Raw genomic sequence first — 121896 nt, forward strand, 5'->3', positions numbered from 1 at the left:
CTTGCGGGTGAGCGGGCTCTTGCGGGTGTTCAGGTGTTTCTTCAGCTTGTGCTTCACCTTCAGGTTGGGCTCCGATGCTAACAAAGCAACGAGGGAAATATTACTCGATGTGATCGTGTACATTTAGATCATTCCATTTTCAAGTTCATCATATTCTAGTTCTCACTGTGCTGCCGTGGTAACACAAAAGTGAGTGGACGTGCATACAAATGATACAAATTCAATGGAAATATGATGAAATTAAAATAAGAGTAGATCAATATTTCCTGATGTTCTGATGGTTCATAAGTGTCACATTTCCACCTCAGTTGATCTTTACCTGCCCTGCGCAGCGGCGACCCCTCTGAACCCTCAGAGGAAGGCGGCGACAGAGAGGAGATCACCGTCTGCATGGAAACACTCGGGTCCGGGCCCAGGTTTCTGGGAGAACACAAAGCATGCACACACACACACACACACACACACAAGCAAGAAACACACCAGTTAAATATTTTACACCTGACTATAAAACAAAGGGGATTAAATCAGCCTTCTACTCCATAAACATACAGTGTACAGCAGACTTGGATACATAGTTGAATTGTATGAGCGTTTTAGTATTAAGTTTCCCACATTTTGTATTTTGATGTTCTGGTTTGTGTGTGTGTATATGTGTCACCTGTATGCTACAGGCGGCGCTGACAGGCTGTTGGTTCTCTCCAGTGCTGCCTGCTTCTGTTTCTTCAGGATCACTTCCTGGAGTTTCTGTTTCACCAGGGAACTGGCGACGGCACCTGTCAATCCATCAATCAGTCGCACAGACAAACAATTAAAAACCACAGAAGAACCTCAGAGAATCCTCACATCATGTCAGAAAAATAGAAAGTGTGTGTTGAGTATCACAAGCTGGGACAGGATCAGTGACTTATACTTGATCACATGGAATCTGGTGCAATCTAAGGGGCTTTCAGTTCGTACATGCACGCACTGTGTACACAAAACTGTGCCTTCCACTGTGTGTGTGCGTGTCTGTGAGAGCACACAAGTGACACGAGGTGTTAAGACTGACTAAGTCAATATTGACCGAGGGACTTTACATGCTCAGACCTGTGTTATATTTAACTCCACTGTTGTTGCTCTACTTGTCAGGTTATATTTAGCTGCCATTTCAAAAGAAGAAGCAGAGAGCAGAGTGACACTGCATCATGATACTTCTGACTATTCATGCTTTGAATAGTAATTTAATTATGAGCAAGAACTGCCATGTATCAACCTTGGTGGGAAAATGTACAGTTTCAGCATTAAACTGAAACTTGGAGTAACGGCTTCAAGTTGTGTGTGTGTGTGTGTGTGTGTGTGTGTGAAGATGGACTCACTCTGTTGACTCTTGTCCTTGTGTTTTAGCTGCTGCAACTCCTGCTGTTTCTCTTGCTGCTCCTGCTCTCTCCTCCTCTGCTCCATATTAAACTGCACACACCAACAAGGCTGTTCAATGTGTGTAATGTTTTGAAAAATCGGTTTTGCATGAGACACTTGCGCATTGTCTCCTACCCGGATGTGCTGCTGGAGCTGCTGTTGGGAGAAGGACGTGCGGGGTTGAGGGGAGAACGGGGTGAGGAGCAGCGGCGGGTGCAGCGGGGTGAGGAGCGCCGTGTCAGAACCCGGGCGCATTCCCCGCTCTCCCACCCTCAGGTCCATGGGAACGAAGGTAGCCAGCGACACTGGCACTGCCACTGAGGAATCTGGGAAAGAGAGATGAGCAAGGAGTTAACGTAATGCTTGTTAATAAGTAATGACAGAACCTTGAATCTCCAGCTTTGTAGATTATCCTGCGCACAGATCAGTCGATACAATGAGCAAACTTGTCAGGCTTCTTTCCAAAAATGGGGGCACTAGTTTTCGTACTGTCACATCATTTTAAGTGTAACACGCTTTGCTAGAGATTGCCTGAAATCTTTTATCTTTAAAGCGCATTGTGCTATTGCGTCTTGAAATGTGGAGAAAACAAATTAAAAAATTCCTGGATCCACATCTGAGATCCTGATCTGCACCCAAAGGTCAACGGGTCATCCCCTGCCTCGCCCTTCCACTAACATTTTGCCAAAATCAGCTCAGACAGATTTTTAACAGAAATCCTTCTAACAACGCACCAATAAATCAAGAAGTCTTGGGTCAAAACAGAGCGTAGGGCTGCCTGAACACTTAACAGAGACATAAAAGAGAGCTGGGAAGACTGCAGGCTGTGTTAAATCAGGTGATGACTGAGGTTACTATGACACAGTAAGGTTTACTTAGCACAGCGCCCGGAGTTAAAGGTTCTGATCGCTGTTGGAAAACTGCTGGAGAGTCACTTCAGGTGAACACTTTTTAAGCTAAGCAACCACTAATGTATCCTGCATCCTCCTCCCCCCCTTCCCATCAACCACCCAAACTGTGCACAGCAACAGCAGCTTCCTCATCACCACTCTGGTTCCTCTCCCAGCGGCTTGGATAAGTGGAACTCTTTGACCTAGCAGACTTCACTTGTGCGAGTGTGACAAACTAAAAAAAGAACAAGCGCTCAGCGGTTAAAGGGGGAGAGAACGTGTTGTAAATACGCTGCTTTTACCTCATCTGCCCACTAGGGTGCACTAACAGCCCTATTTCCTACTGTAACTTCCTACAGTGTTGTATAAAGGCAGGACCTCAACTCAACAAACAAAAACACTTCTCTCAAACAACAAATCTCTCTCCACCAGTCAGCTCAGAGGGGTCTCTCTCTCTCTCTCTCTCTCTCTCTCTCTCTCTCTCTCTCTCTCTCTCTCTCTCTCTCTCTCTCTCTCTCTCTCTCTCTCTCTCTCTCTCTCTCTCTCTCTCTCTCTCTCTCTCTCTCTCTCTCTCTCTCTCTCTCTCTCTCTCTCTCTCTCTCTCTCTCTCTCTCTCTCTCTCTCTCTCTCTCTCTCTCTCTCTCACACATTCCATACTGTTTTGCATGCTGTTGGGACTATTTGCAAGTAACACCTTGAGAACAAAAACTCAATTACACTGATGATACAGAAAAGATAAGTGATGTCAGAAAATACAGAGAGGCGGAAGGAAGCCTTATCAACTTGACCACATGTACAAGACCTGATGTGACTTTGGTTATAAGTAGGTTGTCTTGTTGGACTACTGTGAAACATATACGGAGATATCTGAAAGGCACAATTGAAAAAGAGTGACGATCAATTGCATGCGGGCTGACATAACCTGGGCTGCTGACATAACCCACACACGTGGTACAACCGGTTATTCTGCAAGCCTGAATGAGAATGGCCTTTTGATTTAATGGAAAACCAAAAAGCAACCCACTGTTTCAATGTGTACTTGTGAGGCGGTATACATGGCTTAAGCAGCAGCTAATAGCGGCCAGGTTATATATCTACAGCTTCCACGGAGGGGTTTGAGTCTCGTGTCAACCGAGTGGCAGAACATGTCCCTTTAGCTCAGAGGCTTGGTCTAATATGCTTTAAGCTCTGCACACACACACACACACACACACTCACACTCGCCTTGAAATAACTTAGTGTGACTTCATCTCCGTGGCGATCAGATGTCAGGCTGCAGTGTGTGAAGTAAATGTCATTCAAAGAGGCCTGGCCAGGTGCCAAGCAACACTGGAAATGGGTAAAAGGGAAGAGAACAGAATAGAATAGAATAGAATAGAATAGACAGATAATTGACCCATTTTAACATCTGGGCGGGCTTCAGTCATACACACACACACACACATACTGTTGTTAGTGTTAGTGTATTACCCTGGTCTAATTGGCATCATTGTTTGGGTGACAGTAGCACAGTGTGTGTAGGTGTGTGTGTGTGTGTGTGTGTGTGTGTGTGTGTGTGTGTGTGTGTGTGTGTGTGTGTGTGTGTGTCTGTGTACACTGGTATATTGTATATTCCAGTGAAAGCAGGCCTCCTCCATATTAGGAGTTTGTAATGCAGAGAGACTATCTGAATGCCGACCATGGCTGAAATGACTGAGATCCCTTTGCGAACGTACACTCACACACAGTAAAACTATGCACATAAACTAATGACAGAAAGCGCACTGCAAGGAATAACTACGCTATTATTCTAGTATAAAGAGGAGAACATGCTTATACAAGGAAACAAAGATTGCTACAGGGGGCACACACACACACACACAGCTGGGAACACCAGTGTTTCTCCCGTTCCCTGTCTCCCATGGGTTATAAATAGCAAAACACACAGGTCCAACATTTACCTACACTGGGCCTTTTGTTTCCACAGGGACCCCCAACCCCCAACAGACACACACACACACACACACACACACACACACACACACACACACACACACAGATTTGCTTGTGTGGCCCAGTGATGTCACCTCCAGGTTCCAAATAGACAAGAGGTTGTTTTAGTTTCAGTGTGATTGTGCACCTGGACACAAAAAAGAGACAGAGACTAAAACACACATCACTTCCTTTACATTACATTACATTACGAGCATTTGGCAGACGCTTTTATCCAAAGCGACTTACATTACATTACATTACCACCCTTCGCAGAGGGGGGAGCAATTGAGGGTTTGGTGCCTTGCTCAGGGGCACCTCGGCAGGGGCTCGAACCGGCGACCCTCCCACTTTACCTGTCCAGTTTCTACTTTGTGCTTATCTCAGTGTCCGTTGAGAAAGATATTGCAAATTCTAGATTAAAATTATTTTACCATCACTGGTTAGGAAACTACATAAAATAAAGGAAATGCATTTTGGTTTTATCACATTACTGACATGGAATGATGGGGAACTGGTTATCAGTCGGAAGTAGCTTTTATTGACATTTTACTGTCTGTCTGGATCTACAGTAGCCACTTTAATAGGTACAATTTCCTGTTTACTCAAACAGCTCAGAGCTTAACAGTGTGTTTCATGGCTGTGAGTCAGTGTGTAACAGGACTGAGACGGGCCTGAGGTGTATAAAGCCAAAGTTTAAAGTGTCGGGCTCGTCGTAACAATATTAATTGGTCATATTAATGTTGATCAAGGCAGGTCGACTAGAACAAGAGCTTTAGACGTGCCACCTTTAGACGGCTGGGCAGGAGAATGGAGCGCACACTGAGCGCGTAACTGATATATTACAACCATTTCACAGCATCCACTTGATTTGCTGTTGGTAATCAGAGATGAAGCTTACTTAACATTAAGCACACACCTACTTCCTCTCTGGTTCGGAACTAGTTTGGATCATGTTCATGAGACTAAATAAACAGCTGCAGAGGTTATTTGGGTTTTGATTTGAACTCGCGTGTGTCTCGTGCCGCATTCAGACTTATGAAAATGAGTTGCGCCAAAGATAAAAATGTCCTCTGGTGTGAAAGAAAGGACTTAAGCATGCATCAGTGGAGTGACACTTCAGCGTCACATCAAACTGGCCTGTTCAGCTAAAGAATAATAACGAGCCCGTGATTTCATTCTCATCAAAACAGCTACTACAGAGATTTTCAATCCACAAACGATGTAGTGGAATCACGTTTAATCTCGAAACAAACATATCTGGGTTCCTCTTAACACTGCTGTTGTGGAAATAAAGTAGAAACATCATAAAACCGCCCGCTCCGTAAAAGAATGATATCATTATGGGTGTTCATTATGCCCGCGTGTCCAACTCACAGAAGAGAAAACAAATCTTGACCCTGTGGTTGTTGGTTTGATTTAAATAGCACCCTTTTCCTTGGCAAAGACAGCTGGAAAGGCATACACTAGAATAACACACACACACGCACACACACACGCAAAGCACGCACACCCTTGTACACATGCATATAAGCAATCGGTCCACGTGACAGCTGTGAGAGACAGCATGACGGGGCTGGCACTGTAAATTAAGTTGCATATGAATTCAAAAGTTACAATGATTTAAAATTTAACCTGAGGACGATCTTCCTGCCATCGGTCCGAGGCAAGGCAGTGATCACAGTAGTAATTACCACGCCAATCAAGTTTAATGTGTAGCATTTTGACGCTGCAGTAAACATGATCCGTGGGTACAAATACACGTAACGTGTGTTTTTGAAAGACACCTCAACTTTCGACACATTTGCATATTTGCAGAATGGCAAACACATGCTGTCGGTGTGACATGGAGTCATATCTGAAGGAAGGCAAATTTCTTCAAGGTATAAAACTGGAGAAAGGTGTCTCTTTCAGCGCAGACGGGTAAGTCTCCCACTAGCTGGTGATGCACACTTCTCAAACCATGTGGCACCGAGGGCAGAGGGGCCGCAGGAATTCACGCCATCAACACACCGGCACACTGATCGCCGGCACTGAGTCAGAGAGGAGGAGCTGATGAAGCCTCTCAAGCCTCCGTGGAATGAAAAGTAAGATGAGGTCGATGACGTTGGCAGAGTGAATGTACCGACAGAGTGAAATACAGTGTGTTGCTAAAACAAAAGGTGGCCGTGTGTGTGTGTGTGTATATATGTACGTATGTGCGTGAATCCTTCATTCCGACGTTTCCTCACCTCAAAAGTTTCTTTCATACTGAACTTGTGATCTGCTCTGTCATGACTGGTTCTACAGGTAAAACCAGGATGCACAATCTCTCTCACTCATCTCTCTGTCCCTCACTGTCTCTCTCTCTCCCTCCCCTCTCTGTCTGTCATCTGCCTTGTTCTCTTGTCACTGAAAATGGGGGGTGGGCAATGGAACCGGAGGCAACAGGGAATCAAAAAAGTTAACGTAAAAAAATGAATAGAAAAGACACGTGCTGAAGGAAGAAGAGAAAACAAAAGACACGAGAGAGGTGAGTGGGTCAACAAACAGCCTGCAGATAAGTTTAGCACCTCTCCACACACTGAGGGCGAGCTGTCAGCCAGCATAGTGCGGCTACTGACAGACAAACACACACACACACACACACACACACAAAGTACAAAGTCAACAACCGACTCGGCAAACGCCACCACTTTGTGTCTGGTTGCATATCCAAATATAGCTTCATCGCCTTCTTCTGTTTTGACTGTGGTGTGTGTATTTAAATCACACTACTCATTTAACAAACAGCGCCCACTCTGTCAGTAAGCGGCGACGTCATTACCTCATCATATCTGCACAGAAAAAGGTTTGGATTCCTTTAAATTCAAGGCCGCACACCATAAAAGCAGTTATGGCAAGATCGAGAGGGAAAATTGAGAACTTAAAGGGGAAGAAGAGATTAAAGAGAGCAAGGCTGGAATGTGAGGAGAGGACCAAAGATGAAAGGAGGAGAAGGAGGGATTAAAGGAACAGGAGGTCAGGGCGGCGTGAAGCAGCTACCTCTCCATCACTCAAGCCCCCTCCTCCTCAGGCCTGGTGAGACATGTGTCTGTGTTATTATGATCCCTATGTGTGTGTGTGTTCTTTGCATGGGACAGGCTGCAACAGCAACCTGACACTTCTCTTTCTTCCCTCTGCCTTTGTGTTCCCGCAATAAAAGGAGTATGTGTGTATTTATCTCCGGTTTTCTCATATCCACAGAAATACACACAGACACACACACTTCACACTTTGCCATGTGTGCGTGTGCGTGAGTGAGTCTTTGTTCCCAAAAATGTACTGATACAATTTTACAACATGTCTTTCCAGTTCTCTCCCAAGAAAAGCTTTTCTTCTTTTTCATCTAAATCAAACCCATGCAGGGTCAAAGCTGCAGGTTGAGGTCCGGCTGTTCTTCAGACGCCTGACGCACAATCACACATCTGAACAGAAATGATGGGATTGGATGTGAATCGGACAGCAGGCGGTTAGCGCTTCAGTTTGATTTTTGATTAATTTCTGCAGATATATTGAACTTGACGAGTTTGATTGTGACTCAGTATACAGTTGTGTTTGTTTGCAAATGGACTTCAATAGATTTTCAGCCTTGAGTGTGAATGTGTGTCCATGATGTATAGTTTTGATCATTGTTTGTTTTTTTGACTCATGCCAGGATAAGTGGAAGGGCAATGGCTCTGTTGAAATGCCAGTTGGACACACGCATGTGGTCAAGCTTTTCATTTATCACTTCCTGATTTGGCAAAGCAAAACATGAGCTTTATGCTGAAAATGCATTTTGACCCTTCCTCTACACATCGGAGTCTTGATTCAATGTACATTGCAATACACAAGGCAAACTCCCAGACAACAAATTACTGCCCAGACCTTAACAACAGGTGGATCAGTGTAGCCTAAACGTCTATCTGTGTACTCACTATAATACTACAACGCTGTAATACTACAACACTACAGTACAACCTATATTTGATCTTATAAGCACGGCTCCGGTGTCGCCTCCCACAACATTTGTTTGATCATGTTGGATCAATGATTCCTGAATGTAAGTCAATAAAGTAAAGTAAATATTTTAATTATTGCAAATAGTATACATAGGAATTAATGGGTTTATAAGAAATTGAAATAGAATCTTAACACTTTGAAATGCAGTAGCTTTCCTATTACAGATATGGGACAAACACACACACAGGATGCACACACTAAAAATAAGAAGCCAAGGGCAATGTCAATGGCCCCCTGCAGCCTGACCCCAGTTTGTGTGTGTGTGTGTGTGTGAGAGGGAGAAAGAGAGAAAGAGAGAAAGAGAGAAAGAGAGAGAGAGAGAGAGAGAGTGTGTGTGTGAGTAACGGAGGAGGTTGATGTATAATGCAGTATGGGTCCAGTTTCCTAAGTCCTCGCTGAGTTTCCATAAACATCTAGGGCCGCTCTCTTAGGTCACACACACACATACACACACACACACACACACACACCTTTTATTCACTAACCGGCTGCTGCTGTTGGTAACACAGCTGAGCGACAACATCACTTTAAACTTGATTGGCCTCCCACAGTCTGTATCTCAGATCAATTGTACGAGTGGATCACACACACACACGCACACATGCACACACACACACACACACACACACACACACGCACGCACCCACGCACACATACACACCGCAGCAGAGTTTAGACACAACAGGTTTTGCCTCAGGCACAAGAGCCAACGACACGAGACAGAAGAAACAGCAACACACACACACATACACACACACATACACACGCAGTAAGTAAGTAATGAAGTAGGGAGCACATACCCGTGTTTGTCTGGTAAATATCTGGCTATGTGAGAACCCCAGCAGCACTTCTGCCTCAGCCAGCTCACAGCAGGATCTATAATTAGACGGAGAGCTCCCCTCCCCTCCAGTCATCTTTTACTGTTGGCCACATCCTCTTTTCTTTAACTCCTTCTCCCTTCTTCCCCTCCCTCTCTCTCTTTCTCGCTCTGTTTGTTGACACTGTCGGACACCAAAACCTGTTGATTTTGGGATATCGATCACACACGCCAGACACACAGGCACCGCTCAGCACCTCGCCTGGGAGCCAGCGAGCATTTTATTCTGCAGGGCCCAAACAGATGTGACTTTAGATTCCTTCAGAGGAATAATTTAAGCGCAAAAGGAAGAGGAAACAACAACCGGCCTGTAATTAAAAGCAGGCCAATTCGGGACAGTCGGGATATAAATGCCAGGTGATGAAAAGTAAATTTATTTAAAATAGTTTCAGAGTTTTCAGTTCATAAATTTGGGCCTGGGCTCCTACTCAGGAAGAACGACAACTGTAACGATTCAAAGATGCTTCATACCGCCAATAAACACTAAATCCTCATGATTGTCTGCAGAAGCTGCGCAGACCATCCCATAAACAACATGGGTTGTTGCCATGGTGACGGGGGGCTCAAGCCCGGCAGGAAGTCAAGTCTATAAAAACACAACAATGAGAGAACCAGAGCGGCTTCCTGTTTCAGAGCTGAGTTTAGAGTCCCATTTCCTCCCCGCTCCTCCCCGTGCTGTTGTTGTGATGCTGCTGCCGTAGTGCCCTTGGGCCAGGGTGCAGGCTGTTATTGTAAATGTAGGTGATTTCCCCCATAGCAATGACCAGTAAACAACCCCAAACAACCTGCGTCCAGTGGCCTTTTTTTTCCCCCCCTTGCTCTCAGGCTCTCTCATGCATAAGCGCGTACGCACGCACACGCACACGCACACAAAATCACTGTTGTGATTTCAGTTTGTGGCTTTACTGAAAAGCTGAATGGTCTGACGCTCATTAACAACAGATATTAATGACTAACAGTGGTCCTGAAGGTATCATTTGAATGAACTGAAAACACACGCGCACGCGCGCGCGCGCGCACACACACACACACACACACACACACACACACACACACACACACACACACACACACACACACACACACACACACACACACACACACACACACACACACACACACACACACACACACACACACACACACACACACACACACACACACACACACACACACACACACACACACACGACGCATCACAGAGAAACAGCAAACCAAGTAAAGTATTGACAGTGCAGTTAACTTGTGATTCATCTGTCAGATTTGTTTGGGTAGACTTAATTCAAGCTTACAATGAACAGGAAGTGACTTCTTCACACAGTATCAATGAAATCACCAAAATAGTAAAAATGATGTAAACACTGTGGGATCTTCTCCAGAATGTGTGTACTATAACTCATCAACATCCTCTGAACCTTAACACACGACTTTGACAAGAGCAAATATGATACAGCCAATGTGACAGTTATAAAATACATTACTTAAGGTGAGTATGTTAGAGAATGAAGGCGTATTCACACAAAAGCACTAAAGTGTGGCCAAATCAGCCTTGTGCAACACAGGATCTCTATGTATAGACTGTGGCACTGACAGTTAAGATCACATGCGCGACACACACACACAAACACATTGTTTGGTGACTGCCTTTTCAGGGCCGAGAATCAAGCCTCAATACTTCATTACTGGATAACAGATACCCAAAAAAAAGCCCCCAAGCATGAAAGTAATAAGATGAAGTATAGGTGAGTCATTTAAGAGCTCGATCGTTTTTTTTTACAGATTTCAATACTGCAACATCTATGCTCAAAAGTGAAAACCAGAAACGTTCTTTTGGAGAAAAAAGTACTGTGTGTATAGGAATTAAACTCAGATCTCATAACATGGGAAAGAATGAAGAGTGGCGCTGCTGAGGTTTGTATCGTACATCTGATTCAGGAGAGAGGAAAGCTGTGCGCTGTGTCTCTTACTCTGGCTCTTTTCGTCATTTCTCCCCACTCTCTACATTTAGCTCTCAGTTGAAACACACTCCATTTCTCCCTCTCTATCCCATAATTAATCTCTCTCTCCGTCTTGCTCTCTCTCTCTCTCTCCCTCCTTCATTCTGAGGAATCCACAGCTGTCACTCCCATTCAAAAGGCCACTTCCAAAGCAGCTGGCCGGACTGTGGTCCCTGCATGCGTGTGTGTGTTTGTGTGCGCTCCTGTCTACAACTGTCTTCAAACTTCAAACTATTTCTATATTTATGATGTTGCTCTGTTTGTGCATACTTGAGTGTTCAAGAGTAAATGGTATCGCATGTGGCTGTCATCACATTAAAAGACTGTGTGCCTGTGTGTGTGTGTGTGTTTTCTTGTACTTCACATGGGCAGGGATGAGGATGACCCAGGAAGTGAGGGTGTTTCACTGGTGCTCACATCTACAGTAAGTTCTAACACTAGAGGCACCTACGCATGTATAGATTGATTATCTTTGCTTTAAATCAGGTTGGAAATTGGCGTTAAAACCTCCTTAATTGCATTCATTTGTATGCTTTCATGCATTTATTTATGCTAAAAGGGGCCTCTGACATCTCTAAGACAGTGGGTGTAAAGTCAGCTTCCAAATGATTACAAACTGCAACAAACAGTGTGTTTTATTGAAATGCTACCTTCATATAACATGCTGAAAGATGATCGCTGGATATTTGAGAAAATCTATAATGTATCAAATATCCAACATGCAAGGTTACATTACTTTAAACTTCTATTTATTTCATTTTCAGAGAGTAATACCAATAAGCAAACGATTGTACTGTAACTTGGGAAACTACCAGACCCCTTCAGGCAGACAAACACTCTGAACCCTGACTCAGGGGTCTATTGGCTCTATACCTTTACAGTCAGGAGCTGAGGTGTCGCTCAGTGTGACCGGTCATGCTGTGGCTGTAACAGGCATTCAAAAGGTACAATGTGGATTAACGCACAAGATTACTTCAAATGCTACAGTGTCTGCTGGGCATTATGTAATATGGATTATGCTGTATGAAGGCTACAAAGGCTAAATGGGGTAAAATGATAATCTCAACTCACTTAAACTGATTAAAACAAAGGCTGTGGTTTAGGATAAATTATCCGGGTCCTGTAAGGAGTGAAATAAAGCTGCAAAGGTTGCCACAAGTCCAACAGCGCTAAAAACAGCTGTGTGAGTGTTCGAGTAAAGGATACTAAATGAGGCAGTGGTTCTTCTTCTGTAACATTCATGAATGATGCACATGGTGGTAAAAGAGGAATAGCAATGAGCTTTTGCTTCACCTAAACAGGTACTTGAGGAGCACATTCCACTCGCTCTGCATGCCAACAATACACCCATTAACACCACAAGTACGTACACACACACACACACACACACACACATTACCTAAGCATTCCATTTGTCCCTTGTCATCCTTCACCCGACTCACTCGTTGCAAATCGCCTGGAGCTTGAAACATCGTGTTCATTACTCAAATGTTAAAAAAATTGGCACACACACACACTCACACACACCCACAAAGATAAAGGGGACACCAGGTGCGCTGATCTGATGCGCAAACAATGTTGGCACAGGTAAGAGTGCAGCTCAGGGCCTTTTCCACGATCTCACCTGGGTTTCTTGTCTTTCCTTGGTTGTTTGTCATTAGTGGTCTCTCTGTCGCTTATGGAACGAAAACCCAAACAAAGTTTATTGAGCAATTAACAGAAGGCGAAGATGACAGAGAAAAAGAGGCACATTCTCTTAATCAGAGCTGAGCCTGAAGAGCATAGACTTGTGCACCGACAAGAAGAGGAAGCAGTGAATGAACCAAATTAAAGATCAAGCTCCGCCCACATCAGTGATGCAGCCAGCCATGTGATATGTGGAACCAGTCCACTTTTCGGCATGAAGGTTCTACTGTGTAGTGTGTGCACGTGTGTGTGCTTCCATTACTTTACAACAGTAAGATCTTACTTTTCAGCTCACTAAATTCCTGTTTTCATATTCAAAAATGTGTAAAAATAAAAATATGTGACGTTGCTGCTCCTCCTGCCTTCTGTTGGAGTGATTCTCACACGCTGTGTTATCACCCACAATACTACTTTCTCAGAAAAATCCCGAGGTGAAGATCAGCAGATTAGCAGGTAAAGGAAAGAGTTCACTTCTAGTATCTGCTGCATTTTCATACCTCAGGAATGCAGAGAGTTGTGATATTTCTCTGCAGTGGAAATACCCTCCAGCCAAACACTTCATCGTCCAGCTGCTCAGCAGCCTGCAGGACCAGACTGTGGATGTAGCGGCCAGTTTCCACTGAAATGTGTGTGTGTCTGAATATTAGTAAACTCTTCCTTACACATGCGGCACAGACGCATGCAAGCACTGCACTGCACGATTCACTTCTTGAGGTATTACTCCTGGGTTTCATCTTATCATCTTTGCTGCCGTTTGTTACATCAAACTGAGTGTGAAGTGTGACTGGGCAAATCTGTGACGATTCACACACACACTCACACACACTCAACTGCCGAGTGCTCTCCTTGACATCAAACACATTCTCTGCATTTTGCCAAAGCAGATAAGGTCACTCAGCACAGCCGCACACTTAAAGGGTCTCCCTCCCCTTATGGCAAACATCACACACACGCACATTCACACAGGTACTCTATTTCTGTGTGCGTATGCAGCACATGTATGAATGGATCAACTCCCAATACCAGTTTTACATAATCCTCGCACGGCAGAGTTGTGCGGATGTCCCTGATCATTTCGATCGATCCTCTGCACTGCCATAGCAGATGTGACTTCAGATGATTGTGGTCTATTGTAGTGTGGCTGTCGGAGCATAGCGGTGACGCAGTGACTGACAGGTGCTGATGGCCTTTGGTTATGGAGGAGAGATCTACAATCTTCACCAAAGGCTTTTACGCTGATAGAAGCAGCTGGACAGTATCTGCTTTTCCTGCTGAATAAGCAGATACTCCCCCCTGCAGTCTGGACACACACTCAAGCACTTTAACAATAAAGTAGATATTTACTCCAGTAACATACAATATAAATGTTTTAATTTTCTGTTCACTTAGTACGTTAAATAACTTCACAAATCATGCTCAGAGAAAAGTCTTTAAATCTACATATGCTTTTAATAAACAGCTCGTCATGGAGTGAGAATTTAACACGACTGGAGAAGCTTTGCCTCTACGTCAGCACAGAAATATGAGCAGAAAAATCTATTTAAAGGTTGCATAAAATGTGGCAAAATAAGTCCACAATAATAAAGTTTATAAGCGTAGGGCCTGTGAAGAGACTAGTTACAGGTTTACAGGTTATCACTAGAATGAGCTTTATGGAGAAAACACAACAAATGTATGCAGCAATGTAAAACATTTGTGGATTAAAATGTGAACTGATCCATGATAATTTGAACATTTGCCTTCGTCCTCTTTTTCATCCTTATGTGGATCATTTTTCCACAAATGTGTTCTTTAACTATTTTGCTACATTTCAATTACTTCACCTTTTTTCCTTTTTTTTTCTCGACTTTCCTTTCTTTGTAAACGTTAACAACATACCAGAAAAGCAGCTTCATGAATATGCACAGGCACACTCCGCTGTCTGCACGGACAACAAAGGCAGAAGACATTAACATTCCTGCAAACACTCTGCACTCTGGTACACACACACACACACACACACACACACACACACACACACACACACACACACACACACAGTCAGACGTCGAGTCAGGAGACCATCCACCGTGAGAGCAGATCCTGTTACATTTATCGGCCATCCGATCCGAGGGCAGCGACATTGACCTCTGCGATTTGGAGTGAATGTTAGCCATCCATTACTCTGTGCTGTCTTGGGGTCAGACCGTATCAAAATACACACAGTCTGGCCTGGTAATGCTTGTGATTAACTTGACTGATATTTGTGCCTGGTTATTAAATATCACATATCAGTCTGTGATATTCTCCTGCATCAAAGGATGAGGGTGCCTGACATCTGTAAACTGACACCAACGTTTTAGTTTGATTACACATTCTAACCATTTAACTTAAACATAACATAGTCATATTCTCTTCTTTCTTTTTTTTAGGGCACTGTGCAGAGAACAAATTAATGATTCAAGATCAAATGAAAGTTTACCAAACACTTAAACCACCACAAATTCTGATGAGGCTTGCTCTGCCTTTGGGGAGGTATGTGTCCTGATAAGCAGCCTTCTCGTTCTATTTGTACATGCCTTGCATAAAAAAAAATAATGTTTGAGTTTGTTCAAAAGGTGGGGGTTGCTCATTCTACCAGACACTCCAAACTATATTTTAGTAAACACGCTTCTGGGTAAAACCAAAAAGTTAAAACAAGTAACCAGAGCTATGAGCCTCTCCGGCAAATGGCTCTTGTTTTTATTATAGATCTAAGGATTCTGGTCTGGATCAGTGGGGGAACACCTGAGAAAGGTGAAAATGTATGGTTTCTGGCCTAAATGCCACAAGAATAAATCGCAAGACAAACCGTTCCATTAGCCCCTATAAATTATAACTGGTGTCTATGTGTGTATAAGAGAAGGATACAGACAGTGACAGTGACAGACAGAGAGAGACAGACAGAGAGAGAGACAGACAGAGAGACAGAGACAGAGAGACAGCGAGAGAGAGAGACATCCCAAAGGAGGAAGCAGACCACAGCAGGGAACCTTTGGCTCAAAGGTTAATACAACAGTAATTGATTTGACACAGTAATATAGTCCTTAAACAGTGTTACCTCAAGCCACAATAAGGCACACACACTATTTCTATCTCTCATAACACCAAAATGCAGTGCACACAATGAACAGTGCGCACACGCGCGCGCGCGCACACGCACACACACACACACACACACACACACACACACACACACACACACACACACACACACACACACACACACACACACACACACACACACACACACACACACACACACACACACCAGCCTGAGGAGGCCCCTTAGAGAGTATTATATAACATTACCCCTGACATATCAAGTGATTTCATGCACCTACAGGCAGGACAATTGAGCTATTTGTTCACCAGGTCAGAAATAGCCTTCTCCTTCACTCAGTCTACCTTTACTACCATTACTACCATAAGCATTACAAAGCTTTTGTCTGCAGATTGGCTTTACGGAGGCAGTAAGTTATGCATTTATTGCCCTTGAGAACAAAATGACTAATATATCTAGAGGGCTTGAAAGGGTTAAGTACTAATAACTCACTGGATTTTCAGCTGGATGCTGGGTTTAACGACTTTCATGGTGGCATAGTGTGCCTTTTGTTATTCTCCTCCCTATTTATAGTGTAATACAGTAGGCAGGGTGTGTTGAACATCATCGAGCTGCTACATTTAATGAGATGCATCCAGTAAAACAACCCCATAGATCCTGAACAGCATACATTTTTGATTCCTTTCTTACTTAGTTTCTTCAATTACAAATTTACATCAACATGTAACACACCCATGAAATACAGGTTAGTGACCCAGGGCTGGGAATGAAACATTTCCGCTCTGTGTATATAGCTGTGGTGTCGCAGTCGAGTGTAGCGGTGGATCAGTGTGCTTTTTGCATATTAAACCATTGCAAAGGTTGGAGCACAGGGTTTTTCCAACCATGACAGGGCTTAGGCGCAGCACCCAGGCGTTTTTTCCAGCAGCACCCAAGCTGAAACGAAAACAAAACGCAAACAAACAACGCATAGAGAAGCTGCGCGGGAGTAGAATCGACACTCCAGCTACAAGCATCCAGCAAGAGAGAAGTCTTCCCCCACCAAAGACACGCCCCATATAATATCAATATTATATAATTATTATATTATCCCAATAGTAATATTTATTCATACTACTTCCCTCGCCCTGTGCCACGCCCCCCTCTTTCCTACAGGTGTCCTAAGACCTGAAAAAAGCTTGGGAAAACCCTGCAGAAGACCCCACATTAAGAATTAGAACATTAAAATCTGTACAATATATCCCCTATAATCCACCTCTTTGGGAAGGTGCTCACTGAAAATTGAAGACACTGTATTGTTTTAGTTTATCATAGACAAGGAGCATTATCATTCCATTACTCTGCTAAATGACACAATCGCTGCATACAAAAGACTCAATCCATTCATATTATATAACAGAGTCAGACTCCTCAGACTTATGAGGTGAGGAAGACCAGTGGCAGCGCTGAATGAGTACAAGTGAACATTAAACCCAAGTTAAGGCATAACCGTACCTCCACATGTAACATTGTTACCTCCATCACTCATTCACTCCCTCTACTTACTCTATAATACATGCCAGGGCTGGATCATTCATCAGCCAATTAGTTTCTCTTAGAGCTGACGTCAAGGATGTCACTCTGTATGACGTATGTCTGTGTCAATTACACTGCCATTAAGGTTGGCATCTAAACATTTGTAAACAAAAGCATAACGGACACAGATTAGTCTAACACAAAACATCTCCTGTTACGTATGAAATATTTAGATGGAATCATTACACGTTAGTACGTTTTAAAGTGTTTGTTGATGTAATTGCTTTTACCTCTGGGGATTTAACGTGCACATTCACAAATATGTGTTAGAAGCATATTCTGAAGTACACAGGAAACTCTTATCTCCGTGCATCCCTGCCTCAGTTATTAATTCCCTCTGTATCTCGCTCTTCCTCATCCTCTTCTTCCTGCTTCTCCTACACCGACCCTTCATTATTAAGAATTATCCAATGAGGAAGAGGAGCAAAGCCACCGCTGCCTGGATCAGCTGACCTGAAGCGTTTGGAAACCAGGAAGGGGAAGGGGATGTGCAACTGTGACCGGCCGCTATTACAATCACGCCTATTGTTGTCTGAACCCAACGTTTCCCACCCCGGCCTGCTGGGAGAACCGGGCAGAACAGAAGAAAGGATGCAAATATTTAGAGAGGAAAGAAAGGGTAAGAAAATAGACTGTGTGTGTGTGTGTGTGTGTGTTTTTCTTTTATCCTATGATTATTTATTATACTTTATATTTTCTTATGTTTCTCCTTTAAATATGTGTATGTACTTTTACATTAGATGAGAAATTAAATACATTTTAAATAAGCCATGAGCCGATTGTGTGTTTGCACGTGCCCAGGGGATTTCCACAGCAAGACGAGAAAACACAAGTGGAAACGCAGAGGCCCAGAGATGAATTTGGTATTTTCGCGTTATATAAATGAAGTTTCCATGAATGGTTCTCAAACCTGGCCCACACGACCATTGAATGGACGCATCGAAGATAAGAAATGCCTCGCTGGGACCACAGACAAAGTGGGCAAATTACGAGGTTGCTAAACTAGGAGGAGATGATGCCTGGAATCAACACTCAAGACAGCTCATGCAAGAAATGAAGATACACAAGAGGACACTATCATTTTGCAAAAAGGCAAATGCTGAAAGATGTACTCAAAATAGAGGTTCACCTCAGAAAACATCTCTAACCTGCTGGTACTTAACACGTGTAGGTGATTGGTTGCGACCTCGGCCTGTGATTGGTCACTTAAAGCTGGCATGAAGGATGAGCTCAGTCAGATGTGGGCAGAGCAGGGAGGGAAGCAGTATGTGCAATGTTGTGGACACATGGTTTCCGGAGTGCTGTGGAAAATTCCCCCCAAACAGAACACCAGTGGGAAGTGTTCCTGGGGGCCTGCAGACCAATTAAAGCACTCCTGCGTCGTTTAAAGGGCTGCGTCTGAGCTCCAGAGCTTTTTAAAACGCTGCTTTCACACGTTCAACACATCTGGCCAGCACGAGTGTCACCTCAGAACGCTAACCGAGCTGTAACCTCATCGCCAGCTGGCATGAGGGCGACATGCTGGGCTCTGAAAATAGGTTGGATGTGTGGGTGTACCTGTGTGTGTGTGTGTGTGTGTGTGTGTGTGATGAGAAAGACAAAGATTAAAAAGGAAGACAAAGGCGGCAGCACAGTGTAGGTTGCTCTGGGTGGACAACGCACGCGTAACCGGACCCTACAGCCATGGCCATGACCTCACTGGGTTTTTCCACAGACACACACACACACATATGCGCGCACGGGGCACATAGTGGATGCCTGGTTAGCATGGAGCAAGTGGAGCCTGGCACTGAGAGGCTTCCATTCACACAGTCATGCTTTGTAATCCTACACACTGTGATCACACAGGCATGCCTCACGTGGAACAATGCAGATCGAAACTAAAAGGGAGGACAAAAAGAAATGTCATGGTGACTTGATTGTGATGGGTGGAACAATAGATCAAGTGTGTTTTTAATCCCTGGCTGAGGCTGACATGTCATTTGGCTGACACGTCTCTAATTTACCTGCTGTTTTCCCTCCGTGTGTGAACACAACACACTGTGTCAAAACAACAGAGGGATTAGATCAAATTCGAGAAAATAGACAATTCAACAATGTTTCCTTTGATTTATGTCCATGTACGACTATTCTCTTTAGTGTCAGTGCATGAAGTTGTGTGACGTTCAAACGAAGGCTGCAGGTGTGTTTTTCCTTTAACGCTGGTGTCCTGGGTCGACATTTGATTATTGTACTGTGACCATAACCTTCACCAAACATGACTACAACTGTTACTGTAGACATGGACTGCATTTGCCATAGAAATGTATTTTGGTAAGGTAGAACATGTGCAAATGAATGTATTTACCACTACAAAGAGGGTAAAAATATCTCACAAACTAACAGATGGACTCTGATAAACTTGTCTAGGTGGGGCGAGTAGATTATAGATATTGAGGCTAAAGAATTTTCTCACCCTTTCTTTTACACCTTATTGCCTCTGGGATTACATTCATGCCGTTGCTGCACATTACAAATATGTCAACACACATGTAAACACCCCTAATGTGTAGCTAAGGTGATACTGATTCGGCAGCATGGAGAGGTTTTGACTTATTTATACACTTATAAGTATACATGCAGTATATAGAGCCAGATGATGGTAAAAGTGAGGCTGACGTCAATATCTCAGTGACATAATGGGGAAAATTCATTCATATTAACTTTCAAATATAACTCTAGCCTCAGCATGTACCATTAACTTTACATGTCACACGTGTTTTGTAGCCCTGTCTTACACACACTTTAACTGCGCGGCCTAAAGCAAAACAGATTTCCACACCCACACATCAGACCTGGAAGAACACGAGAAACACGGTGAGCCAGGCACGTCTTTCCAACTAGGCCGACACCTGCTCTCTAGTTACTGCAACCATGCTTAGATCACTGTGCACACTGGAAAATCTGCTGCCACCTAACTAAAGGCAGCCTGTGTGTAGTGTGTGTGTGTGTGTGTGTGGTGTGTAGTGTGTGTGTGTACACTGTAAGAAGAATGCTGTAAAAGAGGATAAGAAGTAGTCCTGAGGGGCTTCACTGTATGACCGGCAGCATTTTTCCACGCAAATGTTTCAACGCTGACAGCTGTTGTCTGAACTCAACAGGTTTTAGTGAGACAGTAACAACTATGCAGTGTTGAGTTCAGGGTGCTCTTTAACTTTTATTTGTGAGGTTTAAAGTCCTACCTGTCTTTCTGTGAACTATGCTGTCCCGCGTGTCTGTCTTTAGGATGATCCCAGAGGTGCTGATTCCATCTGTGGAGACAAATATAGAGCTTAACTCCAGTGCATATTGAAAGAATAACTAACTTAAACACACTCGACACACGTGACTTCACTGTACTCATTTCTTTAGTGAAGATGTGGAAAATAGTTTTATTTAGTTGCAATCCCTCTCAGCTGCCAACAGAGGCAGATAGAATCACACATGACTTATTGCTGCTTTGGGGCTTTGTATTAGCCGACTTGGCCACCTAATAGGTGCAGCACAATCTGAACTGCTTTTGTGATGTAAACCCTCACCTGATCTAATATTAGACCCGGGTAGCAGAAAGTTCACAAAATGGTTATAAGAGAGCTAGAGAGTAGGTTAGGCACACACACAGGCTATTAACAAAATCTACCTGTGTGTGTGTGTGTGTGTGTGTGTGTGTGTGTGTGTGTGTGTCTCTTTCTGTCCGTCTGTCTGTCTGTCTGTCTGTCTGTCCCTGGTAGACCTTTGGATGATGTCCCACTTCTGTTCACCAGTATTAAATAACAAACACACGATTTTACAAATGAATGAAATGCTGAAATCCTTTTTAAAGTACAATTGACATTATATCTATTTTTACAAAATTCCTACTATTCTACTCTTTTTCCACTAATTTAATTTGCATCATGAATTACTAATGCAGCATTTCTAACTTCTATAAAAGCCTGTGGTGTGCAGAAAGACGCCGTAGTGACTTAGCGTCCATGAAAGCACCACGGGAGCTTCTAACGATGCACTTCTACGTAAAAGTGAACTAGCAAACAGCTACAAAACCCGAAAGTCCGATAACAAACAAGACGAAGTAAAGCGCAGTGAACCAACCTCCCGCTGTGCCCGCGTCGGACCTGCTTACCTTCAGAGCCAGAGCTCGAGTCCACACACACCTGAAGGTAATCCAGAACCTAGTCGGTGCGCTCGCGACGCGCTCTGACACACAGCAGCGTGCGTGTGTATGTGTTCAGGAGTGTGCGTGAGTGTCGACGCCGGGGTGATGGCAAGAGTGTTGTCAGCGGAGAGAAGAGAGGCGGAGGAGGGAGGAGAAGAAACGAGACTTATCGCAGACAAGTTACAGAAAGAAGAAAGTCCGGCCCCTTTGAAGTTCGCCCCCCTCCATGCCACCCCACCTCCACCCCTCCCCTCTCCTCCCCATGCGCGCTCCTGCTGACAGAAATAGCAAGCGAGGCGCGCCGCCGACCCAAAAATAGCCTCCACTTCACACGGACCTTCAGGACTATTGTTACCCCCGCGAGCACCGGCGCGCGCTCTCATTGGGCGTCGCGCCGCAGCCAATCAGGCGTCTGGCTCTCCCCGGAACAGTGTGAACTTTGTTTCCTTAATGTGCAGTAGAGTCGTCCAATAAAATAATGGCCCTCTGCGCTGTGGCTCCATCTGCTGACATAACCTCAACACCAGCCGGGTTACAGAGAGATACACCCGCTGCAAGGTGAGGCCCTGACATCCTCCAGGGGGATTATAGAGCAGTTTAGGTCATCCAGTCCCCATAGATGAGTTAGTTTTAAGGTGATATTCCTTCAATCTAACCATTTTCATTGCTTGTCTAATTTCCAAATATTTCTCCATATCTGCATATAACTGAGAAGCTGAGTGTGAGAATCAGCAATGCATCAAAGTTTAGAATCCACACAAACACGTTGCTTCTTGTTACATTTATCTGCTTGTTATGACTTTACAATTTCACCAATAAAGCCATTTTATACCAAGCAGCTACAAATTTCACCACACCGTGTTCACACAGGTGATATTTCATTCCGTCTGGACTGATAACTTCATCTATAATTTACACACTTTTGATAGTGGGTATCGTTTTTGCCAGCGCCACTTCCTGTGGGCCTATAGGCTGGTGTATATTTGGTGTCTTCAGCTTGTGATCACGCTTAGATTTCACAGCCGTGTGTGAGCGTTGTTGTCTCATCATTCACAGCACTCACAGAAAGCATGAGGAAGGAGGCGGATGATTGGAATAGCTTCTGTAGGCCCCCGAATAACAATGTCAGATATTGTTGAGCACATTGTGCAAATAGCTTTACTTGCTGTTCTACATAAAATTCCAACGTACACAATAACCCACATGCCATGACATCACAAGTAACAGATCTAAAGTATTACTCATATTTGTTATTAATTGCAGGAAAGGTATTAAATCAGTAATATATACAGTACACTTTCAACAAATGACTCCATTCTTTTAGGAAACATGTAACGCTGTTGCAAATTTATGATTATTATTCCCTGACTTTACTTGGTTTCCTACATTTTAACAACTGAATTTCTTTTCCTCTTTTTCCCCCATCTAGGTTTTGAAATGACTTCCCAGGTTACAGGAAAAAACCAACAGAACAAACGAGCACACATTTGTCTGGTTTTGCCGACACATGAGGATGATCACAGGCCAGAATGTGTTTTCCTGTCTAGTAACACATATTTCATAGCAACAAAACAAAGTCAACAATAACTCTTCAATAACTTTTCAATAACACGGCCTCATGGGGGGAAAAGGCCTTTGAACCCTTCAGTGGCTCAAGGGAATAAAAAGGAACTGTTGTAATGATATAAGCACAATAAGTGTGTGTGTGTGTGTGTGTGTGTGTGTGTGTGTGTCTGTGTGTGTGTGTGTGTGTGTGTGTGTGTGTGTGTGTGTGTGTGTGTGTGTGTGTGTTGCAGACCACTCACTACAGGCCGCTTTTGTGTGGAGGAGGAACTACAAACTGTAGTATCCACATACACACACACACACTTAACACATACGTAAAGGGGGAAGGTTTGATGACGCAGGACCATGGTCTTGTCAGGTTTTCTGGTCTGAGGCTTTCCCAGAATCAGAGGCTGTTGTGCATTGCAGCTGCTAACCTATGTCACAACAGTTACACATAAATGGTCTGGGCCTGCTAAAAGTTAACCATTCCAGCTTTAATTTATCATAATTGGATATTTTAAGTTAAAATGAGTGAAATAATATAAATATACATAATATCCAAGCATCATAACACTAAACGCGTCTTTGAAATCTTTAAGTTTCACCCCGAAATGAAGCGTTCTTTATCTGCAAACATCTTACTCTCTCTCATCTCTCGTAGTCAAAATAACTGATAAAGATCTGTTACAGTAAATTTACATTCTTAGCTCTTGTATATTTGTCTTTCAATGTTTTTGCAACTTTTCTGCATTGTTCCATTTTTGGTTAAGTTAGAGTTAATGTAGTTATTTCTACTGAATTGCGTTTTTAATTTGTGAAGGCAAAGCATTCTCTATTCTTAGTTTCTTGTGAAGATCTCAGCCTTTTTCCCCACTTTCAACCGTCTTTTAGTTTCCACAAAGTACAAGCGTGTGTTTGGGTTATCCATTTTTCCGATCACATCGTCAGCCAGTTCGCCAGGCGATGTTTCAGACCAATATTGAAACTCAAGGCGTGCGTCTGTCTGCTGCTGGTGATGCTCGATCATCCGCTCACTCACCACTGGGTGCCTCTGTGACCAGGGGGAACCCAGCATCGTTCCCAGAAACCCTCTGTGTGGGTGTATACAACCGTGTGTGTGTGTGTGTGTGTGGAGAGATAATTTACATGCGACGATATGTGTGAGTCATTGCATGTGTTTATGCGCAGGTCCATACGTATAGAAATGTGTGTGTGTGTTTGTGTGTGTGTGTGTGTGTGTGTGTGTGGTTTGTCCATTAAATAACACAATCTACCATGCAGTCTGAATCATATCCGGTTTCGAGCTGAAAATAACAAAACCACAGGGTGACAGAAAAGTAGCACAGCAGTCAAACCGCCCACAGGGCGACACACACACTCACACCGGTCAGCTGGTCTTTCCAACAACATCTATTTTGTCTAAAAGGAACTGACATGGAAGCAGATATCGGCTCGTAACACACTTAAGTGAATAACAAACAAGGCAATAACTGTTGTCAAAATCACAGGAAATCCTCATGCTTGCGTGCGTGCGTGCAGCAAATAATTACTTTGAATTTGACAGACAATTCAAAGTAAACTTAATTCTTCATTATTTTTGCGAAGAATATGGTAGAATAACATCATTTCCATAGATTTTTAATGGTTTGATTCTCTGAGGCGCTTGACTTGCAGCTTGTATGTCATTGAACTGTGGAGAAAATTCAGATTTGTGTGTTAAGATACCCGATGCTGTGTCAGATATTTGATACATGTCAGATTTAGTTCCACATATGAATCCAAACAAAGATCTGAGTATACTGACTTCCATGTGCTTATTAACTGTTTAAAAGTTCAATTTTGAGCCTAAATTCAATCCTTGTAATATAATTGTGCAATCACCTCTCATTACTATCACAGCTGGAGGTTTAACTAGCAATTGGCAGCGTAAGCATAAAAATTTTGCATCAAAATGTAAAACTGTTGTTACGTGACTGACGTACAGCCTGCAGGGAGTGTTGCTGGGTGTACGATTTGGGGCAGGATGTGGTGAACCGTTGGCTACATAGTGAGCTACCACCTGCAGAGATGTGCTCTTTTTTAAGCTTCTCTTACCGTACAATGTGTTCTAAACTACAGCACAATCTGTTCATATTCAGCCCCACCCCGATAGTCCACAGTGAGACAGCCAGAAAGGACTGGACTCCATGTTCCCCACTCTCGTGACATCAATTTGGGATTGATTACTAATAAATAGATCAATTTACTCAAAACACAATCACACAATAGCTCTGAGTACACGAGGTGAAAGACTGAAGTGAGTAGGTAAGTAAATCAGCACTTTCCAGGTCTAAAGTTCAAAACCCCCTGACGGAAATTTGACAAGCTTCACACACGCGCACACACACATACATTGAAATATATTTGAGCTGCATCACAGAGCAACTGGGAAAAACTCTGAGTATAAAATCCTAATGTTTACATGTTGCACTGACATGTGTTCTGTGATCCAGATTAAAGATCCAGATGAGGAAAAAACATACATTAAAGGAAGGTGTGAAAACACACTGTGCCTGTAATCCGATTTTGTCGACCACATTCGCTTTGTGATGGGATCTAAGTCACAGCTGAACACAAAGCCTCATCTTCGGATCTCTACAGTGAATAAACTTTTCAATAAGGAGTTACAGCTTGCTGCAAAAAATGGACGAAGCTCGTCTATGTACTCATAACAATTTGAACACAAGTTGCAAACAGTCCTGACATCAGATATCATGATTGAGAGACAGGAGTTGTGTGTTTTATTTAGAGTGAAAGTTCTGAAAGGGTCAAATCTAATGTGTTCTGTGCACACTGAGTGAGAATGAGTTACCTGTGAATTATTATTTATTATCTCACATGTGTGCGCAGTGTATCAGTGTATCAGAGCAGCTCCAGCACTTGTACAAACACGAATGAGCTTCGTATTTTACATAACAGGGTTCGGGTATTTTCACAAATTATAATGCACAGCGGCCTCGCTAAGCTGCTTAAATACAGTTAAAAGAACAACAGAGCCACGATCACAGGGAAGGAGAATCTAGGCGGAAGAAACGAGTGCATGGACGGGATTTGAGAGACAAATAGAGGGAGTGGGTGGGAGAGAGAGAGAAGCAAGGGGGGAATAGATAGGTGGTTGAGAGGGGGGTTGAGGGGGGCGATAGAATGACTGCCGGAGAGAGAGAAGCTGAGAGTGCTGTAATAATGTTTGGCCTTGGTCTGCCAGCGGGGTCCTTCCCCTTAAGAAGCCAACAGGAATGCAAGGAATGCTGCGCCAGAAGAAAAAAAGGAAGGAGCAAGGGTGTGTGTGTGTGGGGGGTGGGGGGGATGGAGGAGGATGATGGGAAAGAAAGAAAAGAGGAGAAGGACGAGGAGTGGGGAATACGGGGTGAGACGAAGATGAAGGCTGGGAAAGCTGGGAGGGAGGGGAGGAGAGGGGAGGGGGGGGTGGACACAGAGGAAAAGAGTTATTATCTTTAGCGGGCTGAATAAACACCAGAACAAAGCCGACGAAGATAATAAGGCTGGAAATATTTGGGGGAAGAGTTGAGGTCTATGTGTCTGTTTTTATTTATGTGCGCGTGTAACCATGTGTCGGTATATGTTTACATGTGTGTGTGTGTGCGTGTGTGAAAAAGAGAGAGAGAGAGTGAAAGAATCAGGGTGTGGTCAGTAATGATACATGCTTTAGTTTTACGCTGCAAAGCAACAAAAAGCAAAAACTTAAGGCAATTCCAACACGCACATATGCAGCTGATTTTGCAGCTATTATATTGTATTATCATCATGAGACACGGATTGACGGAGACGTTTTACGTCAGCAAGTGTGCGCTGGAATTGTCTGTGACCCTGCTGCTCCACGGAGGTTGCCATGGTAACACACAGCCACTGTACTTAAGAATCCTGCATTCTGAAACATATTGGGAATATACCTAGAAAATTGCTAAATAAAAGTACTTACTGAATTAGTCATATGTTTTGAGGGGCAAGTGGTTGGACCTGACATAGAAGGGCCACCCCTGACCTCCACACACACACACACACACACACACACACACACACACACACACACACACACACACACACACACACACACACACACACACACAGGCCTCTTTCCCACACTGATCCTTAACCTCACGCTGCGGCAGGTCACACTCACCGCCGGGCAGGAGGATCCAATTAAACTGATTTAACTACAGGGACGCACTTTGTCACCATGGATACAGCTATGAGTACATAGAACAAAGTTGTTAACTGGAATTATTGGAATGGTATTGGTCAAATGCAGGAATTTCAAAAATCATTTCTTGACTCTGTGTGATACGACATTTTTCAAATTTCTTCTTATTTATACAATGAGCTTATAGGAATATGTACAATTTGGGCAGTGCTAGTTTTTTTAATGAAGGATATAAAATGCAACAAATATCTTACTTCCACACAGCTGCTCTACATACAGTACATTACATTACATTACGATCATTTAGCAGACGCTTTTATCCAAAGCGACTTACAATAAGTGTGTTCAACAAAGGTAGATAAAAGAACTTCAGGTCACAAGAAATCGTAAGCGCATTTCCTTCCTAAGTATAAGCAGCTCAGACAAACGGAAATCCAAACAAGACACAGTCACACTTTCCTTTACATACATTATTTAACTATTTACAGAGATACAAGCATATTAGACGTGTTTCCATGGTATCGGTGGAATCTACTCATTGAGGTGAGTGAGTGAAGACATTTATATGCATGCGTGTGTGTGTGTGTGTCAGAGAGAGAGAGAGCGAGAGAGGCAGAGCGAGAGACGCAGAGCGAGAGCAGCCGCATCGGTCCCCGCTGACATGTGAAAGTCTACAAAACACGGATCGCTGACAGATGCTTTCCACAACACCAGCAGAGTAACAAGCTGCACTCACATCACAGCAACCAATTAAAAATATACAGCTACGTTATCGCCTCTTCCCAATACCGAAATAAAATTGAATTACTCAACCAAACTCAAACTTAGAAAACAGAAACAATATGTAAACAAAGGAAAACACTCACACAGTCTGAGAAGTGCATTCCACCTCAGCTACATATACTGTAATTTCTCAATTTTGATGTGTTGGGATGGGAGTGACTATTGTGGGATAACTAAATGACATTGATCAATAACAGCCATTTGAGCCACATACCAGACCATATTGAGGCCAGACTAAAGTCTCCAAAACTGCATGTTGCGTCGCATTTTGTGCTTGCCCTCTAAAGTGACTGGGTGATTATCCAAAGACTCGCTGATGTCGATCTGTTCTGGCCTTATTGCAGCATGCCTTTGAGTTGCTCTGGATCCTGTTCACCACCTCCACACCACAAATGAGGTCTCAGTTGTTTTGGTGCGTACCTCAGTATGATTGATGCACTCAGACGTGGCCCAGTGACTCATACTGGTAGGGAAAAGTCACAGTGGCCCAAAAGAAGCAGACTAAACCACATAGGTGTGAAAATGCATGAAATTAGTAAGAAACCCCATCATGGGGGGATTGCTTGTAACAGATGTTACAAAAGCAGTCACAGGCTATTTTAGTCTGATCTGAATTGGAAGTGAATAGAAGTCAAACTGGACTTATGTCAAGTTGTTTAAAACACAGAAACCATAGCAACCACAAGAAAATACAGGACATCAACACTTGCACACATAGCAAATCAACTAAGGTATATATACACTCACACACACACACACACACACACACACACACACGTTAAATGTCAAAGCACGGAGACAAATCAAATCAAAACTCACCGTTTCAACACCCACCATTCTCAACAACAACAAGCCTGAGAAGTGCGTGTGTGTAGAAAACACCCAGACAGGCCAAAAATAGCTCTACGCTCTCGTTCTCCATCTCTCGCTTTGAATCCTTCGCTCTCACTGTCTCTCAGTCTCTCTTTCTCTCTCTCTTTCTCTCTCTATCTCTCGCCCGCTCTTGTCACCATAAAGTATTGCTAGGGAGAAAAAAAGACGTTAATGTTCCCATATGGAAAATATCACCCACTTAAGAGCGTACTTGTATGTGAGAATATGAGAGCGAGTATATGATTGAGTGTATGGAGAGATTAATGACTGTTTTGGCATAACTGTTGCACAAGGGGAAACATAAAACTCCTTGCGAAAGGGAAACATTTGTAGGTCGAGCAAATGAGGGAGGTCAGAAGCCACTTACGGATAATAATACGATAAAGCCATGATGAGAAAAAGTGCAAATGCAAACTGCTATACCAACATGACGCCTGTCTCAGTGTGTAAATTTGTATCTAAGTGTGCATTTCAACCGTGTAGATCTTCATCAATCTGTGTTTCTCCACCTTTTCCACATTGTCAGGTTCCACTCACGCCTGCAGCTCTTTTGCTTTGCTCCAAAACTTCCTGGAAAGTCAGCTTTGTTGCTTTTATTTCATTCGCTTTGTTTAGCTTTTGAACGGCCAATTACAAGTGAAGCAGATCTTGTAAACAGAAGTCACATGGACTCACAAGTTGCGTGTTTACTGGACAGATTTAGTAACCTGTCATCTGGCAAGTTTAGAGATTTTCAAACAAATCTAATTGCAGGCCGTGTAAAATAAGCAAAGCATAACTGAGCGCGACTTGTTTGCCGTGATTGACCTTATCTGTTTCAGCCAGCCTGAGACACAGAGAGCAAACCAATCTGATGGCCGCAATCCACATCATGAGCAAATGAAAAAGTTTAACAAACTTTTTCGGAATTTACTCTCAACCAAATACACCAGGCAAAAAAAAGAAACAGATTTTGATGAAATGATGAATGAATGATGAGAGGTCATTTGAGGCTTTTGTCAATTTTTAAGTTCATGAACAAGAAACAAAAAGCACACTACCAAAATGTACAAAGGTGTCTTAGGTGTACATAAATACAACAATACTGTATCATATTGGCTAGAATAAAGAATAAAGGAGCATTTTGTGTTGTCCATAGTGATGTTTTATTTGCCAGGTTTGCCACTTTGATCTATTTCTGATTTTCCTACAGCTTGGGTAGATTGCGTGTAACAAATGTTACAAAAGCAGTCAGAGGCTATTTTAGTCTGATCTGAATTGAAAGTGAATTGAGGTCAAACTCGACTTATTTCAAGTTGTTCAAAACACAGCAAGAAACCATGCAACCACAAGAAAAGACAGGACATCAACACTTGCACACATAGCAAATCAAGTAAAGGTATATATACACTCTCACACAGACACACACAGACAGACAGACAGACAGACAGACAGACAGACAGACAGACAGACAGACAGACAGACAGACAGACAGACAGACAGACAGACAGACAGACACACCATAACATCTCCACTGCACACAATAATGTGGGAAATTCTCTTCCCAGCTGCCCTCTTCCACACAGGGGTCAAAGTTCAGGATCTGCTGCAGTGCCACGGCGCTGGAGCTGGCAGGGATTCTGTGACTTGCCCAAGGACACTACAGCAGGTGGTTGCTTGTTTTTCCTCATTGACTCCTCTGTCTATGTTTCTTAGTCAATGCTGGCACTGGAATCTGAACAGTGTGTGATTGAACTGACAGGATCATGCTGATGAAGGCCCTTAATGCCTCCCACAAGGGTCCATATTTTAATAAGTAAGCATAATCCGAACAGTAGGGGAACGTTTAATAATAATATGAAGAGTCTGTCAGTCTGGATAGGATTAGATACAGTATGATAAACTTTATTCTCCCTGCACGGAACCACAACAATGACAACAGCAACAAGCGGTAACCCTCAATTGCTCCCCCCTCTGCGAAGGGTGGTAATGTAATGTAAGTCGCTTTGGATAAAAGCGTCTGCCAAAATGATTGCAATGTAATGTAATGAGCGACATAATGCAACCAGTGTGTCAGATAAGACACATCAGGCAGGCTCAAATCTGTCTGTCTGTCTGTCACTGATGATTAATGAAAGCGGAGTTTCAGAGTGGAGCAGTGGTGTTTTCGCGTGTGTTTCAGTGAAAGGTTAAACCTCGCCTCTCCGTTCTGCCCTCCATGGGAATTTAGAAAGAGAGAGACAGATGGGTTTTCCTCGCAGGATATCCTGTTCTAAGTAGAGTTGCTGGGCCCAATGTGACCTCCTCACCCCTCTTGACCCTTGACCCCCTCATAGTTTAGGGCTCACATCTCTGCTGTTCGTTAATCGCTCTCCATGTCTTCATTTTCTCTTCCGCCTCTTAATTTCTTCCTCTGTACTCCTTGTCTCATATATAGATAATCTCTTTCTCTTTCTTTCACCTTTGCCGCAATAGAGCAATAGTGGTTAATGTCACAGTAGTTATTGTTTATTGGCGTTTTTAACAAATTTCATCACAGATATAAATGGAATAGAACCTAATTCAAATGTTGTCTGTTTACTTTATGGAGTTTAGTAGTGACCTGATTGATTCTTGTTGTTCCAAGACAAAGAAGATATTGCAAATGATATTGCAGTTGCTCCTTTCTGTGTCTCAGCCCCCTCACTTTCTATTTTGCGTCAGTGTCTCTCGCTCAGTCTCTCACAAACACATGCATCTCCAGCCCTCCCACCACCGCTCTGTATAACTGGAACCTATTAGCTGATGAATGGGTGTTTGTGTTTTTTTAAGCTCAACAGCGCCTCCCCAGCCTCACATGGCCAAATAGGGTGATAACAAAACATTTGCTATGATTAGAGGAATAATTAGCCAATCATCCTTTGACCTGTGAGCCAACCCCAAGGTCAGAGAAACACAGAGTGGGCTGGCTCCCAGGTGGTTTCCCATGACAATCACCCGTTCACCAAGCAGCTTTGAATGGACTCAGTGGCAAAGTGAAGCCATAGTGGAGTCATTGTATGCTGAGTTAAAGGGTATGAGACATGCACACATAGAACACATGCATTTTTGTATCACACAGCATGTCTGCGTGTGTGTATGCTGCTTTTATTCTAACACTGTGTGTGCGTGTGTGTTGTACTGTTGAGGATCTCAGGGGACCTAGTGCCAAGTTTGCCCAGCTTGGCTGCAGTGGAAATCGACACTTCCTGCTTCCTGTGGCGAGAGGAAGTGCTACCGTCGCTGTCCCTTATCGCTAGATACACAGGCAGCACAGAGAGAGGAAGGCAGGGAGAGGAAGAGGAGAAGGAGAGAGCAAGCCAGGCGAGGATACAGTGACAAAGAGGAAAGACGAAGGAGGCAGATGGTGCCTTGTGTTCACTGGGCTGCATTTCTGGCAGAAAAATGCTGGGAAACCAGAAAACGATGAATGAAGCACTTCAATGAGGAGGAAGAGGAGACAAAGAGGAGATTGTCTCAGTTACTACAGTGTATTTGTAGTGCTGTAAATTCAGTTAGAATGATTGGTTTATTTAAATCAGATCTCAGCTCTTTGGATCTTTTGTGAATTCAGGCTCTGACATATTTCTAACTGCTTATAACAATCAACACTTGACAGATGTCTTGCACACTATACTTCCAATTTGACAGTATATATTTCCACAATCTAATTAATAGTTCATTCACTGAATACACCAGTGATGTTTATGGGAGGAAGGTGAGGAAATGCATGTACACAATGGAGCCTTTACATGCTCGAGTGCATATACATGTCATCTATAACCTGCAATGTCAATTTATGACAATTTCAGTCTGATTGTGATCTGTTTATTGCTTTAATTAGAATAGAATCTAAGTGTAAAGTGTGTGATGCGTGTAAATATTCTGAGCGTCTCAAACTAACAAAGCACATGTCAGCAGAATTGTGTGGGAAATAATTCATGAAGGCACACAGGGGAAGAGACGAGAGGAAGAAGAGTGGCTGACAGAATAGGGAAGGAACCTTGAATAACAGCAGATGCAACAAGTTCGATGCAGTTTGTAGTTGCACTGGAGAGAGACAATGCGAGAGGCCGAGGAGAAGAGGGGGTTGGGGGGGGGAGATGTTTGGGATGAGGGTGGGGAAGCTTTCAGGGCTCGGGATTGTCCCAGATGGACACAGGCCGCTCCCTCCCTTTATAAACAGCCCCTGGCTCTGCTCTCCTCTCTTCAACTCTCCTCTGCAGCTTCCAGCTACACGAAAACACACTTAGACATCTTGGGACACACACACACAAACACACCAGCAAAATAAGAACAAATTGACACTTGTTTTTTGCTCTTTTTTCTTCTGACAATCCCCCCCCTCCCCATTCCCTGCCATTTCCAAAGTCAACACACAACTAAATGTCGGGCTGACTCACTTCCACTGTGGGTGGCTCTGTTTCCAATTTTCTCACCCCCTCCGCCATCCCACCACCTCCCAAGAAAAGAGAAACTTGTGTCCCCAAAACATAACAAAAAAAATAACAAACAAACCCACATGCTAGAGACAGAAAGACAGAGAGGGAGAAATTGAGAGACTTGAAGAGACAAATTCCTGGTTGGTTGGAGTGTTAAAGGGACAAAAGCTTGCGTATGGATGTAGAGCGGAGACACGGGGAGGAACCAAGCATGCTTCTCTCACTTCTTTTGTGGCTCTGAAGCAGTTATCGCAGTTTTCCTTCCTTTCTTTCTCTTTGGGAGAGCGTGGGAGCGCCCTCGGAGCGCTGCAGAAAAACCACGGGGCTCACAACAACAGGAGGAAGCCGGTAACTTGAGTAACTTGGGCCGGGCGGCGAGAAAGAGAGAGAGAGAGAGAGAGAGAGAGAGAAAGAGAGAGAGAGAGAGAGAGAGAGAGACGCAGAGAGAGAGGTAGAATGAAAGAGAGAGAGGGGGATTCTGGAGAGTGCAAGAAACGAGGGAGGAAAGAAATGCCGGGACGAAGGACAGAAGGAAAGACAGCAAGAGAAAAGTGGATTTTTCTGGAAGAATTTGATGGTGTTAGACGTCTCAACACCTTTGAGAAACTCAACTAAAGAGCAGAAACAAAGCCCACTTCTACAAATGACCTGTTGCATTCCAGAGAGCATTTCCCACTTGCACACTTACTGTCTCTCTCACACACACATACACATAAGTGGCATTTATAAATACACACACACAGACACTTGAGCTCTGCAGCCATACACACAGCATTACAATGGACAACTTTCCCAAGCTGGGAGTGACAGTGATGTCTTACCGGTCTGTGGCGTGAACATTCAGCAGTAGAAGTGTGTTAGAAAGTTCCGTCAGTCATGTTCAAGTACAGTTCAGTCCAGGGAGAGATCGGCGAGGACCTCCAGCTACACACAGGCAAAGTATCACTTCCCTCTAACCAAGTGTTGAGAAAGTGAGGGGCCGCAACAAAAGGCAACAGAGGGAGGGAGGGAGGGAGAGAGAGAGAGAGAGAGAGAGAGAGAGAGAGAGAGAGCGAGAGAGAGAGAGAGAGAGAGAGAGAGAGTGAGAGAGAGAGAGAGAGAGAGAGAGAGAGATTAACCCCTCTGAGCTGACTGGTGGACTCTATCCCTCTCGCACATACACACACATTGTTCAGTAATGCACACACTCTCTCACTCTCTCACACCCTCACACACACACACACACATACACACAGTTGGTTCGCCGTATCACTGACTTCTTGTGTTTTCTCTCAAGTGCCAAGAGGAGGATGGGAGAGCAGAGGGTCGCACAGGGAGACCCAGAGTGTATGTGTGTGTGTGTGTGTGTGTGTGGGTGGGTGGGTGTGTTTGTGCGCTTATGAATGTGTGTGCCGGTCAATGTGTGTGTGTATTTTAAGGTAGGAGGGAGCAGTTGGCGTGAGTCCAGAGGCAGCCAGCCTGGTAAAAGAGACAATAGCAGGAAACACTATATCAGGAGGAGGCAAAATACCCCAGCAAAAATAATTAACAGACAGTGAAAAACAATGACATCCACTATGGAAAACAAAGCTGAGCCGGAACCAGAACAATGACAGTGGAAACAACTGGGGTACACTATCAGAGCAGACGTTTTTATGTTGCTACGGAGTATAAAATTCCCCAAATCCATACAAATCTGAGTTTGATCTTGAATTAATGTCAGAAATCCTGCCATTGTGGAACATCAGTTGTGTCTTTGTTGCCGAGCATGAACACTCATACGCTTACACATATGTTCACAAGCATGTAGAAACACATACCCACACAATCAGTCAGCCATGACTCCCACACAAATCTCACCACCACCCACCAGCACACATCCCCAGACTGCACACGAGCACACACACACACACACACACACACACACACACACACACACACACACACACACACACACACACACACACACACACACACGCACGCACACACGCACACACACATACGCACATTCCCGGGCTGTAATCATATCTAGTGATAAGGGCAGCTTCCCCCAGCGGTCGCTGGCTCTCTGTGCTCTGACCACAGTGACTTACAATGGCCCTGTATTCTTAGCTTGCTCTGATTACACACACAAGGAGCTGCATTACACCCTGCTAATTCAATTTCCTCCCCTCTGGGTCAAGCCCAGTGTGTGTGTATGTGTGTGCATGTGTGTATCTGAGGGCACAGACAAACTGATTAACAGTTGTAGAAGGGAAAACTCCGGCCCAAAAAGCTGACCACAATAATTTGTCAGGCTGTTGATCAATGCCAACGTTGCAATCATGATCTGTCTACTTGTTGAGATTTGGGGCTTTATTAGTTCCTCTCGTGCTTATAAAGCCCGAAAGTCGTGCTGCCCATTGTTGCAGTGTCAAAACTCTGCCAACCAACCGCTCGGTGATGTTCAGCAGTGCTGTGAGTGTAAGCAACCAGTGCTGCAACATATTTCCGCCATGACAGCAGAAGTACATCTTGTACCTGTTATTGTTTATGCATTTACAACTTGTTCCACCGAAAGAAAACCGTGGAGACAGTGTTATTCCAGTATCTTCATGCACATGTGCTCTAATTACCGTGTGAGCTCATCGCTGATGGGAAATTGTGACTACCTACAGTCTGTGTTTGTTATGCTGTTGAGACCTTGCATTGAAATGAGTCTGCGTCTAGATATGTTAGTAGATTGTGAGAAATTAATTCAAGGTGTAAATGCGAATGGCAGCAGTGCAATTCACCTTATCAAAATGCTGAGATGGAATTTTAATGGCATTTTATCTTGTATGTTTTGTATGTTTCTCAGTTTTTGTATGTAGAGCAATTAAGGCAAGAATCAATTCTTGAATTCATCTAATTGAATCTTGAATTGAATATCATTTCAATCATCGTGTTTTTAAAAACCTATATAAAGAGATTTTATTGCCTTTAATAAATACGTAAGGTTACAGATATTTAATGCAGTTCCTACTTTTTTCCAATAGGGGCTGAAAGAGTTTGATAATACTTTTGGTTGAGTGATTGAGATTATGATGGATCAGTTTGTTTTCATTTTGTATAACTTTTGTGTGGCATCCGATGAGATGCACAAATACCAAACAGTTTGTCAGACATATCAACACATACCATTCATTCATAGCTTTGGGGTCTGCTTGTAAAAGTTCTAAATGCTAATTAAAACTCACCTCCCCCAGTCTGTTTTCTTTCTTTTTTTGTGACGTCTCCAGGTCGCTCTGCGGAGGTTTCTCTCGTGGCCGCCAAAGAAAATGATGTGTCGAGTCAAACTCACTAAAATCAGGGTGGAGATGGTTTGCAGAGCCACATCAGGTTTACATGATGAAAATCTTACTGTTACTCTGACGTTGTCGTGAAGGATTTGCATGCTCTTTGGCCCCCTTATGTCCCCCACCCAGCTTTTTTAAACTATAACTAAGGACCCAAAATAGGTTGCAGGCCTGTTTTTGGCAGGTCCAACATGAACACAAGCGAGCAATATGTAATTCTGGGTCCCACGCTAAGACAATAAATTCTTATTTTGATCCTTTTTAATAAAAAAAGCTTTTCTTTAATTTGAACCAAGAGGTCAGATCTGCAGGCTTTTCCAGTGACTCTCTGTAACGCAGCCTGATGAACTGGCTGGCTTGCTGCAGGTTGTTTATCAAAGTCTTTCAACACATCTGAGACTGATTTTGGCCAAATAAAACAATGCTGCGCGTCACTGTCAACTTCAAGGAAACATAAGGATTTTCAGTCTGTGTGTGTGTGTGAGCCTGTGTGTGTCTGAAAAGCAGAGACCAAGTGTGTGTGTCCAAATGCAGAGAATGTGTTTGTCATTAAAATGACTGAATATAAGGGCGAGGTCCCTCCAGAGGGGTGGGTAGCACACACACACACACACACACACACACACACACATGCTCGAGTGAATGTTTCATTGCTTCTTCTATGATCAGCTCAGGTGCTCCTATCCTCCTTTACCAAAGTTAGAATCAAACCAGCAACCCTTTTTTTCTTTGTGACATCCACACAGTCAATAAAAGCATAAATCTCTCTCCTAACCACACTCATAAAAACCTCTCACACATTTTTTGTCTTTCTTTGGGGCTAAACTCCCCTTCACACTTACACATGTACAGTGCTTAGTAAGATGTCTCCAGATGTGGGTGTGACGCATGTACGCAGTGATTAGTGCGTGAGTGTACTGTGTTCTGTGTTTCCACCTCCCCCTTCTTTGTTTTGGTTACCAGTCTTGTCTGCTAAGTTTCACCAATCAGTCCTGCTGTCAGGAGATGAAACACAAGGCCAGAAGCCTGAACATTCACAACTCTTCACTTAGTATGCACAAGCTTGTCAATCACATAAACACCCAAACTCACATTCAAATACTTGTGTTTTTATTGCCTGATTGGTCATTACATTTTTAAAGTCACTAACTCCAGATCAGCATTCCAGTGCCTTAGTCGAGGGCACTGCCAGGAGGATTTAAGAGACATTATTTTCTCTTACAAAACCCATTTGTGTCTCATTGCTGCTTTTTGACATCATTTGTGGAATTATGTACAGCCTGGAAAGTGAAAGCAAGACTCTAAAATGGCCCAACTCACAAACTCTTAGACTTTCAAGCCTGTGTGTCCTCTGTGCCCTGTAGACAAGCTTCATCAACCCATTCAGCTTTCATTTGCATTGGCTCTCACTGTCCACATTATAGGAGTGGGTACCCATTTCCCAATTCAAAACAATTTCATGTGAGCAGAGCCAGAAAGGCAGGGGTGATGTTGTCGACTTGCGACTGGAATGTGTTCTCACAAATGTGTCCCAGCTGCATGGGTTGGCTAGTGGTGACTGAAATCTGTCAGACAGAAATGTGGTTGGACGGATAGGATTGAACTCTGATAACAATGTGTTCTAATAGACGGAGTGTAACTTAATATAGCTCAGACTTTTTGCAGGCCAGTTAAACAGGAAATGCACAGATGTGACTAATAACACAATGATGGCTCTGTTCCATAGAGGTGTGGTAGTGAGCCACCATGTATTAATAACATGCATGGATTACAGGGTTATTAGTTTCACCTTTGTTTGTCCTAATGGGAAAAAGGGCTGCTGTGAGACCTAGTGGTCATTATGGGTACTGCAGTTTAAAGAACCGATCCCGGATTCATTGCTGTCAGCAGACAGGCAGCTTAACATGTCATCTGACCTGACTGACGACCTTCTCAAACACATTCTAGTTCTGAACATATAACTAACCTATAGCGACAAACAGTGGCACATTTGAGATTCAATATATTTTGGATTTAAATTCTAAGTTCTTTCATAAAACACAATAAAGAGGAGAAGGAAAAGTTTTTCCCATTGTCATTGGGAGTCATTTGAGTTAAATGTCATATAGGGTAAGTTACCAATTAAAATAAAAAACTCTCCACCGTCATAAGGAAGCAATTAAATGCTCCATTGATTTAATGCTCCATGACATCATGCTTTTCATGAACTTCAAAGTGTTTGATAGTCTGCTAGTGAGCATATCAGATCAGATAAGTCAAACATTTCAAGACAGGGGTGAAGCGATGGGACTGAATAAAATCAGATGAGAAATGTAAGCAGGTGATGACATTCCTAAAATAGTTTACTCCTGATGAGGCTTAATTTTGTATTTTGTAACTGGAGGCATAAGATAATAATTTAGGTCTGAATTTAATTAATTTAGTTTTTCACATCAAACACATTTGAGCTCAACCTTCTAAATTCCAGAGGAACCCAGTTCCCAGTTGTACTGATAAATGTGGGTCATGGCGACACAACAGCTGTCCACCATCCATAACCATGGTTTTGACCTGAATCAGCACCCGCACCACTCACCTGATTTGACCCACTCAGATATTCACCGCCACCCGAAAAGAAATGCTACAGACTGAAGCTGGAACCGGTTTGGCCTCAGTTGATGTCGTCATATTGGCTCCCAAGGACTTTTGGGACAGCTAACTTCTGGGAAACTGGGATAAAATCCCTCCAGCATTGTTGGCAGACGTGTGCAGTGCTGGAACTCAAAATCAAATCATCCGATTTAGACTTTTCTATGCTAGGCGCAGAGCTTGTCAATCAAATTTTGCAGTCTATCGACTTCGCCACTTGAGGACAAATATGGACCTGTCTGGGGGGGGGGGGGGGGGGGGGGGGGGGGGGAAATCAGATTTGGACATTGATGACAACTGGAACAAAGGGAAAAAGTCACTTAAGGTTTTGAGTCACTTGAGGTTGAGTTTCTTGCTGTGTAGTGTCTCAGAATTCCCCCTTTGACTTTGTGCATATTATGAGGAACGTTGTTAAGATTGGCCTTAACACTACGATCAACCACCCAAACACCATAACATAGGTACACACCTGGGAAAAGTTATCCTGAGACAAACATTTTAGGGCAACAATGCTCCCTTACTGTGAGGCTATCATTACCTCCACCAAGGAGGCTCTGTTTTCCGTCTGTCCGTCTTATTGTATATCATTTCAGTGAGCCATGAAGTAAAGAAGTGAAGGGAAAGATTAAGGGAAATGTTCAACCCACACTGGTTGATGTGTACACTTACACACACATATAGAGAATAAAGGGTTATAATAGATATGTAATGTATAGTTAATGGGTTGGGGAGTTTATTGTTTCTATTGTACAGTTTCATTTTGTACATTTATGTTATGAAACAAACCGAGAAAGAAACACTTGTTCACAAAAAAAGCTAATGGGTTGTGTTTATAGGTGTAATTTCGTTATAATTCCTTCTTGTTTTCTGTGTTCTTCAAATGGCTTTACATAGTCTTTAAATCATCCAAAAATGCAGTAAATATCATTCAAACCTTTATGCCATCAGTCATACGCAAACACTATATCCACATAATACTCTGATTCATGTCTGTACTTGATTTGAGGCAAAAATGTGGAATAAGTCACTTGAGGCAATACACATGCATCACCACAATTATAAACCTATGGAGTGTTTACATGCAAAGTAAATGGACTTCCTACCACATAACCTTACTTTGGTCGTCAGTGTACACAAGGAGGATCTATGCTAATTTAAATCAAATTAGAGTGTTTGCATGACCTTTGAATAAATCAATGTATTGTCTTAATTGCAGTTGACTGTGTCTTTGCAATAGAAACTATGTAGTCTTACATTTTAAATACAAAAAAACCCAATTCTACCATAGTGGTGTTTAGTCCGTGAAGTCAGTGAGGTCTGACAACATAAACAGTGGTGGTTGTGGTTAGAGTTAAGCTTAAACAACTGAAATCATTTGCTTGAGGTCAGGATTTAGGTAAAATGATGTCTTCAACAATCCAGGGGTTGGAACGAAGCAACAAATGAGTTCATATGGGGAAAGGAAAGGAAAGGAAAGGAAAGGAAAGGAAAGGAAAGGAAAGGAGCATGAGGACAGAGAGGAGGAGGGACAGAAGGAGGAAGGAGGGGATAAGCCGGGGTCTGGACCTGCGATCCCAGCAGCTGCTGCTGTTTTGTAGGTCAGCATTACATCAGTAGGTTTGTGGAAAAGGCTGGGAATCACGTCTCTACTTGACCTACTTAAGGAATGTTAGTATTAGCCGACATGCAATACTCCCTGACTTCCCAACACTCATTCACCCACTTCCTACCCAGTGCACAGCAACACACATTGTTTTGCCATCTTGTTTTATTAGCAGTTGTTGAAAGGCTGCACAGTGTAGGAAGCAGTGCATTCACAATGTTTGAGAGTAAATGGCCTGGTGGATTATTGCACCCTTCCAAACTAAAAATAAAGTCACTGTAGCCTTTTACAATCGTCAACACCAAATATTGAATAATAGTGAGATGATTGGTGCCAGCTTTTCACTATGGCAAACCTTTTGGAAGCTATATTGTCCTGGGTCACATGGTACCTTAATATCACAGCCTATTTAACATGCCAGCTGTCATCTTAGGAAGAGTTATGGTTTTAACTTCTTATAAAAACCAATGTTGAACCCAAAGGAGCCAGAATGATCCTGGTGAAAATACTCAAATGTGTTAAGCAAGAATTTATAGGTCTGTTTGAATTTATAGTATCCATATGTTGTTTTTTTTACTATGATTAGTTGTGGTGAGTAAAGTCTGTGTGTGTGTGCGTGCGTGCATGTGTGCGTTGCAGAGGTTAAGTGGTGTAGTTCTGGCCTCTCAGGCAGCAGCCTTCCAACACGGGTCATGTATTCTTCCCCATTAGAGTACAACATATGGTGTGCATACACACACACACCCACTCACTAGGTTGTGTCGGAATCACTTCTGTGATTATTACATTTGTCACTGGGGCAACAGTGACCGGAGTGACCAAGGCTTATGTGTGGTGCAGATTGCTGGACTGATCATCTGCTCATCATCTCTGGATTCACTATCCAGACCAAATCCCAATGACAGGCCACAAGGCAAAAAGCTCCCCAAGAGTCTCAACATTTCCAAGTTAAAACTGGAGGGAAACCCCAGAAACTTGCAGGGGTACTCGACCGTCATCTGGAGCCCCTATGCCTTGGCACTCCATCCATCGAAGCAGACTGGACAATACTCAAAAACACAACCCACTCCACAGCACCCGAGATCCTAGGCTCCACAAAACAGGTTTTTGGTTCAATGAACATAACATTGAAATACAGGCTCTCTTGGATGTGAAACACAGTCTAAGCAAATGCTCCCTGTCCAAAAACACAGCTTTGCGCAACATCCACAGAGCTGTTCAGTACTATGGTGCCATGAAGGATACATTGTTCAGGCTGCAGTTGTACATGGAAAATAACAATACAGAGCTATTTTATGGTGCTCTCAAATCAGTCTATCGCCCCCAAGCTTCAGTCACACCACCCCCTCTCAGTGCAGATGGGAAAACATACTAATTGACAAAGACAAAAACAGATGGTCTTAGCATTTCAGTAGTGTTCTGAACAACGCCTCATCAATCAGTGAGGAAGGTATCTCGAGATTGACTCAGGTACTGATGAACACCTCCCTTGCTGATCCACCTACCACGGCTCAATCTAGAGAAGCCATCGGCTGCTTTGCAAATGGAAAAGCTCCTGGATCCATTGCCGAGGTCAAAGCAGTAGGATCATGTCTCGCTGAAAAGCTCATACTTCTGTTCCTGGCAATGTGGAGTCAATGGGGTCCGGAAACTGGCAGTCCTTTGACAACTACAGAGAGATATCCTTGCTCTCCGTTGCTGTCAAGATACTTACAAAGAGCCCCTGAAGTGCCTCTCAGAACACCTTGAGCAAGACTACTGCTGGAGACTCAGTGTGGCTTCAGGAATGATTGTGGGACTGCTGATATGATCAGTGCTGCCCCGTCAAATGCCAGGAACAACACTGCGCTCTCTACCTTGTCTTTATTGATGTAACCAAGGCATTCACCTGCTCCTGGCAAGACCTACGTTGAACCAACCATCTCCATGAAAAGACAGACACTCACCCTACTTACCTTGACAGCACCCAATCCAGAACTATCCAATTGCCAACAGAATTGCCACGGCCAGCTCAGCCTTTGGCCATCTCTGTGAAACTGTGAGGGAACAGAGGGGTATCACACTTACCAAGCTGAAGGTCTACCATTCACTGATTCAGCCAACCTTTGGCTGTGGAACCTGGAATGTCTATCAGCGCCTAAACCATTTTCACCTAAGCTGTCTGAAGATCTTGGGCATAAAATAGCAAGACAAGGTTCCAAACACAGAGGTCCTCACCACAGCAGATATGCTGAGCGTCCACACCCGGCCCATGAACTGAGTGGGTTGGACATTGGGTTGGTGGGTTGCAAGGATGCCTGACACATAACTAACGAAGCAAATATTCATTGGTGAGCTGAAGGCAAGGAAGCACTCCAAAGGTGGCTAGAAAAAGCATGACAAAGATACACAGAAGACCACTCTGAAATGCTTGGGAGTCATTCTGAAGTCCTGGGAAAGGTTCGCTCAAGATGTCGAATCATCAAAGTCAGTTGTGTCTTGTTTTGAATGAATGAATGAAGCAAATCCAGGTTTTATGTCTTAATGAAGAAAGATGTGTCTTTTTTTTGCTGTCGATAATAATAAATGTAGTATGAATAACTTTTTAATGATTTAATGCAAAGTGACGTAAAAATTCTGATAATCATTTGCCAGGAAATGGATATGATGCATTTTACAAAGACTGACTACTAACAATAGCACATAACAAAGTAACGTGCAGCCAGCATAAACAGGAATATGTCAGTTTAGCACTGTGTTTAACAGACTGTTGCTCTGGCGGCTTGCTGGCCTGACCATGCATAAATAAATCATAACTTTATCTAAACATTAGTGTGTACACCGTGCTGCCAGTAACTTGTGAAAAAGTTTTTATGGAGGCTTTGTAGGCAGCGCATTCAGCTCAACACAATCAACTGTTTATAACGGTGTCAGAAATTACTGAATGAACATAATCATCTCAAAATCCGTCCCTCAGAAAGGGATTGAGGAAGAATGAAACCATTCATTGTTTTAAAAGCTGGACGCACATGCAGGTACTTTTGTTAAATGCAACATCGGTACAAATAACAAATACATCAAGAATTACACAATTACATACCCAGAAAATTTATCACTTAGTTGATCAGTTCATCATTCAACACTGATGAAGACAGAAGATGAGAAATGATAGACTTATAGGCAGACATACATGTTGTTTCAGCCTTCTAAGTGCTTTTTAATGTATTTTACCATCTGAGTTTGTAAGTTTGTTTGTAAGAACAGAATGTGTCAGTCAGTGGTTACTCAATACTTCAGTGAGCTAAATGGTTGGGGCTTTGGAAAGGGGCTGTTGTTTGATGTAGAGATGGAGAAGAAGAGAATTTGCCCTAACAACCCATGATTGAGCAATTGGATCATTGAATACATTTCTGACATTTGTCGTATCAAGTCTTGCAACCCAATATATTGGAGTCATCACTGGATTTCTAAAACTGTAACAAAAACTTTGCAGAGGTTTGTTTCAGTCGTGACATGTCAATCAAGCCGTGCAGAATGAATATACAGATCGCTGACTTTGGCTCAAACGTACTGTTTCTGTCTGGTTTAAGGGAGTGTGAGGTCAACAGCCCACAGCATGTTTGTTACTGTCATGTACTCAAAGCCATATTGGAGGTCTTTGACTCCAGGGTAATAGTGTCTGTGAAAAGTAACTGTCATAGACTTAAACCATACAACAGAGCTGAAAAGATATCAGCTATGTTTACGTGCACAACAATGGTCCAATATTAGTCTAATTGAGAAAATCAACCAGACCAAGATGTGAACACGTGCAATAGTCTGGCGAAGCTCAGCTAAGTCCAGCTGAAAGAGACGGTCCAGGTTAAAGACAGCTGTTCAGGCTCTAAATGGACACATAAACTCATGAATCAGGAGGAGCCCTTTCTTCTTTAGCCTAAAGAGTTGATATTCACTGTATCCTGGCAGCCTCAGTTTAAAACAAAATCGACTTTAATCACATATGACATATATTTGAAATTAACTTTTTTCAAACCACAACACTTTTTGCTCCAGAAATCTGTACTTCCAGCCACTATATTTAGCCAACTCTCCAGCGGGCGTTCATGGAGATGTGGTTGATAGATTTGTGATGCAAATGCAGAGCCTGACTTTGCTGAGGATGTGGAGATGGACGGATAAAGGAAGGAGGTAAAGAGGGAATACAATGGCTATGGGAGAAAGGGAAGACGGAGATTCTCTCAAGGGGAAACTGGAGGGGGATTTTTCTTACCCCTGTCTCTCCTCTCCCATCCTCTCATTCAATTCTCACCCTTGCTCTTAAGATCCCGCCTCACTCGTGTGAAATCTCTCCTTTCCTATCACTTACTCCACTCTCGCTCTCTCACACAGATGAGGTTTTGTCTGCAGTATGAGTAAGAGCAACAGCTGCACGGATTAGAGACAAGGGAGGGAGGAAAGGGAAGAGGCAGTGTGTGTGTGTGTGTGTGTGTGTGTGTGTGTGTGTGTGTGTGTGTGTGTGTGTGTGTGTGTGTGTGTATGTGTGTGTGTGTGTAGGGGGGTGGGGTGTGGGGGGGGGGGGGGGGGGGGTGTGTGGGTGTGTGAGAAGAGTGAGAAGACAATGAGTGGGTGAGAGAGATGTTTGTGTCTGTGTATGTGTGTGTCACTGAGGGAACGAAAAAGTGTGTCAGTGCATATATGTGTCTGCATGTGTATGCTTCAATGCTTTCACAAAGTAGAACATACAGGTATTTTGCATTGTACCCACACAGCAATACCACACACACTCTGTACATCCCACAGCTGTGCAGTAGGTGTCGATATGTTGGTTTGTCTCTGTGGTGGTATGCTTGTGGTTGAAAAGGAGTAGGTAGGGTGTGTGTGTGTGTGTGTGTGTGTGTGTGTGTGTGTGTGTGTGTGTGTGTGTGTGTGTGTGTGTGTGTGTGTGTGTGTGTGTGTGTGTGTGTGTGTTTGTGTGTGTGTGTGTGTGGTCATACACTGCGTTTGTGGAAACATCTGTAATTGCAAAATGAATGTCAAAGCATTGAGATCTAATCAGTTCTCAGCTGCAGCACAGATCTGTTCACAGTGCTTCATTGGTTTAGAAGAAGAAAACTCTTAAAAATGGGATTTTGTCAAAGTACAGTCAGCCTTTGGCCAGGGAGGAAACAATTAGTGGAGTTTTCACATTAAAATGGGTGATCAACTGGATACTAATGGAGATAGAGACAAAGGAGATTTACAAGGTCGACAAAGCTGCGGGAGGAACATTTTGGTTAAAGAATTATTGTGGTTTAATTTCTTGACCGGTGAAAGTGAACATGAAGTACTTGGTTATCATAACGGGTAAAAAGTGAAGATTACATTCGTATTTGTTCTGGAAGACACATTGTGCATCCTCTGTAGCAGCGCCGTGCTTGCTTTCCACACAGCTGGATTCATTCACAGCTGGGAGCTGCCCAGCACAGCTGAACGCTACGCAGCTCCACTGGAGCAGTTAGAGGTTCAGTGCCCTGACACTGGGCACCCTGACAGTGATTGTTGAAGGAGGGGAGAGTGTTACTCACTCCCACCTCAAACTCATGTTTCCTAGCCAATGCACTGATTTGAACTGGTGGCTGGTGGCTACTTGTGTTTTTTTCTCTTACCTCATGTCATCACCTCCCTCTGCCTGTTACTCTTTATGAATAGCTTTGGCTCTTTCGTTAAAAACCCTATTGTGTTCATTACCAAATCCAACTCCAGTTTCTGCTCTCCGTCCCACATACAAAAGGGATATTGTTAGTCCCGATAGTGTGCGTGAGTGACATGAATTATCTGACTGATTGGTCTTCTCAAACCACTATTGTTAGTGAGGCAGAAAAGAATCAGCATGCAAGGATCCTCCTGGAGCTACTGGCTTTTCCTACAGTTACACCACCAGATGTCCCAGTTACGATTGTATAACAATAAAAGATACAACAGCACGTGGAATCCGGGTGGATGTGTGTGTCAGGTGATTAAGGAGGGAATCTCAGTGATGACAGCTGGTTGACAGGAGGATCATTTCAGGCTCATGACAATGTGACTGTCAACACCGACCCTGCCCCTTTGACTTTGCATGTCATGAAAGTTGGCACTATACTACTCGGTTTGCATGCTTTGTTGCGCTGTCCACCATTGCAGACACGCACGGTTGTGGTGCCTCCAGCTTGATTGTGCATCCCTACAATTTGACAAGTTGACAGGTTGGAAGTCAGTTTCTTGTGTGCTCATCACCTTGGTGTTGTTTCATTTGGAGACTCACATTCATTAAAACACAATTGTACTTTTGGTGCTTGCCAGTGGAAATGAGACCAAAATCAACCACAATGTGGGTCCTGATCTGTACTTTAAAAACCTGGAAAAATTGAACATATTATTTGAATTTGCTCTAGATGAAAGGCTCTGCTAAATGGCCAAAATGTAAATGTACTGGAAATAAAAGTGCCAGTGTTTCTGAGAAACATTAACAGACCTCAGTTCTGAGGTGCATTTTAAATGAAGCGTGTTTTTCCACCTGTGGCAACATACGTATGCACACACTCACACAATCACAAACCCACAACGTGTGGACAGACATACAACCAGGCCGTGCACATACTGGAAGAAGTCACAGCACTCTGCACACAAGCAGACAAGCAATACAACACTTACAGTAACATATAGAATCTACAGGGCATCACTTTATGTACGTACACAAACAGAAACCCATTTTTCTTGTGTGTCAGACTTTCACTACATGGAGCTCGGGGACTTTTTTAACAGAGGGGACGGCTCAGCAAGGGAGTCGTCAAAACAGGAAGTGTTTTATGTAGCTGAAACATTCCATTTTTAACTCACACACAGGCAAATTTAAACAAATACAGCACTCAGCACCCAACAGAGGAGCCGACAGGCTGGAGTGTGTGCAAAGTAAACTACCTGTGTTTGTGTGTGTGTGTGTGTGTGTGTGTGTGCGTGCGTGCGCGTGTGTGTGTACGTGCGTACCAGCCCTTCCCTTGGGCATTGCGGAGGCCTCTGAATCTCATGAGGTCATTTTCTCTTTGATGGAGGACCTTGTCCATGTGGCTGTGCACACACAGCATTACAGTCCCATTGCAGGAGTTCAGTGTGACAACTACTATTGATCTTATAATATTACACAATTTGTAGATTTTCAAAATGATGAACGTAGTTGGTACTTGCTGATTGAGCAAGAGCCCCTGCACTGTGTGAGGTGGTGCTTGGCTGTATGTAGGGTGGTTGATAGGTGGTTGCTATGGTGTTTGGAGTAGTTGCAAGGTTTTTGTGGGTGATCACTACTGTGCTGTGGGTGGTTGCTGCCATGTTCTTGGTGGTTGCCAGGGCAGTTGTTTGTGTGTTGGTAAGTGATTGTTACAGTGTTTTGGGTGGTTGCCAGGGCAGTTGTTTGTGTGTTGGTAAGTGATTGTTACAGTGTTTGGGGTGGTTGGCATGGTGTTGTGAGTGGTTGTTAGGTTGGCTGTCGCGGTGTTGCTATGGTGGTTTGTGTTGCTGTGCAAGGCTGTTGGCAGGTGGTAGTTATGGGTGTGCTTTGTTGCAACAGTATGTGTCTGCATCTGTGTAAGTGTAGGTGTGGATGTTTAGTACTTGCTGACAGTGTAATGGTGTGTAATCCTGTGGAGCACCACCTAAACTAAACCTTCACCTAATCTTGACATTACAGTCCTGAAAATTATATAAACTGTTCATTTTAAGAGTTTTGCTTCTATGCTCTCTTCTGTTTCCAATCATTGCTGCAGCCTTCACATAACCATTTGTATATCAAACAGATTCCAAACTCAGTTATAACAATGGATTTCTCTCGCTAAGAGTCATCATGCCGTTTTCAATATAGAGCCATCTAGTTGCATTTTAGGGATTTTGTGTCATGCCAGAATGAGTGTGCTTGTGCATTTTAAAATAGTCTGCACATCTGCTTACATTAGTGTACGTGCGTATGCAGGTGATATTTATTAGTCACGGTGACAGTAGCCATATGCTGCAGAACAACTGTCACAGCCAGTGACCAGCTGAGTGATGAAAGCTTATGTCAGTGTTGACGTGGACACAAAGCGGTTGACGGGGTACTAAGTTCTCTAATCATGTAACAGTCGCTACAAAACTTTGATCGTTTAGTACCTCAGGAAACGCAGCACAAACTCTGCATCAACACGTGCTGTCATAATATCTGCTGATTCCAAAGGAATCTCAACTGCAGAGCACATCCTCTATTTGGTTCCAAGTAAATCTTTGCTCTTTGCTTACATCATTATGATCTGCAATCACAAGACAAGGTTTAGTCAAGACAAGACAAGGGGATTGATACGGACCAATATCAGATAAAAAGGGCTTTAAAGGCCTTAAAAACAACTTTCCCTAAGCCAGCCCCAAAACACAACCTTGGTATGTAGGGAACATGTGACACAGGACATTACAAAGAGGCAAAAACAAAGATGTCACAATAGAAGAAGATAATGAATTTAGCAACTGAACCCTGAACCAGCAAGAGGACCTGAAGTCCACACAAGTGCAATCAATCTATGACCATAAAAGTCAGTGGCATGTGAGGTCAGTAAGGAGAGAACCATGATGAAGACAGAAGTATCAGGAAAAAGAGTTCACTGAAGGCACAAAACCTTTTGAATAACACAACAGAACTACAAAGCAACGTTGTTTTAAAAAAAATATTTAGACATTTTAAATAAAATTCATCTTAGCTTTCATTACAGTACTTTTACCTTTAATGATTAAGTACATGTTGCTGTTAAAACATATTGACCTTTACTTAAGCAGATTTCTAAATATGAAATCTCCAGTGAATTTCAGATTAGTAAAACTCATTGGGTGTTGACAGCCGAGTGTCACAGTGACCCACAACACTGATCCACTGGTGGGGAAATCTGGGATACATCAGCTCCTCTAAGTTAAGAATTAATTATCAAAGGTCAAAGGCTTTTCAAAGAGGAACCTCCATGATTTTGGTGGTGGATGACACTTGCTGGACCAAGGCCAACATCAGCAAACTGATATATGACTCAAAGCATTTCCCAGGGTAGCTGCAGTAAAATCCGGAAGAGCAAAAGTATTTATTTGCCCACTGAGTAAACCTCCATGCAATTGGAGGAGGTCGCCCACCCTCCAGAGGAACAATGTGGATGAATGTAGCAGACCTGACATCTTCGGCACTGCAGGAGGAGTAGTAGTAGTAGTAGTAGATTGCCGTAGCAGACTGCATGTTAAACACAGGTCAAACCAAAAAATCAGAGCAGAGGAGGTTTTTCCTATCCCAGAATTCCGCTCAAACCCACACACACATCCTACAGCGACATGGAGTTCAGCTGGAAGAGGCATAAGCATGAGATGACAAAGAAAAATTGAAGTACCGAAGCAGAGACGGGTTCATTTTGGACATTTTGGTGCTAATTGTTGTGGGAGATTACATGAAATTACATTACAACAGGGAGTTACTGTTGTGGTTCTTTCCTATTGTGTCTAAAACAAGACTCAAATTGTTGTTTTGACATGTTGCACGGAGTGGAAAGGAAGAAAGGATTAAATAAAACACAAAGGAATGAGTGAGTGATGATCTGTCCCATCAGACCGCGCCGTCTCAGCTTTGAACGGGACCCTCAGGAGGCTCTGGCTGATCTTAATTCCACTTCCCAAAAAAGACTTTCCTATTTTTACCAGCGCCATGATGATCCCCAGAGGGAAAGCACCCGCTCCGGGCCGTTTGGTTTTCCCGCAGATATGTCGTCCCTCAAGAAAACCCAAAATAAACATGCGGAAAACCACATGGATAAATTTGGCTGCTCGTGCGGAAAAACTTGGAGTCTCCGTGATTGCGCTCTCACATACTTCCTAAAAAAGAAAAGAGAGATAGCCGGGAGGCAGCGAGCCGGAGATGAGGGGAACAAACAGAGGAATGGAGAAAGTCGGGACCAGATGGAGTTGGGTGACATAAAGAGGAAAACAGTGGCTGTCAGAAGAATGCACGGATTCCAACTGAAAGGCTGCACTTTGGAAAAAGACTCAAACAATCAGGACTGTAATATCAGCACAAACAACGACCTGCATGTAGGGAATATCATTTGAACTAACAAGGAAGTCACTTCATGTTGGCAAATTGATGGAGCTTCATTGATATAAAAGGTGAAGTGTAAAAGAAATCATTCACCAGACAGGACGACACATTTTGTCTTGTAAAGCTCTTAACATTTCTGCAAATCCTATGTTTGGATAATTCTTGATTTAAGAAACAATATAGGGAAATTCAAGTGAAACATTTTCCGAGGTTTGCAGAAAAACAACATGGAATGAAGGATTTGACTGAGGATCATCCCGAAAAAAAATTAAATTGCTAAAATATTTACAATCTTTGACAACGTTTGCTCATTAAATTTCACAAACATCACTTGTGTTTGATAGAAATGTCATAACTTTTTACAAGCCTAAAAAAATGTTTCAACCTGTCTAGCAGATGAAATATAAAGATGAAAGTTAACAAGTATATGTATTCAATAAATGTTTGGTGGTTTTGCAGACTCCCGGGAGCTTAATGTTGATATATATTTCCAAATATTTGACATAGTCTTTCTCAGACATAGCAGACAGACTAAATGTCGTTTTCAGGCTCACACTGGAAAACGAGCTTGAAATAAGTTTAACTGCAGCAGGAGCAGTAAAGCCACTTAGAAGAATTCCATCAGCTGTTTCTAGAAAAAAAAAGGAGGATGAATGCGAGTCCTAATGTTAAACAAAAACTCTTGATTAAAAATAGACGCTCCTGCAGTGTATTTCTGAATTCCTGTTTATATGACCTTTGATCTGCTGTATATCCGCCTTGGCAGGAAATCATGGTTTATACTACTATGATACAAATACAGCCCAGTGTAGATGACAAAGTAAAGGTCAGAGTCACAGTTGGTGATCTGTCCTATATGAAGTAGCTTAGAACTGAATTCAGGGTTAAAGGATGTAAGCACTCAGCTGAAAAGACAGAAAATAATAAGTTCTGTATTCCCTTAGTGAAAAAAACTTTAGCATATGGTATGAAGCAGTCCATCTGTCAGCTCCACCCAAAACTTGACCTTCTCTTCCCTAACGAGAGAGCATAACATAGTTTAAAGCCAGAGCGCTCGTGGAGAGAGGAATGAAGTGCTAAATTGAGGCTGGACCACTGCGATCATAACTATGGACTAGGCATTACACAGATTCATAAACATTTTTATACAATGACTCAAATAGAAGAACCGAAGCCAGAGTCGCATTTGAACAGCGTTCTGTCAAAAGTACCCTCCTCAAAACATGTTTGTTTTGAGAGTAGATGGGCTCTCTAGGTAACAAGGCGGGAGTCTCACAGAGAGCCTCACTCTTTGGTGAACCTCTGTGAACGCTACGGGGCGGCTCTACTTCACTGAGTTTATGTTTGGGTTGGACAGATGAGTTCAGCGGTGAGGAGATGATGATCCTCTCAGCTGAAGTCACTCAGTGATCTGAATTATGCAGTGTTGCTGTTGGCTAGACATGTAAACAATGTTGGGGAAAAGGGAGGATCTGATAAACGCTCAAAATGATTATTCTACTTATCACTGTAAAAACTGATCTGACTGTATACAGGCCTCCCTTCAAAAGCATCAGCAGACTGTTTGCTTACTCAGATGAGTTTAACTCCCCGTTTGGTTCACATGATTGAACTCCAACTCTATCCAACAAATTGAGGAATAAATAACACATTACTCTGTCTACACCTACTTCTCCTGTGCAGGCAGTGAAACTCATCCACACCTACATAATCATGCATGTTTGTGTTGACTTTGAAATCTTGCAGGGGTTTCTGCAGCATTTATGATTTTGTTTTATGTGGTTTTGGCGCCAACTTGTTGTACAACTCGTCTCTTTCTTCCTGAACTGGAGGCGAACAGTAGAAATGGAACGGAAGGAAGGAGTTGGACTCACCTGGAGGGAATAGTAAAACTCACATTCTGAAAGCACAAAGCCTCTGTTTTTACAGCTCCACTTGTTTTTTATGATTTCCAATGACTCTTTGTTCGATTCTAAACAGGATGTTCATGGTAGCACACATGAAGCTGTGATGTTAATTTCACGACTCTACTAAATTGCTTCATATGACTGCAAGAGGGCAGAAAACACATCCAATGTCTCAGTCTTAGATGGTTTGGCTCCTGACCCTGCAGATCAAACCACAGTTGAAACACGGCTTGAGAATTAGACAGACAAACCAAGTTAAAGATGTATTTACCTGTATGTCCTCACAGTGTCTCAGCAATGCCTTACAGCCTCAAGCAGCAGAGGTTGAGCCCCCTGCTTGGTCAGCGCATTCTGCTGCAGCACCATCGAGTGTCCTGACATGTTGCATCACCCCCTGGTGTGTGAACTGCATAGACCTGGACAGTAAAGCACAACGTCTCAGTGTGGACGTCCCAGCACATTGACGGAGGTGAGCTTCCCTCCTGACTTACCAAGGCAGAGTTGATTTTAAAGGACTCCAGCCACCCCAGTCACATGCTGTTCCAGATGCCAACATCAGGCAGATTTTACCACAGCTACACAACTACAGACTCTATCCAGTCAAAGGTCTTTGGATGGTAACAGTCCCACGCAGGTTCAGATGGCGTTGAGCTGCATCATAAATACAGAGTTCACTTGAATGTTGAATGTTTGATGCTGTACCCCACACTGACACACACACTTATAATTTCCAACTCACAAAGTGGTCAGGCAACATCGCCAAAGCTTCCAACAGGCCTGATGCTGCATGTTACATGGCTACAGTCTCTATACTTTCCTACCCAGTGGTGCACCATCATGTCAACGCATTAGATTCAAAACCGTGCAAAGACGGAATCAAAAATCTGTTCACTGGTCATTTTTTCAGCAGTGTTGCCATTAAGTTGCTCACATTTTGACTGAAGGCTCCATTCATTGGTTATTTGAGCTTTTTACACACTAATAGTACACAAACTCCTTTTAGTAGTCAACCATTACTTTTCATTTCAATTCATCTTTAAATGCCACAGTCTTTAACCCGGCTTCATTGTTGCCATGGTTTCCTCCATCATTCCAGTGACTGACCACTTATCACACCCAAGTTTCCCATCACTGTCACCTGACGTACTCACCTGCCCTCTGTTTCATCCACATCCCACTAAAACACAACTAGTGAGACTGAAGTGAGCCATTCTGCCTTGATTGTTCACAGGAGACCATTGAAAGTTGCAAAGCCCTAAGAAAACTCATTTTCTCTCACAGTTTTGCAACAAGATTACATAGTTGTACAATGATCATAGTTCTGGAACTGCACTCCAAAGCTGCTCCAAAAACAGATACAACAAAATTAAAGTTAGGATAGAAGCAGACAAGGAAGGCAGAGTTCAGGGGGAAAGTGGAGGAGAAGACCGAAAAAAAAGGATGAGGAAAGAGAGGAAAGGAAGATGAAGAGGAAAACAAAGGAGAACAAGCGGGAGGGAAGGAGGAGAAGAAGATGAGGATGATGGACAAGAAGAGAATAGCAGAGGAGGAGGCGAGAAAGGAGGAGGAGTGTCTGGGGTTTGGTCACGGTCCCTTGCGGTAATATTTAATAACAAACATTAAAAATACCACAGAAATCCTTCACCACATTCCCACGCTCTAAATGGCCAGGACACACACACATACACACACACACACACACACACACACACACACTAGCAGAAGCATGCAACCACACACACACATGCGTCACCCACATACTGCACATACATATACTGTATACATACCATCAACCTTTCTGTCCTTTTCTGTCTCCCTGCACGGACTCAAAAACACACACCAGTACACACAAAGTCACGCAACAATTCATACATAGACACAGACAGACACACCCACACACACACTTGCATTTTTCACTATCAACGCGGGAACACACCCACACTTGGTAGGAGCAGAAAGCGTACACAACATTTACAATGTGTGTGTGTGTGTGTGTGTGTGTGAGACATTTATAGCAGAAAGCTGCACATTGCACAACACCGGGCACAGCTGTCAAACACAGATACACAAACAGCTTCAACATGATCCATTCAATGTGCTGCTGATTGTCAAAGCACATGCATACGTAAACACACACGCACACACACACTCATATATAAGGTGTTTGGATTTTTCTGTTGTTGTGGGGAAATCCTCACAAAGATAGATATGCATAAATAGGTTCTCTTTCACTCTCTCTCTCTCTCTCTCTGACACACACACACAGTGGAAAGGAACAGGGGAGCGGGGACAGAGAGGTGGTGACAGAAAGCTCTGCACCAGAGTAGGAAACCCAAGTTCCACTTTTTTCCGTCTCTCATGAGGAAAGGTGTGCAATGTGTATGTATGAGAGAGTGTGTAAACGAGAGAGAGAGCGAGCGAGCGAGCGAGCGAGCGAGAGAGAGAGAGAGAGAGAGAGAGAGAGAGAGAGAAAGAGAGAAAGAGAGAGAGAGAGACCCATGTGGTTTTCAGAATCATAACCCATCAACGATTATCACCTATTAAACTACTATTATTACTTCTACTACTTTATTATTACTACCCTGACATTTTAGTGTGTGTGTGTGTGTGTGTGTGTGTGTGTGTGTGTGTGTGTTCATCATGTCGCCAGTGGCTTTCTGACCTCGTCTCGAGGTTTGGTAATCCCAGCCAGAGATTCCTTTCCATCCCTCCCACCCCATCCATGTTTCACAAGTGCGTCAGCAATGTTACCACAACCATTTTCTCCCCCAGTCTCTCTCTCTCTCTCTCTCTCTCTCTCTCCCCCCTCTCTCTCCCTTTTAACCACCCCACCCTCTTGTTTTCTGCCAAGACCGCCCTCCTCCCCCCCCCCCTTCTCTCCCCTCTATCCCTCCCTCTGGAGTGCCCCTCTTCCTCACTGTCTTCTTCCTTGACTCTTCCTCTCTAACCCTTCTTGACTATTCTTTTCACTCTTCCTCCCATGTCTCCTCCTCTTCCTCTCCCCATCTTTTCACTTGGGCCTCCTCTACCGTTTTCAGCGGCAAACATTCTTGCACAGAAATCCCAAAATCTGGGTCAAAACAGAACCTGTAGTCCATCATCACATTTTCAGGCCATTTCATATTTCATGCGAGTTTTACAACATCAGGCTGAATTTGAAAAACCTCTGTAATAAAATGTTTATGGCTTGATTTGTAATCCGGTAAGGAATCCTGATCCCCAACCTGCTGAACATCGTGAGACTCACGGATGAGTCTATTGTTGGCAACACGTGTCGCATTGAGAAATCATTTAAACACACATAACTGTATTTGTCTTGAGTCAGATAATATATGACACACTGGGAATGTTTCCATTTCTGTCAGAATCCATCCATCCATTTTTAACTGCTTATCTGGGTCTCAGAGCCAGCAGGATAAGAAAAGTGTCCAGATTTTCCTCTGCCGAGCTACATTCTCCTCCTCTGGGGGATCCCAAGGCCAGGTGGGAAATATAATCCCTCCAACATATTCTGGGTCTACCCCGTGGTCTGGTCCCAGTTGGATGAGCCTGGAAAACCTCCAACTGTGTGCAGGAAGCATCGAGATATCAGAATCACCACAGCTGGCTCCTCCTGACAAAGCAGCAGCAGCAGCAGCTCTACGTCAACTTCACATTTGAGATTATAAAGTAAAACATTTGTCTACATGTAAACCCTTACACATTTTGTCTTTTTATTGAAATTAAAGCATTCGATGGCACAGCTACATTTGGAAGATTTGGGATCACAGGGCTGAATATAACGAGTGTGTGGTTTGAGATGAAATACTCCATTTCCGCCTTCTGCAGCTACCTGACAGATTAAATTTATACTACCAAAAACCAAAACCAAAAGCATGTGCAGCAAAAAATTACTGACATCTGCACAGCTGTTGATCTGGATATCATTTGTCTGACACAAAGAAACTGAGATTGTTTTTCTATTTGCAAAACATTCAGAGAGGTAAGTGGCGATCACGTTTAATCCAGTATATCCTGTAAAGAAACAAACTGAAAGGAGAGGTGAGCGAGCCTGTGAACAGCAGGGCGATCACTCAATCCTCTCTGGGAAAACACGCGACGTTCCATTGAGAGTGTATAGATGGCAGGACATCTGAGGAGGGGGCCGATTCACTGGGAGATATAGGAGGCATAAATATAAATGCAATATTGAAGACTCGACTCCCTCACCATTTGTCTGCTGCAGCAGCTGTGGCTGTCGGACACTTGGCTGACAAAACAAGAATCTTATTCACTTAACACTCCTCCTCCTCAGGGAAAACGCTCCACAGCACTGGGAAATGGTAATGAGAGAGAAAATGAGACATGGAAGAAATACTGGAGGAGACTCCCTACTTTGGTTTGAATGATGCATGTTTGGTTATAAAGTCAGATATTAGTCTGTGTTCTCTGATGCGGCCCATGTGACTCTGGGTCTACAGTTCCAGTTAAGGCATCTCAAGTTATTCATCCGAAAAATATCCGATTTAGAAGGGATTTGTAGAAAGGGTGGGGCATGAATACATTCCAGGAGACTGGATCGGCACAGGGATTTTCATAAGTGTTGCAGCTTTTGATATTGTATTGATATTTGCAGTGATGTCAGTGTAGATTTATCAATGAATATAATTAAATGTATTTTTGTCATGATAGACTATCAAGACAGATTCATTTAAGGATTCCAAATATACAGGAAGCCAAATATTCACTTTAACTTTGGTTGCATATCAATGGAATTGCTGGACAGTAACAAAAAGAACTTTGTTCTTCAGTCAAATTATAAATGAATTCCTTATGATTGCATTTGTTTTGACCCTGACCCTTTTATGGGGTTTCTATGTCCTCTCGTGTGCTAATACTCCTGCCATCGCCCTTGACTACAACAATAGACTGTTGACCTGGAGTTGTTCCCCCGTCCTTGTCTTGGCCTTATACAGCGCCAAAAGTCGTTTGCCGTCATCACCAGACGCACGTGTTGAGGAAGCACAGGCAGATCCAAAGATGGATCTTTTTCCAGTTACAAAGTTGCCAATGATGTTTCCTTTCATGTAAACATCTGAGGTTCTGGTACTTTCTAATTCAAAGGTTCACGGTTTGTTCTTGCATCGCTGCAAAAATGCGATGAAGTTTCCTCTCTGTATCTCATGACATAAATCGTTCTTTTGCCACAGTATTTTCCTTAAATATGCGAAACAGAAATTTAAGTGCATATGTGACCTGGTTACTGCAGTAGAAATCTAAACGTTATCTCATAGTCCATCAACATGGTAACTGAAACTTTGTGACATTTGTGAAAGTAAGTAACTGCAGAAAGTGGGCGAGAACTTGGTTCCTGAAACCATTGTCACCTGCGTCACAATGTCACATAACCCTGATACTGCAGATTAATGCTTTGTCGGCTGCAACTTATATATGATAACAGACAAATCATTATTCTTACCAATGTGTCCCCGAAAGACGATGCCATATCCTCTCTGTGATGTCAGGAAGAGAGGTTTGCATTCAAGAATCGACATTTACCATAATGTGATCCTGCCTGTTTCTAAAAACTCAACTTCTTGCCATGTTACACAACACGTCATATAAATCACATGTTTAAGAAATTACTTCATAGGCATAAAGTGGACTTCCAGCACAACAGTGTTCATTTCTGTTTGTGCAGAACTGGGATGGTTGCGACACACTTCAGCATTCCAGTAAAGAACATCTGAACACATCACTATGAGCAGGATATGACTAAGGAAGGGTAGTGGGGGTATCAATTTTATACATGTCTGTGCGCGTGTGTGTGTGTGTGTGTGTACATGCACGCCTGTGCACATCTCTGTGTGTCAGAGCTATTTCCCAACACTGCTGCATGCGATAGTTATGCAGGAATGTGACTATCAAAACTTGAGACAATTTAACTGGAACTAAATGCACCATGAAGCTCATCAACACAGTGCTGAGTGAGACATCAGCATCTGGTTGGAGGTCTGAGGTGAACTTAATACGAAGGAAGAATTCATTATGATGAACCACAATTGCTGCATGTGTTGATGGTGGTTTTGCTGCCGTTTATGTCGAGCCTGCATGCACAGTTGTCCATCCACAATGAGCTGCGTCAGGATCAACATGAGGGAAATCCACAAAATAAGCGTTTCTGAAACATTTTGAACCACTGCAACCAACCAGTCCCGCCTCACCAACAACTCTGAGTCCAGAGCTCACTGCAAACCAAGGTCACGCCATCCAGACGGTCAAATTCAGGGTGAAAACGTATGAATAAGGACAAGACAAGTCCTGATGGCCCAGCTGTGGCTTATTTGTTTAACAAAAACATAAATAATTCCACAGTATTATAATTTGGAATGGGTTTCTCACTGACTACATGCTTCCACTGAGAAAATATTCTATAGCTCAGTGACTATTATTAAGACAATGATTGATCATGCTCTGACCAATCAGAAATGTGCATTAAAGAGAGCTGTAAATTTATTATCATAATGGATAATATACAGTAGCCTTCATCACTCAGCCTTCCTCTCTATCCATCTCTCTGCCTTCTCTTTCTAACAGGCTCTGTCTGCAGGGTCACATGGAGCAGATTGCTGTAATGATGTCTGGATGATTCTCATCACAGACAGGCTAAGTGGTTTGTCATCCTCCTCCTCTTCCTCATTTACAGACCTGGGACAAATACATTTGCAATGAACATGTCAGGTGGGTGCGGTTTGTCACATAGCAGCAGTTTAGGGAAGTGTCTGAATGGTTTTCCATTGCTTATTGCGTCCACCCATCTTAACTTCAAACAAGCTCATACTAATAAAAATGATGTTTTACTAAAATTATTTTAGTAAAGTCTCCTCCTCCCTCCTTCCCGCTCATCCTGCAGCCTCTGCCTCAACACTTAGGGGAAATCTCTTACAAAGGCCAGAACTAAAATTTTCTGGGGAAAATGATGACAGCATGTCCTTACACAGAATTCAAGCCCTTGCTTTTCCCATTCAGCAACAGTTTTACTGTGAACAGCTTTCATGACTATATATTTATTGCAACACTTACATATGCAGGATAGCAGGCTGTAATGACTAGTAGTTTAACTGTTTATACACACACACACATACACACACACAAACACACACACACGTTGCTGAACTGACAAAAAAAAACATTAAACGCTGTACAACCCAGATGACCACAAGAGTATTATCGCCCTCCAGAGGAAAAAAGGTGCATGTACATGTTGCTCACTCACTTTAATACACACAATACTAAATTGTGTTTCTACAGTCAAACCTGATAAAAAGAATGCTAAGGGGATTGAGATTTTTTTTTGCCATGACTTCACACCTTCTGTGGTCTGCATTCAAACTAACAGTCGGTAGTTTTGGTTCATCACTGTGTAACACTACATTTTAGACACGAGAGAAATATTCTGCCCCTAATTAATTTTGCTCTTAACCTTCGCTCGTGCAATACAGAGAACACACACCTTTAAATGACAGAGAAACAGACACATGAGATGCTTTGCATCAATATGTACAGCGGATTTATTTGTGATTTCCCCAGAACATTATCAGTATTTTACTACATACAACGCATGTAATCAATGTACAATGGATCAACTGCAGAGTGAAGAGCAAAAAGAAAGAGCAGCACAAAAAACAGGCGGTGATATAACCACAACAAAAGAAATTGGCTAAGGTATGTAAATAATAACACTATTTTATAGAGGGCTACTGATGATGCCATTAACAGTGATGCCATGGCAACTGTAGATGTTGAAAAGAGTTTCTTTGAGAATCATTGAGGTCTGGTGAATGTTACTGCATGATGGTGTGCATGTGTGAAGGTAAAGGTACTTATCTTGGGACTCAGCTGAAATCAGAACATGCTTTTTCCCTACAGATGAGACGGTTTGTGCTGAGGGAGGTCAAAGTCTGCTGGAGTAAAACCTTTCAGACATTCCACTAATTAAAGTCAGGGAAAATAGAAAAGAAAATCTTTAGCTTCTTCGAGAATGTTAATTCTATTTACGTCATTACAAACATTTGTTTCACTTAACAACAGTAACATGGGAGGACATTTACTATGATTGCACAGGGTTGAGCGGCAGACTTTTTATTATAAATGGAGTTTGTCTTGATTGACTATGATGTAATTTGGAAATTCGATAAAGTTTATGACCTGTAAACTGAACAGGGTGTTTCAAATAACTTTGGAATTTGACTTTTTATTGAATTGGTCACCTTAAGAGCTGCACTGTGAAAATTCTTCATTAGACAGGACGACCAGGTTTGGCTTTTAATGAATTGTGACATTAAGCCTACAAATTCTCTACTTGTTTCCTATACATTTTTGAATATCCGGAATAAAAAATAGAAAAAGATTGGGAAAGAATTGAAGGTGTCAATTGATTGTGTACTCCAATAAATATTGCACACTGCAAAAATAAAACAATAAACCTGAATATATGATAGATAGAAATATTTATAGATTAAAGAAGACCCAATTATTTCACATCCAACTACTATTATTTTGATAGCATTCTATACACTCAGCCTGTAAACAAAATCAAGGCCTCAAAAACACCATTTTTGTTTACATTAAAAGTCTTGAAGTAGACTTTCTTTTGCCAACCTGTCTAATGAAGGACTCTTTTTACAGTGCTTTTCTTTTCTTTTTTAGAAATCAAAAACGCAGAAATGCCTTTCAACTCAATGGAACCAATATTCATGCGGGCCTAAGTGTTTCTTAAAAAAAAGAACCAGCAGAGAGTAGAAGAAGGGAGAAAAAACACTGACATAGCACATCCTGTTTGGCCTCCCAGCTACTTGACTAAAAACCAGTACAACCAACTAACAACCAAACCAGGGTGAAAATGAACAACAGAAGAAACACAGACAAAAAACTCAATGAAACTGTCTTAACATGAATAATACAAAGAGAGATCGTCTTGTATTCTTGTTTTAAAACCCCTGATATTGTCCCAAAATAAGGCTGTGGGTTCTAGGCACACCAAGGTTCAACTGATCAGAGCAATACTGTATGTACATTTATGAAGCGTGAGTATTGTGTTATTTAAAAGTCAAATCCTACAACACACCCGGCTATCCCAGGACACTAGACATATTAGAGTTTCTTTAAAAGAGACGGTGACAAATAATTCTTAGATGTCAAACATTTTGCAGAGCTTTTAGAGACAAGAAAAAACACAAGTGCATCATTGGCAAAAATTGCTGGTGAGGGAGAGAGAGAGAGAGCTGCACACGCAACAAGTTTACGTTTGTGTGTGTGTGTGTGTCCATATAAGAGTTTGTTGTGTACATGTGTATGTACAGTCAGTCAGTATGTGTTTCTCTTTGAGTGCTGTTGTTTAAGTGCATGTGTGTGTGTGTGTGTGTGAGCGAGCGAGCATGTATTTAGAGAGGTAGCAGAGAGAAGCGATCAGAGCAACAGGTGACTATCTGCCCTGAATGATGTCGTCAGTCTGTTACAACAGTAGGAAAATTGATTTTCTATTGACCTGCAATCCTCCATTTCTATCCCGGGCCTGTAGACTGAAACACCCACTGACTTCTACAGAGGTCACGGAAAGGTATAGCAAACTTTGTATATGTGATTACGACTCAGACAAAATCTAAAGTTCTGTATTTAGGTTAGTCTCTTTCATTGACTTTGAAGGATACAACGGACTCATCAACAAATCTGTCGCCTGACATTACATTTCTGTGCCATCAGTCCGTAGTTTAACATTGCAAGCCACCTTTCCCTTCTAAAACATGTTCATCTAAATTTTCTGCTTGCAATCAAATGTAAATTTGAATGGCAGAGAATTTTCTGATTACCTTACACGTTTCATTAATTAAGATGACTTCCAGAGGAGGTGCCGAGACATCCCAAGACTCATGGGTGACTTGACTCGGTCCCACATCTTATCTTATTCTATATTCTCAGATTGTTGGGTAAATATAAAATCAATTTAACAACTGAATAATCAACAGACCTAAACCAACCAATCCAAAGCTATATTTCAGCGAGTTTACGTGTCTCGCATTGTAGACAAGGATAATAAATGAACGTTAGAGAGGCGTGACGAGCTGAAATGCGATTCATTTGTGGATATAATACCAGAGTGATCAGTATAGGCTCCGTGTTGTGATTCACAGCATATTCTGAAGGCTGGTGTGAGAGCAGCAAATAACCAGAGTTATGGAGATTTCTGTAAGAAGGCAGTGATATGGTTGAACTGAGGTGGGTGGGTGTGACTTGGCTGACAGAGAAATACACACTCTTTAGTTTCTAGAACATCTAAAACAAGATCCCAATGTTGCAACCCTCATCAGACAGTTGACAAAAAAGCAACAGAGACGAAACGCGTGAAAAGTGTGATACCGAGAAAAAAAAGCAAACTAACAGCCAGACTCAGTGGGCTGAACCCGGAAACAAGCATTAGCAGTGCGTGGAGGGTAGGACGGACCAGTTATCGGAATCTACCCACCGGTCCAGACTCCTTTTATTTGGGTCTGAATGAATCGATGCCGACAACACCTCCAGCCTTTGTGTAAAGCTAAAAGCATTCACACATGCATGATCAAGCAGTTTCTGATGGCGTAAGCGCAGTCAAGCACTTTTAGCTCTGCAAAAGGGGCCAGAGAAGCAGAAATAGAAACTACATACAAGCCTTTCAGCCAAATCATGTGCAGCTCTACCACAACTATAGTCACTTTAGTAGCATGAAAAGGGTTCCTGGACTCACGGAGGGTCGATTCCAACGAGGACATGCTGCCCGCTGTCTATGGAATTTTGGAGAATTCTCTTCTCTGTCCACTATGTTCACATTGCACGCCTTCATGCTCATTCCCAAAATGCAAATCATATCGGAAACTGTCGAATTGTGTCTATTCCAGGATGAGATTAATTAATACTCTGAATCTGGCCTGAGCTCCTCTGGCAGCGTTTAATTAATCCGTAGATCCTTGGTCTCTCATCATCCCCTACTGGGGGCCGAGAGGCTGCATAATGTGGCACTGTTGCCTTACTGAGTGACGGGTCCTGGGGTGGAGACCCTGTGTTGTCCTGGGGTCCTTTCTGAGTGGAGTTTCCTCTGTTTTTTTTTTTAGTTTCCTTTGGCTACAATATTCGCCACAAAACAAAATATGTGTTTGATCAATGTTCCTGCCATTGCCCATGACCAAGGCACTAGGCTGTAAGAGCTGGAGTTCGTCAGTAGGTGCTGCTCTGCTGCTCCTGATAGAGCGGATGGGTCAAATGCTGAGCGGTTTGGTTAAACTGCACATTTAGCCTCTTATCGTAATTGCCTGGCCCAGACCCAATCTGAGAACTCTTAGCCCATGAGAGGAATTTGTTCTGAATCACCCTGCCTGAATCCTTCTATTCTGCACTTTGATCCATTCGTCACACTTCCATTAAGCAGTTCACTGTTCAATCAATCTGTTAGACGTGAGGAGGACAACTGAAGCAGATGAGAGCGCTTTGAGCTGCAATGTGAATATAGTTTAACTTCAGTGGTGAAGCGATGCTGAGGCCTCTGATTTAGTGACTGAAGCTCTTCTTGATTTGTAGACTTTTCTCGAAATTAGCTGAGGTACAAAAAAATAAATCCAGCATTGGAAAGAGATTAAAGGAATATCCTGTACATATACACAAAGATCTAAATTAGTGTCACAATAATAAAAGTGATGCTTTGTACTGAACACAATCAAGCCGAGACAAAAATATATATACTGTATGTGCGGAGGGAGAGGTAGTATGTTTGGTTAAACGCAGCGCCAAAGCTTAACCGCGCATCCTGTTTATCTGCGGGAAACAAGAGAGAAAAGAGAGGAACAAAGGGGAACAATAAATAAAGTTACAAAAAAGAGAGAGAGAGAGAGAGAGAGAGAGAGAGGCTGAGATATCAGAGTGACACCTAACATTTAGAAACATTGGGATCCACTCATATACTGACTGGTCTACTGGCGATAAGATGCTATAACAATCATCTTCTTTACACAAAAAGAACAACTGGCAACTATTTTACTGTACGGTAAACAAAAACAAAACAAAAAAAACTGCAAAAGTTGTGAAGGAGAGAGGAGTTGTTGTTGTTGGTGGTGGTGGTATGTGTGCGTGTATGTGTGTGTGTGTGTGTGTGTGTGTGTGTGTATGTTTGGTTCCTTAAAGGCTGTAGTGAATTGTTGTCCTGTAAACTGCTGTGAGGTATTTGCTGAATGTTTCCAGCTGAGTGAGGTTTCTGTAAATAAGGCTACTGAGGTGGAGCTGCTGATGGGAGGACATTTGGAAGGGGGCGGGACGGCTGTCATCTTTGGGTTCATGTGGGCCAACAGGGGGAAGCTGGCGCCATCGTCTGACTTCATCCTTTAATTTAAAGCCTGATGTGAAAGTGCCACCTGGAGGCCGATGTAAGCGCTGGTGCTTTTTTTTTTTTTTTTTTTTGCGTTTTTTTTCGTTTTTTTAGATCTTTAAAGGCATTAAAATTGAATTGTTCGTTGGGGAAATTAAAAGCTTAATGCCCAAACAACAGCGCAAAGCTAACATGGCAGATGCTTTACTCTTAGAACCCATTAAGCGCAGAATCTCACCCCGCCCTGGATTCCTCTTCAAAGATTTGATGTGACAGAAATTAAATGTACGACTTTTAACATGTCTTTTTCTTTTTTTTATGAAGAGGTTTTTTTTTATTTATGAAGAGCTATTTTAAGCGCTAACGAGGCAAGACACATTGTAGTGAGACAGATAATGTCACACTTTGGGTTTTCGGGGGACACTTCTTGTCCGTCACTGCCTCTGCAGCACTCGCTCTGCCTGTGGCTGCTCTTATACTTCCATAAATGCGATGGTTATCTGGTCAAGAAACCATTTCTGAATCACCCTTTCACAATAAAGTGACATGTCCTGTTCCACAGCAGCCATTCCACGATATCCCGTCAGCCCTTGGTGGGCCACAGTTTTCCAAAAGCAGAGCCTGATTGGCTGTTGAGTTAAAGCTATGAGAAGTAATCCTGCTGTAAATGGCTATTGCAGACAAAGAGGCTGTTAGATGGTTGGTGAGTAAGTATAGAGGCACGGCCATGCTGCTGCTGTTTGCCATTGGCTAATTTCTGAGTCAGTCGATTGAGGCGGTGTTAGTTCAATCGAGTGAACGGTGTCACTGGATTGTGTTTGACGTCCTGCAGGTGTAGCTTTTATACAGAGGGACTGCCTTTCCATGGAGGGTGAAAATACTCTGATGTGTTCCCTTCTCGTCAGGTTATAGCTCCAAGTATACAATGGCTGCACAGAAGTCTTCTATATTCCATTGGAAAGAGGAATGAAGGGAGGATGATCGTCCCATATCTGTCCAAAGATCAAAAACTGAAACCACATCAGTAAAATCAAAGGCTTTTCCACAAGCCTTCAGTTAACATCAAGGGAACATGGTACAAAGAAGGAGCTTGTCCATTTGTATTGGAAAAGGCTCCAAGAGTCCATTTTGCTCAACTCCGCTTCATTAAAAGGATGTCCCAGCACAGCAAGCCAAGCCAAGCCAAAGCTAGCCAGCAAAGTCTGACACACATGAAAAACAACAATCTTGAGAAAAATAAAAGAAAACAAAAAACAGCTTTTCATCAAAATGAAAAATATGGATATATAATTGTCAAGAGCTAATCGATTGACTTCAGAAAGACAGAAGAGATGTACATCCATAAAGTTGCAATGGAAAGAGAGGGCACTTTCTGGTATATTACAACAACATCAGCCAAATGTTTCGTTAGGTACCTTAAACTGGCTGCCATAGCTTTGAGGCTGTTCCCACCGATATGAGCACTGTTTTGTGTGTCCATTGTGCATGAGTTTCAGCCGGTAGGAATGCTCAACCACTACTGGGAATGTTAAAATAGTAAATAAATGTGTGAAATTTCTGAATCCTATAATTTGCACGAATGCCAATTTCAGTGTAAACATCATCCAAAACAGGTCAGGATGAATACTGAATCTTTTTGGTGATACTGGCTTAATCTGGCATGTTTACACCAGTTTGGATTGTAGTGAATTTTTTTGGGGGGGGGTTATTAGTCAGGTTTAGACCAAATCATAATTTAGCTGGAGCAGTCAAACCTTGATCAAAACTATGACAGTCTTCTTCAATGTACCAAACAACAAGTTAGCACTCTTGGTTTGACCAGGATTGCCAATTCTGTCCATTTTTAGTTAAATACAACATTAGAGTCAATCTCCTAATTGCATAAAGATACTATTTATCCAGAACATCTCACCATCGACATTTTAATCCTCTTAGTATTTTGCCTACTTTTATCCTTTACTATGTCCAGACTTAGTAAGTGGTATTTACAATGTTTCTCCACAAGGGGGTGATCCAGGTCTGAAAGAGGGGACCGGGACTGAGTATGCACTGTGTTGACAGAAAGTGATGTGATATGTAATGATGCTCAAAGTAACACCCTAAACCTCGCTTATGTGGCTGGTGTGAAAATGACAGAATGTGACAGAAAGATATGAAGCTTGAGTTTATGTTTCCTATAAAAAAAAGAAGCCCCTTTGTCCTTGTTAGAATTCTGTTCTGCTGTTTAAAGCATGTGAAGGATCTCATTTTAAATGCTATGTGTTATGCATTGATTATATTGCTACCATCCATAGAATATCCACTTTGCACTGAAGGAATAAAAGAACTTTAAGGCTATATCAATCATTTCAAAATACAGATGCAGCCCTTTCATGGGTACATCAAGATCAGTACTGTCCTGTAATAGATTAGACCATCATGCCAACAATCTGGAAAATGAGCTTAGGAATTAGTATACTGTTGTAATTCTTTATAAAATGTTTAGCTTACTTATGCTGTTATTTAGCAATGAATTGTAATAGATTGTATGATCATGCAAACAATCGTTTTGCAAAAGGAGTTTTTTAGATTAATAGATAAGCTTAGGAATTCATATATTGTAGTAATGTTTTACAAAAAAGTATAGCTTACTTATACTGTTATTTAGCATGACTAGAATCACAGTGATGCCTAGAGCTTCAAAAACAATCTCCGTCTTATGATTGTAAGCTTACGCCACACACACGGTAAACACCAAGTACACAATATCAGACAAACGTTTCCCTGAGGCAGAAGCAGGCAGTTGGTTTCTGTCCAACTAACCAGCCCAACTAACTGTCTTAGCAGCAATCTAACCAGCCAAATAATTTGGATATTCCTTATCCATGAAAGATGACTTTGTATATGTCAGTCTACAAACTTCACAGGTCCAAAAATGACTAAATCCAACACACGATGCTTCCCTGCACTGAAACCTCAGTCAGAACCTGTACATACACCCCCTTGTGGTCCATGAATATTCTCATATACTATACACACACATCAAAAAATAGGACTCCTCACACACTTCTCAGTGCATCTGTGTGTATGTTAGTCACCTGAAAAGTGACACTAACATACACACATTGCAGAGGAGCAGCCTTCAAATTCTCTACATTAAACAGTGGATGATTGATTTCATGGAAGAAATCATGATTCACTCTCTTAAATATATACAGTATATCAGCTTATACTTATCATTTATATTTATATAGAAATATACATACATTCTTGATTTGTGAAATTCCCTTTTGTCTTGATCAGGGAATTCCAACCACAGCAACTCCATCCACCGTTCCAACCTCCTTTTCTCGTTCCCAAAAGGCTCACCTTTCTTCCCCCTATTCCCAAACTCAAACATTCCTCCTTATACTTCTTTCTTCAATTGAACTGTCTGGGACCTCCGCTTGAACACACTGCCTTTCCTGTGCTCTGCAGCTAGCCACACATTCGAGGCTAAACAGAAAAACACACTACATGATTTCAATCCTAACCAAGTGTTTCAATGCCAATGTTTCATTTATATTTTTGCAAGTTTGCCTTGGCTGTTAGCCATGTTAATGTTTAATATATTTAAATGTCTTCAGTGCAAGTAAACTGAAGACTGAAATAATATATACCTAACTCTGCTATACATTTAGCTGTACCTCTTAAGTGCCAGCTTGCTTAATATAAATGTTTCTGTTCCTCTCATCGTGATGATGCGAACATGGAGCAATGAAATGAGGTTAAGGAGGAAAAAGGATCCAAACGACAGTGTCCATCGTAAGAAAATGGTTGAAATTGAGATTTAGAGGCCACTGCCCAAGGGGAAGTGCCGATGTAGAAAGGTGAATTTGGAGTTTGCAGATGCGGAAAAATCGGGACATCCGTCTGTTCCACATGTGTGCAAGTCAGGATATCTGGGTCGTATAATGAAATATAATGCTGTTATGTTGCAAATCCAGATGTTCAAATATAATCTGGATATCCAGGTACTGCAGAAATCTACCGCATATTCAGGTGTCTTATCCGAAAAGGCAGGAGTCAAGACATCCAAGATGTGCGGCTTGAAGCACAGGAGGTGGAAATAGAGGAGGAGAAGAATGGGCTAAGTATGGACAAGAGGCAAAGTTTACCTTCTAGCTGTTGAATCAATCTCACCCTATGTGTCCATGATTTGGATTTTCTGGGTAAAGGAGGCAGGGGCTGGTTAATCTTTGTGTGGTTGTGTGTGTGTGTTTGTGTAAACTTGTATGGCTCTGCCGCTGCTATGAGACCTCGCTGCCAAACACCTCCAGCACCAAGGGGGTGAGCTGCATGCTGTGCTCGGGCTGGAAGGACAGCGAGCGGTACTGCTTGGAGTGCTCCTCGTTCAGGCTGCGCAGGTCAGCCAGCTTCTGGATCATCTTGGCATAGAGGAGCTGCCCGCCTGGGTGGTTGACCCGGATATAGGCCTGCAGCGCCTCTGACAGACGGTCCTGAAGCTGCTCGATCCGGGCGTGGTCCTGAACTCCAGGACGATCTGCCATGGGGTAACAGAGAGGGTGGAGTGACAACAGGGTTTTGCTTCACCAAACTGACTGGGTTAACATCTGCCCTTCAGCTACTCCCTTTTTTTTTCTTTACTTAGAAAGCACTGGAAGGTAAACAGCAGTGGAACAGTTTCAATGTTTGTAAAGCTTTCAGGTGTCCACAGACTACAGAAACTTGGATGTGGAATTTGCCAAAGTCTAACTATTAGCCTGTAAACATAATTTTTGAATTCACAATACAAACACACACTGTTTGAATGAAACAAATTCAGTTTTGATTTGATGATGATCAACAGAAAATGGCACTTCAGGCGATTGGCAAGCAGCAGCACACCCACACAAACACATACCTGGGGAAAGCAGGCAGATGGCCATGAGCAGCACGTGTTCTTCCTCATGCAGGCTGAGTTTCTTCAGGCCGACCTGGAACTTCACTAGCGGTTCCAGCAGATCCAATGTGTGACCAGCTACGGAGGACACGCACATACGCATTATTAGAAGTGGAGGCTGAGGCGTAATGGGATGTCAGTGAAGGAACAATGTTTAAGAATTATGTATTGTCTCTTTAAACACTGTATTCATGCACTAAGGACAGAGAGCAGTTTGTTGACATCTGTTATGCACTGCTTGTGTGAATGAGTGAGTAAACAGTGATTGTGTGTGTGTGTGTGTGTGTGTGTGTGTGTGTGTGTGTGTGTGTGTGTGTGTGTGTGTGTGTGTGTGTGTGTGTGTGTGTGTTGTGTGTGTGTGTGTGTGTGTTTGTGGCTGCTTTATTGCTTCCATGTAAATACCTGAGGTGAGCTCTACCATAGTATTGTGCAGGTGTGAGCAGTTATACTTTGTTAAATTAGGTGCCAAACAACATCACGTGTGTTACTGGCATCAATAATGAAATTTTGGTTTCTTGTGAGTGTGTGTTGTAGGACTTTATGTTGAATTCTCCATGGAAAACCGCAAAAGCATCACTTCTACACTGGGGAGACTGTGTGTGCCTTTTGTGTGTGAGCATGCACTCATGTCTTTCAGTTTCCAAATAAGCTGTGTGTTTTTTCTTGTGTAGATGTCTTTAGTGCAACTAACCCTTGGTAACGTCACTGACGCAGTATTTGAAGTCTGGTCCTCCGCAGCTCCAGGACATATCCTCCAGATTGAATGACTGGTTTGATCTCAGCATGATGATCTCAATGGCACTGGACTTTAACAGGGCGATCTGGTCCTCTGCCGTCAGCTCTCTGGAACACACAGACACACACACACTACATTTTACAAGTGTATCACACAAGCTTGGTCAGACAAATCCAAGTACACACTGGTTGCACAAATCATCTGCTTTTGCAGTCCTTGTCACAGAGGGAAATAGCACATAGCAGGTTTGTGCCATTACTCTTGCTGTTTTGTTTGGAGGGAGGTGAGGATTTTCCCCTGCATCATCACCATTTTGCAAGGACTTGAAATGTTTTCAGTAAAAAAACATATAGCACTTTGTTCCATCACAACACAATCCATTTAACAGATGACAGGTAATTTGGCAAAATAACAAATTCCCCACCTACGCAGATAAAGACATCATGCACTCTTTATTACACGGTTACTGTAGCAACAGAGTTTCAAACTATCAGCTTTGTGTGTCTAGTAAAGCATGCCCTAATACTCTGACTTACAAAGAATGTGTCTTTAGCGACTCTCTATCCCACTTAAGTATGTGCAGCTGCCCGATATAACAGAAATAGATTTAACTTTAGATTGCCACAGTCTTATTGCTTCACAGATTCCCATAAATATTTGTTTACTTTCAAGCACGACTTTCATCTTCATTCATAAGAGCTACTTGCTAACTGTAGTTTCCTGTTCTCTCTTTTGTTCTCTGATTTGTACCAAACAAACCACAAATGTTTTCCCCTCAGGAAAGAACTAACAGCCAATGGCTGTTGAGGACAGCAAATGGAAAACTTATATGAACTGGGTACAATTTAAATCAGTGTCACGTCATGAGGCACACACAGAACGTAGTATTGTTTGAAAAAGAGGCATGTAAAGGAAATACAAAAAGCGGTGACTGCATTTCTCATACTCCCAAAGAACGGAATAAGAAAATAAATACAGTCACTTTGGTGAATATTCTGTTAGTATCTTTCGGAAAAGGTGTCTCCTCCTTCCATGCTACTTTGGAGCATTCAAGATTTATCTGGAGGACTGGAGGATCTGGAGACTGCTTCATCAAATCCATGCAAAGAGCTTCAGGCGGTTGTCATATTTTGTTATTTTTTCAAACTTTATGCCTACCATGTCTGTCTCCTGTGTTGACAAAGGAATTTCATCTTTGGAGCTACACAACCAAGGCTCAGCTACTCAACTACTGTACATCAATACAAAAGAGTTGAGAATAGATATAAAGCTATTATACATCATTGGAGCTCTTTCTTCATTTGCCTCACTCACACACATGCACTGTATCACACAGAGAGCCTTCATTACTCGGTCTTGTGTGTGCGCACATACATTTATAAATTTATTATCAGTTCTTCATGTATTTACCACGCTGCAGTCTGTACCAGCATATTCTTGGAAACGCTTGTTTGTTTGGGAGTCATAATAGCATTCTGCCCTGTCCAATAACATCATGCATGCAGTACATGTAGCAGGATATCAATGAGCTTTGTGTGAGAGGGTGTGTGTTTACAAGAAGCTGGCTTTGCTGTCTTTGTATGTTGTACTGGTTGGATGAAAACAGAATTGCATTTGTCAATAAATCAGTGCAAGAACTCCCTAAAACCAGATTCATAAATTAGATAACTGTATAAGTTTAATGTTCAGCTCGTTCGAAATATAATTTATGGTGTCAAAAGGAGTGTGACATGCAATGGACAAATTATCCAATCAGATTATTTGTTTCATCTTTACATCAAAGCCCATTTGAGCCAATCAAAGGCTTGAATACTGAAGTTAACCAATGTGAGTAAAATGCAATTACTTGAATAAATCCCGCTGAATTGTGTTTTGATGCAAGGACAATTTGCAGTCATTCATGCTGCAAAATGAAAATGTAAAACACCTTCAATAAATAAACAGAGAATATTCATAAGCTGCTGTTTATAAATATATAATGTATTGTACAGTTTCTATACAGTATACATAAGCTTATATACTGCTTGTTGCTGCTTGGCTGAAGGATACAGAAGACTGCAGCATACAGAATAACAATACAGCTCAATACAATAAGAGAGTTTTCATCAGCAGCTATTTTAAACGATTGGGGACTGATTTTTTATATAAACTAAACTATATAATCTGATTCATTGCACTGAATTCTGTTTGAATCCAATACATACCTGAAGCCTGGGATCATCTTGGCAAAGCCAATGACCTTCTGGATGCTGTAGGAAACCAGGTCAGCCAGGTGGGGCAGCATGGAAAGCTTGGTGTCGTCTTCATTGGATTCAGGACTACTGGCACCATCCTGGTACATCATCAACAGGTTGCTGAAGTTCATCTTTGTGTCCACGGACTCTGTTTGAGGGGGACAGAAGAAAGCAAAGGAGAACAAAGAAGGGAGAGCAAAAATGATTTAAGTGTCACTATGTCATTAGTAAAGGTCTTGAGTATTCTCTGCAGTTTGTACAGAGCACTTAAAGATTTTAGAAAAACTTTATTGAAATTAAATACCTGGACATTATCTTATTCTCCCAACAATAATACAAATGAGCACAATTTTGAAAATGAGCAATGAAAGAAAAACATATGTCAATGGAACATATGAGAATTACGATATACCGCATGGCAAAACATACACAGGTTTATTAAGCAAAAGCCAAAAGCCTGTGTTTTGGCATCTTAATACTTTTTCAGGCTTATAAAGACTAGAAAACCAGCCGTTATATCGACGTCTAACTATAATAGTATTGCCCTTTCTTCTCTGGAATTAAAACTATTGTCCCCATCAACACATTGTCCACAATCACCCAAAACCTCCTCTTCAGGATACTTTCGATAAAACCCAACAATCTTAGCAGTACACACAATTTAATCAGCAATGAATCTCATTTCCTAGGTTCAGCACATGTGCGTATGTGCACATATGCCTGGGAACAGATAATAGAAGAACCAATGGAAAAGAAGAAACAGATTTGCAGCCAGATCTGTTCACTTTCATTCATGGATGTCTTCATTGAAGGTTATGTCTTTGCTTAGAACGGCCTTGAAGCCTAAAAAGGAACAGGGACAAGAGCATAGAGACTTGTCTGACTCACCAGGTGAGTGGTTGAATGAGTCAGAGGAGGCATCGGAGAGAGAGTGCAAGGAAGCAGCTCTGCTGGCACTGCGTGTAACAGGGCCTTCACGTACCGGAGGCTGCAAACACAGAATATAGACATGACTAATAGCCTCACTGCGCTGTTGTTCTCCTTGCGGGGCATCAATTGGGGTAGGAATCAGGCTAGTGGACCCCTGAATTAAAGAACTTTGAGATTTTGTAGGGCAGTCATGTTCAATAATCTCACCTGACATTCTTAATTTTACATGTGGACAATAAAATATGAGACACACTGTACATAAAACAGTTTTTCTTGTATCCAATTTCCCTCAAGTGGGGTTCTACTAAATCAGAGAGAAGTGGACTGGATTGAGGTGGATTTTCCATCCAATCTGTATCCTCCTTCTCCTTTACTTGGGGTGACCTAAATGTGGTCGACAGATTGCAGGATGGTCAAAGTATCAAGTTCATGAAGTGGAAGAAGACAATACGACACCACTGGTGTGTGGATAAACACCATTGATTACTCGGGTTACTAGTGTCAAGTAGAGAGAAAACACAGGCGATAGCAGCTGACATGTTGGTTGGAAGTATGACAACAATTATAGACAGTATTTACCGCTATTGCGAGATCAGAGGAGTGGTAATGACTTGGATTACTTGTAAACAGTATAGACCATAAATGGATATGAATAACATGAATAAACCAAATACAAGAGCAAAACACAATTTACTTTTCTGCTATGGTTTGAAGACAACAAAACGAATGCTGAGTTAAGAGGCAGGACTCACCCTGAAACGGGAGAAGTCAGAATAGGAGGCATCATAGGTTTTTTGGTGCGCTTCCACCAGGGAGGAGATCATCCGGGCCTGTTCCTCATTCAGCCGTGGCCTCATCGCCTCCCTGGCTGCCTCCTCCTCCTTCCGCTTTAAGATCATGTCCTTCTTCCTCTGTACCTCCTCGTCTGTCAGGATGACTGGAAAAGAGAATGAAGAGTGAAAAGGACAGGGAATAGGAATGAAATTAAGTGCAACTTCTTCGTATGGAACTGAGAAACTGAATTGAAAAGAACCACTCACTCACTCACACCTACACACATATTTTCTAATTGCATCCTCACAAAGAAAGAAATGATTATTGCAGCTTATTGCAGTTACCCAATAAGGTTTTGTTTCTTCATTATTTCATGAATCATTCTGCTTTTAACTGAATTACGGTCCACACCAACGTTATGGCAACTTATGACAACAGGTCAGGTTACATAAAAAGCAAGTAGCAAAAAGTTTAAATCTAGTTTGGAATGCCGCTTTTTCTTAAAATCCTCAGATGAGAAGTGGATGCAATCAAGAGTTAACTCTATTATCACCCCAAGTATCTCTGAATGGTAATTGATCTGGACTCTTCTCCCCGTCTCTGATCTTGTGGAAGTGAAGAAGCACACAGCCATGCACACAGTTTCTGTTGCCAGATGACACCCTTTACTCTGTCTCCATCAGTGTCCCGGGTACAGATAGGGGAAAACAATAAGAGATGCAAAACAGGTAATTTCACTGATTTAATTATGGCATATAAGCAACAAATGGTGACAATACTGCCAAAGCATTGAGAAGATACTTTAATGTTTTTTGTGTCATGTTGTCTGTCTTGTTATTAAGTGTTACAGTTCAGTTTATGCTGGCTCTCTGTCGGTTCTATGTTTCTCTAGTGACAGTTAAGACACTAAGATTAATGAAATGGAAAAAAAACACCCACACAGAAAAGTGTGTTGTCGATTGGTACCTGATGATAATGTTTTGATAATAGCAATAACCTTTGGGGTGTTTGCTCATTCATAGCATGTTTGCAGAGATGTGCTGATGTGCCAGGCTACTGGCTGAACTGTCAATCTCGGGACTAATGAAGTAGGAGCAAGCACACAAGGGGACAACATAAAGGATAATTAGCTAACAACTCACAAAGGAATAAAGTATCAAATGACAAAGAGAAATGCCTGTCTTTGCCCATGTTATATTTCTGAATTTCTGCCACAGTGACTAATTACTAACAGGCAGTCAACTGTGCAGAGGGGCAGACAGAGTAGCTGCCAAAGAAAGGCAGATCCACACCCACGAGGTCCCAACATATGCAGATATAACAGTGAGACTGCAAGCCACACACTTGGTGAGACAAATGACACAAGCTATTTTACTGGCATGAGTTTCATGGTATCCTGTTATTAGAGAGGTTTAGGTTTAGAGGCATAGAGGCACTTAACCTTTGGAACAGTATGGCTGAATGTTATCCGCTCTTACATCCTCTCAGAACATTTTTTTAACTGCCTTCAGCGCAGTGCAATCAAAGTTTTAATGCGCATATAAACGTAGTGGGAAACACCACCCAGAACAAGCTGATTTTATAGTATCTGTTCACCTATTCTTGACTTTGTCTGTCAATAACTTATATAGACAAGTCAAATGGCTCTATATTCTTTAGGCTATGCAATGGTTAGTATACATTTTGACCAGATGAACAAATAAAAACAGCTTGTTCTAGTAATGATCACTTTGAGAGACAAAAACTAATATAAAATAGTACTAATATGAAATTAAATAGTGCTCTGTGCATTTTATACTGTTTATCTCTTTGTGTCCTTGGAAAATGTATAAACAACTATATTTAAAGTTGACTTTCAACGATTTAATTCTGTATTGCAACCACAGATGCAACATTACATAAGCACATCATGTGGTGATGTGGACAACAACAACAACAACAACAGTTAAGCTGCACAGGCTAAAAAAAGGCAACTGAATGAATCAGAGTGCTGAGCTAACCAAAGGATTTACTTTGCTTTCATCTCTTTTAACCCACCCTCATTAATTAGGCTTTGGGTACAGTCCAATGTCCATCCAGACCTGTGCCAGGAACAGGCTGCCTTGAACCACTGCTTGTGGTGAGGACATCCAAGTATGCAGCAAGAACCCCAATCCTGAATAGGCACAGTTTGGTCAGAGTTTGGCACAGGCAGTCAAAGCAACTATTCTAAGGCTGGGACATGAGTGAACCAGCAAGTTCTACTGCCAATTTGGGCCCAGGATGGCATCATTAAAGCAAGTCCACAAAAAAAACTAAACAAGAGACCATCAAAGGAACATCTTGACCACCCCACAGGCCTTGGCAGACAAAGACCAGTTAACCAAAAGAAAGTCTGCTGTTTGGAAAAGGGTGGACTGGATGTGGTGATGTGGTGTATTGCAAAGGCATGGCAAAGTGGAGGAAGGAAAGAAATCATGGAAAGAAAGAGACAACGAAACAAAAGAAACAACGACAGAAAACAAGAAAACGACTTCAACGAGAATCGAGAAAAGGGACAGAAAACAAGAAATGAAAGAGACAAACAAGAGAGGCAGGCAAAATTAGGGTTTGGTGAACAGCAGTAATGTCATTAACCCAGGAGGGAGGGGCAGGATGAAGGAGGGCATTTGAGGACAGCAGAGTTCTGTTGTTGTGGGGGACAGAGGTTCATAGCAGGCTTACTCATTAACCAGATGAGTGACCAATATTTACCCCTCAATCACACAATGAAAGAACGTCACCACACACCCAGCACTGGTGTGATATATGTGAAGTTGGATATTGTGTGTTGCCAAACTGCCACAGAAATGTGATCTTCAAAAGGTAAACGCGGGTCAGTGAAGCAGCAGGGCGCCCACACACACTGAGCGTCATGAATAGATCATAATGAGACTGATTGCCAGGACGGCTTGGGGTATTTTCACATCAAGTGATGCTGAATTTTCTCTCTAAAACGGCATTGATCTCTTTGAGCTATGATCTAAGCAGCATTTGTGTGCTGCTTAGGTTAGATATTGCTTAAGAGCGCATACTTGTCAGGGATGTTATTTGACTTGAAATTCATTTGCTGGTTGGATTACTGCTCACACTGATGTTTTATGTATTGCAAAGTTGCAGTGAGTATAAAATGTCCTCTGAAACTGTTGACAAAGATCTCAAGAGCTTAATTTCAAATAGACTTTATGTTGTATTTCACAGTTTTGAGAACTAAGATGACAGAATGAAATTCTCTACCATCTCAGGACCGCACACGTTGTCTGAATCGATATGGATACGAGTACTTTGAAAGATCACACGTGCCTAGAGGCAAGATTCAAATGATACAAAGACACAGAGACTCGGTGGAAATGCCAACTGGTGCGCGTCTACAAAACGCAGTGCTGTCTGGGGCTGCTGACACTGCTCCGAGAACCACAGAGAAACAAATGCTCAGCCATCACAAGGACGATTAAATGGTGATAATACAAGGGCTGGTAGGTTCTCAGCCTGACACGGAAGAAAGTGATAATTAGCATCTTTCACAGAGTCTTAAAGACTTACAAAATGGAAAAAGTAGACCAACATGTAGGGATTGTGTACTTGTTGGCAGTTGTCATTGGGCCCTTGCACTAGCTCCTAAAAACTGCTTTAATTGGAGCCTGTTTTGCCTCAGATAACGTCAAATCCATGGAAAGATCTGCAACACCTGTGACAATGGTGATGGTCTAAATATTCTGTATGAAACAGACCATGATCCTGTTGAGTGTTTTAAGAGTCCGTCATCGACCACCCTTTTTCTTTCATTTTTAAAGGACTTTTCTTTTTTTTTTCTACAGCAGTAACAGGAATTCAGATGAGAGCAGAGATAATTATCGCTCCAAGTAGGTCATTCCCTTACAGCAGCATTTGTATGAAATTACTTGGATTCATCATCCATTACCCTGCACAGCCTGCAGACACACGGCCACTACTGTATTATAAAAAGACATCACTTAAGCACTATTTCTAAATAATGAAGTTCTGATCCTATTCAAATTAAATCTTCATTACATGTAGCTAAAGAATAGGATTATAAACTTAGACACATATTAGATATGTTAACTGAATGCCCATGTAATTCCAAGTCACACATCAAATCCAAACAATTCGGAATCGGGGATTTATGGTAATGCAGGTGGAAAGGATGCTGACAACAAAGGAGTATAGTCTAAAAAGGCGAGAGAAAGAATATGAATCTGAGAGAGGCACACTGGTGGGCAGCCACACAAGCTGAATTATCTCAGATGTGGGGCCATTTCATGTCAAAAACTCTCCCACGATTCATAATCCTTTTACAGATGGATGCCAGTACATATTAACATGGCAAGCATGCAAACACAACAATGATCACATACAAAAGCAGTGTGGTCTTTCTGGGTAACCCCTGTCAAACAAGGACAGAGTGAGTGTTTAATACACACAGAGCTGGCACAGATCACAGCGGGATCAAGCAGACACGCACACACGCGCGCACACACACACACAGACACAAACACACACACACACTCCTGAATGCCTGTGAAACTCACACAAAGCTGCCAATATAAACAAGTAGGTATGCACACATATACGCACCTACATTCAGTAAGGAAATCCTAATAACCCTAAGTTAGATCAAATAAACAAAACACATAACATACATCCTTCCAATCTATCCTGAATGCTATTGTCAAGAGATTTTAATTTGCATAATCCCATCAGATGAATGCCTTGAACCAAGGTTTTACATTTTGCTCCAAAAAAATGGCAGCGTTTGGATCAAAGAGGTGGAACATTTCAGCTGAGTCAAACAACCTTTCAAATATAAAACAACATTCAAACCGGAGAAGATACGCAAAGTATAGACAGACAAGATTTGACAAGAAGTTGATTGATGCCACTTAAAGCGCAATAGCACAGTAAACCCCACCCGTCTCGTATTTGAAGCAGGATGAATCACACTAACCCTTATTTGCAGCTACTATCTGACTTAAGCCTGTCTTGCCATACGGTGCAGCTTCCCTATGCATGTCTGCTATTGTCTGCCTCCACACTGCAAATCAGATCAATTTACACCTTACCACGGATTCTATTGGTTGCTGTTGCTTGCAGTACATCTTTAAACATTGCATTAAACGTTATTCAAGCAGGAGGTTCAGCCTGCTGCTAGTCTCAGCCAAATCGAAACGGATCTCTCACATTTGCCTGCACAAACAGCGCAAACACACACACACACACACACACACACATGTTCATTCCACACGCTGTTCACAGATGTGGGTGGATTTGTAGATAGATTGTATATACAGTAGACAACTACAGCAGTGGGAAATGTCCTTTCGCTTTTAAGTTTTTTAAAACAAAAAGCGATTACTACATTTCGTGTTGCAATGGCTACACTGCAGGTTCAGCCGCAGGGATTTCTATGCCAGCTGTGATAATGAATATTACATAAAAGGAACCTGGAGAGAAGGCAAAGATATTACATTTTGCCATATTCTAATCCTCAATATCACCCTCTGTAAAAAAAACATTTTGTGTCATCTTTTGCAATTTTACATATATACATTATGGTATATTTGATCCACAAAAGTACCTGAATTGGACTGCTATTCAGTGTGCATGTTTATCACAAATCTAAATTTGAGTCACAGACAAAAAGATACATTGTTCATCTTTGGCACAGTATGTTTCATACATAATACAATGGGCTGCTGAATTTCAAGAATTTCTTTTGTATTTCAACCACCAACAAGAAGACTGACAAATGTTGTCCTTTTCTTCAATCTCAGCTCTAACCCAAACCAATCTAAATGCTTTGGAAAATCTAAAATTATAAAAGTTGAAACCCTGCTGGTACTGCTGCTGTCAAAAAAGTTTACTTACACTCCTTCATCATGCCAATGTCGATGCAGCGCTTCAGACGACAGGCCTGGCAGTGGCGACGGTTGTCCTTAGTGATGGTGCAGCTCCCATTGAAAGGGCAGGTAAAGGTGGCTTTGCGCTTCATGCTGCGCCTACAGGAGTCCAAAGTTATTCAGTTACAATGACTTGAAACTTGAAACTGCGTGTCCTTTCGGAATTAAAGAACATCAAAACATGGTGTTAACAAGAGACGGAGAAAGCGAGACATGGAGACGGAGAGAGATGGTCTTGCGTCATCTAAAAGCACCCTATTTCCCCATTGTGTATTTATCTCCTCATCTTTGTCTGCCTCCTCCATCTCTCTCTGTCCCCCCCCCCCCCCCCCCCCCCCCCCCCCCCCGCATGTCTTGGTCTGTCTCCTACTGTATAAACAACTTCTACCTGGCAACATAAAGCTCAATTAAAGCTAAACTAATCTACTTGTTCCCATTTCAGTACCACACTGAAAAAAATCTATCTGGTGTGTTAAGATTTGTTAGAATGGTGTGTGTGTGTGTGTGTGTGTGTGTGTGTGCGTGTGCATGTATTTATATGCCTGTGTGTGGGTGTGAGTGAAAGGGAGAAATTGAGAGGAAAAACATAATCAAAAAGAGAAGCAGAGGCATTGAGACAGTTTTGCACAAGGACACATACTGCAATATGCCAGCTGGAATTTTGATTTGGCAAACAAGTGCAACTAAGAACATCAATCACTTGTCCTCTCAATTTTGCAATGTGTGTGTGGGCCAAGGTCGCACTAGGGCAAGAGAAGGACACGTGGCAGTTGTTTCGTTTTTCAAAAGATTATGTAGTTAGAAGACGCATGCACGCACACACACACGCACACACCCTTCTAACGTGCTCATCATCCGCCACATGAAAAAGGCTTCAAACAAAACCGAGAGCAAACCAAAACATGACCATGCACATACAGCATGCTTGCAGAGCCACTCAGGGAGGACACCAACCTAAAGAATCCCTTGCAGCCCTCACAGGTCATGGCATTGAAGTGGAAGCCAGTGGCCTTGTCGCCGCAGACGCCACAGATCCGTGGGGCGTTGCGGTCAAACTCCTCCGGTCCGACCACCGACGTTGTCACCGTCATGGGCTCCATCACTGCAGGAAGAGTGAGAAGAGATTAGACTCAGCTTCCACACATGGTGAAGTCATACTGCTGGTCTCCCATATGTTCACAAAAAGCAGCCACAAAAACATCCAGAGGTTAGGTTTATAGGCAGAAACGTTTAGAGATTGCCCGTGTATACACTTCACTTACCTCAACGACAACCTTTAAAAGCTTGTGTTGTGCTGTGTGGGAGTGTGTGAGCGATGCCTGTTGCTCTCTTTATACAGACAGGTGTTGGGCAATTAGCATATTAAGGGACTGACAGGCACACTCTGAAACGCTTGGCTATTGGCTAAATGACTCCGCAGACACACAAAAATATATACATACATAAATTAAAATAAATAAATACATACATACATACATACATACACATAAAACCAGTCCTGACCTAAGACACACTGTTTTAATGCCAGAGTGAATTAAAGACTGAAGGATCATTTGCTAAAGGCTAAGAAATGACTGATAAATTTAATACTACAAAGATGAAATCTCACACACACACACACACACACACACACACACCATCTGGCTGTTCCCTATGAATTAAACAGCAATGGCGTGTGTAACACACACCAACAGGCAAACTGTAAGAAAACTAATCAATCTAAATCTGTACAAAAAGTGCCTATGTCTGAAGTTTTATTGAAATGCTCAGGCTACTCCGAGAGACCGACGAGGAGAGAGGGGAAATGAGGAGGCCTAATTAGAAAAGTAAAGAAATGTGAAGCCTCGAAATTGCTTGATTTTCTGCATATCAATTTGTCATCATGTGTTTTTTGCAGCTGATGTGAGGTTGAATTCTAGACAGTTCCACCCCTAAAATTGCTTCTTTTTATCAACATTTCAGAGATTTTTTCCATTATCAGCTGTCTGCATGTCACATTTTGAACTGATTCCCTGATTGTTCCCTTGATGACTGAAGCTGCCCAGGCTCTGAAACAGCAAAGCAGCATGAAACCCTAACATTTCCTCCAAAATGCTTCACAGTTGCGCTGAGGTTTGAGTGTTTGTATTCAGCTTACATATTGTCTTGTGGATGACAGATGCCAGAGAGTTCAACCTTGAGGTATAGCTTTGATTCTTAGTTCATATTTTATAATTCTATAATCGGATTCTTATCGAGCCCCTGCCGAGGCGCCCCTGAGCAAGGCACTGTACCCTCAATTGCTCCCCCGTCTGCGAAGGGTGGTAATGTAATGTAAGTCGCTTTGGATAAAAGCGTCTGCCAAATGATAGTAATGTAATTACATATAGACCCTGTATTATAATAAAAAAATTTGAATAGTGCAACAGTAGTATAAGGCATTGTACTATAAAACTGGATTTGCTATTCTGGAATATAGAGGGTAGTGTAAACAGAGTAGAAATACTACATATGAACAAGGTCATGAGTGGCGAAGACGACAAAATGAGAACAAGAATGGGGGGTTGTACAACAGGGAAAACCAGCTAGCAGTCACGTGGCTGCAGTACATAGCCGGGAGATGATATGCGCAGAAGTGAGACTCGTTTCAAGTCAAACAAGGACAAAGACAGCAAGCCCGGAAGAGTGATGGGTGTCAGGAGGGAAATGATTCATCGTGGGTGACGGGATGCAGGTGAAAACAAGAGTGAAGGATGAAGACAAACACAGTTAGACTCCATTTGGTCTCATTACCTCTTGGCTAGTTGAAGCTTCTGCATCAGTTCCCAGGAACACTCACACTCACGAGCCAGGAGCTACTGGCTGTGAACCATCAGTCTATTACATGGAACTGGCCACTCCAGGAAAGCTCGACACACACACACACACACACAGAGTACTGCAGCTGGGCTAAACAATGTTTCAAAAAGAGTTCAGCAATCAAGACAATACATGAAGTTGAGGCTGTAATGTATACTCATTACGCTCAATGCTTAATGTTACACATCTATGTCTGCTGTGTGTGAGTAAAGCTTGTTGGTGCCTGCACTACCTGTGACCAGAAGGGCTTGTCTCATTCACAAAACATACATACATACATACATACAGGATTTCAGGTTACAGCAGGACCCGGTTGCACAAATAATGTTGACAGGACACACACACGCACACACACACACATACATACACACTCGTGCCATTATTCATTGTGTCACCAAAAATGTGTTTTTCTAATCTAGCAGGGAGTGAATCATGCAAGAGTTAGAGGAAGTGCGACACAGAAACAGCACGTGAAACACTTCAATAAATCCACAACAACAGCTACAAAACCTGCATTTTAATTAATAGTTTGGATATGCAAAAGATAAATTGGGCTCCAGGTCTGTAATCAAAAACACCATTGGATTTTTCTCCCTCATCCGTCTCTTGCCCTCTTTGCTTTATCCATTTTCTCTCAAATGATTGTTATTCGTAACACCATTACATTATTACCATTTTATCACTTTAAAGTCGGTATGATTGATTGTCACAACAAAGTTAGATAGAAACAACGCAGGCTGTTTATAGTTATAGCTCTTCTCCATCCTTCTTTCACACATTAAACAACCCATTTCCCATATATTTTCTATATATGGGAATAATAAATATACGTATAACGTTTGGTAATGTATATCTTAAAAGAACACGCCATAATCATCATAGAAATGTTCATCTCTGAAAAAGCCTGAGTAAGAGATAAAAGTGTAGTAGAAAATTTACAGAACATCAGAAAAAGCTTGTCTCTGTGTATCTCAATTTGGTAATATTGTAGAACCGTCAAGTTAATGGTATTTGTAACATAGTGGACAAGAAGGAATTTTCTTCAAGCTTACCAATCATTTAGTAATGTAATTATTTTTTTGAAGTTGGTTTGCTCAAGGGTCATTTGTGTTTTGATTTTATTCCGGTATTTATACCAAAAAGCAACCTGAACTCAATTGGGAGAAACCAGAGACATTTATGCTGGACAAAGAGCAGAACAAATAATAAACAGATAACCGGTGGTATATTGTATTACAATATCTCCATACAGTACAGTATTTTACTAAATCACAGAATTCGAGCACTGTGGGGACTGGGTACACAGCTGACTGTCCTGAAATGGCCCGTTGACAATGTGGAATTGTTTTGTCAGGCCAGGCCAAAGCTCTTCACCTCACACCCCCGACATCAGCCATGTGACTCCAATCAGACACTGCTCCTATGGTCCTTACTGGGCTCGACACAATAACACATTTCGGTTGTGTTCGGTTGATACAGTTGCAATAGATTGAATGGATTAAAGAATATGGAAAGACTTATTCCCTGCTTCAAAGTCACATCCTGAGGGTGTGTATGTGCAGACTGGAATAGTTACACTCAGAATGCGTCAGGATTTCTGTTGTTTACTGCAGCCTGTACAATCAAACAGAAACAGAAAGCACAGCAGCATCAAACATGAGCTAATCCTTGTCCACCAAATTGGCTGAGACGCCTCTATTCTGACACACAGGCCACCCATATTTCAATATTTGCAAGACAGATAGAGAGAAGTGCACTGTTTTATTAAAGCGTTTTGTTTGTTTATTGCAGAGTAAAATAATTATTAAAGAAATTTTCGTGTTGTTGAGGTTAATGATGATGTTTAAATGCTATCAATGCTTCCCATCGCTCAAATCTTCTTCTTGCCGTCATCTATCCTCTGACATTCATTATCCTCATTATCCTGACTCTAAGTGACATAAGTGACGTTAATGTTTGTTCTGCAGCAGAGTAGAGTGCTGCTGAATGCCATTCAGTTCTGCAGATATTCATAAAACCCACTGCTGGCATACAAAGATAAAGAACAGTGAGTGTGACTCATTAATGCAACATAACTTAAAAAAAAAAAAAACATTCACAAAAGTTGTTACTTGCTAAATGAATAAAAACGCTTGTTCCCAACTCAAGCATTATGATGGAGTCTACCACAGTTTATGAATGGTGAATGCATCACAGACACACCAGTCCACCATCTGCACATTCAAACAGAACATTTATCCCTGAGCAACAAATGGCATGATCATAAAGCACATTATGACTGTGGCTTTACTTGTTTATATTCCCTAAATTAGTGGTTCTCTTTCTTGTTTGGGGACTATAGCACTGCACAGCTCCCATCTCTCCCTGCTCCATCCAAATCAGGTGTGGGTAGGCCAGGGAGAGATCAAAATACACTGCTGCCATGGACCAGGATTGAGAAACACTGGCTTAGATTTTGCTGAATAGAGGGGAGATCGTTTTTAGGGCGAAAAAATTTGAAAGTATTATGTAATATACACAGAAGATGTTTTCTTGCTCTTGAACTCCTTCCCAAACTGTCAGAGCTGAGACTAAGTGACTTCATTTCCCCACTGGTCTATGTTTAAGGACTCAATCAATCATTTAGAACTTCAATTCCTTACAATCAAAGCACACCAAACAGAAACATTACTACTATTCAAATCTAAACTCATATCATCAAGTGTTTTCCACCGATCATGTCGACGGCTCCTTCTTGACCACAAGCTTCAGAAAAATCTTCCTGTCTGTCTGGTTTTCCATTTTCTTCCCCTGCCCTCTTTGCCCCTTGGACGCCAGTCAACTGCTGCACTGCGATTGTCTTTGTGCTTTTCTACAATCATAAATCTAATGTTCCAGTTTGCAAACCATATATGGTCCATGAGCCGCTACAACAACAAGACCGCCAGAATGAAGAGATGGAAAAAGACATATGTTGTGCAATATAACAAATGTAGATGTATTGAACTACAATTAAGCTATAGAATAACACTGCATTTCCTCAAAAGTTTGTGTGAGGCTTTCCATTAAGTTGAGGATGAGGTGATCTTATCAATGTATTGATTAACATGTGGCAGTGCCATTAAACATAATCAACACAATTGACTAATGCGTCACTACAATGCTGAAACCAAATGATTATGATTAATGAGGGTCTGCAGGTTTTACCCATACTGAATGTGCCATTTTTATACCCTTAGAGGGAATCTAGATCATTCTTGCTGCCACTGAGAACAAATGTGTTGATGTTGGAAAACATTAACTGGACAAAGTCAGAATGCAAAATGTGCTTTAACTTTTGTTTCAACACTTCCCCACAGGCCCCAATTTAATAAGATTCTGTCCCACGGACCTCTTATGGGGAGACTTCTGTTGTTGATTTAGGGACAACATGTACTTGGTTACTGTGAAAACTATGTGAGAAAACAGGAGTGTTGAAAGTGACACCAAGGATCAACATTATCAAGTTCCAGTAAATGAAATTAAAGAGACATTAAACCATTACTCACTTTGCTGAAACCCCCACCCCAGAAACTCTCCAAGGGACCTAGGACCTGGACCCTGGACCCCGCCCTGAGAATCAATAGACCATCCAGAATCCAAGGCCAACTTATTTCGTCATTTTGAAGCTTGTGTCCTTTACTGATGCCACATTAATCCACATTGAGGATATGCCGGCTCACCTAAATGTAAGATTCTGGTGCTTGTATGTATCTTTTCATGTAGTATCATGAAAGCACCACTAGAAGGATGTCGAACAATCTGGTTTACCCCCCCCTATTATCATATGTTTGCAGAGCGAGCGTGTGCTGCTGGAGGGGTCACACTTGGAAACTAAGTGGGCTAGAGGTTAAAGACACTGTACTTTAAAACAAGGAAACCTGACTTTTAACGACTGTACCAACAGCAATCTGCACCGCACTCAACCCTCGCCATCTGGGTAGCTGTTCTGCAGCAGCCCTTTGACCCTTTGTGGGGGCAGCAAGAGCAAGGAGAATTACCCTTCAGCGATCAATGAAGTATCCTCTTGGTTTAAATCACCTCCTGCTTACAGAACAGCAGTGTACTTGTAAGGTGTTCCTTCTTGTGTTTCTGTAGGAATTCCAGTTTTGCCAAGCCTAGACAGTATGGATCCTTAGCCTTTACATAATTGCTATTTCATCAGGATTATGTCATGATGATCAGACGCAAAAAGGCAGGAGCTAATGGAGAATGATTGATTTTGTTTTTTTTTAGAGGTATCTGATTTGCATATGTCCACTGTGTAAGCCTACATGTCAGATTGTGGATAAAAGAAAAACAAAACTACAGAGGGAAATCACAGAAAAAGTAAAAAACTGCAAGAACTCCATAGCCTATATTGATGGATAAACCCTGACTCTTCTTTGATCTAATGTTATAGGTTTTCAGGGGAATGAGCTGAACTGATATAAACCCATTGTGTATAAGACAAAGGGAACCATTTTAATAAAAATTACAATGGCGGCTAGAGGCCCATTTACATGATTACACACTTAGTCTAATAAAAAAAAAATGCAGCCTTTTGGTTAAATGCTGGCATTTAGATGCCAGCATTTACATGACATGTTTCACCTACATTAAGTAGGTAGTGAAAAGTAAGAGCAGTGAGACTCATGCAGGGCCTCAGTCTCTGCTTGTGTTCTCTCTTCAAAGCTCAGCAGTAACCCAGTACATCTGAGTCCTCTATAAGACTTCATATAGGAGGGTGCCATAGGAAATGGAATCTGTGGCGTATAGAAGGGTTCTCTCTATAGGTGACACAGCAGGGAGGACTGGCCTACTTTTACCACCAGCTGCCTTACAGTGGGCCTCACTAACAGCTAACCGCCATAAACTCTGGTCCTGTACAATAAAACAAAGCAGCAGCCAGGCTGGAGCTTAACTCACACACACTCACAAGTGCACCACTTAAAAAACCAAACACACTCGTCCAAATATCATTTCTGTTACCAGAGATGTTTGCTTCTGTCATCCCTGACACTCATAATCCAGCATTTTAATAATAAAACATTTCAATATTAATTCCTCATTAGCTGTAACCACATTCTGTTTAACCCCCTAAATCCTGAACAATACTTAAAAGTAAGATATCAGGACTAGAGCCTGAATCATCTATTGGTCCACTAATATAATGGGTCAATTCCAACGGCAGGGAAAGACAGAAGTGCCACTGATCCAGCCCCGCACAACTCATCAAAATGTCATGGATTCATTGCAGATGTAGCTTGTTTCCCAAGCTTGCATGCTGATATAGTAGCTTGCCAGCCTATACATGTCGTTGTCACAAAACAGACCAATGGGATACAAAAGGACACTGTAGTATACCAAACCTGCACAAAGTTAGACACACTGTAAACAATTGAAAATACTGTTAGAAGAACTATTCTACTATCCTGCTACCAACTTTCTGGAGTACGTTTTTGCAATGCATGACCCGCATGACCTCATTTCACTACATGTCCCTTCCTGTGGTTTTGCTGAGAGTAAACCTTTTCCTCTAATAGGCAAGGGCCTGATCGTTGCTTAATGTGTTTTTCTTTTGTTTGAGTTCATTGTTTTGCTTATATTTGTTATGGAGAAGAGCGCCTAATACATATATAGATGTAATGTAAGATATGATAAGACTTTATTTATTCCAAGGATAATCGCTTAATTGCTGTATAAGCTTCAGTTTTTATTCATTTGTTTTTATTGGGAACAACTTTTTGTTTAATAACACTGAAATTATTTGAACATTTGTTGGATGTAACTTTCAAGAGCTTTGTTTTATTTTTTCTCAGTAATGCTGCAGATTTCACATATTTGCTTACAACTAGTTTTGTATTTGAGAATGTTTGCTATTGTTTTCAGAGGAAATTTCTCGGCCAATAATATCGGTTATCCAAGAATTTGAAAAACGATCTACGTGGGAAAAACATCATTTGCAGGTAACCATCAGTTTCATGAATATGGACTCTGAAGTAGAGACTCTGAAGTGAGGACTCTGAAGTAGAGATATATGCAGTAAATAAAAAATGAGCATCCAGGTCATACAGAGGACATGCAACTCTTGTATACATTCTTTATAATGTCACATTGATAAAGGTTTGGCCTACTGAAGAGGCATCATGATCAGGAAATTCTGGGTGAAATCAACAAATAATTAATTGGCATGAATTATTTAAACCTTTTTCTGCTATTATGATGAATCACCATGGGTTATACTGACTTAGCACTTTAATTGGGTACACTCTGGATTTAAAAAAACATCATTCCAACTTCCAAACACCCCCTTGTTGAGCCATGCCATTACATCATAGGTTACATGGTTATTACCTCGGTAATGATAATCCACCGGAAAAAACAGCTACATGTTCTACAGAAATCAAACGATTAAAGTTAAATCATCGATGGCATGTGACATAAGAATATAAATGTACACAATGTTGACAACAGGAGTGAGATGACTGTGAGTATTTTGTTAGATAACAGCATTAAATGCAAGGATACAGTCCACAATGCAACAACCTAAGCCTTTTTTCCAGCACGATCATAAATCTGTTATATCAACTTTACTACAGCTTATGTTCACCTCTGTCCCTTTGCAGCTGGAGTATGTGGTGCTCATGCATGTGTCTCACAACGCCACACAGACAGCCCATCATCACATTAGGTAAAGATCTGTTAACAGCTGGCGTTTCCTGAGAGGAAACTTCATGAGTTTTAAGGGAAAAGTTCTAAACATTTGCACTCATAGAAATAAATTGTAAAGCACCATAACAAGACTTGGATGAAATGATATCTCAGTTACACTATGGTTCTACTGTGACTGCCAAAGACTTCATACAGTACCGTACTATGGAGTAGAGTCACATCAAAGAGGGACAAGTGAGAAGGAGAATGGAGTGATCTTATCCGTCCAGATGTCCTCACATCGAACAAATGAACCATTGAGAGGCAGAAGGGGTTCTGAGGGTTTTGTTTACAGTGTGGTGGGATTTATATGAGTCTTTGTGTGTGTGTGTGTGTGTGTGTGTGTGTGTGTGTGTGTGTGTGTGTGTGTGTTTAGTTTGAAAAATACCAATAGACTGCCCTAATTGGCTGAAGATGCTTGCTATAGACGGGCACTGATGTGATTGGTTGCTATGTGTTGCACCACCTGATATATGCAAAAAACACAAACTCACAATTATTCAACCTTTCTTTGACCATTCAGATAACATTCAGATGTACTATACCATATACCAAAGGCATAACATGCAATTCATATAATGATGCAAAATTTGATTCGACTGGATTCTGAAATCTAGATTTTGATTTTAAATTTTGTATTTATTCACCATGACATCTACTTATTGATTTCATAGATATTCAGAATTGCTCTGTATACCATGAAATGTCTAGTTGAGTGAACCCTGATGTCTTGCACACCTCATCATTCTATGGTATCGCACATATACACAAACATGGCCCTCTGTAGTAAATGGATAAAAACAGTCCCTTGTGCAAAGGTGCCAAGCTTTCATCTCTCGTCATCATACACACAAAGCACAGAGCAAATATATAGACAATCTGCATGGAGCTGAAGAAAGCTAAGCTGGGAAAAATACAGGTGGGCAGCCTGGCTCTGTGAATGGTGCAGGTGGAGAAAGACACACACACACACACACACACACACACACACACACACACAATCATTTCTGTCTCACACCGATACATAAAATTAAAATTGTAATATGGGGACAGCCTAGAAAATCTCAGCTGTGCAAACGGATAATGTGTTAATGACGTTATATCTCTCACCCGCATGCATACACACATCCAAGCTCGGTGAGTGTACAGTCAGGACAAAAGAGCCATGGGAATAGGAAAACGATTAGCCCATGAGAATACCGTCTATCACCCATGAGATTTTAAGTACCAAGGAAAACAATATGCACACACACACAAACATACACCACATACGCACGTCACACTGAGAAAGAACATAAAAAATTTGAGGTAAAGCCGGTATGCTTAGCAATATGTCACACCAATATTGATTGAATTTTGTTCTCATCAACAAACGGTCTTTAGTAACTTTTGTTCATCACTGATGCAGGTGTAGTAGAGCCGCATTATCTCAATGGCTCCAGGTGTAAATCTATAAATCCTGCCAGTAAATCTGCTTCACCACAGCAGCTGCAAACACACAGAAGTCAAGCTTTCCACACAGTTTTAGTATTCCGTGATGTGCAGGGGCTTTTACCTTGTTTTACAACCTTTAAACAAATGAGACATCGGGAAAACACTGAACATTTATATTCCGAGTCGTCCCTGGCATAGAATCTCTTCATTATAAAGTAATCAGGACTGATTTCATCTCATATATTTTCATCTCTGCTGAAATCGTAATGTGGTTTCTGATTAAATAAATTCATAAAAACTGAGATAATATTCAAATCTGTTTTGGCAGGTTTGTTCTCCTCCTTCTTTCCCACTGCTTCTGCCAACAGACTACAGCAGGTTTGAACTTTAGACCCCGTTTTCTAGGCTAAAGATCAAAACGAACGGATCGCCCGGCTGCTGGCAGATGACCAACGTCTGGACTGTTAAGAGAAACTTTCACACCTGTTCCATTTATTCTGATATTTGGTCTACATATTATTTTACTGTTTACTGCAGCGCTTCAGGAAGGAAAGGATGGAAAAGCAGGGATACAGAAATAAAGAAATTAAACAATAAAGCAGAAGTGTGACAGTAAGTTCGATAAATTAAGTGATGAAAGAAAAAGTGGAGAGATATAGAGATGAGAATATTGTGATAAGGTCTAAGGCAGGGGTGGGGAACCTCGTTGTTTGATCCGCCCTGCGAGACACTCGTTCAACGACATCGTATAAATAATTATACTGTGATTATAACCCCCCCTGATTGGTTTACAACCAAAGCATAGCAAGTGCAGGAGATTATAACTGGATGTAACATTTGGAGACATTCAACATGGTAACCATTCAATACAACGCTTTAGTAGTCACTTTAAATCCTAGAGCATGCATTCATTTAACAGCAGGTAAATCCAACAGTAGTCCACGTTAGGTCCTTTTAAAAGCAGGTCTTCATCGCAAAAGGTCATTCTGGGCTTTGCGAAACCCGTAGTTCTGACAGCAACATTCAACATCACAGCAAAATCTGTGGCTTAGTGAGACATAAATCACAAAATATACACAGACCACCGAACATCATACTTGAAGCACATCTACAAGTGTTTCATTTCCACTCTTTATCAGTGCTTAGTGAGCGCAGAGGGACAGATAGTATACACAGTCAAGTACCCTGGGCAAGAATCCAACACACCAGAGTTCATGTGATACAGTACCCTAGGCAAGAAATCTGACAGGCCTACTGTTTATATCCTTTTTGCGTAACATTTACTTATTCTTTATTATGCTTTTTCCAATATTCCCAAATATAATCAATATAGGTCTTTGCCTTAATTAATGAAAACAACAGCTTGACTCACTTGGAAAAATGTGTGGTGTGGTTGTAAATAGAGCAAACATCAATACGGGTGATGGACACTGACTGATTGATTGGACATCAGGTCATCCAAAGTCAAACCCACAATGCAGCCATACCAGTACAGCTGAACCACAAACAGACATGGCAACAACAAAGCCAGTGCAAACTTCAGTCATAATACTTCTGCTTTAAATACAAGCCTGCATCCACCTCATGCCTCTTGATTACAGCCATACATGTTGAGATCTGTAAGCTTGAATGGTGCGGTTATGATAAACATCAAAGCAGGTGTGGCTAAATTAGGAAAGGCTCGTCAGGAATGTTCATGTTCGTCAGGAAAATGGATTCAATACAGTAATTTCGGAGTAAATACAGTCATTCTAGACACGCCTTGCAAGTCGCTCCAAAATGGCAGGATCCTTCACACAGACTTATTGTTGCAGTGTGTCTGGTGTGACTGCAGTGACTGACTTGCTTGCCATAATTCTACTAACACAATGATTACCACTACCATTAGAATATGCAACAAATATGCAATATATTTTGTGTGTGGATGTGTGTGTGTGTGTGTGTGTGTGTGTGTGTGCAGTCTCCCAAAAACAGAGACTGTTCCAATAAGATCCCACCACTTGGTGCTCTTCAGCTAATACTGCTGGTCAAGAAACAAACAGATACAAGCAACTAATGCTAAAAGAAAATTGAGAGCAGCTGGAGACTTAATGACCGAAAGATGTGTTTGCATATGACCGGCAATAACAAATATGTTATTTGTTATGGGGATATTCATTTCAAATGAGCGGTCGTTGGTTGTTAGTAGCTCTGCATATCTGATAACAGGGATGTAATGTAAGGACAGCCAGAACTATTTATTAGTTCAGATCTCTTTTCAACCGCCATGCAATGGTTGGTTGGTGAAGGAGGGGGAGGTTGTTAGTGTCCAGATCTGAGGGCTTACTCTTAATATGTTTATAGGAAAGAAAACCTGATACAACCCTTGGCCGGAAATGTCCACAGCATACCAACAGTAGAACACAATGGTGGCAAATATGCAACCAGTGATAGATCTCCCACACACCTACCTTAAATGAAATATACAGTACTCATTAGCTACAAGATAGAGTTTTGTATGTTTTCATTTATTTTTGGCGGAATAGTAGAGTCCTCCATTCCCCACTCTTTAAAAAAGTAAAATGAAGCAAGAGAGAGGCGGGTGGTGGCAGTTTCATTCAGGCAGTAGAAGCTGTCTGAGTATTCACCCAATGAAGTTGTCAGGACAGAGTCTGTGTGTGGTCTGTGAGTGTGTGAGTGTGTGTGTGAATGTGTGTGCTACGCCAGCTTGCAGTGACCAACTAACAGGCATTGGTCTTGGCAGAAAGAGCAAAGAATGTCTGTATGTGTGTTTAACATGAAGCACAATTAAACATTGTAACACCATCCATCTACAGATAATAAAGTAAAGATAAAGAAGACATAGGGAGAAGATATATCGAGGCCAAGACAAAGTAAAATGTTTTGTTTCATTGTGGGGATCTATCAACCTCTGTTTTGGTTAATATAGACTCTGGTATGAATTTGTTTTGTTCAGTATGACTCACCAAAATTCATACCAATTTATTTGCAAGAAACAAATCATAACAAGTATTTTTAAGTTAATCAAATTAATATGCTGTCATATCCTGTCTGACCCTGACCTGTTGGCCATAAACAGTTTTACTATCACTTACCAAGACAAATAATATCATTGCATTATCACTGTCACCGAAGAGATTATCTTCATCTTTACTGTCACTGACAGATTAACAGTGTTTCAAGAATAAATCAGCAGGACTATTCCTCTATATATAATGTAATACAGCAATGAAACAACAGTGGCATTGTGCAAAAAAAAACACCACTCAACAGTGATTGAGCTGCAACCTTTAGCTGCCTTTTGCTTCAACCCTCAACGGAAAAAAGAGACTTGTCAGCAGTAAAAAACAAAAACAATATCCAATACAGAGAAAATAACATGACACACAATCCAACTCAACCATACTCGCAGCTACTACTGACCTTTAAATACTATGACAGAGATTCCACCATTTTCCTCCCAGTAGCCAAACAGACTCTCAATAATCCTGTCCAGACAAAATACCCCAGTCCACAGGCATAAATCCCACTTTGCGTTCTTCCTCTGCCTTCCCTCTCCCAGTTAACTCTCTAGCTGCTTCAGTGATTAAGATATTCTCTGATATTTCCAACTCCCCTCTCCATGCCTCTTCCTTCATACCGTGACTTTGCCCCCCCCCACTTTTCCCACTGTGCAAATACCTACCACTAATTTTCCTTCCCTCTCTCTTCCACCAGAAGCTTGCAGTGTTTTCTGAAACAGAAATCTATGGACAATGTAGCCATGTCAATGCTGACAAGGGGATAGGGGGGTAAAGGGCCAGCAAGGTGAAGCCTAATGGTTAATGGTTAACCTCATAATTGGGGTCAGCAGGACAAACTCCACAAATACAGCACAGGCCATTACTGACATGAAAGAGTTTAAGGAAGAGGGATAGAAAAGAAGAGAGGCAGACTGTGAGGTGAATACAGATGGGTAAACAGCAAAGACGCAATAAACTAAAGGAGGTGCAAGGTGCAGGGATAAAAGAGAAGAGAGGAGTGAAGAGAGGAATATGAAGAAAGTGAGGGAAGAATGAACAAACTTTCTGGATCAAAACATGATCTCCAAAATGTCCTATAATTGTATGATCATTGATACGTCAAATGCTTATCTTCTATAAAAACAAATACATATAGAAAAAGAAAATTGAATGCTAACATCGATCTAGGTAAACAGTTGGCACACTTAAAATTGCACAATTACCACATCACCAGTAAATGTACTACAGCTCTGTTTGATGTGGCAACGCAAAACATAAAGATTCAGATTGGTTATGCCTCCAAACTCAGTTCATTTAGAGGGAATGTAAAACTGTAAACTGCAGACATCAAAAGCTTGTTTCATATGCAAATGAGAGTAGTAGTAGTATTTGTAGTAGTAGTAGTAGAATTTTTCAATTAAGTTAAAACTCAGCCCGTTCCTGAGACCAAGAGCAAATGCAAGATTACAGTTATATCAGTAATAACAGCAGGTTATGTTTCAGTTATGACATTGTGTTGCTTGGACCAACATTATTTAGGCAGTTGATAAATAATCATGAAGACCAAAACAAAAACAAGGCTCTCCATCGTGGATAATTATAAAATAATACTTTTAAAATAATCATATTCTTCTGTATGTTATGAGTCTGTTACTCTTCTTCAACAAAACAAGCCAGTTGAATTCAAGCTAAGAGACGGTAACTTCAATCCGACTTTTGCTGCCTTACAATGTAAATACCTTGTTGAGCCATGCCAAAGCTAATCTTCTTATGAGCAATAACCCAATACAACCCTTGACCTGAAATGGCCGCAGGATGCCCACATGAAAAGAACACAATGTTAGCAGACATCCAACCACTGACAAAATGGATCGCGCCCAAAGCTATCTTACCAGCCATATGACCTGCATTATATGGTGGATGACAGATCTGGTGACCACTTCATTTCAGTTCAATCGGCATTATAAGCCGACATAGCCAGCCACATGACACTGGAATGCGGGAAGGGCAGTGAACTTTGATCAGTAAAAATGTCCTAAGCGTGTGGGGGAATGTGGAAGTTCATTTCAAGATTAGCTTCTTCAAATTAAGTTACAGATGGAAGGTCACAGAGACAACAGGAAGCAGGCGATTTTTAAAAATTATCAATAAAGTTCAGCTGCAGAATAGCAGTGACTGCATGAAATGAAGTTAGTGAATAAAGCAAGCTTTTTACATCCTGCTACATTATGATCAGAAGACAACATGAGCCACAATCCATGACTTCCACAATCTAGTAGCTCTCAGGGAGTTAATAATAATTATATATTCACATACCGAATGTGCCTGTTGCCTGTGGACTAAAGGCAACAACAACATGCTGGGGCCATAATGAGAGAAAAGACTATTGGCTAAGGTTTACGATGACATCATGTTCACAATTCAGCCAAAAATCTAACATGTCAATGTTACCTGTTGATAACAGAGCTCAGGGAAATCACTATGGGCCGTTGTGCCAGTGTTCTGTCCAACTGGTAAATGTTTCACTTCAAAATTGGGCAAAATGCTCGTCAATGGAAACTATTGACATGGCTAAAAAAGTATTACTGTGCCTTTACATGACCATGGGAAAAAACACTATACAGTCTGGTACATCTGCGGTATATCTAACTCCCTTATCTTGAAGAATATCATTATTTATTAACAAAATAATTGAGGAATTGTTATGATGATTGTATAAAAGTGACTGTATAGTTTAATATCAGATGTGATCTTTTTCCAGATATGGGCCACTTGCATATGTAGCACATACATACATAAAGACTAAAAAAGGGAATAAATTAACCTAAATTTAAATAAATCTGAATTGAGCATTAACGCCTATAATGTGAATGAAGACAAAGCATGTTTATACCTTTGCTTTTGGGGTAGGAATGAAGTCATCAGGATTCTTAAACTATTAGTCCATGAACTTACAGTAACCATTTCCATGCACGGATAGATAATTGTGGTGTTTTGAAATGAAACCCGATTGCACTTTGCTCTTTGCTTTGAGTTTGCCAGGCTTTTAAATAGACAGCAGAGTTCTTGTGATTTCGTCACCTTGCTGCAGTGAAAAAGATCAAAAGCTATTAAATATGGGTATGCTCCTTCCCTTTGCCAAAAACTCTGTGTTCACGTGAGAAAATGCAACAGGCCAAAAATAACATATTAGCTTGTTGAAATATAAGGTGATTAATGTGGCAGACACAAGTCTGAGGTAAAGGCCGTCACTCTACAGACAGAACAACATCCATTTTAACATCCAAGACAAACCCGTCAGAAAATAGTTTCCTTTCAGTAATGTGAAACGATTATTGGACAATTGCTCCATTAGCTGAGGTTCATGAGGCATAGTTACAATATTTTCAAATTCTACCCTACAGCTCCTCTTGGATGGATGCAGAGCACACATGACATTAAAACAAGAGGCCCATTTAGTAGTTCCCTGCTTTAACTTTCCATTAGTTTCCATTTAAAAACAACGTGGAAGTAGGTGCATTTGAGTGAGACACTGAAATTACAATATGCAATATTTTCTCTGAACAGTGTTATGTTCAACGTTTGCACTGTATATCTTATCCCCACCATCATTCAGCAGTTTCATTATTCAGGCTTACTTGTTTCTACTTGTTTCTACAACCCATAGACAAATTGCACATTACAGAGAGATGTCACAAATGGGACAACCAGTACATCCAACACTAAGCATCAATGTTAAATCACACACTAACACAGTGATGATGTGTTACCCTGGTTTAAGAAAAGATCTGCAACCCATCTCTAGGAATGAAAACAATAAGCTCCCTAGTGAGTTACTCTAAGTTTTTAGATAACACTTCTCACAGTGTGCTGACTTGAGTTGGCCACGCTGATTTTAGAGGGAAACTCAACCCTATTCTGTCCGACTTTGAAAGGTTATTGTGCTTTGCGCTGGGAGGAAATTTTATAGGAACAGTGTGTAATGTCCAAAAGTACAGGATAAGCTCACCTGGTATGCAACTCTAGTTGCCTCCATCCTCTCTAAAGGAATAAAGGTGAAATCCTTTGTGCTTTATTTTCATGTGCATGAGGGAGGGAGAGGGAGTGTGTATTCACAAAGCGTGAATACACACAGCAACATGAAAGACACAGGCACTGTGGCAAGAAAAACGAAGTGAACATTTGGACGATCTTAGATTATGCATGAAGAAATGAAAAAAAGAAATGAATGAAGAAAAGAAATGTGATAGTTATCCACTGTTGAACCAAAATTCCAATTCCAATTCCTCTAATCTGTCTAACAAAGATTGTCTCAAAAATAGTTATCCAATCGCAACCGTCATTTTTGTTGAATGTTTTAATTAGAGTGGACACATGAACTGAGATTCAAGCAGCTTCTCAATTTCATCTAAACGGCCTTTCTGAACCGCAGTTTCTCTGACTTAAGTCAAAATGGCACTGGCAAAATGAGACACAAACACCTTGTTGAAATAATAAAGATTTTTAGTAAATATTGTTTATTTACATACATACAATACAAACATGTAATAATGTGTGAACAATGCTCAATTAGGCGTACAATAAAAATGTAATGTGTAATTGCTTCTTTTATCATATCCTTTTCTTACATTATCCTTAATTTTTTCCTTCACTTTTTTATTGTGATACACAAATAAACGCTCTGCTGACTTTCAGAGATCTCCCTCGACAGAGCTGCAAATCAACCTGAAGCGGATGCTGCTCACCCTCTGTGGACTCTTCCTAGAGCACATTGTCAAGACCACCCTGAGGCTAGACATCCTTCTGGTCTTAGAGGCAACAAAAAACTTCATCCTGATGGAGCTGACAGAGCTGTGGGAGGAACATCTGGAAGAGGCCCACGAAAGGAAGAGGACCAAATATGAAGAACTGTCGTAAGAAAGGCTGGAATGCAAAGGTGTGTGCCCATTGAGGTTGGCTGTAGATTAGTTTCGCAATCACTCTAAAAAGCCTGAAGTGCACTTGGCATCATCGGAAAGAGGAGAAGAGCCATCAAGAACATCACAGAGGCAGCAGAAAAGGTCTCGAGATGGCTTTAGATCAGGAGAGGAGATCCATAGGGAGTAGGCAATGTCCCCTGAACATAATGAGTACAGGTTACATCACTGATGATGTGTTCAGGAGCATCCGAGAGATGTATTCTACCAATCAAGGATTCACATAATCGCCACTCAAAGACGAGCCATGTGTCTTATGTATGTTTTGGCTTACACAGCCAATACATGCCTTCTGCCGATTCCAGTAACAGAGCATTCTTGGGTAGACTTGCCTGTCACACTGGGCACACGGTGATGGCCCTGTGTGCAGCTGCCAGCAGCATTGTTAAGCAGGTAATAATAGTTAGAATGCCAACATTGGGCTAAGTATCACTTTGTCCTCCATGGGGAGTAGTGTGTATGGGACTCCTCCCATCTTGTCTAGACTGCCAAGTATGCAGGTGTAAATCAATACAGGGGGCCCCGGACATGGACACACACTAATACACCAACCCAACATTCAAGTTTCAACTTTATTGGAATTTTAAGTGTATTTAACTGCATGTTCTCAGCATAGTTAACAGATAAAGAGATCAGTTCTAATGGAAAATAAACATATAAAACGAGATGCTTATTATGACGGAAATGATTAAGGGTCAAGGCAAGAGTTGGTACTTAAAAACAGACATTCCACAATTTAACGTAGCTGTTAAAACCAAGGGGCTTTTGAAGAAAGAGGGTCAACACCCAAAATTCGAAGGGTCTGAGTTTGTTAACTTTTCTGTTACTCAAAAGAGGTGCAAACAAATTTCAATTGCATGTGATTTGATCGTGAATTGCATGTAATATGACAATAAAAAGTATCTTAAATCTTAAAAGTTCAGTTCAAGCTGTAGCACAAGATGAAGCCATTTTTGCCAGCATTAAGCACATTATAGTTTAACTTAATGCCTGCAATGATGACACCTGAATGTGGATACCTGGCCATTAACATACCAGCCCTTTGAGGAGTGCCGATTTACTAACTGGAAAAACCTCTTACCTTAAACCAAAGTAGGTTAATGGAGGGAGACACAGAAGAGGTATTCATTCTGTATCTATATAAAGGTATCAAGATCTCTCTCGCTGATAAAATGGCATGTCAGCTGACTGCGATAATGTGCCAGAGAGCCAATGCAAATCCGTTGAAAAGGTTAATCCTGACACCTCCTGCTTTGCTGGCAAGATTGTTAGTAGGTGTGAAGAAGTAACTCTGCATTCCCCAATAGAGTTCCCTACGTCAATGTTTATAAGACAAGCTCTGAAGCAATAAAGACAGATGCAGGGAGGCGACACACCCAGTTTCACAAGTGGCAATGTACTGTAATGCCGGAATGGTTGAAATTGGGTTTTTTTTTCCCCCATTATTGATGTCTTGACATGACAATTGTATTGTCCTTTGTAGCCTTAAACTACTTGTGATTGCAGGTTAAACTTATTTTATGCAGTTTCTGAGAGAGTTGGGTTAAAAATGGGTTAGGTTAGAAAAATAAGGGGCAATCGAAGAAGTATTTACTACGGGAAAAGTAGAACCTTTATACTTCCAACAAAAGAGTTTCAATGTGAACTTTCATGTGCTGATCCCAGATAGGCTCACTAGCATGTTTACTGTAAAAACCCAGAGCCAAATGTTTTATTGACCTCTAGATCTGGAGCTAACAAGTATGCACAGAAATATTAAACACAGGTTCATATAATATAAGCTGTTTGAGATGTTAGTTTATGTTCCTCTGCATGTGTGCTTGAGAATGTGTGTTCCTGCATGTGTATGGTATGTGATGATTGAGCATTCCAGCACTCTATCAGCTGATTTGCCAATACTTTACTTAAAGGGTGTATCCATGTTGTGGGTGTGTGTTGATGATCCCAGGTTGATGAGTAATTCCACTTATGTTAATGTAAGGTAGCAAGAGAAAGTTATTGAACCCTCCGGGTCTAGACACAGTCCAAAGGAACAATGAATTCAAAATTGGAAAATTAATATTGACATTATACCATATAGGTGAGGAACTACTGCATCCCATGTATCTAATGACATGCATTGTAAAATTGTAGAAAATGTGTGCGTGTGCATTGTATATATTGTATACGATACTGATATACTGTGTACTAGGGGAAGGGCTTGAGCTTAACAATGGCTTCCACTGTAAAAGTTCTTCGCCTAACCTTATACGAGTTGTGGCGGGAAAGCAGTAGTAACAGAGCAACAGCCAAGCCAGAGATTAGCCACTGAGATAAAAGAGGAAACTCACGGGCAGCTTAACAGAGTGTGAATAGCCTCTTGAAAGAGCTCCTTCAGACCCAAACACAGACATAAGCTTCCATTCAAATCCCCATTATCCAATTCAATTCCATTCCATCTGTCACTTGATTCACTTCAATACAGTCTGTCTCTAATGTAATATTATTCTTCTATCAATTGTTTTCTTTTCGGTCTCGGTGACATTATGTTGCTGAAAGGCATGTGAAATTTCTTGAAAATAGCCTTTAAAAGGGTGACATTAGGCACCACAACCTGTCAATCAAATTGTGGCAGTGCACTTTGAATATTCGCTACTTCCGTAATATCCCCCCTTTTGTCTATTTTTGTCTGCTGAAAGTGAAGATGGGCCAAATAAAGTTGAAAGGTGATACAAAAGCAGAAGCAAAGCCTTAAGCCTATTAGGGTTATGGGTGGGGTGACCAGAACAGGAGGTGTGAATTTGGGAACCTTGCATAGAAAAAGAAAAGAAGTCTGCCCTCCTCTTCTCACATTTTAGTGTTTTAATTGATCCAGAACATCTTCTAAATGGGTATAGCATCTAATAGGTAGACCTTGAATCAGCCTCAGCCTGGACACCACCAACAGTGCAGATCAAGACTGGACAAACCTGAGGGAAATCATAATGCAATGCAATGAAATAAGGATGAACATCTCAAGACACTGAACTGTGTTTCTTAGGCTTACGACCAGGAATTTAATAATACATTTTTGTTTATCTAAAGAGGAACGATAGGGTTACATTGGGACAAGTTCGCAGAAATGATTCAACTTTAACCACAGTCTGCCCCATTACAAAATTATCCTAAATGTGAAAACAAAAAAAGAGACTTTTCCACCCACTACCTGGCATCCATTTATGAGAGAAAATAACAGGGCTTAGTGGAAAACAACAGAGTCTGACAGAGAAAATGACTCATCTCTCGCTCCATCCCTCCATCTCTCTCTTGCGCCCTTACTCATTTCTAGTTACCAGCTCCAGCACATCCTGTACATAAAAACAGTTCTGAAGCTGAATGAGAACACACACAAACACACCCCCGACACTGTGCCAACACGCTTACTGCATGTTCCAGGAATTGATGGTGAGACAGACAGAAAGTGAATTCAAGAAATATACAACTAGCTTTGATATAATACACATGTAGTTCAATGGCAGGCATCGTTTTGGACATCTTCCTTTAAAACATCATAAAAGAAAAATGTGAGTAATAATAATAAGTAATAATAATAAAAGGGGGAACAGCATACTTTAATTTATTTATATTATAATGCGGAGTCCATACTATTCATGATTATTGAAAATATTCAGTGCATCTTTTTCAGCAGCTTAGTTTGCATCTACCACACACTGATGTATTCTGACATTTATAGATGGTGTAAAACTACATGCAGAGCTCGTCTGAGATACGCTTTATTTTCTTCGCTCTGCCTCGTAAATGCCTCTAGGATAGACCTGAGTCTGGTAGTGGAGTCGAACCACATGTTGGATAGCCAAAATGATATGTGCAGAGAATGTTGTGGATTACTATAAAACTCAAAACATGTCAATGGTGCACCACTAAGGACGTACAGCAGAGAGGCTGAAGCCCAGGCTATCTCATACTGGAAGGCACAGATACCTCGCATGATCATGCTTGAGCTCTACCTCTAACGCTATAATCCAGTGAAATTCAGAGGATTCATAGTTCTTTTTGTTGGATTCTGTTGCTGGAGCTGGAGCAGAGGGAGTGTCAGTGTGAGTTCCAATGACAGCCTTGAAGCTTTCTTTAATCAGAACCTGAAAGAAACGACATGTACGACGGCTCGGCTTACTACTGTGACTACGATTACTGAAGGATATCACCATATCAAAGATTGTTAAAAGTGTATCATTCTACACCGATAACTGCGCCGACTGCCAAAGCGAGGTGGCCATAAGGTTTGCGTTAAGTACCCGACGTGCAATGCATACTGGTACATGTAGTGCTGAGCAAGAATAGAAGTATAATGCAGGAACAAAAATACATTATGAATGGCAGCCAAGTGGTCATGGTATCAATGAACTCCACAGACTAGAAAACACATTGGACATTTACCTATCAGCAACAAAAATATGTATCTGAACTGTAAATGTGTGTTAAAGCTGATATTCTTTATGAGGTGAACTCGTTTTACTCATGAGATATAGCTAAATTAACATGTTTTTGTTAAATTAAACTTACAATAGTTACATTTCCAACAGAACTTGAAGGCAGCATATGGGCTCCTCAATACCACCCAGAATTAAATGAAGAGAAGATTGGATAGATTGGTAGGTGCGGTGCATAGAAGTGTGCAAAGACTCTTGAGGGGTACTTGTTTGTCAAAGTACACCACTTTGATAAAAGGAATCCCTGCTGATTGTGAACAGCAGGGCGAAGCAGCATGTACAAGTGTGTGTGTGATTACAAGTGTATGTATGTGTGAGAGGCCCTGCAGAGAAAACTGCTCAGCAACATGACTCCAGCCTTGGCCGAGTGTGATAACGCCTCCTTTGTCCTCGTCAGCACCCCTTCCTCTTTCCCAACGCACATGCAGTTTTCTGAAAGTTTGTATCCCTGTTTTGAAGTGATTGAACAGGATTGTTTTCATTAAACTGAGACACAGTTGAGCTGTACAAAAGAGTAGGGATCGTTCCTTACTCTGTTTTCTCTGTCGGGATTTGCTTCAAGGCTTATACAAAATCTTGGAGTCAGGCTTTTCAATTACTAGACCATTTCATCATATTTTCTATGACCAGGGCAAAAGCAGCAGGATAGGAGAAAGCAAGAAACAGGAAATCATAAGTAGAAATGAATGGGTTGGGTGCCAGAATGGAAAATCACATCGCTGAATAATTCTGGTATCCTTCAACGTGGATAATAGCAAACACGTACAGCTGGAATCATGGAGAAAATGACTTTTACACTAAAGTCAAAGCCTTTCTGTACTTCTCATTACACTCAGGCTTGGCCCAGAGATGAAATATGATGGATAATGTTTAATATGGTAATTATTTGGATTGATGGTTACATTTTCATAACTCTTATCATGCACCTCTTAATACTTGCCTTTTAGTGCCTCTTTGTGATTATTTTATTTTAAAACACTTCCATGAACACTCTAAAGGATCACTACAGGATTACTTGTATTACTATTTTATTGAAATATTTCATATTTAGGGACACAAACAGGATGTGCATTCTGAAACGTCCTTGTCACAATCGCTTCTATGTATGCAAAAACCTTTTCTGTCTATTTCAGCCGTTCAGATTTGTTCATATGAGCAAGTCTACTGAATCGCTCAAATGAAAAGTACCTTCCCAGAAAAGTAGGAAAGAGATCTTTTCAGAGTTTGTCTGGAAGTTGTCCTTACAATCACAAAAAAAAAGTCTAAATTTCACATTTTTGCTGCAAGACGACCAATAATCCCAAAGTACAAACAGCCAGAAAGAACATACTGTATGTCTGTCAAACACTGCAAATATTTCTAAACAGGGGGTTTGACTCACCACACATGAAAGCACAATGTGATTACATGTGACAGTTTCAGCTATGTGGTGACCAGCAGAACTGTAAACAAGTGTGATTAGGAAGGGATTAGGCAACGCAGTGTGTGTGTGTGTCTGTGTGTCTGTGTGCGTGCGTGTCGTCATGTAGCTGTGCTTTCATGTGCATGTGCCTGCATTAATGGTATTATTTGTGTGTGTTTGTATGTACCAAACAAGCTGAAGTTTATGGATTTCCCAGCCAGGCACTAGGTCCTCACCGGATCACTACATACCCACAAAATTGCAGAATACAAGCACCAACCAACCAGCATCGTATGACAAGCAGAGAAAGAGAGAGAGAGGGAAAGAGAGAGAACATAGTGCAAATTACCTCTGTTTAGTCTTGGGGCAGTTGTTGTTTGTTGTTCCTTTTTTCCTTTCTGGGTAAAGTAGCACACATCCTCGGAAAACAAAACTTCTCTCTCTTGGAATCTGTGGTTTTCTGTATAAACACATTCACACACAGAACAATATTCATTACACAAAGGATGTACATCGTGTATGTCTTTGGTCGACAACACTCTTACATAGCTGACTGAAATCATCTGTGCTGAATAAATCAGTCTAAGAGCTGAGAAGTTATAAATTACAAATTACAAAACATTCTTCGGAAGGCCGTGTCCATCTGTATGTATCTGTACTCTTCAGAGTCTTGATGGTGCTTCAAAAAGTGAAACCCTCAATTAAAAGAAAATGTAAAAAATAAAAGTTACATGGTATTCATGGAATGGCAGCATTATGTAACTGATGCTGTGTCTTTGAGCTCAAGGCGGCAAGAAAGAAAAGAACTGGATGGCAGAGCAAGGTTTGGGTTCTTCAAAGGTTTTCATTTCCTGGTTAAGGTAAATTAAAATACCTCACCTCCCTACTGCCACTGGCTACCAGCCAGCAGCGGGGCAGATAGGCCTCTCTGCTTGGCTGATGCCTGGGGCCAGACTAAGGGCCTCTACTTTATCCTGCCTGCCTAGTGCTGCATTTCAACCTAACAAAAAGTGGGAACTTTGTGGCATATCACATTTTAAAAAGGAAGATTGTGATAATGCAGCTTCAATGTGCCAAATATTTATTGATTTGCTTCCATCATTATAGCATACAAAGACATTTGACAATTATTATTATATTATATTTATACACACACTATTTCCTAATCAATGCACCCAAAGAAACTTCATCTCCATTGTCCCACTTCACAAGTACATTTTGGTTTGACACGTTCACTTGCAACAAGCCAATAACACTTAAATATTCAAAAATAATAAGTGTTATTGGCTTTCATTCAGCCGCACACTTCCCATCTCCTTTTCCATAAAAATATTGTAATACAACGTACGTGGAATTTACAAACAGTGAGTCAAGACATATCTATGTATGAAAAACCCAATTTGGGAAGAAGGCATTTTACCACATCCCCCCTTTGCTGCAAAATCTCTACAGGCTCCCTGAAAAATTCTACTCATCGCCTACAAAGGCCTCCACAACCTGGCTTCCTCTTACCTCACTGATCTCCTTCACCGGCAAACTCCCTGTTGCACCATCCAATCTGGTAGCAAAAATTCACACTAGTGAAAATCGCTTTAGGTGTGAAAAGCATATTTGTTCACGCTCGCGTCTTCACAGTGTGACTCCTCACGCCTCACGACAATGCCTCAAAATGCATAATTCCCTTACTATATGCGCAGGCAACAGTCAGGTACAGACCGGCACTGGGGCCTCATTTATATAACATTTCTTAGAATCCAGACTAAAACATTGTGTAAACTGAGAAATGTTTTTCTTACGTGCGTAGACAAAGGAAAAGTCAATGTGTGAACTGACAACTGTACGCAATTTGCCTTTTACAAATCTAACGGTCATGAAAAGGTTCATACATGCCCAAAACTCTCATTCGGCCCACTACACTTCCACATTTAGCTATAAATGGTCAATGCATATTTAAGTAAGTAAGTAAGTAATTTTTGCACTGCAGTTGTTCATCAGAATGGCAACGTCTGAAGACAAGACCAAAACTTTACAGTCACAAAAAAATGTTGTGTTTTGTCAGCCGTAGCAGCTGGGCAGTGGGAAAATACATTTTTCGTAAAGTTGAGTGAAGTAAGAATTGAGTTGAATGGAAGTGTGTTGCTGCCGCTGTAACTGAGTATTATCAAAGAGAATTGTCTATTGTTCTGTTGGCTCTTTAAAATACACAGCATAACTTCTTTTAGGATGTGTGTACATGTGGGGGATCAGGATGATGGTGCCGATCTCTTTAGACTCAGGAGAATTTGTGTCTGGTCTCATAACATGGCAACTTTCAGCAGCTCTGTTGGTTCACACTGCAGGCGTCTCTGCACCGATTATCTGCGCTCTGAGGGTTTGGAAGTGGAGTGAGGAGTGCATGAGGGGAGCAGCTGTCCCTACTAGTTTTAACTGCGCCAGTCTACTCTATTGGCATCAATAAAAACAGTAAATCAGAGATTTAAATGTTGTGAGTTCTCCAAAATGTACCTCACTGCAGATTCAGTATCGGCGGAATCAGAACAATTTGCTTCTCTGATATGAAATGATTTGAGCCACAGGAAATTAACATTTGAACCATAAATGGATCAACTATGGAGAGGAGTTGTTTAGGAGCAAGATACTTTTTTCTTCAAAATGTGTACACGTGTCAGAGTTGCCGTACCCATGCACACAGTCTCACACAAATTGTCTTTATACATGCAAATGTTTGCATAGAGTGGCATACATACACACACAAACAAACAGTTGCATTCCACGCCACTGCAGCTGTGAGTGCAATTAGTTTTTTCACCAAAGAAGCATTCAAAATAGTGAGTAAAGAGAACAACTGCCCGACACGCTCATTCACCATTGTTGTGTGACAACCAAAGTGAGTGACGTGACTATGTGATGTCAATACAGATCTCATATCTACCAGTTCACTCAGTGTGTGTCTTCTGGTTCCAACACGTTTAGTACCAACATTGAGTGACTAATAAATCTGAAACGTTCGAGTTGGGCATTCTGGCATATAGGACGAGAGGACTTTTGTTGATATGAGGCGAGCACCGATTTTGTCTACCACTTGTCACGAAACAGTTTTTTTCCAGTGCTGTTCAGGCTTGGTTGAGTCCCAGTGAAATTTTTGGGGGTTGTATTTGTTTGGATGGGAAAAAACTGGACCGGGTCATAAATGAACACAAATTCCTTGAGTTCAGCATAAAAAACATTTTTGGGATGGACTTACGTACAACATTGAATTGAGAATGAATGAGTTGGGTTCGGACCAAAATGTCCGGCCCGATTCAAGCTCTAATTAGTGACAGAGGCAAAAATGGTGATAGAGGAGAGCGATCTGGAGGAAAGCCAACAAGTGAAACAGTGGATAGTGTGACTAAGAGAGAGTACTGTGAAACAGCTGTGTCAGTTTTAAGAATAAATACCGATCACATCACACATAAACACACACCAAAGGCAGTCAAACAGAAGTTATGAAGATACAAAGAGTTTCCAGTTTATTAGGAACCCCTCTACAGTGTAATGTTATCCAATACAACAGCTCTGCATTATGTGCAAAGCTTATAATGTTCAGTTTGGTTGACAGTGCCGGCGTTGATTCAAATCTGCAGTAATTTAATAAGGCACAATACATGATGAGTGACACACACACATACATGCATACAGAACAGCACAGCTTTTCCCAGCATTCAGGTCCAAGCATGTGAAGTCGTGCTTACACACACACAGCACCAACACGGAAATGTTTCATGCTTACAAACATACATGCTTACTTTTGATCATTGTTTTTAGATCCAACATGTGTAACATACCAACACGAAATAACATACAAACTGTGATCACTCAACACATGCCAAATGAAACGCACAGAATGCAACCATGGATGTGGTGGATGGTTAAGGGCGAGTGCTGTAAGAGTCAGTGATCTCTCTGGTAAATAGGACATGTTGCACTGCTCAAGTCTAATTTTGGAATAGCAGTGAATGAGTTGAAATAACTGGTGTCTAAACCCCAGAGAGTAGCCAAGAGCCAAACACGTCTCTGAAGTAGAGCTCTGGCCTGTTGTTAATATTGGTATAGGGAAGGATTACCATTTTACATAAGCTCACTCGGTTCTAACTTGACACAAATATCCATTAACATGCTGCAAATAAAGAGTTTTCACACGCCTTTTTGCCTTAAGGCCTGAAACAAAAACCAGTAAAACTCTGATGATTGATTTAACATGTGCTGGGTCTGTGGTTTGGCATGCGGGCCCACTGGCTACAGGTTAAGATGTCTGTCCCGGGCTACAAGAGAATTAGTGGCTAAAAGGGTAAACAGCTAGAACAGCTCATACGCAACTGAAAGTAATGAGTCGTTAAGACCGATCACAATATATTTCCTTTCAGAGTGGCAGAATTCTGAAGGCCACCAGTGACGCACAGCAGCAGCACAGCAGCAAGTCTGTCTTGTTCTTGTTAAGTGCTTAGCCTAAGCATAGGTCAGTGGCTTTCAGTTGTTAAGATGAGCCTGGAGCCTGACAGGTATTTTTAACTTTTTCTTAATAAGACCTGCCATTGTGTCTTCGCTTTGTAGAATTGTAGACAGAATATCTACTCAAACAATCAATGCAAAGATAAAGCGATCCATAGTTAACATGGGCTCACAGTGTATGATGAAGACTGAGATAAAAAGCTTTGCTGGCAGATCGCACAAAGTGTTCCAAATTAACTGGTCCTCTGGGTCCTCAAATGGCATTGAGTGGCCAACTTGGGATGATGATGCTGAGAGCATGAAGACAGAGCAGACAGAGATGCACGGTGTACAATCATACCATTTGAAAATCAAGCCCTTCAGTCAACATACGAACACCGCATGAACATGAACACCGCAAGTTGTGTTGACAGGACTAACTCAGCTGCAGCTTAGCTAAATTAAGCTACAGAATGTCAAATCAAACCCAATCACAGCACTTGGGGGATGGACGCAATGCATATCATTCCATATATTCTATGAAAGGAACCATCAACTGAAACAGTCTGGTAGTTTTTACTTTTTTACATAATTTTTCCAGAACATGGAGCAGCATATGGGTGTTTGCTGAAATGCACAGATAATACATGTGGTCATTCTTTTGCTGCAAACTCAGAGTCACATACTACAAGCCAGGCCAGCGTGGTACAAGGATACATCTGTCTGGAGTCCAGCTATTGCAGCTTACTGACCACCCCAAGCCAAGGGGAGGTCGTCATGACAAACAAATTAGAGAAACAGGTGGTTAGACCTCTTGAAAATATTTCGTACGGCCCACGCACATACAGTAGGTATCTCTAGGATAATGGTGATGGTCAAAATCCAAGATGGGTATGGAGAACGAAGGGACAGAGGAGGAGATGTCAAGAGAAAGAAAGGGGGTAATGTTGTATACAAAATAGCTACAGAGAAGGGGGGCAGAGGAAAATGCTATAAAAACGATAAGGGAGAAAAGAGGAGAGCAGATTATAACATGCAGACGAACATACACAGAACAAGTCAATGACTCCAATAAAGCAGAGTGTATGCAGACAAGGGGTCTATGATGAAATTGTTATTGAATAACCATTAATGAGAATTTAAGAAAACATTGTACCGATGAATTAAAAAAGTTATAAATACTCATTTTCCACCCCGTCTGTGTCCCCGCCATGGTTTTCCAGCACACGCACAGGGCCCAGAGATGGGGGAGGGTTGCTGTGAGTGTGTTAGGTCTCACAAACTTGGCACTTTGGCAGCTCACTGTGATTGGCTATGATGGCGGTGATCTTTGATAGTATATGTCAATCAAACTGAAGCGCATTCTCCCACGTGTGCAAGTTTGCACGGTTTTCTGTCGAACGCATTGTTCTACTGCTTATACGAGCATGTTTTATGATCAGTTGAATTCCTAACATGGATTTTGCCACATGGGATTTATTCTTTGGACTATCTGCTTTGAAACATGGCCCCGCATCATTCTGTGACTCCACTGAGCTAAATCAGTCTTTTAAAACTGGGTTATACAAGAGACTGCACTTAGCTATTTGCACTAGCTTGTAGAGATCATTAACTAATCTCTTTTGTAAAAATGACAATAAAAGAGCGACTGATAGAGTACTTGTTCACTTCTATCTACTTGGAGACGCTTTGAGAGCCCAATATTACAGCTTCCTTCTAGACCCTGAATACTGAAATAGTAGTATTTTAAATATTCTATCCCAGAATATTTGTTCCAAAGGGAAAGGGAAAATATTGTGTTTGTGTCTACTTTTGCCTTTGGATAAGTAATCTGCTGAAACTTTATACCTCTATAATAGGGAATAATTGTGACAGTTGTCCCTTGGCAGTGTTGACCATAAATTGATGATTGATTTGATTGATCAGATGTTGTGATTATCAATTTAGGAAATTGTTTGAAGTGCAGAAAATGGCTACGTTTACACTTCCAGGTTCAATTCTGATTTATTGTTCACATGTGGCGCCAATCATCTCTGCAGAGCGATAGAGTAACCAGGGGGGGAAAAACGCAAGGAATCTGATATTTCCAGATCAGATTTAGACCACATTCATATGTGGGGGAAAGAAAGAAAAAATCTGATACGATTTTGATAACTCCCAATGTGACTCTCCTGTAACACAGATATGTTCTTTCAGCTCATTGTGATTCGCACATCAACATGCAATAGTCACTAACAAACACTAACCCTGTTCTGGATTCATCTGAAGTACAAACCAGTATGCAACACAATGGCACCTGTGATTGCATAGTAAAAGTGTGTGTTTTAATTGTTTCTATAAGACTTTATAAAGGACCCTGACACAAATGGCAAGACACAACCCACACTGAAATAGTTCTTACTGACAATGGTAATATGGCACTAACACAACGTTTAGAAAAGCACAGCCATGAGAGAAACAGTGCATAAGAATGTCAGAGAGCTCGAACGTAATAGGTCTAAGCAAAAACATGCTTCGTCCTGTCCTGCTGACTCTGGCCTGCTGTTCTGCATTTACAGTGGATCCATGGGCATTAGCAGCTGTGTGTGTGTGTGTGTGTGTGTGTGTGTGTGTGTGTGTGTGTGTGTGTGTGTGTGTGTGTGTGTGTGTGTGTGTGTGTGTGTCTTTCTGTGTACGTGTCAGAAAGATGGTGGTGGAAAAGAAAAGAGGTAAAAAGTGAGTGAGGCATGAAATATTCATGACAATGGCAATGAATGATATTGAGTGAACTGAAGTGAGAGAGCTGGACAGACAAAGGGAGACGGAAGCTGTGTCCCCGTGCCTAGTGAGCTGACCACATAGATAAAATTTTAGGTCATCATATGCGAAGGCTGCCCTTGTTCTTCGACACGTTAAATGCGCTGTCTACTAAGATATTTTATGACTTTATAGTTGAGACTGACATGTGCGCCAATGTTTGTTTTGTATACAAGTTATATCTACTGGTCTGCATATTTTTTAATAATTTTCATTCATAAATTTCGTAAATACTTCCATATAAATGGTACAATTTGTAAGTTTGTTGTATAAATGCTCATCCTGGGCTAGATAGTTAACTGTTAACAGCAACATGGAAATAGAATGATTTCATTTAAATTGGCAGGGTTCAAATCTACTAGCGTCGTTATTGGTACGTATTTGTAAGGAAGTGGCTAGCTAACTATTCGGTTGTTTTCACCAATCTTCTCAGGGACCAGACCTGCGCTGGAAGGCTTCATTAGTACTTGCAATCATTAGTTCTGCCTTGTGTGCTTGGAAATAAATCAACATCTATTCAATATTTCTATTCATAATAATTGTTTGTTCTCCCATTTTGTGATTCATCTTGCTAGTTCCCTAAAGATAAACATGAAATAGGCATTACTCGAGGTATGTTTTGATAGTTATAATGAATGAATGTATGCACGGTAATGAACATTTGTCATCATTTATTATCCATCCATACACACCAAAGCCTACTTGCACATACGATGTTGAAGGACTGAATAGTTTTTCTTCCATTATTGAATAGCTAAGCCCCATGTTTTTAAGATCCAAAATATATATATTCAGTGTTTAAATTACCAAACAAATTATCTTAATTATATATTAAAAGTTATTCAGGTCTTTAACTGCTGTGTAAAAACAAAGAGGTTTGTCAAAGAGCAGTGGGCAGGGATGGTCGATGATGTAATCACTATCTAACTAGTGTGTCCCGATAAGCTGCCTCACTATGTAGGCAGCTCACTAGGTGATGGGACAAAGCCAGAGAGCCATAAAGCGAGCGAGTGCATGGAGTGGGGTGATCGGTCGAGCACGACAATTCGGATGACTGAGCAAATGTCACAAAAACAGGAAGAGGTGGGTGGAGCCTTCTGTGGGGGGCTTGTTGGGTAACAACCAATCGCCCTCAGTGGGCTTGTCTCTCTCTGTGTCTCTCTCTGCGTCTCTCTCTGTGCTGCAGCAGCATCAGGAGAGGCGGGAGGAAAGAAAGGAAGAGGGAGGAGGTAAAAAGGTTAAGGAATGTAAATAGTTAAATGACAGCCCCTTACACTGGGCCTCAATAGAGACAGAAACAGTGAGTAATAAGGAGAAAGAGGCTGAATCTCATTTGCAAGTGTTTTATCTTCCCTCTTCAGCTCATGGCCATGTTAACGCCCCCCTTTTGAGTGATTGTTTCAATATTTCATGCAGTTTATTTCAACTTTCACTACCCTAGATGGTATTTCCACTGATGACATCTCCCGAGGAGAGATACAGCCCAGTTCTTCATTTGATTTCCTACCATTTTTTCATATTTGATACCCCATATTATGACCCAACAGTCAATTGATGACATTATATAATTTCCATCTTTAGGTGTCCCCAGGTCTTTCTCTACCATACAGCCTAGACACAGCGCCTAAGTGTGTTTGCCCACCACCCATGCCAAAATAAAGACAAAGCAAAACACAACACAAAGCTCATTCACAGATGCGCCACCTGTGTCTACGAAGAATAGACTGATGCCTTAAGTCTTTAATCGGTTTAATCAAAGTCTTCTCATTTCACAAATGTGGTAATGCCGATGGTCCAACATGGTGTGAATAGTTTTCAGTTACATAGCAAACTTTTCTTGGGAAGGTATCTCCTGGCCCCCTGCTTCTTCGGGTCACCCCTTGGCCCCAACCCCCCCCCACTTAGGATGACAGCACATTGGTTGGGTCAGGATAGGAAAACCCTGGTCCCTTGACATAGCAGACATCAGCCAACACAGCTTAGCACACCGTTTCTAACCTAGCATTACAAACAGTGTTGCTGGTGAATGAAAGCAGCCGCAAACATACTTGCCACACACAGACACGTTTTATTCATTACTTCCATTACAATATTTGTCGTCATACACCTTTTCATTTCTAATGTGGAGCTCTGTTGTGAGGCACTTTATTTGATCAAAAGTACTACTAAAGCGCTCTTAAATTCAAATAAAATAACATTTTCTTTATTTCATTTATTTGATTTAACCCTTTTTAATGATATACTTGACATTAAATTAAAGTGCAGTCCAGTGAAAATGAACTGAAACTGGGCACATTCATCTACATCAGTGTTTCTCTGAATGGGAAGCACCACACAGAATCTGTTTTAAACAAGTTTATGAATGGGCACTAAGGGACACTAATGAAACTTGGAATTTTAAATAGACAGTCTTTCTTTACCAATTGCCATAGTATGATGCATCATCAATCATTGCTTGATGTGCAATTGCACTCACTTGTTTTGCTTACATCATTGTGTAATATGCTGTATTTATTGTAACTGAAGGTTCATATCGTTCTTTGTTGTCATCTCTCTTCTTTCGAGTCTGAAACCCCTTGGCCACTGCAGATTCCGTTCGATTATTTTCAATGTCAGATTTTGAAGGTTGAAACTCTAAGGCACAAAATCCCTTTTACCAGCCAAACTAGGCGTTTTATCACAGCCCCTTCACATCATCATATCTCCATCCTCATTACACAAAAGCCAGTCCAACAGCAAACTACTCTAGAACATTTGCTTCGCCCCATACATTGTGCATGTGTTTGCATTCCTGTGACAGAACCTCTACTGTGTTGCATGGTGAACATGAAAACAGACAAAGTAATGTAGAATGAAATGTGATCGTTTACTTGCCAATGTCTTATGACAGATCATTTTCAGTCACCAAGTCCAAAATTTAATCTATTCTCAAAATGTTTGTGATTATTGCAGTTAGGAACCATTTAGACTTAATTGTATATAGACAGACTGACTTTCGTGTCATGTTAAGTATTTAAGCTCTTCTCTGGCCACATGGCCCAGCTTAAAGGAAAATGGGCCCATCGTTGATGATCTTTAGGATAAATAGCTAAAGCATATATGGAAGGCTGTCTGCTCCTTTTGTCTGGAGCTTCATGACTAAGGCAACATTTACAATCCTGTAATCTAGTTTGCACAGATTAGATTGGACTGATTGATAGAAGGAAAACAAAAATAAGAAATTCATGTAACTGAATATTTCCCCTTCCCAGATAATATCAAGTGGAAGTATTGAATGAATATCTTTTTGATTACACAATACTGTTTCAAACAACACCTTTTTCTTGAAGAAACACTTGATAATCAAAAAAGACATTTCATCAAGAAATGAAGTGCCTCAAACTTGTGTAAACGACAGCGCTGTGCGACACCGCAGCCTTAAAAATGGTGGATGCAATTATCCAAAGGGACTTAAATTTGTATATATTTTTGTCCTGGTGGGAACTGAACCTCTGACCCTGGCAGTATTCGTGTTGTTGTACGTTACCACAGACCACAACATTCTGCACGAACCCTGTGGTCTACTGGTCAATGCCACCGTTTACCACTGTAGCAATTCAAAGATTGAACCCCTTGTGGTCTTTTCTCTTAGTGTATGGTGGCCAGTGGCCTTGAACTGTGAGATGAGTCAATACTGAAGTATATCTCGCCAACCCCGAAGAAAGTTTTGAACAATAATTTATCACACAAGAAGAATTGTGTGTCAGTGACGTCCCGCTCAATAACATGAAGAAGCTATGCCCATTTCAAATCTTCCACACAGGGAAGACAGATAACAAGAGAGGCCCGTAACAGTCGCTGAACCTCACACAGGAGGTTTACCCAAGATGAACATTTACAAGTACATGTTTAAACACAAAAAAAAGGTTCTAGCATCACAGCAGAAAACACTTACAAACTGATAAGAAGCACTGACTTTAAACTCCCTGAACTGAACAAAGACAGACTAACAAACCTCAGAGTGTGAATACCTGTGAGCATTTGTGTGTACTCTGCTACTACACACACGTGCATTCCATATTGCCTGGAGTTGGCTAATGTTTCAAAATAGTGTGCTGCACCTTGAGGCCCCCATGCATGTGTTATCACTTAACAACCTGCCGGTAACTCAGCGGAGTACAGACCTCTTGAGCACAATGTGCTCCGCTAAGCACCTCATTACAGAAAATAGCCCTTTGCATCCCACTGAGGTAATAGCTGGGTTGGATGAGTCTTTGGGTGAAGAAATCAACACAGCTCACTGACAGAGTGCTTGGCCATTTCATGACAAATACAGCTCCCAGACTTTCAGATTTTCAACCCTCTGTAATGAGTCATCTGACTCTATAGAGCCGTGGCACAATGTTCAAATTTATGCTAAAAACAAATTATGCCAGAATCATGAGGAGGAAATTTGTATTCAACAGGTCCCATCTGTGATAGCAGCAAGAATTGTACTGCATGTTTCTGTTGTTTTCTAGTCTGCCAGGGAAGAAGGAGTGAGCCCTTGGACAAAACACGACAATTTTTCATCCAAAACTGAGATCACAACAATTAAAATGCAATCAAACAACACATTTCCAAAAGACTGACCTCTTTTAAAATAAAATATTACACAACATGTTTTGGGTGTTTTTTCTAAACAATGAATGCAGGAAGAAGACGGAGGTAGAAGAATTGGAGAGACAGATGCGTATGAATCAAAGAAGGGCTATGGTGTCTCTAATTGTGTGCTGTTGTCATGTGTATTGCTAAAGCAAATTGATGTTTTTCTGAGTGAAACATCATGTCCATTACTTTGCCCACCCTCTGATGACTGCATCACCCGGCCTTCATGGGGCATTCCTGATGCGCTGTACCCCACGAGTGCAGCGCATACTACATCCTATGTGAAAGGGCTTTTAGAGCAGTTACAGAATTAAGTAATACAGCTTCCTGACACTTATTACTTATGGTCTTATGTAGCCTATGTGAACCCATATGTTACAGGGCAGCATGTGCATTCACATTGACATGTATACTTACCAGGAATATGACAAATATGACATTACTACTTGTATTAAGAACTATAATGTCAATTCTTAGGGCTTTAAAGAAAATAGGTCATATAATCAATCAGGGTCATAGGTAAATAGGTCAATAATGGTCGGGGAAACTGGGAGAATGAAGGAAAGAACAACAATTGGTTATTTAATTATTCTGCAAAGAAATCGGGAAAAGGCTCAATGTATTACTTGCCCAAAATCTAGCATTATTCGTAAATATTTTCTACTTTTTCATGACTGCTAAGGTTGGCTTGGTTCGGCTGTGCGCTCTTAGTCAAAAGTAATTTGCCGACTGTTCACTCGGCACAATGGGAATGCAGGGCAAAAAAGTCTTCGAGATGTTCCCGTTCTAACGACAGCGGTAGGTAACTGGCCAGTGAATCACAGCTTGTACGATATTATTGTAGGTTGTAGGCTGGTGTGTTTATTTACAGCATAGGAAGGCAGTAACTTAGTAAAAAAAAAACACATGGTGCCAAGACAAACAAATATTGCAAAACCACAACATGGCAGAATAACACAAACACCTTCACTTTCGGCCCTCGTGGGTGTCATTATATCGTGTTTTCTAATCTTTCATTTCTAATTTGTCCTTTTTTCTCATTCATCATAGTACCTAACTTATTGCACTTCTACTCTAGCTCTAGTTATGCTCTTAGCTGTTGGTTTAGGAAGGAAATGCGCTTACGATTTCTTGTGACCTGAAGTTCTTTTATCTACCTTTGTTGAACACACTTATTGTAAGTCGCTTTGGATAAAAGCGTCTGCTAAATGATCGTAATGTAATGTAATGTAATGTGTCGGCGAATGACCTTCACTTCAAAATTCATAATGTAAACATGACGTAACACAGAAACACCAAGATTCCATTAAAACTACAAATTTAACTTGTAAGCAAAAATCGTAACACAAGCGAAAAATATAAATCTGTGTTTCCATCAACTTGTCATAACTACGAGTGTTAGAGACTCTTGTTCAGTTCATTTTGTGTTTTTGATTTATTATTAAAAGACTTTGTCAACCCGGTCCAAATGCCAGATGCACTTGAGAAAGAGTGAAGTGCAAACCTAGATGTTGCAGATATAGAGTGTTAATTCTTTGACTTAGTCCTGCCATCTTGTGTCATTTCATTGCCCACTTCAGTTTTATGAATCAAGTTTTCAGCTTTCTGGTGGAGTGAAATCTGCAACAGTGAATGGCAGGAATAGACTGAGCAGGGGAAAAGGGGATTCTGCTGTTGTTTATGCTAAATGTCATTTCTTGGATGATGTAGCGAGACAACTTTACTGAAAGCAAGATAGTTGCAATCAAATTATAGATGAAGAATAGAAGAGAACAGTTGTGATATATAATGTCAAGATGAAAACTTATATGTGTCGACTATTATCCCAAATATGCTTTCTAAATCTATCATCCACTTAAACTCTGTCCAGGTCCATTCTACTCTGTTTAGCTGTGCTGCTGCTTATTTGTCCCTTTGTCTTCGCTGCTTGCAGAGAGGAGCAGCCTCCAGTCTGAGACTGACAAACCCCTTTGGAAGGAAGGAAGACATGCAACACCTCTCAACCACTAAAACCACATCACACCATCAGCCAGTTTGTCCCTTACAAAGTCCGTCATAAATACGTGGTAATGGTGCAATCTATTGAACTCGATCTCGATTTGGATCACCATCATCGGTTTGCATTTGCAGGGATTTGCGCACTGGCCCTGCTGCAGGCGAGCAGGCGTGCATACACGTGTGGAATATGGAGGGAAGCACCCGCCTATAACAATAACACCACACACAAAGCTTACCCGGGGTGGGCTAGAGTGGAAGTAGTACTGAAATAAGAAATTAATCTCCTGCGTGAAATGCCATGTGACATCTCTTCTTATAAACACGTTTACACTCCAAACAAAGGAGAAGGCTCCCCGCGAGTAGCGGCTAGCTCCCAACGTCACATGCTAACGGACCGAGAGTCCCGCTGACTCTTACCTGATGTGGCACATCAACCTTCAGGCTGGCCAGTAGCATAGGCGGTCCAAAGGCTGGAGCCAGCTCGCCAAATTTACCGAGCCAGTGAAGTTGAAGGCGGCTTTTTAACAATTCTCTCCCCCACCCGCCACGCTGAAAAACTTTCCTCCGTGAAAACCCAACTGTCAACAAAGAGGAGAGGAGGAGTGAATCAGCGGGGCTATCTAACGGTCAGTCGGTGGGCTGGGGTTTCGGTAACATTAGCTCTGATGACGTCCCGTTATTTCTAGCATGTACTCTTTACAGCCAAAGCCGCTGTGTAAATCTGGCAACGCACTGGTATCTTACTCCACACCTCCAACAAGGCAACTGGGCAACTTTCACCAATAACGAAAGCTAGTAGTAGATTCCGGCTACTGTAAATGTTGAACACACACTTTACGCCAACGTCAAATAATAACTTTAACAGCTGTTCCAACGGGCTGTTTTGTTAGTAAGAAGAGCGGTGGAACTAAGATTAAATGGGCAAATCTTTCACCTGGATACAGCATTGATTCGTTGATATCACGGGATTATATTGCTTGATGATGTGTCTGACGTAATTGTGTAATTGTGTTTCTCATGTATTTGAAAGCATGACAATATCCAGCTAACAACATTTATACAGAGAGTTTTGCATTAACACAGCGCGCACACAGTAGGTAGGTAGGTAGGTGGGTACGAGTCCGTGAACGCGGCTTATTGGATAACAGCAAGAAATCGGCAGTAGCTCCTTTAAAATTCACAAAGCGTGTCTAACTAATAATGTGTTTACTGTAACAAACGGCTGTGAAATGGACTTCTCCGCACATGACATGACGCCCGGGCTGCCCTGTGAGCATTGTTTGTGTCAGCGGCGTGTCAAAATACTGCGGCGCGATAACAAACAGCTAACGTTACCGAAAGAGCAGCACTTTACTGGCCTGAAAAGCTGTGTTTGCCATTCGGTAAGAAAAGCCAGACAAAAGAGAGCAAAAACGCCACGCTAACTACAACACCTCACGCCATGTCTGACACTCCAAAGGTTAAAGAAAAGCGTAAATAAACTTACATTACTCCATGTGAAGAGCGACGTATGCAAACGCTGTGTTAATCCAGTTTTTTAACGCTGTAGTATCAACATAGATGGCCAGCACTTCTCCATAGACCCGCCTCTACGTTTTAGCAATGAGGCATATCTATACATTTATAATCCTCCCCGATATCCAATCAAAGTTCTCCACTCTATAAAATGCTCTGCTCTGATTGGTCAAAAAGCCTGTCAGTCACGACATGTGTCCCCCCCAGCTGTCGCCCTACCATATAGGGGTGTGTCGTGACGTAGGAGGCAACTTGATACAGGAGATTGTCAACAGTTTCGACAAAATGATAGTAATTTAAGGAAATATAACGCGTAATTGAATGAACAAAGGTGTAAAAACTATAATTTTACCTTATCTTGGTATGGTTATGAAGTGGTGGAGTGGTTGGAGGAGTTAGATATTATTCATGTTGATATCATTTGTATTTCAAGCGTGCATGAAAAATTGTGTCTCACAGCGATACAATGCATCAATCTTAAATCTTCTTTGTCACTCACCATAGTCTCCTCATTAATTATTTATGATTTACCTATACATAATATATGAAAGTTCCAGCATTCTCTCTCTCCCGTCTCTCCTCTCTGTCCTGGAAACACTTGAAAACCGATAGCATGCGCACATACCAAGATCATCAAGGGGTGAGTGAAAACTGGTTTTGTGTGTAACTACTATCGCACATTACAGCTCAGGATGTAGAGCGGTCACATGTTCTGCAGTGTGTGTTCTCACC

General features: G+C 41.6%; 2 protein-coding genes across 5 annotated transcripts in view; both read right to left on the reverse strand.

The window, feature by feature from the left end:
* hdac7a (histone deacetylase 7a) overlaps positions 1 to 21883 on the reverse strand; it is a 38677-nt gene extending 16794 nt beyond the window's left edge. The window contains exons 1-7 of one of the 2 annotated variants that reach the window (XM_076159283.1): positions 21638 to 21883; positions 20718 to 20786; positions 1531 to 1721; positions 1356 to 1446; positions 659 to 773; positions 320 to 420; positions 1 to 77 (exon numbers count right to left, since the gene is read on the reverse strand). The exon at positions 1 to 77 is cut by the window's left edge and continues 46 nt beyond it. In XM_076159283.1, coding sequence (XP_076015398.1) covers positions 1 to 77; positions 320 to 420; positions 659 to 773; positions 1356 to 1446; positions 1531 to 1677 — 531 coding nt within the window. In that variant the 5' untranslated portion in view covers positions 1678 to 1721; positions 20718 to 20786; positions 21638 to 21883. Of the gene's footprint in view, positions 78 to 319; positions 421 to 658; positions 774 to 1355; positions 1447 to 1530; positions 1722 to 9079; positions 9465 to 20717; positions 20787 to 21637 lie in introns of those variants that run through there. The other variant, XM_076159284.1, reaches the window with a different exon arrangement.
* A 38669-nt stretch (positions 21884 to 60552) lies between these two features.
* LOC143007852 (vitamin D3 receptor A) lies at positions 60553 to 121233 on the reverse strand. 3 transcript variants are annotated; one of them, XM_076159336.1, is made up of 11 exons: positions 121136 to 121233; positions 120067 to 120227; positions 106109 to 106219; positions 81882 to 82029; positions 80896 to 81026; positions 74970 to 75154; positions 74176 to 74275; positions 73258 to 73435; positions 71009 to 71160; positions 70279 to 70395; positions 60553 to 69918 (listed from the first exon to the last, which is right to left on the reverse strand). In XM_076159336.1, the coding sequence occupies exons 4-11, from the start codon at positions 82025 to 82027 to the stop codon at positions 69665 to 69667; spliced, it is 1263 nt and encodes a 420-aa protein (XP_076015451.1). In that variant the 5' UTR covers positions 82028 to 82029; positions 106109 to 106219; positions 120067 to 120227; positions 121136 to 121233; the 3' UTR covers positions 60553 to 69664. The 3 variants fall into 3 exon arrangements, with proteins under 3 accessions (XP_076015451.1, XP_076015450.1, XP_076015449.1); XM_076159335.1 differs by lacking the exon at positions 120067 to 120227; XM_076159334.1 differs by lacking the exons at positions 106109 to 106219; positions 120067 to 120227; positions 121136 to 121233 and adding an exon at positions 96805 to 96854.
* Between the last annotated feature and the right edge of the window lie 663 nt (positions 121234 to 121896).

This window comes from Genypterus blacodes, unplaced genomic scaffold (assembly GCF_046128005.1).
Source record: "Genypterus blacodes isolate CSIRO-AG114 ecotype Tasmania unplaced genomic scaffold, CSIRO-AGI_Gbla_v1 ptg000094l_1, whole genome shotgun sequence".
NCBI classification, from domain to species: domain Eukaryota; kingdom Metazoa; phylum Chordata; class Actinopteri; order Ophidiiformes; family Ophidiidae; genus Genypterus; species Genypterus blacodes.

Excerpts from the sequence above, each read along its gene's own strand:
- LOC143007852 (XM_076159334.1), bottom strand. Across the intron at positions 81,027-81,881 it reads GGCTGCAAGGGATTCTTTAG|GCGCAGCATGAAGCGCAAAG; the intron begins GTTGGTGTCCTC and ends GGACTCCTGTAG. Across the intron at positions 75,155-80,895 it reads CATTGGCATGATGAAGGAGT|TCATCCTGACAGACGAGGAG; the intron begins GTAAGTAAACTT and ends TCTCTTTTCCAG.